Source organism: Xenopus tropicalis, chromosome 4, assembly GCF_000004195.4.
Source record: "Xenopus tropicalis strain Nigerian chromosome 4, UCB_Xtro_10.0, whole genome shotgun sequence".
Lineage (NCBI taxonomy): Eukaryota > Metazoa > Chordata > Amphibia > Anura > Pipidae > Xenopus > Xenopus tropicalis.
In genome coordinates, this window is record NC_030680.2 from 146,504,687 (window position 1) to 146,648,865 (window position 144,179).

Sequence of the window (144,179 nt, forward strand, 5' to 3'; positions counted from 1 at the left end):
AGCTCTCAGTACAAGTGAGGGAATACAGGGGTAGGGGGGATAGCTCTCAGTACAAGTGAGGGAATACAGGGGTAGGGGGGATAGCTCTCAGTACAAGTGAGGGAATACAGGGGTAGGGGGGATAGCTCTCAGTACAAGTGAGGGAATACAGGGGTAGGGGAGATAGCTCTCAGTACAAGTGAGGGAATACAGGGATAGGGGGGATAGCTCTCAGTACAAGTGAGGGAATACAGGGTTATGGAAGATAGCTCTTAGTACAAGTTGATCCAGGGACTGGTCCGATTGCCATCTTGGAGTCAGGAAGGAATTTTTTCCTCTCTGAGGGAAATTAGAGAGGCTTCAGATGGGTTTTTTTTGCCTTCCTCTGGATCTGGAATGAGCTAAATATGTGCATATCATATTCTGACCATTGAGGTGGTTACTTTGGTTTCTCTAATGGTCATCCCTTTCAGAACTCTTTTCTACAAGATGACAGAGTCTTAAGGGTCACATGGGTCCACAAGCCACATTTAACTTGACAAGAAAGCATCCAGGCACTCCTAATGGGTCATTTGCTATCCACTAGCAAGATGGCATATCCGCCATAGAGATGGAATTTCATTATGGGCAGTGATAGATTGGCTATTGAATCCTGATATCATTACATCCATTCACAAGCCATTGAGCACTGGGGCCACATTGAGTACTCGGCCACATTGAGCTCTGGGGCCACACTGAGTACTCGGCCACATTTAGCTCTGGGGCCACACTGAGTACTCGGCCACATTGAGCTCTGGGGCCACACTGAGTACTCGGCCACATTGAGCTCTGGGGCCACACTGAGTACTCGGCCACATTGAGCTCTGGGGCCACACTGAGTACTCGGCCACATTGAGCTCTGGGGCCACACTGAGTACTCGGCCACATTGAGCTCTGGGGCCACACTGAGTACTCGGCCACATTGAGCTCTGGGGCCACACTGAGTACTCGGCCACATTGAGCTCTGGGGCCACACTGAGTACTCGGCCACATTGAGCTCTGGGGCCACACTGAGTACTCGGCCACATTGAGCTCTGGGGCCACAGTGCATGAAAGCCATATGTTATATATTAATTCATGTAATAAAGCAGATAAGTAAAGCAGACAAACATATGCCCATGTGATTATTTTTACAAAAAAAATGAGTAAAAGCGAATCCCTCCTGTTAATACAAAAAAAAAAATCACTAAAAGTAAAAAAAAACCCTTGTAATGTTATCTTGTTTCCAGAGAGTGCTACAAAATAATAAGGAAAATTATTAGATGTATAATTTGTGTGATAAGTCAGGCAGCTCGAACACTGGGAGGCAAATTGCGTTTCATAGCTGGAAACATGGCCACCCCATGAGAAGATATGTCAGGCTGTAATCTACTTCTGAAATACTCCTAAAGAAAATGTGTATTCTCTAATCCAGAACATTGTTTAGATTTTAATGGAAGCATTTGTCAGAATCTCAAGCGTAGGGTGTCCTACCAGGCCACGGCACTTTGGTATCCATAAATGAGGAGGTCATTGGTATCTTCTGCATAGTGTCTGAGATAATTTACGGGTTACCTTGGCCTTTGCAATAAAAAAAAAATTCATATATTTTTATTAAAAAAATTGTGCGGTGATCTCAACCTGCATTTTAAACCTTGAGAACATTGATATAAATTATCTCCAAGTAAATGCACACAGGGACATTAAAGTGGTCACACTGTCAACAAAAATAATTTATGTTTGTGACTCAAAACAAACTCCGGCATAGGGATTGCAAACGTCACCGTGCCGTGTCAAATCCACCCAACAGGAGAAGGAAAGGTAAAAATCTCAATAAGCTTTATCAGAAAGGTCTATGTAAATACAGCCATAAGCACTCAGAGTCCTCTATCAAAAGAAACACAGGATGTCTTGTCTACTTTTGTGTATACTGTACATGTTCTTCTGTGTCAGACTTCCTGCTCTCGCAAAAAATCTTCAGGGCACCGGCATGGGTCTGCTCAGATTGCTCCTCTCTGCTAGTGATGAGCGAATCTGTGCACGGTGAAAAATTTGCGAAACGCGTTTGTCGCGCAATTTTTTTTGTCACCCTCGTATTTTTTGTGTTTGTGGCCCGCGTCTATTTTTTTGTCACCCGTGTTTTTACCGTGACTGCGCCTTTTTTTTACTAGACCTCGCCTTTTGTAAGCGCGGCCGCACCCATGCACTCCTTGCTCCTCACTACATTCCCTCACTGGTCTCCTTGCTCCTCACTACATTCCCTCACTGGTCTCCCTGCTCCTCACTACATTCCCTCACTGGTCTCCTTGCTCCTCACTACATTCCCTCACTGGTCTCCTTGCTCCTCACTACATTCCCTCACTGGTCTCCCTGCTCCTCACTACATTCCCTCACTGGTCTCCTTGCTCCTCACTACATTCCCTCACTGGTCTCCTTGCTCCTCACTACATTCCCTCACTGGTCTCCCTGATCCTCGCTACATTCCCTCACTGGTCTCCCTGCTCCTCACTACTTTCCCTCACTGGTCTCCCTGCACGTTCCTGGTCGTCTCTTCCGCTCCTCTCAGAGCCTCCGTCTTTTTACACCATCCACACCCACTGCGCTCTCTCGTCTTAACCCTTTCCATCTCGCTGCTCCTTACCTCTGGAACTCTATCCCTGAATCCCTCTGTAGGGAAAACTCACCCACTCTCATTAAGATAAAACTCAGACTGTACCTTCTGGAGCACTAAAACATTATTTTGCCCAGTCCTGCGCTTAAGGGCAAATGCCCATACCTGGTGCCTCTTACCTTCCAATTTGTGCCTGTATGTTACCCAACCACTTAGACTGTAAGCTCTACGGGGCAGGGACCTCCTACTGTGTCTCATACCACATGGCACTTATTCCCTGTGTATTTATACTTATTTATTGTATTTATTATAACACTTGTCCTCCCTGTGTGTAATTGTGTATATTGTAAGATTGTACAGCGCTGCGTACCCTTGTGGCGCTTTATAAATAAAGTTATACATACATACATACATTAACTGAGGTTATTCCTTGGAATGTACCACGGCATGAAAACAGGGTACAACTCCGATGTGTTCAGACCTTTATCAGACTAACAGTGGAGAAAAAAAGACAAAGTTTCAGGAAAACACAGGACACTTCAGAAGGTTATTGCCGCTGACCCCCAAGATCCATATCGCTGATTTTATTCACCACATCCCATGCATGATGATAGGGGAGTCAAGTCCAGGCTATTACTTTAAACAAGAAATAGAAGTGTTGAGCAGTAGATTGACAAAGGTTAATTGAATCACCCCATCATCCCCCGTACCCACAGCGCTGCATTTTAAACTCACCGACCGAGGTTTTCCTTACAGTATGGGATAGGGAACGGCGCTCCTTCCAATCTTTTGTAGGCCGCGTGTTATTATATGAAGGGAGAGAATAAAGCGTAGTGTTGGAGTTCTACACAATAATTATTCCCTTTCAAGGACCAAAACACTTTCACATTAACACAATAGTCGCACATAGATTATTCCCAATAAATCATAATTAGCGTTGAGCGAATCTGTCTGTTTTGCTTCGGTGAAAAATTTGCAAAATGATGATAAAATTCACAAAACGGGGAAGAATCTGTAAAACGCAGTTGCCGCGCAACAAAGAAGTCGTGCTTGAATCGTGTTTTGCTGAGCTTTTTTGCCGCAACCGAGCCTATTCTGCAGGGACTGCGGCCATTTTTTCTTACCCCAACTGTATTAAAGTCAATGTGCATTTTTTTTTGTTTTGTGGTGACTTTTTTGACTTGACCACATTTTTCTTACCGACTTTTTTTTGGGACATTTTTTTCTTGGTGACTATTTTTTGTTAATGGCCTTTTTTTTTCTTACTCCAAATGCATTAAACTCAATGGGCGTATTTTTTGCGGTGACTTTTTCGTCTCCTTCACATTCATTAATTAAAGTCAATTAATTTTTTTATGGTGATTTTTTTTTATCTCGCCCACATTTTTCTTGGTGACTTTTTTGTCTTGGTGACTTTTTTGTCAATGGGTGTTTCTCACTCCAAATGCATTAAAGCCAATGAACATAATTTTTTTTGTGGTGACTTTTTTGTCTTGGCCACATTTTTCTTGGTGACTTTTTTTTCTTGGTGACTTTTTTTTTTATTAATGGGCGTTATTTTTTTACTCCAAATGCATCAAACTCAATGGCCTTTTTTTTGCGGTGACTTTTTTGTCTCCTCCACTTTTTGTCTTTGGGCATTATTTCTTACTCCAAATGCATTTTGTGGTGACTTTTTTTTATCTCGGCCACAATTTTCTTGGTGACTGTTTTGTCAGTGGGTGACAACTCCACTCCAACTTTTTTTTTGTGGTGACTTTTTTTGTCTTGGCCACATTTTTCTTGCCGACTTTTTTTTCTTTGGACTTTTTTTTCTTGGTGACTTTTTTTTTAATTAATGGGCCTTATTTCTTACTCCAAATGCATTAAACTCAATGGGTGTTTTTTTGTGGTGACTTTTTCGTCTCCTCCTCCACTTTTTGTCTTTGGGGCGTTATTTCTTACTCGAAATGCATTAAAGTAAATAGGCATTTTTTTGGTGGTGACTTTTTTTTATCTCGGCCACATTTTTCTTGGTGACTTTTTGTCTTGACATTTTTTGTCAGTGGGTGTTTCTCACTCCAAATGCATTAAAGCCAATGGACATTATTTTTGTGGTGACTTTTTTTGTCTTAGCCACATTTTTCTTGCCAACTTTTTTTTATTGGGACTTATTTGTCTTGCTGACTTTTTTTTTTTTTTTTTATAAATGGGCGTCTTTTCTTACCCCAAATGCATTAAACTCAATGAATGTTTTTTGGGGGGGGACTTTTTCATCTCCTCCACTTTTTGTCTTGGTGACTTTTTTGTCAATGGATGTTTCTCCTCAAACTATATTAAAATCAATAGGCATTTTTTTTGTCTCAGTGACATTTTTCTTGGCAACTTTTTGTCTTGTTGACTTTTATTTCAGTGAGTGTTTCTCACTCTAAATGCATTAAAGTCACAGTGCATTTTTTTGTTTTGTGGTGACTTTTTTGTTTTGACCATATTTTTCTTACCGACTTTTTTGGGGGGACTTTTTTGTCTTGGTGACTTTTTTCTATTGATGGGCATTTTTTCTTACTCCAAATGCATTAAACTCAATGGGCCTTTTTTTTTTGCGGCGACTTTTTCGTCTCCTCCACTTTTTGTCTTTGGGCGTTATTTCTTACTCCACACGTATTAAAGTCAATGGCCATTATTTTTGTGGTGACTTTTTTTTTTTATCTTGCCCACATTTTTCTTGGCAACTTTTTGTCTTGGTGACTTTTTTGTCAATGGTTGTTTCTAACTCCAACTTTTTTTTTGTGGTGACTTTTTGTCTGGGCCACATTTTTCTTGCCGACTTTTTTTGGGGGATTTTTTTGTCTTGGTGACTTTTTCTTTTCTATTAATGGTCATTATTTATTACTCCAAATGCATTAATCTCAATGGGCGTTTTTTTGTGCCAACTTTTTTGCCTCCTCCACTTTTTGTCTTTGGGCGTTATTTCTTGCTCCAAATGCATTAAAGTCAATGGGCATTATTTTTGTGGTGACATTTTTGTCCCGGACACATTTTTCTTGGCAACTTTTTGGGGACTTTTTTTGTCTTGGTGACTTTTTTTTTTTTTTATTATTTATGCATTTGGAGTATTTCATACTCCAAATGCATTAAAATCAGTGCGGCAACTTTTTTGTCTCCCCCACATTTTTCTGACTTTTTTGTACAGTTTTTGTCATTTTTAAAAATGTCGCTCATCACTAGTCCTTAGTAAAGTGGAACCCTTAGCAAGGTTCTTGCCTATTCTGGGGATTTATTGAGTACAGTATAAATGGCGCCGTCCATGTATTGCTTTATAGCCTCTCGTTACGGGAGTGATTTGCTCGAAAAACGAAAATATGAATGTTGTAGCCGCACTAAAATAAATCCTAGCTATTTCTCTAGAAATCCTGCTGAATGATCATTTTCCCCCCTCCGTTGTACAAACATTAGAGGTTTTTAGAACATGATTCACTGGGATTATGCTTTAAAAATACAACTTTGGAGTATAAAAGGCAAGGAAATATAATCCCCCAATCAATAGCTCCCATAGAAATTGGCCAAGGTCACTGAATCTTCAATCGGATTGTTTATTAAGATTCATTGGTGGCTGTGATGTTCTGAAGGTGATGCAGATTAGTTTGATGCGGGGGGAAATCTGCAATAAATTCGCTAATGCTTTTCGCCGCAGACTTGACATTAGCACATCAAAGCTTCCCAGGGTTTACGAGGAAATGCTGATTTGGACAAAAAAAAATTTGAAATTAGAAAGTTGAATCGATTGGGGGATTATCTAGAGTGCAGCTTGGGCTTTATGGTTAATAAGTCATGTTCATAGACGTTATTGGGGGCGTGTATTGTGTGGTGAATGTTACCTGAAAGGAAGAAATTTAAAGAGGAACTTCACCCAAACATGAATAAAAGTTGGAACAGTTCCCTAAGCCCTGCCCCCTGTTCCCTAAGCCCCACCCCCTGTTCCCCAGCTGATCTGGCTGACTACTTTGTGACTCAAATAAAATGTAACAGTATTCGCCTGTCCTCAGCCTTCAGCCTGTCCTCAGCCTGCCTCCTCACAATCCCACAATCCTTTGCTGCACACATGATGTCAATAAGGAAAGGATCATCCCAGCACAATGCATTGTGGGTTATGTAGTTCCTGCATGCTGTCTGTAAGCTGTGGGGAAGTTGTTACAATTGGTAACGTCAGTGTTTTAGTCCCTCCTCCCCTGCCAGGATTTCAAATGATGCAGAAAGAGTAGAACTGTTTTGCAGCTGGATTTCAGCCTATAAACATGGGATTTATTCCTACTGTTTGAAGGAACAGATTACAGGGATAGGGATATTAGGGGTTTCTGGGTTGTGTGGGGCTCTTTCACATATTTAGGTTCGGAAGTCAGAATTCCCCTTAAAAGAACACATTAGGGCTAATTTACCAACACAAGTGCAATTTTGGACATCATTTTCCATGTTTTTTGCCTCGAATGCAGCATTTCCCCCCACTTTCCCAGTGTTATTGCACGTGGGAAGGGGAGGTGCATCAAAACCCATGCAAAAAAACATTTTTGGAGTTGGAATTGAGTCCAACCGCAGTGGGAACCTTGATATGAATGATGCCTTCAGGGTGATAGTAGTTCCAGGGTTCCCCGAGACTCAGGAGTTATTAGAACTGACATGGCAGGAGCAACAGTGTTTGGAGCAAATCCAGTGCAAGGAGCGTGTTTAGGCACAAGTACGTTTAATGAATGGTGTCGATAGGCGCAACAGCTGCGTCCATTATGGTGCAACTGCAATAGCTGCGACAGATGTAAATGAGCCCTAACAAAATGAATGCAATCGAAGTAAAGAATACTGAATCTGTTCCGTTTCGCGTCGCCGAAAAATTTGCGAATCTTTCAAAAGATCCGCGAAACGGCGAAAAATTCGCGAAACGGTGAAAATGTTGTGCGACAAAAAGAAATTGTCGCCCGCGGCTATTATTTTGTCGCGCAGCTATTGTTTCGTCGCCCGCGGCTATTATTTTGTCGCGCGGCTATTGTTTCGTCGCCCGCGGCTATTATTTTGGCGCCCGTGGCTATTATTTTGTCACGTGGATATTATTTTGTCACCCGCGACTATTATTTTGTCACCCACGGCTATTATTTTGTCGCGCGGCTATTATTTCGTCGCACGGCTATTATTTTGACGCCCGCTACCATTCTTTTTTGAAGCTGGCGACAATTTTTGGACGTGCAACGAATTTTTCCGCTGCAAATTTTTTCATCCGTTTCGTGAAACAATCCGCCAATGGCGAAACGCGGAAATTCGCTGCAAATCCATGCCTGGCGAAACATCGCCCATCACTAGCGATGAGCAGATCTCTCCTGCTTTGCTTCGCCGAAAAATGTCTGAAACTGCGAAAAATTCATGAAATGGCAAAAACTTAATAAAATGCGGTGACTGCGTGACTTCATTGACGCAACCACGACTTTTCTTAACATAACTGCAACTTATTTGACGTGACTTTTTGTCCACAACCGCGACTTTTTTTTTATACTTTTTTTTTTTTGGCGTGAACGTTGCTTTTGTTTTACGCTACTGCAACTTTTTCCTCACCCTGCAAACTTTTGTTGCAGAAAATGCGCCAATGGCGAAATGCATTCCTGCAAAGATTGGACAAGCGAGGAAAACGTCATCGCTGTGTCAAAAAAAACTTGCGGTCACGTTAAAAAAAAGACCATAATAAGCCGTGGTTGCGGGAAAAAAAAGGCGCTGACGTGTTACACCATGTAACAACAAGCTGCCCGATAAACGCATTTCACGCATTTTTGCCATTTTGCGAATTTTTCCGCAGTTTTGCGAATCACTAATATCTATTATATTAGGCAGGCAAAGGGTTAACATCTTCCACTTCCTGTAAGGTATAAAAAAAATCGTAGTCGTCAAAACCGTATGAATGAGCCTCATCTGTGAATACAATGAATGTCTGGCTGCAGTTTAGAGGTTACAGGGGAAATATCCCTTAAGTGCTAATTAGAAGCGGCGGCCGCTCAGCGCTGAACTCGGGAAATGATCGAGAGATTGGCCAGCCCATTACGTTCAATGGTCGCTACACGTGTTACAATCATCTTATAAAAGGTTTAGGAGAGGCGGCAATTTGTGTCACGGGCTGCTCGCTTTTAGTGGCTCGTCGTTAGAGCGGCCCCATTGAGCTCACCCAGACTCGCCGCAAAGAAAGATGGAGCCGCGCGGCTGGCGAAATAGCGAAGATTCTGTCTTTCCATCTGCCTTTTGTTATGATTCTGTCTCGGGCCAATGCCTTTATTTCATGTTTCTAACCTGGGTTATAATACGTATTAGTTACTGTTTGACCAGTGAGGGCATTTATCTCTCCTTATAAGGTTTATAGAAAGTGTTAATTCCCTATCACATTATATTACGATCACCAAGTGCCAGGGCCCCCAACTGCCATTTAGTGAATTGATCCATCAACAAACCAATGCCATTAAAGGAACAGTAACACCAAAATATAGAAGTGGATCAAAGTAATTACAATACAATATGTCTATGGTTCCCTACCAGTCATTTGAACTGAAGAAGCCACTCGGATGAGTGGTGAAACGTTTTCAAGAAAAACTCAGATAAGTCCAGTTGTTTTAGACTTAATTCTACTAGATACTGTACAATACAATGTACTGTTGGCCTACACTGGTACAGCTGGGGTGTTTGCTACAGAAACCCTACTATAGTTTATATAAATACCCCGCTGTGTAGCCCCGGGGGCAGCCGTTCCTGCACTGGTACAGCTGGGGTGTTTGCTACAGAAACCCTACTATAGTTTATATAAATACCCCGCTGTGTAGCCCCGGGGGCAGCCGTTCCTGCACTGGTACAGCTGGGGTGTTTGCTACAGAAACCCTACTATAGTTTATATAAATACCCCGCTGTGTAGCCCCGGGGGCAGCCATTCCTGCACTGGTACAGCTGGGGTGTTTGCTACAGAAACCCTACTATAGTTTATATAAATACCCCGCTGTGTAGCCCCGGGGCAGCCATTCCTGCACTGGTACAGCTGGGGTGTTTGCTACAGAAACCCTACTATAGTTTATATAAATACCCCGCTGTGTTCGAAACCCTACTATACTATACTTTTGTAGCAAACACCCCAGCTGTACCAGTGCAGGAACCGCTGCCCCCGGGGCTACACAGTGGGGTATTTATATAAACTATAGTAGGGTTTCTGTAGCAAACACCCCAGCTGTACCAGTGCAGGAACCGCTGCCCCCGGGCTACACAGCGGGGTATTTATATAAACTATAGTAGGGTTTCTGTAGCAAACACCCCAGCTGTACCAGTGCAGGAATGGCTGCCCCCGGGGCTACACAGCGGGGTATTTATATAAACTATAGTAGGGTTTCTGTAGCAAACACCCCAGCTGTACCGGTGCAGGAATGGCTGCCCCCGGGGCTACACAGCGGGGTATTTATATAAACTATAGTAGGGTTTCTGTAGCAAACACCCCAGCTGTACCAGTGCAGGAATGGCTGCCCCCGGGGCTACACAGCGGGGTATTTATATAAACTATAGTAGGGTTTCTGTAGCAAACACCCCAGCTGTACCAGTGCAGGAACGGCTGCCCCTGGGGCTACACAGCGGGGTATTTATATAAACTATAGTAGGGTTTCTGTAGCAAACACCCCAGCTGTACCAGTGCAGGAATGGCTGCCCCCGGGGCTACACAGCGGGGTATTTATATAAACTATAGTAGGGTTTCTGTAGCAAACACCCCAGCTGTACCGGTGCAGGAACGGCTGCCCCTGGGGCTACACAGCGGGGTATTTATATAAACTATAGTAGGGTTTCTGTAGCAAACACCCCAGCTGTACCAGTGCAGGAACGGCTGCCCCTGGGGCTACACAGCGGGGTATTTATATAAACTATAGTAGGGTTTCTGTAGCAAACACCCCAGCTGTACCAGTGCAGGAATGGCTGCCCCCGGGGCTACACAGCGGGGTATTTATATAAACTATAGTAGGGTTTCTGTAGCAAACACCCCAGCTGTACCGGTGCAGGAACGGCTGCCCCCGGGGCTACACAGCGGGGTATTTATATAAACTATAGTAGGGTTTCTGTAGCAAACACCCCAGCTGTACCAGTGCAGGAATGGCTGCCCCCGGGGCTACACAGCGGGGTATTTATATAAACTATAGTAGGGTTTCTGTAGCAAACACCCCAGCTGTACCAGTGCAGGAATGGCTGCCCCCGGGGCTACACAGCGGGGTATTTATATAAACTATAGTAGGGTTTCTGTAGCAAACACCCCAGCTGTACCGGTGCAGGAACGGCTGCCCCTGGGGCTACACAGCGGGGTATTTATATAAACTATAGTAGGGTTTCTGTAGCAAACACCCCAGCTGTACCAGTGCAGGAACGGCTGCCCCTGGGGCTACACAGCGGGGTATTTATATAAACTATAGTAGGGTTTCTGTAGCAAACACCCCAGCTGTACCAGTGCAGGAACGGCTGCCCCTGGGGCTACACAGCGGGGTATTTATATAAACTATAGTAGGGTTTCTGTAGCAAACACCCCAGCTGTACCGGTGCAGGAACGGCTGCCCCTGGGGCTACACAGCGGGGTATTTATATAAACTATAGTAGGGTTTCTGTAGCAAACACCCCAGCTGTACCAGTGCAGGAACGGCTGCCCCTGGGGCTACACAGCGGGGTATTTATATAAACTATAGTAGGGTTTCTGTAGCAAACACCCCAGCTGTACCAGTGCAGGAACGGCTGCCCCCGGGGCTACACAGCGGGGTATTTATATAAACTATAGTAGGGTTTCTGTAGCAAACACCCCAGCTGTACCAGTGCAGGAATGGCTGCCCCCGGGGCTACACAGCGGGGTATTAACTCAAAGTTGTAATTCTTGGAATAAAACACAATCATTGTTTATTAAATGGTAGGGTTAAACAAAAACATTGAGTTTACTGTTCACAAAATCACAATTTTTCAGAGCCGAGAAATTTGAGAATTGTAAATGCCCGTTCATTTTCATGAATCCTCTTTCATTTTTCCCAAACAGGAATTGCTCCAACATTAACATATAAAGCTAAAGGTGCCCATACACGGGCCGACTATAGCTGCCGATATGGGTCCCTTGGATCGATTCGGCAGCTAATCGGCCCGTGTATGGGGAGAGCAGAGCGGCCTGGCCGACCGATATCTGGCCTGAAATTGGCCAGATCTCGATCGGCCAGGTTAGAAAATCTGGTTGGATCGGGGACCGCATCGGCTCGTTGATGCGGTCCCCGATCCGACTGCCCCATTGCCGCCCACATAATCCGATCGTCTGGCCCCAGGGCCAAACGATCGGATTATTATTTTTTTTACCTAAATGGTCCCCGATATCGCCCACCCGTAGGTGGTGATATCGGGTGAAGATCCGCTCGCTTGGCGACATCGCCAAGCGAGCGGATCTGCTCGTGTATGGCCACCTTAAGAGAGGAGATTTATCAAACCTGGATATGGCATTTTTCCAGCAGATCTAATTTTAGCATATTTACTAACCTTTTCCTGACATTTTGGATTTTTTTTAAAAACAATTTTGCTCATTTATCAAAGAGTTTACCCCTTCCTCCCAGTGGCCTTATTCATTGGAATGTGTTCTCCAGCTTTGAGCCGTCTAATTCTGCACCTATTGGACCCTGGAGTTTCCGCCACTTTGAGGGCAGCGCCTTTGTGCCTAAAAATAAAACAAAAACATAATTCCAAGCACAAAAAATGACTCCCAACATTCGTCTACAAACAATGGCAATTAGATGTATTTTGACAAATCAGACACAATTGTGCTGATCACTGAGCAGCTGCAATGAAGTTGGCATTGTGGGGAAATGATGCATTGTGGGTGAACATCCTGGCACTCAAAATTGTAGTTTTCCCATGGCAGTTGTGGCTGTAAATGACTAGTGATGAGCGAATCTGTCTGCGGAAAAACTGGCGAAACGGCAAAAAATTTGTGAAATTCGGATACCGCTCCTCTTTTTGAAGTGCTCGCCCTTTTTTACACGACCACACTGGTGATGAGCGAATCTGTCCCGTTTCACTTCGGCATAAAATTTGCGAAACGGCAAGAAAATTTGCGAAACAGTGAAAAATTCACAAAACACATTTGTGCAATTGTTTTTGTCGCCCGCGTCACTTTTTGTCGCCCTTTTTGTCCGTGCTCTTTGACACGACCGCGCCCAATTTTACGCTCGACAAAAAAAATTCTGCGTGATGAATTTTTCCGCGGGACATTTTCACAGAAGTTTCGCGAAACAATTCGCCAAATGCGGAAATTCTCTGCAAATCCATGCCTGGCGAAAAAATTTGCTCATCACTAGACCACACCATTGTTGCCATGACCGCTCCTTTTAGACGCGACTGCACCTCTTTGTTGACACAGTTGTGCCTTTTTTTTTTTGCTACAACCGCAAATTTTTCTTGGAAACTTCGCGAAACAATTAGCAAATGGTGATATGTGGAATTAGCAAAAAAAGCGCTCATCGTTGTAAATGACCCCTAATGCTTAAGTATGCCCTTTGTTGGGCTGTGGTCAACAATACTTGGTATGATCCATCCTTCACCATCAACAGAACCTTGGGGGTACACCCCTCCTTCGCAAGCTGAGCTGATGTTCCCATCTAATCAAACAGGGAGATGCTGGGTGACTGCCAAGCTTACATTACTATATGCCAAGTCAGGGCTGTCCAACAGGGGGTCTACGGGCCCTATTTTATGAGTACAAATCTGAACACTACTCTTCCGTAATGATGAGCGAATCTGTCCCGTTTCGCTTCGCCATAAAATTCACGAAACAGAAAGAAAATTCACGATACGGTGAAATATTAGCGAAACACATTTTTTTTTGTTGCCCGCATCTGTTTTGTCGCCCGCGTCTATTTTTTGTCATCCGCATCTATTTTTTGTCGCCTGCACTTTTTGAACGCGGCAGAAAAAAAATTCCGCGTGGCGAATTTTTCTACAGCGAATTTTCACAGAAGTTTCACAAAACAATTTGCCAATGGCGAAATGTGGAAATTCGCTGCGAAAAAAAATTCACTCATCACTGGACCACACCATTATTTGCCATGACCGCTCCTTTTAGACATGACTGCACCTTTTTGTTGACGCGGTTGAGCCTTTTTTTGACATAACTGCGCCTTTTTTGACACAACCGGAAGCTTTGTGAAACAATTCGCCAATGGTGATATGCGGAATTAGCAAAAGAATGTGCTCATCACTATAAATGACCCCTAATGCTTTAGTATGTCCTTTGTTGGGCCCTGGTCAACAATACTTGGTATGATCCATCGTAGACCATCAACAGAACCTTGGGGGTACACCCCTCCTTTCCAAGCTGAGCTGATGTCCCCACCTAATCAAACAGGGAGATGCTGGGTGACTACCAAGCCCATATTACTATAATCTAAGGCAGGGCTGTCCAACAGGGGGCCTACAGTCTAGATGGGGCCCTAAGAGTACAAATCTGCACACAGCTCTTCGAATGACCTCATTATTTTAATATAATCCAAGCCTAGAGCACATGATATGACATAATTGGCCCACTTCATGGAAAAAAAAAGGTGCACTGCTCTGGGCCAAGGGATACAGAAATACATGAAAGGAGAAGCACAAAATATAAAAATCCTTCCCCACCGAATATAACACAATACACGTGAGCGGTGTCTTCAGAAATCATTCTTTCGGCGGGACCGCAATCTTCTCTTTTTTTCTTCTCGGAGACTGACTGTCCTTTAGAAATGTAATAGAAAAGAGTATAATCACTTAGAAACCTATTTAGTACAGAAAAGCTCTCCAAACCTGTGCTATTCTAAGGAGACCTTGTTGAGAGAGAAGAGGTTTCAGCAATTTTCAAAAGAGAAAAAAAAATATATAAAATACATTTAGTAGAGTAACCCTTTATGGTGAGGACCAAAGTGAAATATGCCATCTTGCCAATAGTGAAATTGCATGGAATCTCAGTGAAATTCCACATTTTGCTATTGGCAGATTTTTTTGAGAAACGCTGTTGCGTCATTGAAAAGTTGCCGTGGAATTCTTCATTTTGCCATTGGCGATTTTTTCACGAAACTGACACAAAAATTTGCTGAGTGAGGAAAAAGTCACAGTTGCGTCAAGAAAAATTGTAGTGAAATTCCACATTTTGCCATTGGAGGATTTTTTTGAGAAACGAGCACAAAAATTTGGTGCAAAAAAATGAGGAAAAAGTCCTGGTTGTGTAAAAAAAAATTGCACTTGCTTCATTGAAAAGTTGCCATGGAATTCTTCATTTTGCCATTGGCGATTTTTTCATGAAACTGCCACAAAAATTTGCTGAGTGAGAAAAAAGTCACAGTTGCGTCAAGAAAAATTGTAGTGAAATTCCACATTTTGCCATTGGAGGGTTTTTTTGAGAAACGAGCACAAAAATTTGGTGCATAAAATGAGGAAAAAGTCCTAGTTGCGTAAAAAAAAAAATCGCACCTGCGTCATTGAAAAGTTGCCGTGGAATTCTTCATTTTGCCATTGACGATTTTTTCACGAAACTGCCACAAAAATTTGCTGAGTGAGGAAAAAGTCACAGTTGCGTCAAGAAAAATTGTAGGGAAATTCCATATTTTGCCATTGGTGGATTTTTTTGAGAAACGAGCACAAAAATTTGGTGCATAAAAAAAAAGTCCTGGTGGCGTCAAAAAAATCGCTGTAGCATAATTTTGCCATTGATGATTTGCTTGTGAAACTGCCACAAAAATTTGCTGAGTGAGGAAAAAATCACAGTCACATCAAGAAAAATCGTGGTTGTGTCAAAAAAATTGCGGTTATGTAAAAAAAAATCACAAAATTTCCAGCAGTTTTCACCAAATTTTGTCGGAATCTACTATTTTGGGCCTTAAGCCCTAAACTATCGACCCCAACTGGTGTGAACGTAATCTAGCATAGGGTTGTATCCTGGGAATGACCTTATTCTCAGAGTTCCTCCTTCTTACCAGGGTGTGACCCCCTAGATCTACATCCCACCTCAACTTCTATTGGAGATATAAGTAGCTGCTCTTGGCCATCCCATTTTTTATTTATTTGGGGAGAAGGTTTCATGTTCTGTCTTCGAAATAAGAGTTAGACACTATGAGATATAACATGCGTTAGGGGCTAATGTTAATTTTATAAGCAAAACATATTTGGAGCTATATATTCTACTGTAGTTCTCCCATCAAAATGGCTTCTCAGGTTGTCTGCCTCCTGCCTTGTGATCTTTCCTTGCCAGCTGCCTGCCTTTTGCCCCGGTCTGTTCCCAGATCTACTTGCTCTCTGGCTGTCCTGACCCTGCTATGAATTCTGGTACCTTCTGCTGCATCGATCTCCACCCCTGGGAGCTTCTTGGTGAGGCACGGCTCTCCTCCACTTCTCTCTTAGTGACACCTTCCTCTGATTTTGCCTATTGTATTCCATTAAGAACCTACTTACTTACCAACCTACCTACTTACCAGTGTAAATTTTTAATTTCAAAGAGCATCCCTGCCCTCCCAGCCTACTGGGAACTGTTTGTCTTGCAGCCTATGGTGACTTTTCTTAGCCACCCAAGTCCAACATCACTCCTACAAAATGGCCAGGGGTGGGTATAGGGCAGGGGAGCAACACAAGCACCATAAAAGTTCATGGAGGAGCCAAATAAGGGCTGTGATTGGCTATTAGGGGCCTCTATGCACCCTATCAGCTTACAGGGGGCTTTATTTGGTTGGAAATCTTGTTTTTATTCAACCAAAACTTGCCCCCAAGTCAGGAATTCAAAAATAACTGTAGTAATAAGTGAAATCAACTGGAATTGCTGTGTTTTTCTTGAAGACGTTTTGCCCGTCATCGGACTGACTTTCCCCTGTGGAAAAAAGATTGCAAATTTTGTATTGTTTGTAAGAAATTTTTTTACTAAAAATTTCTGAATTTCAACAAATCCATGCCTGGCGAAAAAATGAATTCTTCCCTAATCTTGTTTGATGCATTCCTTATAAACTCTGGGACATGTCACAGTCCTGGTAAAGAAGAATATTTAGGGCCCATTCAGCAATCAATTGGCCTCTTCTAAAGGAGCACCCTGTAGGCAATTATAAATAATATCCGGTGCTGGTTTCCCTTTGGGCTAAACATTAACCCTCTCTGTAACAATGGCCCCTTTATTGGAGCTCCCTATAGATCCTCTCAGGTCCCTGTCTGTGTTTCAAATGAGGGGTGGGCGTGTCCTAACGGTCCCTGCCAGAAGCACAGTAGGAGGGGGAGAGCCAATCACAGCCCTGCAGTTACACAAGCACAAACAGGCTTTAGTTCCCTATCAGGTCAGCCTAGCTGCTGATTGGTTCATATCCTACACTGCCCCCCCTGCACAGCCTGGGAAAGGAGGCAGCAGGAAGTGGGACAGATGGGCGGAGCTAGTAGGAGTTTTGGGGGAATTTCTCAATGAATCAGTCCTACTATGTTTAGAGGAGTATAATTGACTGGTACATTCATTATTTTTACATGATATGGCTCATTTACAAACCATACATTCATACAACCAAATATCGAATTCACGTTTTTTCCCTCCAGTTATACATTATTTTTTCCGGAAAAAAAAGGTTATTTTATTTCTAAATATACTGAGCTGCTCTTTATAACAGTGGGTTTGTTCCCGTCCCTTATCTCCATTGCTGCTAACTGAATTCCTATTGAGCTTTGGGTAGGGACAACATATTAATTGTTCCGCTATAACCGGCCCATTGTCTGCTGGACTCGGCCAGTTTATTCTCCCATCAAACCAAACAATGGCGGGCATGAAGTGCTAATAATTAGATATACAGAAAGGAACCCGGTGCATTATTTATTCTTACAATTGTAACTATTCCTTCTACAGAGTCACATAATAGATAAACAACATGTACAATAAATTGCTACTGGCCCCAGACACTGCATCCTTCTCATCAGTAATAGATGCGCCCCTAATGAGTACTGTAGACTCTCACATATTTTACAAGATTTTAATTGTACAGTTATGGGATCGATTATCCAGAAACCTCGGAATTACGGAAAGGCCATCAGCCATAGACTCCATTTTACTCAAATAATTCAGATTTTTAAAATGGATTCCCTTTTCTCTGTAATAATAAAACAGTACCTGTACTTGATCCCAACTAAGATATAATTACCCCTTATTGGGGGCAGAACAGCCCTATTGTGTTTATTTAATGGTTAAATGATTCCCTTTTCTCTGTAATAATAAAACAGTACCTGTACTTGATCCCAACTAAGATATAATTACCCCTTATTGGGGGCAGAACAGTCCTATTGGGTTTATTTAATGGTTAAATGATTCCCTTTTCTCTGTAATAATAAAACAGTACCTGTACTTGATCCCAACTAAGATATAATTACCCCTTATTGGGGGCAGAACAGCCCTATTGTGTTTATTTAATGGTTAAATGATTCCCTTTTCTCTGTAATAATAAAACAGTACCTGTACTTGATCCCAACTAAGATATAATTACCCCTTATTGGGGCAGAACAGCCCTATTGGGTTTATTTAATGGTTAAATGATTCCCTTTTCTCTGTAATAATAAAACAGTACCTGTACTTGATCCCAACTAAGATATAATTACCCCTTATTGGGGCAGAACAGCCCTATTGGGTTTATTTCATGGTTAAATGATTCCCTTTTCTCTGTAATAATAAAACAGTACCTGTACTTGATCCCAACTAAGATATAATTACCCCTTATTGGGGGCAGAACAGCCCTATTGGGTTTATTTAATGGTTAAATGATTCCCTTTTCTCTGTAATAATAAAACAGTACCTGTACTTGATCCCAACTAAGATATAATTACCCCTTATTGGGGGCAGAACAGTCCTATTGGGTTTATTTAATGGTTAAATGATTCCCTTTTCTCTGTAATAATAAAACAGTACCTGTACTTGATCCCAACTAAGATATAATTACCCCTTATTGGGGCAGAACTGTCCTATTGGATTTATTTTTTTAGTAGTAGAAGGTATGGAGATCCAAATTACAGAAAGACTCCCTTGGTCCCAAGCATTTTGGATAACGGGTCCTATACCTATACTGACGGACATGATTTACATTATAAGGGAGGCCAAATTCCTTCTTCTATTATTCCCAGCAAGGTCCACTTGTAACTGAGGCTCCAGTTCCGGAAACATTTAGCAGAAATTGGAACTTCTAAAAATGTGAAGCAATTTGGTCCCATCAGGCGACTCACATGGTTCTCTGATTTTAATGGATCTTTAAATGTTATATGAGCATCTTTACCTCTGATAACTCAACTGTGACTTGCTGGATGTGCCCATCTAACAACCATTATCCTTACCTAGATATTCATTGTATCAAGGGCATTCCATTCCCCTTGTGCCCAGCTCCATATTTGAGATTATATACACTATATTTTTGTATGTATTTTTAATATTTTACTTACAAAAATATCTTTATTTAAAAAAAATAATTATTATTTATAAGAAATGTGTGATTTCTGGTAGAACAGATACTTTATAAGGCAAAATGTCCATTTCCAGGTTGATTCCAGGTGGAAATGGCTTCTCCTTGATGAGAGTACAACGATGATGGTTGCTAGATAGATGCATCTAAAGAGTCACAGTTGAGTTATCAGAGGTAAAGATGGCCATATAACGTTTAATGATCCATTAGAAGTAGGAAGAAATGACCCCAGTGTCATGAGATACAGGGATATATTACATTCGGCCTCCTCTGAAAAATTTATGATGCCCTTCAGCTCTAGATACATTGAGACTAAAATGCATCTAGGGCCACTACTGCCTATTTCTATGGGGTAACAGAAACATTGTCTAAAAGGAAGTAAAGGTTAAATCACTGGGGGGGGTGGCAAAATGTTACCCCCCCCCCCACCCCCAGTGATTGTACTCACTTACCTGACCCCGGGCCGGGGCAGTAGAGCGAAATCTAAACTTTAACAAAAAAGTCATTTTGACGCATGCGTGGGCCCTGGGATTGCAGCAAAAGAAGAAGGAAGAGGATCGCCTGCACATACCCCAGGCTGGGGCTAGCCCAGGGTATCAGGTAAGTAGAGTTGAGCGAATCTGTCCCGTTTCGCTTCCCCGAAAAATTAGGGAAACGTCCGGAAAATTCTTGAAATGGCTAAAATTCTGCAAAATGCATTTTGTCGCCCGCATCTTTTTTTTGTCGTCTGCATCTTTTTTTGTCACACGCGTCTTTTTTTTTCCCGCAACCACGCCTATTTTGATGCGACCGTGCCCATTTTGGCATGACCACGCTCATTTTGTGATGACCGCGCCCACTTTGCCGCTCCTACTAGTGATTAGGGATACACTGAATCCCGGATTCGGTTCAGCGTTTTTTTAAGGAATCGGTTTCGGGCCACATCTGCGGTCCCGGCCGAACCGAATCTGAATCCTAATAGGCATAAATTAGCATATGCTAATTAGAATTCGGAAAGGGTTAAATTGGCAGTGAAAATTTTTTTTTTAACCCCTTCCGATCCTAATCAGCATATGTTAATTATGATTCAGATTTGGTTCGGGATTCGCCTGAATCCTGCTGGGTGGGTTCAGAGATTTGGCCGAACCCAAAAAAGTGCGTTTGGTGAGAGAATTTTTTCTCCAGGCATGGATTCGCAGCAAATTTTTTGTTTTGCAAAACTTCCATGAAAATTAGTTGCGGAAAAATCCTTCATGCTTCAAAAAAAGTTTCAGTTGCGTCAAATTAGGCACGGTTGCGTCAAAATAAGCGCAGTCACATCAAAATGGGTGTGGTCACATAAAAAAGGATGCGGGCGACAAAAAAAACCTGTGGGCGACAAAAAAACAAAGTGGGCAGCAAAAAAAACGATGCAGGTGGCAAAAAACAAAAACAGGGTGACATAAAAGTTGTGCAACAAACGTATTTTGTGGATTTTTCGACGTTTCAATTCGCCGGAAAATTTGCAAAATGACAGAAACATTCGCGAAATGATGACAAATTTTCGGGAAACATGAATTTTCAGGGAAATTCCGCCTCTCGCCATTAGTAGTTTTGTTTCCACAAAACTGTATAAATATTTGGCTGCAAAACTTTCCACTGCAAGAAAAACGTGTGTGTTGATGTGTCAATGCGTTTCATGAAATTTCACTGTTTTGCTAATTTTTCACAAAGTGACAGATTCATTCATCACTGTCAGTTTTCATACTGTGCGAAACCCCTTTAAATACGCGGAGTGCGAACTTTCCATATTTCTATGATTTGAGGTTTATGGGACTTGTTCTCTGTCCCCGAGCATCACGTTCTGTCAGCCTTATAGACATTCTGTCTTCCATAAACATCTTGTAACTGTCAGTTGCCTTCCTGTGTGTTCTGGTCCTGAGGAAAAGAACTGACATGTAGAAACTGGCACTCGTGTATTCTTACTGTCTCTCCTTTTTGCCTCTTCAACAGATTTCTGACCCTTTCTTCTTAAAGCAATACTGCCATGGGAAAACATGATTTTTTCAAAACCCATCAGTTAATAGAGCTTCTCCAGCAGGCGACAAAAAAAGATACGGGCGACAAAAAGTATTTTTTTTTTTCGCCATTTCATGACTTTTTTGCCATTTCGTGAATTTTATGGCGAAGCGTAACGGGACAGATTCGCTCATCACTACTGTTGTGGTTATATAGAAGCTAAATAACCATTTACAGGTATGGGATACCTTATCCGGAAACCCGTTATCCAGAAAGCTCCAAATTACAGAAAGACCGTCTCCCATAGACTCCACTATAAGCAAATAATTCTAATTTTTAAAAATGATTTCCTTTTTCTCTGTAATAATAAAACAGTACTTGTACTTGATCCCAACTAAGATATAATTACCCCTTATTGGGGCAGAACAGCCCTATTGGGTTTATTTAATGGTTAAATGATTCCCTTTTCTCTGTAATAATAAAACAGTACCTGTACTTGATCCCAACTAAGATATAATTACCCCTTATTGGGGGCAGAACAGCCCTATTGGGTTTATTTAATGGTTAAATGATTCCCTTTTCTCTGTAATAATAAAACAGTACCTGTACTTGATCCCAACTAAGATATAATTACCCCTTATTGGGGGCAGAACAGCCCTATTGGGTTTATTTAATGGTTAAATGATTCCCTTTTCTCTGTAATAATAAAACAGTACCTGTACTTGATCCCAACTAAGATATAAATACCCCTTATTGGGGGCAGAACAGCCCTATTGGGTTTATTTCATGGTTAAATGATTCCCTTTTCTCTGTAATAATAAAACAGTACCTGTACTTGATCCCAACTAAGATATAATTACCCCTTATTGGGGCAGAACAGCCCTATTGGGTTTATTTAATGGTTAAATGATTCCCTTTTCTCTGTAATAATAAAACAGTACCTGTACTTGATCCCAACTAAGATATAAATACCCCTTATTGGGGCAGAACAGCCCTATTGGGTTTCTTCAATATTTAAATGATTTTTAATAGACTTCAGTTATGGAGATCCAAATTACCCGAGCATTATGGATAACAGGTCCCATACCTGTACTACCTTCTTGAATTTTGCTGCGGGTAACTAATTGACGAACATGTGACCTGGATCTATCAAACTGACACCTACACAAATCCATACATTTAAGTCTTTGTTTATGAAGCTTTTTTTTTTTTCTGGTTCCCTCCAATAAACAATGTGTTGGGTCAGAGCTTCACGAATGGGCACTGGGGAGCGTAGCCCGGTGTCTGTGCAACAAATCACAACTCTATGGTTTTACTAGTTTGGAATAGCAAATAGCTGTCTGGGTGCCCCATGGGAGGGAAAGGGCATTAGGCATATTATACAGTTATAAATAAAACAAAGGATGCCTGGGCAACAGTCTCTTGGTACCTGCCTTTCCTTTTATGAAAAATGATATTTTTACGGTAGAAAATCAGGATGATAATAATGGACTTATTCTCTGATATTTCTTTTTCTACTGATCCGGCACAACCTCACTGCTATGAACAGTACAGGTATGGGACCCATTATCCAGAATGCTCGGGACCTGGGGTTTTCCGGATAAGGGATAAGGGAATCATTTAACCATGAAATAAACCCAATAGGGCTGTTCTGCCCCCAATAAGGGGTAATTATATCTTAGTTGGGATCAAGTACAGGTACTGTTTTATTATTACAGAGAAAAGGGAATCATTTAACCATTAAATAAACCCAATAGGGCTGTTCTGCCCCAATAAGGGGTAATTATATCTTAGTTGGGATCAAGTACAGGTACTGTTTTATTATTACAGAGAAAAGGGAATCATTTAACCATTAAATAAACCCAATAGGGCTGTTCTGCCCCCAATAAGGGGTAATTATATCTTAGTTGGGATCAAGTACAGGTACTGTTTTATTATTACAGAGAAAAGGGAATCATTTAACCATTAAATAAACCCAATAGGGCTGTTCTGCCCCCAATAAGGGGTAATTATATCTTAGTTGGGATCAAGTACAGGTACTGTTTTATTATTACAGAGAAAAGGGAATCATTTAACCATTAAATAAACCCAATAGGGCTGTTCTGCCCCAATAAGGGGTAATTATATCTTAGTTGGGATCAAGTACAGGTACTGTTTTATTATTACAGAGAAAAGGGAATCATTTAACCATTAAATAAACCCAATAGGGCTGTTCTGCCCCAATAAGGGGTAATTATATCTTAGTTGGGCTCAAGTACAGGTACTGTTTTATTATTACAGAGAAAAGGGAATCATTTAACCATTAAATAAACCCAATAGGGCTGTTCTGCCCCCAATAAGGGGTAATTTTTTTCTTAGTTGGGATCAAGTACCGGTACTGTTTTATTATTACAGAGAAAAGGGAATCATTTAACCATTAAATAAACCCAATAGGACTGTTCTGCCCCCAATAAGGGGTAATTATATCTTAGTTGGGATCAAGTACAGGTACTGTTTTATTATTACAGAGAAAAGGGAATCATTTAACCAATAAATAAACCCAATAGGGCTGTTCTGCCCCAATAAGGGGTCATTTTTTATTAGTTGGGATCAAGTACAGGTACTGTTTTATTATTACAGATCTAATTTGTATTAATTAAAGACTGAATTTAGTAAAGGATATTATAAGGAGATGACAACTATTTTCAATCAATTTTTTTGCCACTATTCCTCTCCGAATTCATCTTGAGAAGCTTGATTGAAAGCTCTTATGGGCAGGGAATGGGCCTGCATTATATATACAATAGCTGTCTATAGCGCTGCTCAACATAATTACAAGATTTCTATTTAGCTATACAATGCCTTTTATCCCTCGCTGAATAAAGAATACTCTTTAAAGTGACAAAGATGATTACGTTGATCATACTTTTAATAAATATGCATTGCCAGCTACACTATAATCGTACCATTCCGCAGCCCTTACACCTAATTCACGGGATTCAATCTAAGCCCAGGCTGACAAAATAATTGTATAACCGGTTTTTACACAATATAATAACGGCGAGGATACTAAAGGCAATTGTTAACTCATACGATCTGCTAATTAAATCTTATAGATATGAATTTCATGAAAAGAAAAGTCTCTCACAAAGCAGATTGAGTGATTATGAGGCTTTATAAATAGCTACTAACAGCATTCTGTGCATTGGGGAAATGATACACGGATACTGTTCTGTACTCCCCACCAATCGGCAGGTAATATGGAAGGTCTATTGTTCTACTCTGCTCTGTCTTTTTGACACTTAGGGGCAGATTTAATAATCCACGAACGCTCCGAGCGTTCGTTCTAACGCCCGTACGTATTTTCGTTGATTTTTTCGTTATTTTGCGCAACGTTTTTGTACTGTGCAGAAAATTTCGGATTCATTCAAGCTTCGGTATGGTCAGAAACAAAAATGCAGACGCAGCACTGGGACCATTTCTTCATTTAAAATATCACTTTTATTGTTAGCATTAAAAACATGGTAATTCTATGTAGCACGCTTAACGCGTTTCGTGGCCTCGTGCCACTTCTGATCATATCTAACCAATTTCCCCTACCTCTAAGGTAGCAAGATTGGAAGTCCTTAAACAATGAGACATTTCTATTTTGTTTGCCATATCCACCATCTTGCAGTATGAAGGCATCAACACCCCCAGGTGGCCTGATTTCTAGCAGACTCAAGTTAAAGAGATCCAATTTACAGAAAGACCCCTTATCCAGGGGTGCAGGGTCTGCTACCTCTAGTAAAAAACTCCCTCTCCTGCCCCGCCACTCTGCTAACTGTGAGATGGGGAGACAGAGGTGGGTAGAAGATGCCAGTGGTGTGCAGGAATTGGGCCACTAGTGGGGCAGGGAATGGGCAGATGGGAGGCCTGTTAGGTATCTCTGTGCCCTGGGCCCCTCCAAAGATTTTTTTGCTGGGGGGCCCGACACACTCTAGTTACACCACTGTCTATAGGGCAGAACCCAGCTTGAAACAGTGCTGTCCTACCTTGTAAGATATTCACTAATAATATGGCAAAATGTTATCTATAATTATCTTAATAACCCCCTGTTTGCATTAATGTATTGTAACCCTATTTTGGCTACCGTTGTAGTTGTACTTTTAAAATGCAATCACCTGCGTGTGACGCTACAGGAGCCCTGAGCCCCCCTTTTTTTGGGGGACAGGCATAATATTGATGAATGGCGTGCCTCCAGCCAGGGTAGGTATAGGTGGAACTATATTTCTCTTCCCTGGGAAAATTCCATGAGGTCCTCTGACTCCCTGCAACTCCCGGTACCTTGCCCCTCCCTTGGGGTAGCTGCTTACCAGGCAGCTGAGGATCCTCAATATACAAACAGCCAAGACACCGGTTATGATGATGAACCAGATGAACTTGCTTTATTATTGATGCAGGCAGAACTTTCAGGGGATGTCACACAGACGGCTCAAGTCACACTCTCTCTCTTTGGGCTACCCCCGGTACTCCCTCCAGGTGATCCCACCCTGGTCCACGCGTAGGGCCCCTTACATGGGAACACACCCAGGTGCTGACTTGGCTCCCCTTACTACACACTGCAGGACCTGAACTTCAGCCATGAGTGCTGGGGGGTCTTAACCCCTCTCTCTCCTGTTGGGGCTATCTCTGCCCATTCTTTCTAGCCTGCCTGTGCCTGCCTAGTGTGACCTATTACAGTACCTCCTGTACTAGAACACTAGCCTGTTGTACACCTCTTTACAGAGGGGAGGTTCCAGGACTAAAACCTATTGAACATGGGAGTCACCCCCTTTTATATCCCAGCACACCACCCAGTGGTTGCTGCCTGAACTGCAGGGAAACTGCTCCTTAGCACATAAACACATAGGACCACCTTTAGGTGTCCAAATCCATAAGGCCACCCTCTGGTGCCTGTCTAAACGGGAACCCACCTAAGGGGCCCAATTCTTTGGGATCCCTACAGTATTCTACTGTACAGAGCTGCGTACATAAGAAGCGCTTTATAAATAAAGATATACATGCATACATACATACAAGCCTTTACAGTCCCGTTATTCAAAGTGTGAAACTATAAACAGAAATATAATAAAGATAATAGCCACCCTTTTAAAAGAATATGAACCCCTCTCATAAAAGTAGGGCGCATTTGCCCTTTAAACTACGGAATAGGATTATTTTATTTTTTTTTGCACTCGGCCGCCTACATTCTTTAACTCCAGTAACCGTTTTTATTTTATTTGCATTTATGATGAGTGAAGCTGGGACTGTACGGCATAATATACGGCGCTTTAAGCCGCTTTTCATTCTTCCAGACGGGGAAACCGGTCGACCATAGAGCTGCCACAACAGTATAAAACATTCATTGTTATAGCAAATGTAATAGAATCTGATGTCTCACATACTTCTTTGCGCTTTCTATTACCTATATCACGACCCAGTAAATTTTTTTTTTTTTTTTTAATGTTATCTGGAATTATTCATGGGTTTCCCAGCAATACCGTCCATCTTCTGCCCTTCCGGGGAGCGCGAGGGACTGAAGATTTTTATTCCTAAACCTCCCAGCTATGTCTGACTTTACTGATTTTAGATGGAGTCTTATTGGACGGGTAATGGCTGTATTACTCTTCCTTCCCTTTATTTTTACTTAATATAAAAGGGGCTGGAAGCTAAACTCTCGCAGAAATGTAAAGAACGGGGGGCTATTATCCACCGTACAGTGATTTTCATTGGTTTCCTCTATGGAGATGCCTGAAACAAAGAAGTAGTTAAGGTGGAACTACAAATAAGGTGCGAGTTCTTTATAATATAAGGAACATGGAGGCGGGGGGGGGGATTTTATTGAAATGGTGAATATTCGCAGTAATCTGAGAGATCATAAAAACAAACCCTATCACTAGTACAGTTGCTGCATTGAGTATTTGAGCAGTGTTGCCTGCTAAGCTCTGTCTGGGGGTTAAATTTAGGGCCAAGCTTGGGGTAGAATATATAAATTATTACAGCAGAATAACTATATGACTTAATTTCATGGTATACTTTATGTACAAGCTGTGAGCAAAGTAAGCCGGCTGTTCCTACTGTGCTTATTACAGAGAACTACAGTATCTATGCTAATGTAGTGTCCCATAGGGTTAATCTGCCCCTATGACTTTAAACCCTACCATTTCCTTATTTCTGCTGTTACCGGGCGAAGTCCCATGTATCTAGTTTACCCTTATTCTATGCCTTATTGGTTATTTGGGTTGACCACACCTCTTGCAAACTATTATAGTGTTTAGCAGGAGGGTGTGGCTTCCTCTTTGGCTGACTCTGTGTCTCAGGTGAAGATCCACTGAGCCTGGGATCAGAATAGGCCCCAGTAAAGCCTTATTGCCCCAGAGATTAATACCTACTCTGGTGAAGTCGGGGACAGGGCCCCTTGAATGAGGACCAGTTACATAGTTACTCTTGTAAGAGCACTCTCTAGGGGAGTGAGATAGAGAGGGAAAGAAGCAAGAGCAGTTTCGGCTCCACCAAGGAAAATAGCTGGAAGTACCCTTCCATACAGGCAATGTTGCCTCAGCATAGGGCCACGGTTAAGACATAGGAGACAGGCAGTACCTAAACCCTGATCCATAGTAGGCTGTAGGACTCTCAAGCTAGGGGTTATCAACCTGAGGACTGAGGTATCTATCCTGACTGTTCCAAAGGGGTGCCAAGCTGACCAGGTGCATTTACCCTGCCCAGACTCCCAAAAGAGGTGGGATTAACCGGTGTGCCTCATCTCTTCTTGTCATCAGAGTACTTCTATAATTTAACATCTGTATCTCCATTTGTGAGTATAACTCTGCTGATTCATTTGTCTCTGACAATAAATTGTCCTATAGTTTAACTGCAAGAACCTTCTGGCATCCATCTTTACTGCACACAGCTACGGTGAGTTGTAATTACACTACACCCCAGCTCTGCAGGTCTCTTCTATATGGTGAAAGCCCATCCTGTTTAAGAGAGTCGCATGTAACCCATGCTCTAACCTATCCTAGCCTGGGTTTTGACTATTTTATAGCCAAGTAGGGGTTACACTAACATAGGGGCCCATATTGTAAAGAGGGAATAGATTATTGGGCCACAGGTGACAGGGGCTAGAAATGCTAGAAATGCAGTACTGCCCCAAGATACAGCAGCCCAAGAACAGTAATAGTACAGACCTTCAAAGTTGCCCCCAGCAGCTCCCCATCTTGGATCTTGTTAGGCCGTCTTTTGTGTGTCGGTGGCACTGCTCATGCTCAGTGGGCTGCTGGGGAGGAGCTAAGCTTAGGGCAGGGGTGGGAAAACTACGGCCTGCGTCCGGGCCCGTTGGCCATTTTAATCCAGCCCGCCGACTCCTGATTGGTTGCGCCCCATGCTTGCGTGTGACGTCAGTACGTATAAAAGTGTTCTGATGCAGTGGGGAGCTGGTAAAGAACCCTATACATAAGGGATCATTTGCAACCCAAAGTGCAGTTTTGAGTGCAATTGCCATGTTTTTTTTCCCATAATGCAACAATTTTCACCAGAATTCCAGTATTGCCATTGGGTCTGACACAATTGTGAATGATGCATCAAAATTTAGTGATTATTATTATTAACATTTATTTATAAAGCGCCAACATATCCCGCAGCGCTGTACAATAAGTGGGTTTCATACATTGGGCATACAGAGTAACATATAAAGCAATCAATAACCGATACAAGGGGGGAAGAGAGCCCTGCCCAAAAGAGCTTACAATCTACAAGGAGTAACATATAAAGCAATCAGTAACCGATACAGGAGGGGAAGGGAGCCCTGCCCAAAAGAGCTTACACTCTACAAGGAGTAACATATAAAGCAATCAGTAACCGATACAAGAGGGGAAGGGAGCCCTGCCCAAAAGAGCTTACACTCTACAAGGAGTAACATATAAAGCAATCAGTAACCGATACAGGAGGGGAAGGGAGCCCTGCCCAAAAGAGCTTACACTCTACAAGGAGTAACATATAAAGCAATCAGTAACCGATACAGGAGGGGAAGAGAGCCCTGCCCAAAAGAGCTTACACTCTACAAGGAGTAACATATAAAGCAATCAGTAACCGATACAGGAGGGGAAGAGAGCCCTGCCCAAAAGAGCTTACACTCTACAAGGAGTAACATATAAAGCAATCAGTAACCGATACAAGAGGGGAAGGGAGCCCTGCCCAAAAGAGCTTACACTCTACAAGGAGTAACATATAAAGCAATCAGTAACCGATACAAGAGGGGAAGGGAGCCCTGCCCAAAAGAGCTTACAATCTACAAAATGTGAACATTTTTTCAGCAGGCATGGATTTGCCAAGAAATTTTGTATTTTGCCATTGACAAATTTTTTTCCGCTATGGTCAAAAAGTCAAATTTTTCTCCAATTTGCAAATTTTTCCTGTAGTTTTGCACATTTTTAGGCAAATGCAAAATGGGACTGACTTGCTTATCACTAATCAAAATGGAAACAATTTCTCCTGCACTTCATCACAATTGATGGTATGGAATCATTCAAGCTTTAGTTCTCCTTTAAAGCACAAGAAATAGGAAATAAATTCCATACAAATGTTATTTGTTGCGTGAATTACATTTACAAAAGCGCCGGATGCGACAGGATTTGCCTATTTCCTATCTACTAAGTAAAATCTGCTTTATCTTCCCGTTGTATTACAGATGGGAATGAATCAATGCCTTTAGTAGTAAATACTGATCCAATTTAGCGTTGGCTTATGATCTATTCAGCCCCCATTATCTGCCGCTACGTTCTGTTCCATTAAAGCAAGAGAACATGATAAATCACCCCCGAGATCCGGCAAATAAGATTTGATAAAGAAATAAAAACGCCTGGAAACTGTATTAGAATTATCTCCCAATGATAAGTCACGTGGGGCGGATAGAATGGCGCGGCACGAATGTAACTGTAGAACCGGGACGCTATTTATCACGGTTAAATCCGATGTCATTTAATTGTGTTTTATTTCAAATTAATAGAAAGATTAGAATCGTCGTACAAACCGAATCGTTGGCCAAAAGTGAAGCCCGGCGAGCCCTTCGGTTTGTTCTGTAGGAGAAAAGGATTTTTTTTATGAAAAAGAAATAGAATTAATCGATCTCATCTTCTTAATCTGGGCTAGAATTTTGCCGTGTGTTTTGTTTTGCCAGAAAAGAACATTCTATTGAATGATGCACATCCTGCCACACCCTTTACCTACTGAATGATGCACATCCTGTCACACCCTTTTCCTGACTCTGAAACATCCTGTCACACCGTTTTCCTATTAAATGATGCACATCCTGTTTAACCCTTTACCTACTGAAGGATGCACATCCTGTTTAACCCTTTACCTACTGAATGATGCACATCCTGCCACACCCTTTTCCTGACTCTGACATATTCTGTCACATCCTTTACCTACTGAATGATGCACATCCTGTCACACCCTTTTCCTGATTCTGAAACATCCTGTCACACCATTTTCCTATTAAATGATGCACATCCTGTTACACCCTTGTCAGGAACTATAGGGATTCAAACCCTGGACTTTGTGCAGAACTCCAGCTGCACATGCTTACTGAGCCACAGGGGGCTCTTTGACCTACATGCGATCAGTTGCTCTAATGTCCTTTCTGCCTTTCCACCAGTTTCACTGTCTATATTGGTCATCACATGTGTGGCTGCTTTGTTAATCACCAGACTATTTAAACCCTCTCCGGGCTAGACACAGTGCTCGATCATCGTTCCCGCTGAGCCTGGTCTTGCCACCTCCGATTCCTGATTCCTATGTTCCCTGCCTTGTTCCTGTTTGATTTTGCGATATTGACTTCTGCCTGACTTTCTGAATTGCTTGAACTCTGCCCGGACTGACCCCTGCCTGACTAACGGATCTTGCTAGAACTCTGCCTGGACTGACCCCTGCCTGCCTTTGGATTCACCTGTTACCGGACTCTGTATTTATCACAGGCCTGTACTTTACTTTTATTTCCATTCTGTTTATATTCATTAAAACTCCTTTGTTCTGCTAACTTGGCTGTCTGGCCTTTTAAGGGAGTTCTGGGTTATCAGCACATAGGCTCCTACCTGCCAGCCACTCACCTGTGGTTGCCCCTGACAACCCTTTACTTACTGAATGATGCACATCCTGCCACACCCTTTTCCTGATTCTGAAACATCCTGCCACACCCTTTTCCTGACTCTGAGACATCCTGTCACTCCTTTTTTTTGCTGAATGATGCACATCCTGCCACACCCTTTTCCTGACTCTGAGACATCCTGCCACACCCCTTTTCTGACTCTTCCTGCTACACCCTTGTTTTTTACTCTTAGACATCCTTTCACACCCTTTTCCTATTGAATGATGCAGATCCTGCCATACTCTTTCCCTGAATCATCCTGCCATGCCCTTTTCCAGATTCTGAGACATCCTGCCGCACCCTTTTCCTATTGACTGATGCAAACCAAAAGGGAAATGAGATTGTGCTCTATCTGTAAATTGTAGAATGCACAATAGGTGGCAATTTATGAATTATTCCTCTCGGACTTAGGGCTTATTCAAAACAACAACCACAATTGAGTGACACAAAAATTAACATAGTTGTTATACAAACTTAATTATGTCCAATCTACTTCCCATAGCTATGCTTGTATCCCTCCTTTTGTGTGCGTATTCATGGAGAGCTACCAGCACCTTCAAGGAGCTAGAACATAAAGAATCACACTCAGACAGCATTTCGACACCTAGCACTGTAAATTATACTATACCAATTTCTTGTCACAATTGCATTCAGTCTGTCAAACTGCAGAAGTGAAATTGAATGCTATTGTATGAACCAGATGCATTACTTTATTGGAAAGAATTTCAGCATGTTTATGGAATGGAAATGCTTAAACTGTGACAGAGCAGGGTGGGGATGAGGTGGGAAATGGATGTCAGTGATGAAACTCCTAATATGTTATTAAGAGAACAAATGGGTACAAATGTACATAGGTTCATATCTAAACAGTTAAGTCCAGGAACAGGGGTTCCTGGACTTAACTGTTTAGATATGAACCTAGGAAGAACATCAGAAGGAACGTTAGAAGAAGGTGTTGGTTCTGGACAGCACTACAGAGGCTAATGGCAAAATAACACATGGTCCTGAATCCTTCCACTAAATGCAGATGGGTAGGGGGGGTCAATTCCCAGATCATCCATCTCAAGTGAATGTTATGATCCTTGTACCCAACGGCCCTTGAAGGCCGACAGCTCTGCTTCAGCTACTCTCTCTAATCTCATTCATATTTCTGTATAAAGCCATAAAGTCATCTACAGAAGTAAAAATGGAAGAAAGGCAACACGTGAGATTCAGAGGATGTTTTCATTACTGAGAAGAGACGATTTTGATAATGATCAATATCTAGAATCCCCGCTGTAAAAAGTCATTATATTTTTATTTTTCCGAGGTAAGGAAAATCACATTTTCCCCAGGACAAATATTATACTTTGCACAATATCACGTACGTTTCATAGAGAGAATAAAAAAAAAAAGATACCTTTGTGTTCTAAAGGCAGCAAAAGTATTGGTATACCCTGTAGTGTGAGCAAATTAAGAATAATTACTTCTTTAAACCTAGAGGTGGTCTGGCTGTGGGACCAACTAGGCCAACGAGCGTCAGACTACAGTACACAAAGGCATGACTTTTAGTTGCCTAGGCAACCCAATGACTGCTGCCTATCTAGATTCAGAAGAGAGGGTTATTGTCCCCTTTACAAAGCACTGATAGGACTCCCACTTAAGGTGGCATGAAAAACTAAGTGTATATATGTATGGGGGGCATACATTAAACTCACAATGTCTTATTGCTTGGATTGCTGGACTAAAATGTTTATCTATACATAGTGATAGGCGAAATGTTTCACCAGGCATGGATTCGGGGCGAATTTCTGCGTTTCGGCATTGGTGGATTGTTTCACGAATTTTCTGCCATTTTGTGAATCTTTTGAAAGATTTGTGAATTTGTTGGCGAAGCGAAACGGGACAGATTCGCTCATCACTATCTATACATACTATGCATATAATTTGTCAGCTCTCCTACACATTAAAGGTGGCCATACACATTAAGATCCGCTCGCTTGGCGAGGTCCCCAAGTGAGTGGATCTTCTGCCGATATCTCCACCTACGGGTGGGCGATATTGGGCTATTTCAGGCTTTCGGTTGTTTGGCCCTGGGGCCAAACGATCGAATCACAAAGACAGGTATAGGTGTAGTCAGTTCAGGGACTGCATCAACGAGCCGATGCGGTCCCCGATCCGACTAAATTTTTCAACCTGCCCAATCGATATCTGGACGATTTCAGGCCAGATATCGGTCGGGCAGGCCCGTAGTTTGTGCCCCTACACGGGCCGATAAGCTACTGAATCGGTCTAAGGGACTGGCAGCTAGAATCGACCCGTGTATGGCCACCGTAAGCTGCTAGACCATAGCTTTGTTGGTTTTATAAAAAAGGATTAAAACACAATTGGAGGCCCATGGGAGAGGATAAGGAACATTATGGGCAATCTTCCTGAGACAACAGCAGTTAAGCCAATACAAAAAGATGCTGACAAATCTTCAGATAGTCAATCATATGAGCATGTGTTGCACCTGGGAGGAGAAGACACTAATGATGGACCATCATCTTCCCATCCATCCTACTGTAGTGTGTCTATCCAAACTAAACATATAATATACTGATACCATATATATGTGCATGTGTTGGATATACACGGATGTGGAAGTGACTTGTGCCATAGTTCCCCCCTCACCACCGCTCAGTTCTCCATGGACGGCCAAATCAAATAACATTAGGCAGATATTTTTATGCTACCGTGCTATTTACAACACATTGTCAAAAGCCTGAGATAATCTTCGTTTTGAGTGAGTTAGCGCACAAAGGGTTGCTCAGTTCTGACAGATATTCTCTCTTGTAAAGTGGAAAGAAGATGTTCAAAGCGAGGCAACCGCATCAGATCTCGGCTGCTCATCTCCGTAAATGTGAGATGATCTCTAATGAGGGCTCTGCTACTTAAGGTCTTGGAAGGTTACAGATGATCCATCACAAGTGTTGGGGCGAATTTATAAAAATCTTCCTAAACTGTGATTTTCCTTTTCGGTTTTGCTTTATTTTCCTGAACTCGCCATGAGAATGGCTTTCACGCTCTCCCTTTCTTCTCTCCAACTCCTGTCATATCTAGCTCTCAGCTATCATATTTAAGTCATGTTTTCTTCTACAAAACCCAAGCGATCTTGTCAGTTAAAAATAAATTACCATATGATGGTTTTTGTTCAACCAAGACTTCATTAAAACACCGGCACGGGGACGGGGATATTGTTTCAATTTTTGGCAACGTGAAAACTTGATAGAAATATCAAAAATTTAGATGAATTTAGTCCATTTTAATGTTGCCCACTAATATATATATCATCATTTTTTTAAATAGATCAGGGCAGTTGATAAAAGAAAGCATCCATTGAGACTGGAAAGAAGGCAAGATCAGTATAAGAAGGGTTTTCTTTGATTGAAAGATCTAGAATTCCCTATATACAGTAGCGAAATGTTAATGAGGTTTGAGGCCTTTCTAGGAAAACTGAAATAGTATTTGATCCATCAAGTAATGCGAATGCTATTCTAAGGTCTGGTAAGCACATTTTCTTTCTTTTAACCTTGTGTATATCAGAGTTTGATGGCAATTGCCCTGCTGAGCAATACAATGATGGCCTTGGTCACATGTGGTGTTTTCTCTACAAGCTTTCCCAAAATGCACAGGCCAAAATCCACCTCAGAAATGAGACAGAAATGAGTCTAATTCATACGCTTCACAAGCAAAATTAGCTGGTTCTGGTATTTACTGGTGGAAGGAACATCAGATCTACCATTCAGAATATAGCGCTATACACCCTAAAGCAGCTGTTTTAGAGAAAGACAAATAGAAATATCAAGACTAGTGATGAGCTAATTTGTCTCATTTCGCCATAAAATTCACGAAACGGCAAGAAAATTCATGAAACAGTGAAAAATTCACGAAAACGCATTTGTTTCACGATTTTTTACTGTTGGAAGGGACATCAGATCTACCATTCAAAATACAGCGCTATACACCCTAAAGCAGCTGTTTTAGACAAAGAGAAATATAAAGACTAGTGATGAGCGAATCTGTCTCGTTTCACCATAAAATTCCCGAAACGGCAAGAAAATCCATGAAACAGTGAAATATTCGCGAAAACGCATTTGTTTCATGATTTTGTTTCGACTTTTTTGGTCGCCCACGTCTTTTTTTTTTTGTCGCCCACACTTTTATGATGGGGCTGTGCTCTTTTCTTATGCGCCCACGCCTAATTTGACGCGCAACAATTTTTTCCGTGGCTAATTTTGACGAAAGTTTGGCAAAACAATTCGCCAATGGTGAAATGCAGAAATTCGTTGCGAATCCATGTCTGCCGAAAAAATTCGCTCATCACTAATAAAGAGAATATATAAAAAATATAAAAAATGAGAAATGGTTGGCAATCTGTTAAATGTTTGGGAAATCAACAAAGGGAATTCTGGGAATGAACACCAAAGAGCTCCAAGAAAATCCCATTTACAGGGGTTTATCCTATAGGCCACTGATGCCCAACCAGTGGCTCAGGGCAACATGTTGCTCCCCAACCCCTTGGATGTTGCTCTCAGTGCCCCCAAACCAGGGAGTTATTTGTGAATTCCTGACTTGGGGGCAAGTTTTGGTTGAATAAAAACAAGATTTCCTACCAAATAAAGCCCCTGTAAGCTGATAGAGTGCATAGAGGCCCCTAATAGCCAATCACAGCCCTTATTTGGTACCCCATAGGAGTTTTTTTTTTTTTTCATGCTTGTGTTGCTCCCCAACTTTTTTATATTTTACTTTGGTTCGCAAGTAAACAAAAAGTTTTGGGAGGGGAATGGATGGTGCTAGCAACTAAAGACAAGGATGACCTACAGGAAGAAGAGGGGACACAAGGGAAGGAGAAACACCTCAGTGGAGGTCAATTAGAAAGGACCCTGAGAAACAAGTACTACCTAGATCAGTGATGCCCAACCAGTGGCTCAGGGGTAACATGTTGCTCCCCAACCCCTTGGGTGTTGCTCTCAGTGCCCCCAAACCAGGGAGTTATTTGTGAATTCCTGACTTGGGGGCAAGTTTTGGTTGAATAAAAAACAGATGTACTGCCAAACAGCCTCATGTAGGCTACCAAATAGCCACTAACAACCTTTATTTGGCACCCCCCAGATACATGTTTTATGCTTGTGTTGCTCCCCAACTCCTTTTACATTTAAGTGTGGCTCAAGGGTAAAAAAGGTTAATGACCCCTGTATAGGCTAAAGCGCATCCACTGGGTTTTTTAAAGCAGAAGCCAGGATAATAGCTGATCAGATTCCACTTCTTGGGGCTCATAAGTGTAGCGCAGAGTTTTCTGAATAGCTTAGCTAGAGCCACGAATGTGGATTCACAAACACATCATTAGGGTTGAGATTGGTTTGTTAAATGTTTGGGAAAATTACATTTCAAGAAGACCACTCAGCTCCAGCTTACAACCAATTGTATGTGTAAGCCAGTATTAGGGTGTGTATAATACTTCATAATGGTGGAACTTAAGTGCAATTCTATTAGTATACAGTGACACTCCACATCTTAAAAAGTCCATTACAAGCCCATTACCAATCACTGGGAAGACCATGGGAAACCACAGGACCATGTTCAAATAGGTATCCTCTAAAAGAGAAAAGAAGAGAGGAATAGAATAAGTGAGCGCTTCATTAAGATGCAGCTTTGTGGCTTAGGCAAGATTTTCAGTTGCAAAATGACTGATTGTTAATACAGGTATGGGACCTGTTATCCAGAATACTCAGGACCTGGGGTTTTCCAGATAAGGGATCTTTCCATAATTTAAATATTCATACCTGAAGTTGACTAAACAATTATTTAACCATGAAATGAACCCAATAGGGCTGTTCTGCCCCCAATAAGGGGTAATTATATCTTAGTTGGGATCAAGTACAGGTACTGTTTTATTATTACAGAGAAAAGGGAATCATTTAACCATTAAATAAACCCAATAGGGCTGTTCTGCCCCCAATAAGGGGTAATTATATCTTAGTTGGGATCAAGTACAGGTACTGTTTTATTATTGCAGAGAAAAAGGAATCATTTAACCATTAAATAAACCCAATAGGGCTGTTCTGCCCCCAATAAGGGGTAATTATATCTTAGTTGGGATCAAGTACAGGTACTGTTTTATTATTACAGAGAAAAGGGAATCATTTAACCATTAAATAAACCCAATAGGGCTGTTCTGCCCCCAATAAGGGGTAATTATATCTTAGTTGGGATCAAGTACAGGTACTGTTTTATTATTACAGAGAAAAGGGAATCATTTAACCATTAAATAAACCCAATAGGGCTGTTCTGCCCCCAATAAGGGGTAATTATATCTTAGTTGGGATCAAGTACAGGTACTGTTTTATTATTACAGAGAAAAGGGAATCATTTAACCATGAAATAAACCCAATAGGGCTGTTCTGCCCCAATAAGGGGTAATTATATCATAGTTGGGATCAAGTACAGGTACTGTTTTATTATTACAGAGAAAAGGGAATCATTTAACCATTAAATAAACCCAATAGGGCTGTTCTGCCCCCAATAAGGGGTAATTATATCTTAGTTGGGATCAAGTACAGGTACTGTTTTATTATTACAGAGAAAAGGGAATCATTTAACCATGAAATAAACCCAATAGGGCTGTTCTGCCCCAATAAGGGGTAATTATATCATAGTTGGGATCAAGTACAGGTACTGTTTTATTATTACAGAGAAAAGGGAATCATTTAACCATGAAATAAACCCAATAGGGATGTTCTGCCCCCAATAAGGGGTAATTATATCTTAGTTGGGATCAAGTACAGGTACTGTTTTATTATTACAGAGAAAAGGGAATCATTTAACCATTAAATAAACCCAATAGGGCTGTTCTGCTCCAATAAGGGGTAATTATATCTTAGTTGGGATCAAGTACAGATACTGTTTTATTATTACAGAGAAAAGGGAATCATTTAACCATGAAATAAACCCAATAGGACTGTTCTGCCCCAATAAGGGGTAATTATATCTTAGTTGGGATCAAGTACAGATACTGTTTTATTATTACAGAGAAAAGGGAATCATTTAACCATGAAATAAACCCAATAGGGCTGTTCTGCCCCCAATAAGGGGTAATTATATCTTAGTTGGGATCAAGTACAAGGTACTGTTTTATGCTTAAATATGTAACGCTAATTAAAATGGAGTCTATGGGAGATGGCCTTCCTATAATCTGAAGCTTGCTAGATAACAGGTTTCCAGATAACATATCCCATACCTGTATACGTCTATATACTGAATAGCAAATACTATGCAGTTCCATTAATCAATGTAGTGTCTGCTGTATATACAGTATAACTAGCTGTTTAGCTATTTGATCTGCTGTGTTGTGTGTTTCTGTGTAAACATCAACTTGGCATGGATCAAATAACTGACTATAAAATGTACAGAGCTGGTCCGTTACAGCCAATGATATAGAATCTACCATCTGTAGCATTATAAGGGTTAATACCAGGCAGCGTACTCCATAAGACAACAGAAAAAAATCATTTTTATGTTCAGTTTTTCTCAAATTTACAATTTTCACATCAGTATTTAAACACTAATGGCATAAACATGATCTTTCTTTTATGAATGAAATTTCATTTGGGGAATATTAAAAGGAAATATACTTATAAAGGCATCCAGGCAAGGAGAATATGCCTTTTTTTCTAATAGCACTGCATGCATCCTAAAGGTAAAATACAACCTTATTCATTATGGTTTCCCTATAGGTTAGAAGGAACATGAGCTTAGCTGCATTGCTACTAAACATTTCATCTTTTCGCATTCACTGAACTACATTCAACATCACTCCCACTTTGTCAGGCCTTGTGAAAACACAATGAACAATGTTTCCAATTACTACAAGGTGGCGTCTAAATCCTTCCATTTCTACACCCAGCTCAGTCATTATTTGAAATGGTGGGTAGACTGCTGCTAATATAAGAGCTTCTCTTTCATTCTCTTTCATTGTTATAATCCTTTACTTCCCATGAAATAGATTGAATTCTCATCGCTTTTCTCTTACACCTTAAGTTCCAGTCAAACCAGTTGCTTTCCCTCTTTTGTTACCAAGTCTTTCTAGCCTCAACCAATGGGGGGGTTTTATGAGAGATTCCTGCAACAGGGGTGTAATGCTAGTCCATCTTTTGTCAAATAAATCTGCTCATATCCCATTACAGTGTATCTTCTTCTCAAAGGAAATGTGTTATGTTGGATAGCGTCACAGGGGGTAACTTAATGGTTAATGTGGCACTAGCCTACAAACCCAGTCAAGGAGGTGACTAATGGGAAAGAATACTTGGAATCAACCAGTCACACTCCACATTGCTGTACGACAGATTAGAGCTACAGAGGAATGGGATATTTGTTGGCTTCCTACCTTGGTTGATGGCAGTCAATGAGGTGATTAATGGGGAAAAATACATGGAATCAACCAGTCACACTCCACATTGCTGTACGACAGATTAGAGCTACAGAGGAATTGGATATTTGTTGGCTTCCTACCTTGGTTGATGGTGCTCAATAAGGTGACTAATGGGGAAGAATACTTGGAATCAACCAGGAACTCTCCACATTGCTGTACGATAGATTAGGCCTACAGAGGAATCGGATATTTGTTGGCTTCCTACCTTGGTTGATGGCGGTCAATGAGGTGACTAATGGGGAAAAATTCTTGGAATCAACCAGGAACTCTCCACATTGCTGTACGACAGATTAGTGCTACAAAGGAATCGGATATTTGTTGGCTTCCTATCTTGGTTTATGGCGGTCAATGAGGTGACTAATGGGAAAGAATACTTGGAATCAACCAGTCACACTCCACATTGCTGTACGACAGATTAGAGCTACAGAGGAATGGGATATTTGTTGGCTTCCTACCTTGGTTGATGGCAGTCAATGAGGTGATTAATGGGGAAAAATACATGGAATCAACCAGTCACACTCCACATTGCTGTACAACAGATTAGAGCTACAGAGGAATCAGATATTTGTTGGCTTCCTACCTTGGTTGATGGCGGTCAATGAGGTGACTAATGGGGGAGAATACTTAGAATTAACCAGCCAAAGTCCACATTGCTGTACAACAGATTAGAGCTACAGAGGAATCGGATATTTGTTGGGTTCCTACCTTGGTTGATGGCAGTCAATGAGGTGACTAATAGGGGAGAATACTTGGAATCAACCAGTCAAAGTCCACATTGCTGTACGACAGATTAGACCTACAGACGAATCAGATATTTGTTGGCTTCCTACCTTGGTTGATGGCAAAAGAGTGTTTTGGAGACCCTTCACCGGGGAATGAACAACAAGAGAGTATCAGGGCTAGCTATTTAATGAGCTACAAGAATATAATTGAGAAAGAGGTCACAAACAGTGAAGAACTGTTAGGAGGATCAGGGATCTAAGGGAAGCCCCTCAAGGGGCTTGAGGAAGTATATAAGATACACAGTGCTTTACCACTTGATTTGTGTGACAGCAGATCTTTGGTGCTTGGAAGAATCCACTGGGAAAGAGTTGCTTAATTTTTTTCTTTTGTCTGTATTATTACAAACTTCTGCTCCTTGACAGTGTATCTTCTTCTCAAAGAAAGTGTGTTATGTTCGATAGTGTCACAGGGAATAACTTAGTTGGGGATGTGGCACTGGCCTAAAAACCCAGTGAATGAGGTGACTAAAATTTGTTGGCTTTCTACTTTGGTTGATGGCGTAAGAGTGGAGACCATTCACCAGGGAATGATCAACAATAGATGTCAGGGCTAGCTATTCATTGAGCTACAAGCATATAATTGAGAAATAGGTCAAAAACAGTGAAAAACCGTTAGGTGGATCAGGGAACTAAGGGAATTTATGGAAGGTGGCCTAGAAAATGAGTCTACTAAAGTCAGTTTTAAATCTTTACAATAGTCTTGAAAAAAAACCTTGAGAGATAACATTCTGAAGGGGCTCGAGGAAGCATATGAGATACAGAGTGCTTTACCACTTGATCTTGGAAGAATCCACTGGGAAATAATTGCTTCATTCAGACTAGGTGAGACCCATTTTGTCTGTATTATTACAAAGTTCAGCTCCTAGACTTTACAATATAGCATAACATCATATATCAAGTCAAGAAGTCTAAAAGTATTGTGAACAGTCACCTGGCACTGTAATATTATGTGCCTTGTCTTTTTGTGAATAGTCTCTGGTGCCCAATGGATTCAGATAAGATTTAATAGACATTCAGCACAACAATGGACCTGTTATATATGGCTGCTCATCTTCCACCATGGTGAGAGTCTATGGTAGGTCCTAGAGATGGAAGTTCACAGTTTTCCCAGTTAACAGGTTGAATGTTTTCTCTCGGGTTTATTTTTCTGTACTTATATTGAGATGAATGGTTCATCATCATCAGAACATGTAAGGCGCTATTTACTTTTGCCCCTATAACAAGTGCAGGAACACTACAGGGTCGCAAAACTTTGGCCCTTAGTGCTCATTCAAATTGGATTTATGTCAGTGGCTAGGGATAAGCAACCTGATACAGATAAATCTTGTCTTTTTATTGCACAGGGAAAAAGTGAAATAGCCAAATGTCACTAGTAGGGCCAATTGTGTGTCCTAAACCTTACACTGGATTATTATAGCGCTATTTGCATTTATGATGGGCCCTCCTTAACTCCTCAGAGTTCTCACCAGCTCTCCCTAACTTGTGTGACTGAATCATACCCAAGTTAGCCAATAGGATTGGGGTGAGTGGGGTTATGCTTCAGTGCTTCCCACAGCCTGCCCCACATAAATATAGGGCTGCCAAAAGCCAGAGCTGAATCTATGGGGCAGGCACAGGTCCTTAAGCTTCATTTTGGGGCAAAGTGTGGGGCAGCATGTAAGAACTTGGTAAACAAGGTGGTTTTCGCCATAAAATTTGGGAAAGGGCAAAAAAAAATTGCAAAACGGCGGAAAATTTGCAAAACACATTTGTTGCGTGATTTTTTTTTGTCGCCCGCATCTATTTTTGTCGCCCGTGTATATTTTTTTCTCACCCACACTTTTTGACGCAACCGCTGCTTTTTTTACGCGACCATGCCCGACTTGATGCAACCACGCCCTTTTTTGCATGTCCGCGTCCAATTTGATACCACCACGCCCTTTTTGCCGCTGCTGAGCGCAACAAAAAATTTTTTCCACGTGACGAATTTTTCTGCGGCTAATTTTCACGGAAGGTTCGCGAAACTATTCGCCAATGGTGAAATTCGGAAATTCGCTGCGAATCTATAGCTGGCGAAAAAAATTCACTCATCCCTATTAATAAATGAGATGACAAAAAAGTGATCACGAATAAAAAACTTGATTGAGTTCAATAGATTTTTTTTTGCAAAATCGTGGATCCTTCGTTAAGTTCTATTTTTCATTATTACAAACAAGATTCAAGCTGTTTTGTAAATATGTTGGTGGCAGTTATATCCCCCTTGGTTCTGACAGACGTCTGGGGTGATACCAATGTTCATTATACACCAGACGATCATTCTGTTTAATAATATGCCAGAGAAGTTCTAATATCGTACTGAATAATCATCAGCCACAAACGGCTCCTCTAATGGGGCAACGTGAAGCTGATAGCAGGCTCAGCGTGAGTGACAGAGTGACACCGAATGCAAAAAAGTATTAACAAGTATGATCATTAGCGATGGAGACATTAAACCATGGACACGTTTTAATTATCTTCTTTGGGAGATGTAAAAGCAAAGCTAATTAGTCAAACACATTGGAAAAATAAATTACAGAAACTTGACAGGAAATGTGGGATTTGAAGGAAGAAGAAGCTTGGTCCCCAGATACGTTGGACACTGAAACGAGGTCTAGAGGGTCAGGTCAGAATGTCGTGCCAGAACTGTCAGTCTTCTGCTTGATGTAGCTCTGCCTTCTTCTCAGCAAGGACAAGAAAACATCAGAAACACATTTCTCCATGCCATTGTATTGCTTTATAAATACAAAAATAAAAAGCCTACAGCAAACCAGTCTTAAAGAATGAGTAAACCTTTTTTTTCTATCAGTAAAATGACTCTAAACAGCCTCCGGAATTACCTACCTTTGTCCCAGCATTCTCTCTGACCTGGTTCTTCAATTAGACGTGAATCCTTTCCTTTGCTTCCTTGTGCAGAGTGAAGCCCCGCCCCAACTTCCTGTTCAGTTCTCTCTTCAATTCAACAAGGTTGTCGGAGTGGAGAGCCTTCTGGGCATGCCTGGAGGCAGCAGGAGTCAGTCTGTGCATTAGCAGGGGTTTTTTTTTTATGAGAGACCTGAATAAGAATTTGGGGCGGGGCTTCACTCTGCACAAGGAAGTAATTGCCCCTGCATCAAAAAATTGTCACCAACAAAAAAAAAAATTGTTGTGCTCTTAGAAACAATGACATGCATAAAAAAAAAAGTCTCATGAGTCAAAAAAATGCAGAGGGTCAATTTTTTTTTTTTGATGCATGACATTTTCGCCGTTTCGTGAATTTTTCGCCAAAACGAAAAGGGACAAATTCACTCATCACTAATTGTGAGGGTTAGGCTCCAGGCTGGTATACTTGCACTACACAACTATATCTGAAGGCTCAGTGACATTTCAGTGACTTTATTGTATTACGTGAAGAGCAAATTTCTTCATGGATTCGCAGCAAATTTCCACATTTCGCCATTGGCAAATTGTTTCGCAAAACTTTTGTGAAAATTTGCCACAGAAAAATTTGTCAGCGCATGAAAAATGTCAGCGTGAGTCAAATTGGGCACATCAAAAAAGAGCGCGTTTGAGTAAAAAAAATGCGAGCAACAAAAAAACCTGCGGGCAACCAAAAAAGACACGGGCGACAAAAAAAAAAATTGCGCAACAAATGCGAATCTTCTTGCCATTTCACAAATTTTATGGCGAAGAGAAACAGATTTGCTCATCACTAATTGTAATCTCTGTAAAAAGCCACATACAAAAATTTGCGAAACTGCTGAAAATTTGTGAAACCCATTGAAGTCGATAAACGACTTTTTTTTACATGCACCATTTTTTATGTGCAACTTTTTTCTTACTCAAAATGCATTAAAGTCCAAGGGAGTTTTTGGGGGGTATTTTGTGGCAACTTTTTTGTCTCGGCTTTGTGTAAAATGTAAATAAAAAGGAAAATTCATACATTTATTGAACAACTTTACATAAATACATTAAATTACATCAAATTGTTTAAATAAAGCCAATAAAACAAAAACATTTATTTATAGAACGAATTTTAAAAAGTTTTAATCAAAGTGAAAATATATGAAAGTTTCTCAACGGGGACTTTTATCTGAAATGTTAAGGGAGGTCTGGTACACAAACTCCCATGAGAAAGATGGAGTTTATGTTTTCATGTTCCCTTTGCTGAAGCATCTGTTTGTTTATTATTTGGTCCCGACAGTACCAAACTGGATAACTTCTAAAATAAAAGAAAAATTGGTAAAATTTGTTTCTTGTTAAACAAGACATAATACATTCAGTAAAAACATTTATTTAATTTATTTTAACGTACAGTTTTTTTAAACTTTAACAAATACATTGAATATATACATTAGACTAGTAATTAAATGTTATTTAGAAGACCAAATTTATGTTTTTAATTAATTGTAAAAATTAGCGATGGGTGAAATAATTTGCCAGGCATGGATTTGTGGTGAATTTTTCGACATTGGCGGATTATTTCACGAAATCGGTGAGAAAACGTGCAACATTTTTCACCGTTTCACAGATTTTTTGCCGTTTAGTAAATCTTTTGAAAGATTTTTTTTGACAGATTCACTCAATAGTAAAATCACAATATAATACCAAACTATAATTATAATTATATTACTAATACTATACTTACTATACAAGGAATTTTATCTGAAATATGACTATGAAGATTTTCCTTCATCCAGGTCATGGACTTCAGAAGCTGCTCGGATGAGTAGTGAAACGTCTTCAATGATAACTTAACAAGTCCAGTTGCTTTAGATTTATTTATACTAGATATACCATGACCTGGATGAAGGAAAATCTTCATAGTCATATTTCAGATAAAATTCCTTGTATTGTAGATGGCGTAATCATTGAAGATGTTTTACTACTCATCTGAGCATCTCCTGAAGAAGCTGCTCGGATGAGTAGTGAAACATCTTCAATGATTACTTAGCAAGTCCAGTTGCTTTAGATTTATTTAAAATACTATTGGAGGTCTAGAACATTCACTTCTATGAGAAAGATGGCGTAATCATTGAAGAAGTTTCACTACTCATCTGAGCAGCTTCTTAGAAGAAAGTCCAGTTGCTTTAGATTTACTTATACTAGATTTATCTAAAATAATATTGGAGGTCTAGAACATTCACTCCCATGAAAAAGAAGAAGTAATCACTGAAGATGTTTCAGTACTCATCTTATCAGTGAAACGACTTCAATGATTACTTAACAAGTCCAGTTGCTTTAGATTTATTTATACCAGATTTATCTCAAATACTTTTGGAGGTCTAGAACATTCACTTCCATGAGAAAGATGGCGTAATCATTGAAGAAGTTTCACTACTCATCCGAGCATCTTCTTCAGAAGCAAGTCCAGTTGCTTTAGATTTACTTATATTAGATTTATCTAAAATAATATTGGAGGTCTAGAACATTCACTCCCATGAAAAAGATGAAGTAATCATTGAAGACGTTTCACTACTCATCCGAGCAGCTTCTTCAGAAGCTGCTCGCATAAGTAGTGAAACGTCTTCAATGTTTACTTAGCAAGTCCAGTTGCTTTAGATTTACTTGTACTAGATTTATCTAAAATACTATTGGAGGTCTAGAACATTCACTCCCATGAGAAAGATCGAGTAATCATTGAAGACATTTTGCTACTCATCCGAGCAGCTTCTGAAGAGAAGAAGTAATCACTGAAGACGTTTCAGTACTCATCTTAGCAGTGAAATGTCTTCAATGATTACTTAGCAAGTCCTGTTGCTTTAGATTTACTTATACTAGATTTATCTAAAATACTATTGGAGGTCTAGAACATTCACTTTCATGAGAACGATGGAGTAATCATTGAAGATGTTTTACTACTCATCTGAGCAGCTTTTTCAGAAGCTGCTCAGATGAGTAATAAAACATCTTCAATGATTAGTTTGCAAGTCCAGTTGCTTTAGATTTACTCATACTAGAGTTATCTAAAATACTATTGGAGGTCTAGAACATTCACTTCCATGAGAACGATGGAGGAATCATTGAAGATGTTTTACTACTCATCCGAGCAGCCTCTTCAGAAGCTACTCGGATGAGTAGTGAAATGTCTTCAGTGATTACTTAGCAAGTCCAGTTGCTTTAGATTTATCTAAATTACTATTGGAGGTCTAGAACATTCACTTCCATGAGAACGGTGGAGGAATCATTGAATATGTTTACTACTCTTCAGAAGCTATTCGGGTGAGTAGTGAAATGTCTTCAGTGATTACTTAGCAAATCCAGTTGCTTTATATTTATCTAAATTACTATTGGAGGTCTAGAACATTCACTTCCATGAGAAAGATGGAGTAATCATTGAAGACATTTCACTATTCATACGAGCATCTTCTGAAGAAGCAAGTCCAGTTGCTTTGGATTTACTAGATTTATCTAAAATAATATTGGAGGTCTAGAACATTTACTCCCATGAAAAAGAAAAAGTAATCATTGAAGATGTTTCACTACTCATCTGAGCAGCTTCTTCAGAGGCTGCTCGGATGAATAGTGAACCATCTTCAATGAATATTTAGCAAGTCCAGTTGCTTTAGATTTAATTATACTAGATTTATACAAAATACTATTGGAGATCTAGAACATTTACTTTCCATCAGTTCTTTTCGACACTACCAAGCCGAGGCTGGATAACTTCTGGAATTAAAAAATATATATATATAGTAAAGTTTGTTTCGTGTTCAGCAAATCCAGTCTCCGGCATGTGTTCTAACATTTCCAAACGTTCGCTCTTGATTAATGACAACAGAAAGTTAATCTTTTCATCTCTAGTAAATATCCACAATCCACCCCAAAATAAATCATGTTGGGCTATGAATGTCTCGACATATGCAGAGTATCACACGTAATCAATCAGTTAGATTCCTTTCATAAAAGAAAAATGAACTCGTTATGGCAACTCAAATTTCCCCCAAAACTGTTTATGGAAAATGTAAATATGAAAGTTTCCAATAAGGAATTTAAATGTTGCTGCTTTATATTCTGACGGAAATGTACCGGGTAAAAAAAAAATTCTTGTTGTACACAAAAAGTTTTTTTTAAAAATACACTGGTTGATATTTTTAGGGGCATGGGGGTAATTTTAGGGGCACCAATGGGTGAAAAAAAGTCACGTGGTAAAATAAAATGCCCATTGAGTTTAATGTACTTCAGGGCTTTTTACCATTTTGCTAATTTTTTGATGAAGCAAAATGGGACAGATTCACTCATTGCTACTTACTGTGTTGTTCCACTTGGTATTGGGGATCTATTAGCCAAAAATAAGGGGTACTTTTCTGTTCCACCCACCCGCGACTATTCTTTTGATGCCCAGGACTATTTATTTTGATGCCCAGGACTATTTATATTGGCGCACGCGACAATTTTTGGACGTGCAGCAATTTTTTCATCCGTTTCGCAAAACAATCCACCAACGGCGAAATGTGGAAATTCGCTGCGAATCCATGCCTGCCGAAACATTTTGCCCATCACTAGTGGGTGACACAGTTCAGCAGGGGAAGGTGGTGGACAACATATATATATGTGCTGAAGGCTCCCTAGCTTATTGGTTATTCAGACACAAAGGTTAGGGGGTGTGAAGACCAGCTCTTGTTATAAGTATCCTCTCCTCCAATGGATGCTTTGGTCCAATCTGAAGATGACCTATGATCTAAAACAGGGTTTTTCCAACCTCGTGAGCAACATTTGAATGTAAAAAATGTTGGGGAGCAACACAAGCATGAAAAAAGTTCATAGTGGGTTCCCAAAAAGAGCTGTGATTGGTTATTTGGTAGCCCAATGTGGACTGGCAGCCTATAGAAGGCTCTGTTTGGTTGTACACCTGGGTTTATGCCTCCAAAATGTGCCTCCAAGCCAGAAATTCAAAAATGGGTACCTGCTTTGAGGCCACTGGGAGCAACATCCAAGGGGATAATGAGCAACATGTTTCTGGTTGGGGATCATTGATCAAAAGGGCAAGCACACACAAAATGTTCATTTTTTTCAGTCAATTACAAAGCAAAACCTTCAATAAGCGCAAGATACCTGGATACAATGGCAAAAGCACTACGGGGCACAAAATCACACCCATTATTCTTCATCAACACAGTACTTTCTTCTAGGCTATTGCATCTAGTAGCAGATTAAAAGCGGGAAAAAAAGTTGTCTATTCTTTTGATGCCTGCGACTATTCTTGCGACAATTTTTGGACACGCAACTATTTTTTTGATGCCCGCGACAATTCGTGCGACAATTTTTGGACACGCAACTATTTTTTTGACGCCCGCGACAATTCTTGTGACAATTTTTGGACGTGCGGCTATTCTTGTGACAATTTTTGGACGTGCGGCTATTCTTGTGACAATTTTTGGACGTGCGGCTATTCTTGCGACAATTTTTGGACGTTCGGCTATTCTTGTGACAATTTTTGGACGTGCGGCTATTCTTGCGACAATTTTTGGACGTGCGGCTATTCTTGTGACAATTTTTGGACGTGCGGCTATTCTTGTGACAATTTTTGAACGTGCGGCTATTCTTGTGACAATTTTTGGACGTGCGGCTATTCTTGTGACAATTTTTGGACGTGCGGCTATTCTTGTGACAATTTTTGGACGTGCGGCTATTCTTGTGACAATTTTTGGACGTGCGGCTATTCTTGTGACAATTTTTGAACGTGCGGCTATTCTTGTGACAATTTTTGGACGTGCGGCTATTCTTGTGACAATTTTTGGACGTGCGGCTATTCTTGTGACAATTTTTGGACGTGCGGCTATTCTTGTGACAATTTTTGAACGTGCGGCTATTCTTGTGACAATTTTTGAATGTGCGGCTATTCTTGTGACAATTTTTGGACGTGCGGCTATTCTTGTGACAATTTTTGGACGTGCGGCTATTCTTGGGACAATTTTTGGACGTGCGGCTATTCTTGTGACAATTTTTGAACGTGCGGCTATTCTTGTGACAATTTTTGGATGTGCGGCTATTCTTGTGACAATTTTTGGACGTGCGGCTATTCTTGTGACAATTTTTGGACGTGCGGCTATTCTTGTGACAATTTTTGGACGTGCGGCTATTCTTGTGACAATTTTTGGACGTGCGGCTATTCTTGTGACAATTTTTGGACGTGCGGCTATTCTTGTGACAATTTTTGAACGTGCGGCTATTCTTGTGACAATTTTTGGACGTGCGGCTATTCTTGTGACAATTTTTGGACGTGCGGCTATTCTTGTGACAATTTTTGGACGTGCGGCTATTCTTGCGACAATTTTTGAACGTGCGGCTATTCTTGTGACAATTTTTGAACGTGCGGCTATTCTTGTGACAATTTTTGGACGTGCGGCTATTCTTGTGACAATTTTTGGACGCGCAGCAAATTTTTGCCTGCGAATCCATGCCTAGTAAAACATTTCGCCCATCACTACTGGTACATGGTGCTAACTGCAACACTGTTGCCCCATTTTGGGTCTTCTTATCTGAGTGATGCACAAGTAAAGGGGCAGGATAGGGTACAGCCACTTGCTGCCCCCCAAGAACACATTACGGAGTGCATAGACCTGAATATATACCACTAAGAGAAGGGAAGGGTGGGCTTTGCATCATTCCCAGCACCTACTTGAATTAACATGGCGCATAGACACTCTGAAATTTGATTATGTTACTTGTACTTTCCCTTTAATTGAAGTATTGAAGGCTTAGGATCATTGAACAGCTATTTCCACTGACACGTAGCCCGGGGCTATTGAGATATATTGGGGCCAAAGGTTGCTATTATGAACTATTGTGGCCGTATCTTTACAGCTCGCTATAGGCACGCTTATTTATTGAATGTGATATTCTATACGACGCCTGCTATTTTGCACTGCTGTAAGTGCTGTTATTTCATTACAGGATTTATGGATATTTATACGGTTGAGGCTATGGGCCAATAATCTAATCTGTGAAAAGCGACCATCATTTAATACATGATTATTGTGCTGCAGAAATGTGGAATAAAATGGCCCCATATTGAATTTCCTGTTGGATACTATCCTCCCCTACATACGTGTGCTTAATAAAAACATATACAGGCATCCAGAATGCTGGGGACCTGGGGTTTTCTGGATAAGGGATCTTTCTGTAATTTGGATCTCCATAACTCAAGTCTAATAAATATTGAATACACCCAACAGGCTACAATAAGGATTAACTATATCTTAGTTGGGATCAAGTACTGGTATTGTTTTATTATTACAGAGAAAAGGGAATCATTTAACCATTAAATAAACCCAATAGGGCTGTTCTGCCCCCAATAAGGGGCAAGTATATCTTAGTTGGGATCAAGTACAGGTACTGTTTTATTATTACAGAGAAAGGGAATCATTTAACCATTAAATAAACCCAATAGGGCTGTTCTGCCCCAATAAGGGGTAATTATATCTTAGTTGGGATCAAGTACAGGTACTGTTTTATTATTACAGAGAAAAGGGAATCATTTAACCATGAAATAAACCCAATAGGGCTGTTCTGCCCCAATAAGGGGTAATTATATCTTAGCTGGGATCAAGTACAGGTACTGTTTTATTATTACAGAGAAAAGGGAATCATTTAACCATTAAATAAACCCAATAGGGCTGTTCTGCCCCCAATAAGGGGTAATTATATCTTAGTTGGGATCAAGTACAGGTACTGTTTTATTATTTCAGAGAAAAGGGAATCATTTAACCATTAAATAAACCCAATAGGGCTGTTCTGCCCCAATAAGGGGTAATTATATCTTAGTTGGGATCAAGTACAGGTACTGTTTTATTATTACAGAGAAAAGGGAATCATTTAACCATTAAATAAACCCAATAGGGCTGTTCTGCCCCCAATAAGGGGTAATTATATCTTAGTTGGGATCAAGTACAGGTACTGTTTTATTATTACAGAGAAAAGGGAATCATTTAACCATGAAATAAACCCAATAGGGCTGTTCTGCCCCCAATAAGGGGTAATTATATCTTAGTTGGGATCAAGTACAGGTACTGTTTTATTATTACAGAGAAAAGGGAATCATTTAACCATTAAATAAACCCAATAGGACTGTTCTGCCCCCAATAAGGGGTAATTATATCTTAGTTGGGATCAAGTACAGGTACTGGTTTATTATTACAGAGAAAAGGGAAATCATTTTTAAAAATTAGAATTATTTGCTTCTAATGGAGTCTATGGGAGATGGCCTTTCCGTAAGGGATCCCATACCCATATTGTAACAATATTAGATTTGGGTTTCCTTTTTACTTCCATAATGATCACCACTTCTTTGTATCAAAAGGAATGTGGGTTTATTCTTCATGATAGTTGATATGTACAGTAGGGATTCTAACTGGGGGCTTGGGATTGTTTTATAGTATTTATCATTTGTGCAGCTGTGTTTATACTCATAAAATAGGATTACTGCTGATCATTTTGGTCAAAAAATTGAATTTTGTTGTGTATATTTACATTATATGTAGGTGATATACCAAATATCTTAATGTTGACTTGGAATAAAGAACTGTATTTATCTTATGGTCCTTGGAGTGCGCTAATTGTGGATATTTGATATGATTTTTCACGTACAAGGGCACTTGACGCTGTCATAGGGAGTGCGTGGAAAATCAGCATGTGTCTATATATATGTAATATATATATATATATATCAGGCCATAGGAAGGCAATGCTCTATTAATCACCATTGCTAATGTGCTAAGGGAATAGGGAACGAGCCACCTGTGTCAAACAAATTTTTACATATCAGCCAGGACCAAGGACATCCTAGTCTTGTTACCACTCCGTTAATAAGTTCTCCATGACCTACTATGGGATAACAAGCTTGTTATAAAGAGCATCGTGTTGGCTCGTGCGGCTGCACCATGGGCAGAAGGAACGGAAGCTGAAGGACGCGTCCCTCGTGATAGATTGCACCTTTTTCTGCTTGCATCAGTCTGAGGTGTAAACAATTTCCTTCATTAGGGAAAAGTGGGTTACTCTGTGTCAGATCTGGCAGATTTATTCTGTGCCGGCGAAAGAGCAATAACGGAAGGCTACCCAATTCCCCTTCTATTGACTATGTAATTGGAAGATGACACACAGCTGGGCTGATATACTTACGCATTTGGGTCTGTGAATTCAGCCCTTCCAAACGGGTTCCTGTCACTAAAGGGATTCCAGGCGATCAGTTACTACACTGTGCATTTCTCTATTAACTGTTTGTTGTGCGTGGCTTGTTTCATAGTCTAGCGGCTCGGTTTGACTTAGATAGACAAGCCCACAGCGCCAGCATTATTTAAAAGCAAAAGTCATATAGGGAGAGATGGTGCCTATAGTAGCAGTGGGGGGATAATAGCCTCTGGGAAGGGACTGGGGCTGTGGGATAGCAGGTATAGTAGGGAGAGATGGTGCCTATAGTAGCAGTGGGGGGATAATAGCCTCTGGGAAGGGACTGGGGCTGTGGGATAGCAGGTATAGTAGGGAGAGATGGTGCCTATAGTAGCAGTGGGGGGATAATAGCCTCTGGGAAGGGACTGGGGGCTGTGGGATAGCAGGTATAGTAGGGAGAGATGGTGCCTATAGTAGCAGTGGGGGGGATAATAGCCTCTGGGAAGGGACTGGGGCTGTGGGATAGCAGGTATAGTAGGGAGAGATGGTGCCTATAGTAGCAGTGGGGGGATAATAGCCTCTGGGAAGGGACTGGGGCTGTGGGATAGCAGGTATAGTAGGGAGAGATGGTGCCTATAGTAGCAGTGGGGGGATAATAGCCTCTGGGAAGGGACTGGGGCTGTGGGATAGCAGCTATAGTAGGGAGAGATGGTGCCTATAGTAGCAGTGGGGGGATAATAGCCTCTGGGAAGGGACTGGGGCTGTGGGATAGCAGGTATAGTAGGGAGAGATGGTGCCTATAGTAGCAGTGGGGGGATAATAGCCTCTGGGAAGGGACTGGGGCTGTGGGATAGTAGGTATAGTAGGGAGAGATGGTGCCTATAGTAGCAGTGGGGGGATAATAGCCTCTGGGAAGGGACTGGGGCTGTGGGATAGTAGGTATAGTAGGGAGAGATGGTGCCTATAGTAGCAGTGGGGGGATAATAGCCTCTGGGAAGGGACTGGCGCTGTGGGATAGCAGGTATAGTAGGGAGAGATGGTGCCTATAGTAGCAGTGGGGGATAATAGCCTCTGGGAAGGGACTGGGGCTGTGGGATAGCAGGTATAGTAGGGAGAGATGGTGCCTATAGTAGCAGTGGGGGGATAATAGCCTCTGGGAAGGGACTGGGGCTGTGGGATAGCAGGTATAAGTAGGGAGAGATGGTGCCTATAGTAGCAGTGGGGGGATAATAGCCTCTGGGAAGGGACTGGGGCTGTGGGATAGCAGGTATTAGTAGGGAGAGATGGTGCCTATAGTAGCAGTGGGGGATAATAGCCTCTGGAAGGGACTGGGGCTGTGGGATAGCAGGTATAGTAGGGAGAGATGGTGCCTATAGTAGCAGTGGGGGGATAATAGCCTCTGGGAAGGGACTGGGGCTGTGGGATAGCAGGTATAGTAGGGAGAGATGGTGCCTATAGTAGCAGTGGGGGGATAATAGCCTCTGGGAAGGGACTGGGGCTGTGGGATAGCAGGTATAGTAGGGAGAGATGGTGCCTATAGTAGCAGTGGGGGGATAATAGCCTCTGGGAAGGGACTGGGGCTGTGGGATAGCAGGTATAGTAGGGAGAGATGGTGCCTATAGTAGCAGTGGGGGGATAATAGCCTCTGGGAAGGGACTGGGGCTGTGGGATAGCAGGTATAGTAGGGAGAGATGGTGCCTATAGTAGCAGTGGGGGGATAATAGCCTCTGGGAAGGGACTGGGGGCTGTGGGATAGCAGGTATAGTAGGGAGAGATGGTGCCTATAGTAGCAGTGGGGGGATAATAGCCTCTGGGAAGGGACTGGGGCTGTGGGATAGCAGGTATAGTAGGGAGAGATGGTGCCTATAGTAGCAGTGGGGGGATAATAGCCTCTGGGAAGGGACTGGGGCTGTGGGATAGCAGGTATAGTAGGGAGAGATGGTGCCTATAGTAGCAGTGGGGGGATAATAGCCTCTGGGAAGGGACTGGGGCTGTGGGATAGCAGGTATAGTAGGGAGAGATGGTGCCTATAGTAGCAGTGGGGGGATAATAGCCTCTGGGAAGGGACTGGGGCTGTGGGATAGCAGGTATAGTAGGGAGAGATGGTGCCTATAGTAGCAGTGGGGGATAATAGCCTCTGGAAGGGACTGGGGCTGTGGGATAGGCAGGTATAGTAGTGAGAGATGGTCCTATAGTAGCAGTGGGGGGATAATAGGCCTCTGGGAAGGGACTGGGGCTGTGGGATAGCAGGTATATAGGGAGAGATGGTGCCTATAGTAAGCAGTGGGGGGATAATAGCCTCTGGAAGGGACTGGGGCTGTGGGATAGCAGGTATAGTAGGGAGAGATGGTGCCTATAGTAGCAGTGGGGGGATAATGCCTCTGGAAGGGACTGGGGCTGTGGGATAGCAGGTATAGTAGGGAGAGATGGGTGCCTATAGTAAGGCAGTGGGGGGATTAATAGCCTCTGGGAAGGTACTGGGGCCTGTGGATAGGCAAGGTAATATTAGGGGAGAGATGGTGCCTATAGTAGCATGGGGGGGGTAATAAGCCTCTGGGAAGGGACTGGGCTGTGGGTAGCAGGTATAAGTAGGGAGAGATGGTGGCCTATAGTTAGCAGTGGGGGGATAATGCCTCTGGGAAGGGACTGGGGCTGTGGGATAGCAGGTATAGTAGGGAGAGATGGTGCCTATAGTAGCAGTGGGGGGATAATAGCCTCTGGGAAGGGACTGGGGCTGTGGGATAGCAGGTAATAGTAGGGAGAGATGGTGCTATAGTAGCAGTGGGGGGATAATAGCCTCTGGAAGGGACTGGGGCTGTGGGATAGCAGGTATAGTAGGGAGAGATGGTGCCTATAGTAGCAGTGGGGGGATAATAGCCTCTGGGAAAGGGACTGGGGCTGTGGGATAGCAGGTATAGTAGGGAGAGATGGTGCCTATAGTAGCAGTGGGGGATAATAGCCTCTGGGAAGGGACTGGGGCTGTGGGATAGCAGGTATAGTAGGGAGAGATGGTGCCTATAGTAGCAGTGGGGGGATAATAGCCTCTGGGAAGGGACTGGGGCTGTGGGATAGCAGGTATATGTAGGGAGAGATGGTGCCTATAGTAGCAGTGGGGGGATAATAGCCTCTGGGAAGGGACTGGGGCTGTGGGATAGCAGGTATAGTAGGAGAGATGGTGCCTATAGTAGCAGTGGGGGGATAATAGCCTCTGGGAAGGGACTGGGGCTGTGGGATAGCAGGTATAGTAGGGAGAGATGGTGCCTATAGTAGCAGTGGGGGGATAATAGCCTCTGGGAAGGGACTGGGGCTGTGGGATAGCAGGTATAGTAGGGAGAGATGGTGCCTATAGTAGCAGTGGGGGGATAATAGCCTCTGGGAAGGGACTGGGGCTGTGGGATAGCAGGTATAGTAGGGAGAGATGGTGCCTATAGTAGCAGTGGGGGGATAATAGCCTCTGGGAAGGGACTGGGGCTGTGGGATAGCAGGTATAGTAGGGAGAGATGGTGCCTATAGTAGCAGTGGGGGGATAATAGCCTCTGGGAAGGGACTGGGGCCTGTGGGATAGCAGGTATAGTAGGGAGAGATGGTGCCTATAGTAGCAGTGGGGGGATAATAGCCTCTGGGAAGGGACTGGGGCTGTGGGATAGCAGGTATAGTAGGGAGAGATGGTGCCTATAGTAGCAGTGGGGGATAATAGCCTCTGGGAAGGGACTGGGGCTGTGGATAGCAGGTATAGTAGGGAGAGATGGTGCTATAGTAGCAGTGGGGGGATAATAGCCTCTGGGAAGGGACTGGGGCTGTGGGATAGCAGATAGTAGGGAGAGATGGGTGCCTATAGTAGCAGTGGGGGGATAATAGCCTCTGGGAAGGGACTGGGGCTGTGGGATAGAGGTATAGTAGGGAGAGATGGTGCCTATAGTAGCAGTGGGGGGATAATAGCCTCTGGGAAGGGACTGGGGCTGTGGATAGTCAGGTATAGTAGGGAGAGATGGTGCCTATAGTAGCAGTGGGGGGATAATAGCCTCTGGAAGGGACTGGGGCTGTGGGATAGCAGGTATAGTAGGGAGAGATGGTGCCTATAGTAGCAGTGGGGGGATAATAGCCTCTGGAAGGACTGGGGCTGTGGGATAGCAGTATAGTAGGGAGAGATGGTGCCTATAGTAGCAGTGGGGGGATAATAGCCTCTGGGAAGGGACTGGGCTGGTGGGATAGCAGGTATAGTAGGGAGAGATGGTGCCTATAGTAGCAGTGGGGGGATAATAGCCTCTGGGAAGGGGACTGGGGCTGTGGGATAGCAGGTATAGTAGGGAGAGATGGTGCCTATAGTAGCAGTGGGGGGATAATAGCCTCTGGGAAGGGACTGGGGCTGTGGATAGCAGGTATAGTAGGGAGAGATGGTGCCTATAGTAGCAGTGGGGGATAATAGCCTCTGGAAGGGACTGGGGCTGTGGGATAGCAGGTATAGTAGGGAGAGATGGTGCCTATAGTAGCAGTGGGGGGATAATAGCCTCTGGGAAGGGACTGGGGCTGTGGGATAGCAGTATAGTAGGGAGAGATGGTGCCTATAGTAGCAGTGGGGGGATAATAGCCTTTGGGGAAGGGACTGGGGCTGTGGGTAGCAGGTATAGTAGGGGAGAGATGGTGCTATCAGTAGCAGGGGGATAATAGCCTTGGGAAGGGACTGGGGCTGTGGATAGCAGGTATAGTAGGGAGAGATGGGCCTATAGTAGCAGTGGGGGATAATAGCCTCATGGGAAGGGACTGGGGCTGTGGGAATAGCAGGTATAGTAAGGGAGGATGGTGCCTATAGTAGCAGTGGGGGGATAATAGCCTCTGGGAAGGGACTGGGGCTGTGGGATAGCAGGTATAGTAGGGAGAGATTGGTGCCTATAGTAGCAGTGGGGGGATAATAGCCTCTGGGAAGGGAACTGGGCTGTGGGATAGCAGGTATAGTAGGGAGGAGATGGTGCTAATAGTAGCAGTGGGGGGATATAGCCTCTGGGAAGGGACTGGGGCTGTGGGATAGCAGGTATAGTAGGGAAGAGATGGTGCCTATAGTAGCAGTGGGAGGGATAATAGCCTCTGGGAAGGGACTGGGGCTGTGGGATAGCAGGTATAGTAGGGAGAGATGGTGCCTATAGTAGCAGTGGGGGGTAATAGCCTCTGGAAGGGGACTGGGGCTGTGAGGATAGCAGGTATAGTAGGGAGAGATGGTGCCTATAGTAGCAGTGGGGGGATAATAGCCTCTGGGAAGGGGACTGGGGCTGTGGGATAGCAGCTATAGTAGGGAGAGATGGTGCCTATAGTAGCAGTGGGGGATAATAGCCTCTGGGAAGGGACTGGGCTGTGGGATAGCAGGTATAGTAGGGAGAGATGGTGCCTATAGTAGCAGTGGGGGGATAATAGCCTCTGGGAAGGACTGGGGCTGTGGGATAGTAGGTATAGTAGGGAGAGATGGTGCCTATAGTAGCAGTGGGGGATAATAGCCTCTGGGAAGGGACTGGGCTGTGGGATAGTAGGTATAGTAGGGAGAGATGGTGCCTATAGTAGCAGATGGGGGGATAATAGCCTCTGGGAAGGGACTGGCGCTGTGGATAGCAGGTATAGTAGGGAGAGATGGTGCCTATAGTAGCAGTGGGGGGGATAATAGCCTCTGGAAGGACTGGGGCTGTGGGATAGCAGGTATAGTAGGGAGAGATGGTGCCTATAGTAGCAGTGGGGGGATAATAGCCTCTGGGAAGGGACTGGGGCTGTGGGATAGCAGGTATAGTAGGAGAGATGGTGTCTATAGTAGCAGTGGGGGATAATAGCCTCTGGGAAGGGACTGGGGCTGTGGGATAGCAGGTATAGTAGGAGAGATGGTGCTATAGTAGCAGTGGGGGGATAATAGCCTTGGGAAGGGACTGGGGCTGTGGGATAGCAGTATAGTAGGGAGAGATGTGGCTATAGTGCAGGGGGGATAATAGCCTCTGGGAAGGGCTGGGTGTGGGATAGCAGGTATAGTAGGGAGAGATGGTGCCTATAGTAGCAGTGGGGGATAATAGCCTCTGGGAAGGGACTGGGGCTGTGGGATAGCAGGTATAGTAGGGAGAGATGGTGCCTATAGTAGCAGTGGGGGGATAATAGCCTCTGGGAAGGGACTGGGGCTGTGGGATAGCAGGTATAGTAGGGAGAGATGGTGCCTATAGTAGCAGTGGGGGGATAATAGCCTCTGGGAAGGGACTGGGGCTGTGGGATAGCAGGTATAGTAGGGAGAGATGGTGCCTATAGTAGCAGTGGGGGGATAATAGCCTCTGGGAAGGGACTGGGGCTGTGGGATAGCAGGTATAGTAGGGAGAGATGGTGCCTATAGTAGCAGTGGGGGGATAATAGCCTCTGGGAAGGGACTGGGGCTGTGGGATAGCAGGTATAGTAGGGAGAGATGGTGCCTATAGTAGCAGTGGGGGGATAATAGCCTCTGGGAAGGGACTGGGGCTGTGGGATAGCAGGTATAGTAGGGAGAGATGTGGCTTCAGTGCAACATGTTAGCCAAATACAGCCCTTATTTGTCACTCCCTATGAGCTTTTTCAATCTCGTGTTGCTCCCCAGCTCTTTTTACAATTGAATATGACTCACCCCCCCCCCCCGCGCCACACACACACACACCTCAGTGGTGCCATACATAGAGTCAGGACTAGCAGAGGGAATAGCAAAAAAAAAAATTGAATTTACTGTTTACAATACATCTCAAGGTTAATTTATTGTCCATTGAAGTTTCGCCACAAAAATAACGTTTGACCGACCATGCCGGCCCCGAGGGGCGCTGAATTCTTGTACATCAGATAGAGGTACTAACTGCCATCTCTTATTGAACACCCCCAAGAAAAAATCCCATGCCGGAGTGCCCAAAGCTTTCGCCGACATCATATGCAATCTCCAATCGATTGACCGAATCCAACGCTTTTGCCCATTTATCATATGAAAAGGAGGATTTACAAAACGACATTAAGGAACCCGGGAGAACAGAAAGAGAAGACAAAAGATGTCAATTTGCACTTTGTGTCCCATGATAGCGGAAGTATTGAGCTCTTCTGTGCAGCTCACAGAGCATCGGATTTTCTCTAACTGTATCACCGAAGGATGTCATTAGATGCAATTCCCTCCATCTTTCTTTTAAGCGGTATCACAGTAAATATTCGTTGCACGAGATAACAAAGGCCCCCGATAATGATCTCAGAGAAAAACTGCAGCAGCCTCTTCGAGCAGAGAATGAAGAGGTTTTGTGTTGCTATTCGTTTCCCAGGCACCCTTAGCTCAAAATAAATATTGATAATGAAAAGATGGCCACAATAGTCTCCCTTTTTAATTATAGTAGATCTTAATCAAGCTGGTCTTCAAATTTAGCCTCAATCTTCTAATCCCATGTTGTTGGGCTGCTTGGGGATAAGGGGTGGCCCCACACTTTGGGTGATATAATACGGCCATTGGGTCTAGGTTTGCTCTTTAGATGACTCTTCAAGCAGGAATGCTTTATAATGGAGCCTTTATATTTAGTTGCCCCCGGCTAAGGCACTAAGGATAAATTGCTCATCGTATGAACCCTGTGAAAAATATTTGTGCAAGGGCAATGGTGTAGCAGGCAGGGACGGAGTGGACCACTGGGGCACTGAGAAAAAAACCCAGTGGCCCCTGTTGGCCCAGACGTGATCCCCGGAGCTCCAATGGCTGCTGTTCTCCCACCCCTGGCTAGGGCTGGCATTAGGCCAATTGGACCTACTGGGCCCGACACCCATGTGGGTCCCGCACCTGGGGGTATAAACACATAAAGCTGTCCAGCCCACCCCCAACAATGATTGCCCAATTGTACTGCTATGTATTCTGGGACATTAAACACAAAGTGGGCACTGCATGTCCCTGTGTATAGTGTGCCTGAGGGGCCAATAATCACACTGTATATCATATGCTCGGCATGTCAGTGCCCAGTGCTTGGGGGCCATATTGTGCCATGTAATGTTGGGGGCCAATGGAACAAGTGAGAGGTGAAAAGGCAGGGTTACACTATCTGTCACAGAGTGAGAGGCAGGGGCTATTTGCCCACCCAGCCCTGGAACCCTGTGCCAGCTGGCAACACTTTGTGTTGGGGGCCCAGCCAATATGGGCCCAATTGGGCCCTGCAGTTTATAAGACCGGCCCTGCCCCGGCGCACCCAAAAGTAACTATTATATGAGCACCTGGGGGAGGGTGTTGGGTGGGCAATGGGGGTCACTTGGGGGGGCCTGGGGCCACAACAAGGGCCCATTTGGGGGGTGTAGGGGCCCCTGGGGTATCAGCCCAGGTGGGCCCTGCAGGTTGGGTAGCAGGTTGGGTTCTACATCTTGCTCCAGCTTAAATATCTGGACCCAGGTTTAGAGGTCAGAACTGTTGGGTGCCAAGGAATGTCTGAATGACATTTAGGCTAGAGGGTGTTCCAGCAGGCACTGTGCTCTAATTAGAATTAAGAGCAACTCTTGGAGCACCATCCTAGGAGTGAAAAAAGCTGCAGCTCAGGGCACCATTTGATGGGCAAGATACAAAAAACCCCAAAACAGGGCTCTTACCCTTTTTGCACTGCAGGTTGCACCAATAGGTCCAGCACATTTGCTTCAAAAGAATCACGCTCTAGAATTGTGGGAAAGAATGTTGCATTGTGGTTGAAGAAAATAGCCCTGTTATGAATTACCGTATATACTCGAGCATAAGTCGATCCGAATATAAGCCGAGGTACCTAATTTTACCTAAGAAAACTGGAAAAACTTATTGACTCGAGTATAAGCCTAGGGTGGGAAATGCAGCAACTACTGCTAAGTTTTAACAATCAAAATAAATACCAATAAAATTACATTAAATGAGGCATCAGTGGGGTATATGTTTTTAAATATTTATTTAAAAGAGAAACAGTAAACTAGCTCTGTAAGTGATTTGCACACAAAGGACAGAGGGTGCTAGTCTGGAGGGACCCTTGGCACCCGACTCGAGTATTAGCCGAAGGTGACTTTTTCAGCACATTTTGGGTGCTAAAAAACTAGGCTTATACTCGAGTATATACAGAAACCAATTTTGGACCTACTCTTCTTAAAGCTACCTGATTAATCTGCCATCTCTGCAGATACAGTATCTCTGATATCTGTGTTACGTAGCTGGCTTGCACCAACAGGAGTCTGAAAGGTATCTACAGAGGCTACCAACTCCTCCAGATGGACATCTGTGAGCATACTGAAGAAGGATGAGAAATGAGATAAGACTGCCCATGTATATGAATTATTTTCCTATACACGGGCAATCTTATCTCGTTTCTCATCCTTCTTCAGGATGCTCACAGATGTCCATCTGGAGGAGTTGGTAGTTTCGTATACATGGGCAATCTTATCTCGTTTCTCATCCTTCTTCAGTGTGCTCAGAGATGTCCATCTGGAGGAGTTGGTAGCTTCCTATACACGGGCAATCTTATCTCGTTTCTCATCCTTCTTCAGTGTGCTCAGAGATGTCCATCTGGAGGAGTTGTTAGCTTCCTATACACGGGCAATCTTATTTCGTTTCTCATCCTTCTTCAGTGTGCTCAGAGATCTCCATCTGGAGGATTTGGTAGCTTCCTATACACGGACAATCTTATCTCGTTTCTCATCCTTCTTCAGTGTGCTCAGAGATGTCCATCTGGAGGAGTTGGTAGCTTCCTATACACGGGCAATCTTATTTCGTTTCTCATCCTTCTTCAGTGTGCTCAGAGATCTCCATCTGGAGGATTTGGTAGCTTCCTATACACGGACAATCTTATCTCGTTTGTCATCCTTCTTCAGTGTGCTTAGAGATGTCCATCTGGAGGATTTGGTAGCTTCCTATACACGGGCAATCTTATCTCGTTTCTCATCCTTCTTCAGTGTGCTCAGAGATGTCCATCTGGAGGAGTTGGTAGCTTCCTATACATGGGCAATCTTATCTCGTTTCTCATCCTTCTTCAGTGTGCTCAGAGATCTCCATCTGGAGGATTTGGTAGCTTCCTATACACGGGCAATCTTATGTCGTTTGTCATCCTTCTTCAGAGTGCTCAGAGATGTCCATCTGGAGGAGTTGGTAGCCTCCTATACACGGACAATCTTATCTCGTTTCTCATCCTTCTTCAGTGTACTCAGAGATGTCCATCTGGAGGAGTTGGTAGCCTCCTATACACGGGCAATCTTATCTCGTTTCTCATCCTTCTTCAGTGTGCTCAGAGATGTCCATCTGGAGGAGTTGGTAGCCTCCTATACACGGGCAATCTTATCTCGTTTCTCATTCTTCTTCAGTGTTCTCAGAGATGTCCATCTGGAGGAGTTGGTAGCTTCCTATACACGGGCAATCTTATCTCGTTTCTCATCCTTCTTCAGTGTTCTCAGAGATGTCCATCTGGAGGAGTTGGTAGCTTCCTATACACGGGCAATCTTATCTCATTTCTCATCTTTCTTCAGTGTGCTCAGAGATGTCCATCTGAAGGAGTTGGTAGCCTCCTATACACGGGAAATCTTATCTTGTTTCTCATCCTTCTTCAGTGTGCTCAGAGATGACCATCTGGAGGAGTTGGTAGCCTCCTATACACGGGAAATCTTATCTCGTTTCTCATCCTTCTTCAGTGTGCTCAGAGATGTCCATCTGGAGAAGTTGGTAGCTTCCGCAGAACAAACTATAAACCCCCAGGGTTAAGGCCAGGACAGACAATTGGGTTGATACCAATGTCCCTTTATAACCTTCCATTCTGCTGTTATAAGACTAAACATCTGAATGAGACCCCCTTCCATTTCTTCAACACAATAGCGGAATGTAGACAGTATAACTCCGCCATGTAGCTATCAGACTTTATTTGACAATCTTTTCTTCTTCTGTCCTGCCTCCCAAATTATGGGATGTCGTACATATATCTTTCCCCACCTGCATTTCATGAATTGCCTGAGATAGAAAATAATTAAATGGCTGGGAGAAAGTCAGTGCAGCCATAGAGGTTGTTAATATTCTTAATGCCCTGACACCTTTAAGATTGTAAACATGGTCTCTCCGTCCTAAATCTCGGGTTCCTAATCATAAATAAGCAGCTGTTTTAGCTTATTCGGTATTTACAACGCGAGCCGTAGCTACGGTGACCCCGCAGGATGTTATAATGATGAGATGGCTGGCAATGATGTTGATGAAGTGTATCAATTTCTGCATTGTGTCCTCATTGCTACTTTCTGTCTCCCTTTTCCATTATTTAAATTGCTGTTCATTACGGCCGTGCCATTAACTGGAAGTGCAGAGGAAGGCACGGGGATAAAAGCAGGACGGCGATTCCTCACTGAATGGGATAAAAGACAGTGAAGCTATCAGTAACATAGGTGTGGAAAGCTGGACTCAAACACAGCCTAATTAACTATTATACCCATTAATTCAATATAATGTGATTTCCTGTCAGTTTAGAGGCTACCCACATTTTGTCATCAGATGAATAACACAAAGTAATGGTTTAAACCCTGTTTTCTTAAATAAACTCATAGGGCACAGGTGCAATGAGCTTTACTTGACTGTATATTTGTAATGTGCCCAGAACATTCCTTCTCTGTATATTTGTATTTATACATAAGGGTAGGAGGTGCCATAGTGTTTCCCTTAGACAGTACAGTATGCGGGTACAGCTTATTGTGTGCCCAGAACATTCCTTCTCTGTATATTTGTATTTATACATATGGGTAGGGGTTGCCATAGTGTTTCCCTTAGACAGTACAGTATGGGGGTACAGCTTATTGTGTGCCCAGATCATTCCTTCTCTGTATATTTGTATTTATACATATGGGTAGGAGGTGCCATAGTGTTTTCCTTAGACAGTACAGTATGGGGGTACAGCTTATTGTGTGCCCAGAACATTCCTTCTCTGTATATTTGTATTTATACATATGGGTAGGGGTTGCCATAGTGTTTCCCTTAGACAGTACAGTATGGGGGTACAGCTTATTGTGTGCCCAGATCATTCCTTCTCTGTATATTTGTATTTATACATATGGGTAGGAGGTGCCATAGTGTTTTCCTTAGACAGTACAGTATGGGGGTACAGCTTATTGTGTGCCCAGATCATTCCTTCTCTGTATATTTGTATTTATACATATGGGTAGGAGGTGCCATAGTGTTTTCCTTAGACAGTACAGTATGGGGGTACAATGTATTGTGTGCCCAGAACATTCCTTTTCTGTATATTTGTATTTATACATATGGGTAGGAGGTGCCATAGTGTTTCCCTTAGACAGTACTGTATGGAGGTACAGCTTATTGTGTGCCCAGAACATTCCTTCTCTGTATATTTGTATTTATACATATGGGTAGGGGGTGCCATAGTGTTTCCCTTAGACAGTACAGTATGGGGGTACAGCTTATTGTGTGCCCAGAACATTCCTTCTCTGTATATTTGTATTTATACATATGGGTAGGGGGGTGCCATAGTGTTTCCCTTAGACAGTACAGTATGGGGGTACAGCTTATTGTGTGCCCAGAACATTCCTTCTCTGTATATTTGTATTTATACATATGGGTAGGGGGTGCCATATTGTTTCCCTTAGAAACATTTGAAAGCCCAACTTGAATGTCAAATAAATTGAGATCTGAGCTGAACCTGTCTTTGCCACCCTACATATCCTTGGAGTTATTGCTGAATAACCAATACGCCAATCTTCTTCCTTATCTTGTTCAGAAGGGGAAGCTCTGGGCAAAGGTTTGACCTCAAGGGGGACTTGAAGTGAAAAGGTCTGACAACATTGCGAGGATTCTAAAAGCAATGAAAAATAAACTAAACTAAAAAAAAAAATACAGTATATTATCTGTTCAACAAGGAAAGTCAAGTGCTGGCACCGCAAACAAACAGGGTCAGAACCGACATTATATATAATCAAAGTGAGAATGTAAATCCCATTTGGTAAAACCCATTCAGTAATAATGAACCATAGGAAATTCTAATCTCCCTTCTGCCGTCGGAATCACCGAGGAGCCTCTCGCGCCAGAGACAGCCCCGCACCCAAGAGCAATTTTCACTGCAGAGATTTTCCCTCACTTCGGTACTTATCCCGGTGACTTGACAGATGTCTGTCAGGCTGAGGGGTCAAACACTGCCGAGAAATCCGATTAAATCTGTTGCAGCCTTTGGATTTTTTGGCTCGGCTCTGCAATCTGACAGGCAGCTGCCAAAATCAGATATAAAAGTCTGTGTCAGACTGAAATATTATTAAATATGTTTTGATTTTCATGTATGGCCAGGGCTGTCGGAGGCAGATGTCAAGCGCGGATGGAAATTTGGTTAAACAGGTTTTCTGACTCAGCTTTAGGGGAAAAAGAAAAGAGTTGCAGAGAGAGGAAACAAGGAACCTTTATCTCCGGCTTTGTGCGGGATTCAAGGGAAACATTATTCACTGGGTACATATTACATTGCACGGATTGTTTCCCTCAGAAAGCCAGAAGTATCAGCCAAGAGTCAGAGATGTTTAACTCTATAGTCTGAGGCTGTTACAGGAGCCTTCACTCAGCGGGAAGCGCCCAAGGAATGGATGGAGAACCGCGCAAAGTGGGGCAGCGGCTCCGAGTCTCAACTACATCGGGAAAGAACATGGAACTCACGTTCCAATGTAGGTTAAACAGTTTCAATGGTTTGAAAGTTATTTGTAAATGTAATGCTTATTTGTTATTCTGTGTAAAGCAAAATTCACCGAAGCAACGGCGTAAAAAGCTGTGTCAAATAAATAAAGGTCGCTCTAAGAAAAAAAAACACATGAAAAATTCTTCTGTTTTTACGCGGTAAAGCCTGGCAATCTCTGCTGGATTGTGTTGCCATTTTTTACACTACATAATAATGTTGCCCCCATAGTGAAAAGCAACAGTTGTAAGTGAAAGGGGTAAAGACAATGTTAGATGGAGACAGCAGGGAAAGAGGATGAGAGTAGGGTAACCTGGGGGAAAGTAGAGCAAGATTGTGGCAATAGGTAAGGTGGCAACAGGAAAGAAAACAAGTAGGGTAAGATGGTGACAGTAGGGAAACAAGGAGATATTGGGGCAATATGGAGAGAAGAAGGCTAAAATAGATGCAGTGGGAAAGTATAGTGATGTTGGGAAACATGGAAACAGAAGGGAGATATGGGGACAGTAGGGAAACCATGTAGAAAGTAGGTTTAGATTGTGACAGTAAGGAAACAAATGAGAAACTGGGGCAAGATGGAGACAGTAGGGCAATATTGGGGATGTAAGACAGTGGGGAAGTATGGTGACACTTAGAAAACATGGAAACAGAGGGGAAAAATGGGGACAGTAGGGGCACATGGAGACAGCAGAGAAAAATTTAAAAAAGTAGGTTAAGATGGTGACAGTAGGGAAACATGGAGACAGTAGGGCAAAATTGTGGATGTAAGACAAGTATGGTGACACTTAGAAAACATGGAAACAGAGGGGAAAAATGGGGACAGTAGGGAAAAAATGAAAAAAGTAGGTTTAAATGGTGACGGAAAGAAAACAAGTACATACTGGGACAAGATCAGAACAGTAGAGCAAGACTGCTGCAATAGTGTTAGATATTAAGAGTGGGGAAGTATAGTGACCCCTTATTGGGGGCAGAACAGCCCTATTGGGTTTATTTAATGGTTAAATGATTCCCTTTTCTCTGTAATAATAAAACAGTACCTGTACTTGATCCCAACTAAGATATAATTACCCCTTATTGGGGCAGAACAGCCCTATTGGGTTTATTTCATGGTTAAATGATTCCCTTTTCCCTGTAATAATAAAACAGTACCTGTACTTGATCCCAACTAAGATATAATTACCCCTTATTGGGGCAGAACAGCCCTATTGGGTTTATTTCATGGTTAAATGATTCCCTTTTATCTGTAATAATAAAACAGTACCTGTACTTGATCCCAACTAAGATATAATTACCCCTTATTGGGGCAGAACAGCCCTATTGGGTTTATTTAATGGTTAAATGATTCCCTTTTCTCTGTAATAATAAAACAGTACCTGTACTTGATCCCAACTAAGATATAATTACCCCTTATTGGGGGCAGAACAGCCCTATTGGGTTTATTTAATGGTTAAATGATTCCCTTTTCTCTGTAATAATAAAACAGTACCTGTACTTGATCCCAACTAAGATATAATTACCCCTTATTGGGGGCAGAACAGCCCTATTGGGTTTATTTAATGGTTAAATGATTCCCTTTTATCTGTAATAATAAAACAGTACCTGTACTTGATCCCAACTAAGATATAATTACCCCTTATTGGGGCAGAACAGCCCTATTGGGTTTATTTAATGGTTAAATGATTCCCTTTTCTCTGTAATAATAAAACAGTACCTGTACTTGATCCCAACTAAGATATAATTACCCCTTATTGGGGGCAGAACAGCCCTATTGGGTTTATTTAATGGTTAAATGATTCCCTTTTCTCTGTAATAATAAAACAGTACCTGTACTTGATCCCAACTAAGATATAATTACCCCTTATTGGGGGCAGAACAGCCCTATTGGGTTTATTTCATGGTTAAATGATTCCCTTTTCTCTGTAATAATAAAACAGTACCTGTACTTGATCCCAACTAAGATATAATTACCCCTTATTGGGGCAGAACAGCCCTATTGGGTTTATTTAATGGTTAACTATAGAAAATATTACAGGAAAAATCTTCAGGAAAAGTATCTATCAATCTCTGCAGTTACGGCACACACAGGAGGTTATTATCAGACCATGGATGTTTGCATCTGAGGAATCTATCTTCTACTTGTGCCATTACATTCTGCCCTGGGGCTCTTTCCTGGTAGATAATGTCAGTATTAAAAATGACAGTAGGATTTCCATTTCCATTGGATAACAAGGGGAACTAAGGCCTCATTCAGAGCCACACTGGGCAACCTAGCCACCCGTATGTGCTCCCTTCCTTAGCGAGAAAATAACCTTTCTGATAAAAATCCAACACAATTGTATCTGGCTTGTTTATTTTGTTAAAAGGAAAACAGGAAAATGAATCTGTATTTGGAAGAAATTAGAAAAAAGCATATTTGGCTGATTAATTCAGCAGTAGATGCCGAAACAAAGACAATTCATAGGGAGCTAATTACCCGCTGGCGTCCTTAGCCAATCAGAACACGCATATCCCCTTAATTCAATATGACTCCTTTTGAGTCTAAAGACCCATTTCACTGCAAATAGATAATTGAACTTCCCAGACATACTGTAAATGTAAAATATTGATTTTTTTAAACATGTTGAAGAGCGGTCGGTCACTTTAGGAAGGAGCAAATTTAATTTGCCATAAGGGCGTTCAATGAATCTCAAGCCCTTTGGGTTTCGGCTGAAAGCTGCTGTCTGGGTAAGAGGCTGTTGGGTTTTTTTTTTCCCTATAAAGCAAATGCGCTAACAGACTCGTAACAACAAAAGTTAATTATTCATGTTAATTGGGAGGGGGGGGAAGGGGGGATACACAAGGTAATAAACTTTCCACATGGAAAGCAGCACAGAAGAGAATCAGCGAAGAGATTGGATCAGAAATACCAATGCATAATGGGAAAGGGGTATAAAGCAAATAGAGCAGAATTTGTGAGTTCAGATCATTAATTTAAACACTACATTGCTTGCTAGGGATTATGGGACATGTAAAATGGTCTGCGCTGGCGGAGAAATAACTGGAAATGCCTCCGGTCATTGATAAAAACAGATGTAAAACAACCTATAACAGAATAGCACTCAATAGTAAGAAATCCAAGTCCGGCTTGGGACTCCTCCAGTTACATGGGAGTAGGAGAAACAATAGGTTAGCTGGAAGCAGTTCTAATGTGTAGCGCTGGCTGAAAGCTCAGACTCAGGCACACTTTACTGCTGCGCTGCAAGTTGGAGTAATATCCCCCCCCCCCCCAGCAGCCGATCAGCAGAACAATGGGAAGGGAGCAAGATAGCAGCTCCCAGTAGGTATCAGAATAGCACTCAATAGTAAGAAATCCAAGTCCGGCTTGGGACTCCTCCAGTTACATGGGAGTAGGAGAAAAAATAGGTTAGCTGAAAGCAGTTCTAATTTGTAGCCCTGGCTCCTTCTGAAAGCTCAGACTCAGGCACACTTTACTGCTGCGCTGCAAGTTGGAGTGATATCCCCCCCCTCCCCCCCAGCAGCCGATCAGCAGAACAATGGGAAGGGAGCAAGATAGCAGCTCCCAGTAGGTATCAGAATAGCACTCAATAGTAAGAAATCCAAGTCCTGCTTGGGACTCCTCCAGTTACATGGGAGTAGGAGAAACAATAGGTTAGCTGAAAGAAGTTCTAATGTGTAGCGCTGGCTCCTTCTGAAAGCTCAAACTCAGGCACACTTTACTGCTGCGCTGCAAGTTGGAGTGATATCCCCCCCCTCCCCCCAGCAGCCGATCAGCAGAACAATGGGAAGGGAGCAAGATAGCAGCTCCCAGTAGGTATCAGAATAGCACTCAATAGTAAGAAATCCAAGTCCGGCTTGGGACTCCTCCAGTTACATGGGAGTAGGAGAAACAATAGGTTAGTTGAAAGCAGTTCTAATGTGTAGCGCTGGCTGAAAGCTCAGACTCAGGCACAAGGCACTGAGATGGCGCCTACACACCAATATTACAGCTACAAATACATTTGTTGGTTCAAGAATAAAAGGTTAAATGGCAGAGGGAATTATTTCTTCTGTAAACAGTGTCATTTAGAAAAAAAAGGTATATAATAAAAATCAAAACAGCAAAAAAAAAAGAAATGTAATATAATAAAGAGCCTGGAACTGCGCAGTAAAAAGTCCTATTTCCTTCATCCCTACTTATTTTCTAGCAACTCCTACTTTTGTGACCTGCGGCCCATATTATTATAAGATTCCATAATAGATTCATTTATATTTCAGATTAAAGGTGGGTAACACAAGAAGCGATGATCAGAACAAAGAAAAATGAATAAATAAACCAGACGTAACCTGCGCTTTTTATCTCGCTGTGAAAACCTGACACATCTCTGACACAGCGAGGGGGTAAAACAGTATAAATAAACCTTGACTTTCCCTCTCTGTCTGTTCCATTCAATTTCCTCTATTCCCGTACATTACTGTCTCTGCTTCTTTCTTGGGAAATTTCAAGCCGGTGACCTGTTGCCCAAAATGATCCATAAAGAATATTCACTTTCTTCCATTGCGAAACATCTTTAGAAATGCGCTCGGGAAATCATATTAAAAATGCTAAATAAATGTTACTTGTAATCTCCTTCTTGGCTTTGCCATGATCTCAGAGATGAGACCTTACAGACAATGAATCATGTCACTGACTATGTCACAGTCTGCTGAAATACTGTATAGGGGTTTTTTTTTTTTGTTAACAAGGATATACAGGTATGCTACCTATTATCCAGAATGCTCGGGACCTGGGGTTTTCTGTATAAGGGGTCTTTCTGTAATTTGGATCTTCATACCTCAAGTCTGCTAAAAAATCAATAAAACATTAATTAAACCCAATAGGGCTGTTCTGCCCCCAATAAGGGGTAATTATATCTTAGTTGGGATCAAGTACAGGTACTGTTTTATTATTACAGAGAAAAGGGAATCATTTAACCATTAAATAAACCCAATAGGGCTGTTCTGCCCCCAATAAGGGGTAATTATATCTTAGTTGGGATCAAGTACAGGTACTGTTTTATTATTACAGAGAAAAGGGAATCATTTAACCATGAAATAAACCCAATAGGGCTGTTCTGCCCCCAATAAGGGGTAATTATATCTTAGTTGGGATCAAGTACAGGTACTGTTTTATTATTACAGAGAAAAGGGAATCATTTAACCATTAAATAAACCCAATAGGGCTGTTCTGCCCCAATAAGGGGTAATTATATCTTAGTTGGGATCAAGTACAGGTACTGTTTTATTATTACAGAGAAGTTTGTGTTTCTTAGTGTTGAAATCATTTTCAAAAATTAGAATTATTTGCTTATAATGGAGTCTATGGGAGATGGCCTTTTCGTAATTCAGAGCTTTCTGGATAGCGGGTTTCCGATAACGGATCCCATACCTGTATATCAAATCCTGGTTTTGATTGCCCCACCCTGACCGAAAAAAAGAAGAATTGTCACTGAGTGCATTAAAAATAGGACAATATGGGCTCAAAAGTAAGGATAAATATTATAATAACATTATATTTTTCAGTGAAAGTGCATAATGGGAGCGATCATGTCAAAATAGGCCTGGTTGCGTCAAAAAAAGTTGCTCATGACTAGTGATGAGCGAACCTGTCCCGTTTCACTAATCTGAAAAATTTGCAAATCCTTGCGGCATGGCAAAAAATTCTCAAAAAAGCAAAAATGTTGCGCGTCCAAAAGATATTTTTTGACATGGGTGACAAGTTTTTGTCACACATTGAATTTTTTTGTCAAGAACTGTGGGGAATCGAAACCTGGATTTTGTGCTGGACTAGTTGCATTTGCTTGCTGAGCCACAGAAGGCTCTTTGAGCTATATGGAGTTAGTTGCCCTGATGTGCGTCCAGCAACGCTACCTGCTTCCCTCTTTGCTCCACCCATCTTGTTAATTGCATGTGTTGCTAGTCTTACAATTAGCAGCCTTTATAAACCTGCTTCAGGCTATTCCTGGTGCTCGATCATCATCCTTGCTGAGCCTGATCTTGCCACGTCCTGATTTTGACTTCCGCGATTCCTGACTCCTGATTCCTGCGTTCCCTGCCTTATTTCTGTCTCCATTCTCCTGTCCCCACCTGGTACCCTGTCTTTTGTGGATCTCCCTGGATTGACCTTCGGCCCGTTACTTGACCTCGTTTGCCTGCTGCCTGCCCCTGACCTCAGCCTGCCTATGGACCTTGCCAGTACTCTGCCAGCCCTGACCTATTTGCCTGTTACTGGTCTCAGTCTATCTTGCCTATAATCACAGGCCTGTATATTTACTCTTTTGTTCTGTTTGGTTTATTAAATATCTTTGCTTTATCACATTTGGCTGTCCAGCCCTTAAAGGGAGTTATGGGGGTTACATTGCACATAGGCTCGTACCTGCTGGTCCCTCACCTGAGGCCAGTCCTGACTTGATAGCATTTATCATGAAACAGTCCTTGTAATAAATTAAAAAATAAAACCAATTATTTCCCAGAAACAATGGAAATCTTGTCACCGAGCAGACTGGTTGTTGCTAATAAAGCTCCTTCTCAAGGACTGATAGATGTTTCAGATATATTAGAGATGATATTACCCCACCCTATGTCAGATGCTTCTAAAACTTCACTTGAAGTTACATCAGCAAGGCCTCCACCAAGCAGTAGAAGCAAGCAGGTAGATTACAGTCCTCCATTGATATCTACTTGGTCACCAGAAATTTATGAAGAGAAACAAGGCACAAATGCTATCAAGCTGTGACTAACTACAAAAAGGAGGGGGCAAAGTTGCATTGTGGACAGAAAAAATGGCATTTCCCATCAGTTTTATTGCACTTTGTGCCTTGTTTCTCTTTATAAAATCTCTGGTGCCCAAGTAGATTGGAGGACTGTAATCTACCTGCTTGCTTCTACCTGTTGGTGGAGGCCTCGTGACTGTGTTAGAAGCATCTAACATAGGGTGGGGTAGTATCATCTCCAATATATTATGAAACATCTGTCGGTCCTCCTAATAAATTAAAAAGAATAAAACCAATTATTTCCCAGAACCAATGGAAACCTTGTCACTGAGCAGACAGTCGTTGCTAATAAGGCTCCTTCTCAAGGACTGATAGATGTTTCAGATATATTAGAGATGATAGTACCCCACCCTATGTTAGATGCTTCTAAAACAGTCACTTGAAGTTACATCAGCAAGGCCTCCACCAAGCAGTAGAAGCAAACAGATAGATTACAGTCCTCCATTGATATCTACTTGGGAACCAGAGATTTTATGAAGAGAAGGGGTAGTCTCATCTCCAATATATCATGAAACATCTATCAGTCCTTGTAATAAATTAAATAATAAAACCAATTATCTCCCAGTACAAATTGAAACCTTGTCACCGAGCAGACTGGTCGTTGTTAATAAGGCTCCTTCTCAAGGAGGTTAGTCATGGCTTGATAGCATTTTTGCCTTGTTTCTCTTCATAAAATCTCTGGTGCCCAAGTAGATATCAATGGAGGACTGTAATCTACCTGCTTGCTTCTACTGCTTGGTGGAGGCCTTGCTGATGTAACTTCAAGTGACTGTTTTAGAAGCATCTAACATAGGATGGGGTGGTCTCATCTCCAATATATCATGAAACACCTATCGGCCCTTGTAATAAATTACACCTCCACCAAGCAGTAGAAGCACAAGCAGGTAGATTACAGTCCTCCATTGATATCTACTTGGGCACCAGAGATTTTATGAAGAGAAACAAGGCGCAAATGCTATCAAGCCATGACTAACCTCCTTGAGAAGGAGCCTTATAAGCAACGACCAGTCTGCTCGGTGACAAGGTTTCAATTGGTTCTGGGAAATAATTGTTTCATGATATATTGGAGATGAGACTACCCCACCCTAGGTTAGATGCTTCTAAAAAGTCACTTGAAGTTACATCAGCAAGGCCGTCACCAAGCAGAAGAAGCAAGCAGGTAGATTACAGTCTTTCATAGATATCTATTTGGGCACTAAAACCAATTATCTTCCAGAACCAATGGAAACCTTGTCACCGAGTAGACTGGTCGTTGCTAATAAGGCTCCTTCTCTCATCATGTTTATTCACTTGCTTTATGTTGCCTTTTTTTTAATAGTCTGGGGTGCGAGTCAATGTCTATTGATTGGAATAAGATATTTTTGCATTGTGAGCTCTTTCTCAAGGACTGATAGATGTTTCAGATATATTAGAGATGATACTACCCCACCCTATGTTAGATGCTTCTAAAACAGTCACTTGAAGTTACATCAGCAAGGCCTCCACCAAGCAGTAGAAGCACAAGCACCAGAGATTTTATGAAGAGAAACAAGGCGCAAATGCTTTCAAGCCATGACTAACCTCCTTGAGAAGGAGCCTTATAAGCAATGACCAGTCTGCTCGGTGACAAGGTTTCAATTGGTTCTGAGAGATAATTGGTTTTATTATTTAATTTATTACAAGGACTGATAGATGTTTCATGATATATTGGAGATGATACGACCCCACCCGAGGTTAGATGCTTCTAAAACAGTCACTTGAAGTTACATCAGCAAGGCCTCCACCAAGCAGTAGAAGCAAGCAGGTAGATTACAGTCCTCCATTGATATCTACTTGGGCACCAGAGATTTTATGAAGAGAAACAAGGCGCACTTCTATGCTATCAATGCTATCAATAAAACCAATGATTTCCCAGAACCAATGGAAACCTTGTCACCGAGCAGACTGGTCATTGCTAATAAGACTCCTTCTCTCATCATGTTTATTCACTTGCTTTATGTTGCCTTTTTTTTAATAGTCTGGGGTGGGAGTCAATGTCTATTGATTGGAATAAGATATTTTTGCACCGTGGGCTCCTTCTCAAGGACTGATTGATGTTTCAGATATATTAGAGATGAGACTACCCCACCCTATGTTAGATGCTTCTAAACAGTCAGCAAGACCTCCACCAAGCAGTAGAAGCAAGCAGGTAGATTGCAGTCCTCCATTGATATCTACTTGGGCACCAGAGATTTTATGAAGAGAAACAAGGCGCACTTCTATGCTATCTATGCTTTCAATAAAACCAATGATTTCCCAGAACCAATGGAAACCTTGTCACTGAGCAGACTGGTCATTGCTAATAAGGCTCCTTCTCTCATCATGTTTATTCACTTTCTTTATGTTGCCTTTTTTTTAATAGTCTGGGGTGCGAGTCAATGTCTAATGATTGGAATAAGATATTTTTGCACCGTGGGCTCCTTCTCAAGGACTGATTGATGTTTCAGATATATTAGAGATGAGACTACCCCACCCTATGTTAGATGCTTCTAAACAGTCAGCAAGACCTCCACCAAGCAGTAGAAGCAAGCAGGTAGATTACAGTCCTCCATTGATATCTACTTGGGCACCAGAGATTTTATGAAGAGAAACAAGGTGCACTTCTATGCTATCTATGCTTTCAATAAAACCAATGATTTCCCAGAACCAATGGAAACCTTGTCACTGAGCAGACTGGTCATTGCTAATAAGGCTCCTTCTCTCATCATGTTTATTCACTTGCTTTATGTTGCCTTTTTTTTAATAGTCTGGGGTGCGAGTCAATGTCTAATGATTGGAATAAGATATTTTTGCACCGTGGGCTCCTTCTCAAGGACTGATTGATGTTTCAGATATATTAGAGATGAGACTACCCCACCCTATGTTAGATGCTTCTAAACAGTCAGCAAGACCTCCACCAAGCAGTAGAAGCAAGCAGGTAGATTACAGTCCTCCATTGATATCTACTTGGGCACCAGAGATTTTATGAAGAGAAACAAGGTGCACTTCTATGCTATCTATGCTTTCAATAAAACCAATGATTTCCCAGAACCAATGGAAACCTTGTCACCGAGCAGACTGGTCATTGCTAATAAGGCTCCTTCTCTCATCATGTTTATTCACTTTCTTTATGTTGCCTTTTTTTTAATAGTCTGGGGTGCGAGTCAATGTCTAATGATTGGAATAAGATATTTTTGCACCGTGGGCTCCTTCTCAAGGACTGATTGATGTTTCAGATATATTAGAGATGAGACTACCCCACCCTATGTTAGATGCTTCTAAACAGTCAGCAAGACCTCCACCAAGCAGTAGAAGAAAGCAGGTAGATTGCAGTCCTCCATTGATATCTACTTGGGCACCAGAGATTTTATGAAGAGAAACAAGGCGCACTTCTATGCTATCTATGCTTTCAATAAAACCAATGATTTCCCAGAACCAATGGAAACCTTGTCACCGAGCAGACTGATCGTTGCTAATAACGCTCCTTCTCTCATCATGTTTATTCACTTTCTTTATGTTGCCTTTTTTTTAATAGTCTGGGGTGCGAGTCAATGTCTAATGATTGGAATAAGATATTTTTGCACCGTGGGCTCCTTCTCAAGGACTGATTGATGTTTCAGATATATTAGAGATGAGACTACCCCACCCTATGTTAGATGCTTCTAAACAGTCAGCAAGACCTCCACCAAGCAGTAGAAGCAAGCAGGTAGATTACAGTCCTCCATTGATATCTACTTGGGCACCAGAGATTTTATGAAGAGAAACAAGGTGCACTTCTATGCTATCAATGCTTTCAATAAAACCAATGATTTCCCAGAACCAATGGAAACCTTGTCACCGAGCAGACTGGTCGTTGCTAATAACGCTCCTTCTCTCATCATGTTTATTCACTTTCTTTATGTTGCCTTTTTTTTAATAGTCTGGGGTGCGAGTCAATGTCTATTGATTGGAATAAGATATTTTTGCACCGTGGGCTCCTTCTCAAGGACTGATTGATGTTTCAGATATATTAGAGATGAGACTACCCCACCCTATGTTAGATGCTTCTAAACAGTCAGCAAGACCTCCACCAAGCAGTAGAAGCAAGCAGGTAGATTACAGTCCTCCATTGATATCTACTTGGGCACCAGAGATTTTATGAAGAGAAACAAGGCGCACCTCTATGCTATCTATTCTATCAATAAAACCAATGATTTCCCAGAACCAATGGAAACCTTGTCACCGAGCAGACTGGTCATTGCTAATAAGACTTCTTCTCTCATCATGTTTATTCACTTGCTTTATGTTGCCTTTTTTTTTAATAGTCTGGGGTGTGAGTCAATGTCTATTGATTGGAATAAGATATTTTTGCTCGGCGGTGCAATATAATGACTGCGCCCGCTGATTAGCGAAATCCACTTGACCTTATTTCTAAAAACCATAGAGCGGCGGCACAGCGAGTTTTTTTTTAATCTTATTATGCAAAGTGCCTGTCACCGAAACACCAGTTATGTTCTACAGCTTCAATGGGGCATGTACATCAATGAATGTGAGCCGGCTTTAATTGAGAGCAGGACGCTGACATCCAGGATATATATAGGCAGCGAGCGAGAGCGCAATTAGTCGCCAAACTTAGGGGTGAGAATAATGGAAGATAAAGTGCGGAAACATCAAACCACTTGATGGAACCTTCAGAAGCAGCGACTTGTTTCCAAATCTGCCGTCGATTAGCCGGTTCAGACGGACGTATTTAGAAAGCGCTCGCTGGGCGCCCGCTGCGAATGTAGCCTTTAAATAATTTCCAAATTATATTTTGCACAGCTCATTATGCAGTATAATTGCAAAGGGGATAAAGGAACGGCGCCCGGCGCCGGCGCTCCGGCACTCCGCTGATTACCTTGACTTTTTAGGTCAGTTGTTTCTCTGGGGAAACCCGGTGACATTTTCTGTTTAATTGATAGAGTTTAATACGGGTTAAATGACAATATTAAAGGGAGAAAAAGGGCATGGGCGGCAGTTTGGGCTGAATCTGGCGAATTTGTAAAAACAGGAGAAAAAGGCGTAATTTATTTATTCTATGTGTACTGGGGATACCGTGTTTGTTTTTGTTTGTTATGATTCTTACTTAGTCATATGGTTATTTCATCTGCGGCTTTGTATGATTCATTGCTCATAAGGAGAAAATGTTGAGTTATACAGGGAACTCTCAGTATCTATCATGTATTATGATATGGTTGAACGTGATGGACGTATCTCTTTTTTCAACCCAACTTACTATGTTACTATGTTACTATGTATTATAAGGGATAATGTACCCCCTACTGTAAATGATAAGGATATTAGCAGTCACTGAGGGGTTCTGTGCCCCCCATATAAAGGCACAAGGCTGCAGGCTGAGTTATACAGGGAACTCTGAGTATCACTCATGTATTATAAGGGATAATGTACCCCCTACTGTAAATGATAAGGATATTAGCAGTCACTGAGGGGTTCTGTGCCCCCCATATAAAGGCACAAGGCTGCAGGCTGAGTTATACAGGGAACTCTGAGTATCACTCATGTATTATAAGGGATAATGTACCCCCTACTGTAAATGATAAGGATATTAGCAGTCACTGAGGGGTTCTGTGCCCATATAAAGGCACAAGGCTGCAGGCTGAGTTATACAGGGAACTCTGAGTATCACTCATGTATTATAAGGGATAATGTACCCCCTACTGTAAATGATAAGGATATTAGCAGTCACTGAGGGGTTCTGTGCCCATATAAAGGCACAAGGCTGCAGGCTGAGTTATACAGGGAACTCTGAGTATCACTCATGTATTATAAGGGATAATGTACCCCCTACTGTAAATGATAAGGATATTAGCAGTCACTGAGGGGTTCTGTGCCCATATAAAGGCACAAGGCTGCAGGCTGAGTTATACAGGGAACTCTGAGTATCACTCATGTATTATAAGGGATAATGTACCCCCTACTGTAAATGATAAGGATATTAGCAGTCACTGAGGGGTTCTGTGCCCCCCATATAAAGGCACAAGGCTGCAGGCTGAGTTATACAGGGAACTCTGAGTATCACTCATGTATTATAAGGGATAATGTACCCCCTACTGTAAATGATAAGGATATTAGCAGTCACTGAGGGGTTCTGTGCCCCCCATATAAAGGCACAAGGCTGCAGGCTGAGTTATACAGGGAACTCTGAGTATCACTCATGTATTATAAGGGATAATGTACCCCCTACTGTAAATGATAAGGATATTAGCAGTCACTGAGGGGTTCTGTGCCCCCCATATAAAGGCACAAGGCTGCAGGCTGAGTTATACAGGGAACTCTGAGTATCACTCATGTATTATAAGGGATACTGTACCCCCTACTGTAAATGATAAGGATATTAGCAGTCACTGAGGGGTTCTGTGCCCATATAAAGGCACAAGGCTGCAGGCTGAGTTATACAGAGAACTCTGAGTATCACTCATGTATTATAAGGGATAATGTACCCCCTACTGTAAATGATAAGGATATTAGCAGTCACTGAGGGGTTCTGTGCCCCCCATATAAAGGCACAAGGCTGTAGGCTGAGTTATACAGGGAACTCTGAGTATCACTCATGTATTATAAGGGGTAATGTACCCCCTACTGTAAATTATTAAGCAATGCAAAATTTTGAGCTCTTTTTTTTTTTGTTTGTTTTTTCAAAGCTACAGCTTTAAAAAGTTAATGAAATTCTACATTTTCCTGAAAAATATAAGCAAACACAACAACAGCAAAATTGCTTGGCAAACAGCCAGTGTACAAGTGACTGGGCACAGAGGGTTATAGTGTAATCTGGTAACAAATATAAAACAATTACTAGCCCTGATTGAGGACTTTTTGGAATATGAGTAATATTGGGGGGGGGGGGGGGGGGCAATTCTTCAACCACACTGTGACCATTGATCAGCCTTTATCTGACTGTTTTGTCCTTACTGTCGTCACTCTTGGCATCTCCCCAAAGCTGAGGCAGAATTGAGTTGACAAAGTTACCATTTTTGTGCCCGCACTTTGGGCTACGGGGCCGATAAATGGAAACCCTTAAATCCTTTGCAACTTTCAGCACGTATAAAAGAAGCTCATGTTTGCCTTTGTTTTGAACCTTCCACAGCTGAGTTATGAGACATAAGTGTTGCAAAATCCCACATTGCTGCTTTTAATAGAGTATTCCCACTGTTTATATAAATCAGAAAAACTAACTGCTCCTTCCCATTTCACCCTGTATCAAAGCCTTCTTTCTGCATTCTCCACCAAAATACTTTCCTTATAATCCCTATACCCCAGCCTGGGAAACTGACTCCTCTGCCTTAACCACTGGTCAAGAAGAGCAGCCAGAAGCTTTCTGGTTATTCTAATTTCATTATTGGCCTTATATGATATGCCTGTAGCCTGATGTTGTTTAGTACCACCCAGTTAGAGCTAAGTGCTCCCTATTTAAGCACATCCCTCATATTATTTAATGGTTTAAAGGAGAAGTTAAGGTAAAAACTCAGTAAGCTTTATCTGAATGGCCTACGTAAATACAGCCATAAGCACTCACAGAAACGCTGCACTGAGTCCTCTATCAAAAGAAACACAGGACTTCTTGTCTCCTTTTGTATACACATGTTCTTCTGTGTCAGATTTATTGGCCTCAGGACAGGGGCAGTTTACTACTCTCTCTTCTCTCCCCCTCCCATCTATGTGCAATCTGAGCTACCAGCAGCCAGAGTTGTAGAACGGAAATTACTGAGACCGGACTAAAATGGCAGCTGCTATCTTAAACAGAGGGAGATTCTAGGACTGTTTACTCAGGTATGGTAAAGTTTTCTACAGAATAAATATAGTATTGTGGCTAATCTATTGGCAATAAAGTGACAAAATGCCTTTCCTTCTCCTTTAAGTATTATTGTTGTTGTTGCTTGCCCTTAGCTCCTTCTCCTACTTATTCTCAACTCATCTTTGTCCTGACTTGGTACTTGATTCCCTTTTCTCTGTAATAATAAAACAGTACCTGTACTTGATCCCAACTAAGATATAATTACCCCTTATTGGGGGCAGAACAGCCCTATTGGGTTTATTTAATGGTTAAATGATTCCCTTTTCTCTGTAATAATAAAACAGTACCTGTACTTGATCCCAACTAAGATATAATTACCCCTTATTGGGGGCAGAACAGCCCTATTGGGTTTATTTCATGGTTAAATGATTCCCTTTTCTCTGTAATAATAAAACAGTACCTGTACTTGATCCCAACTTAGATATAATTACCCCTTATTGGGGCAGAACAGCCCTATTGGGTTTATTTAATGGTTAAATGATTCCCTTTTCTCTGTAATAATAAAACAGTACCTGTACTTGGTCCCAAGGATTTTTTCTCCAAAGTGGCACAAATGAGTTAATTTCAAGTTGAAAAAAAAACCCCACAGTGTGAAAATCGTAGCTGTACTTAGCGTTGAACATTATTAAGCATCAATAGGCTCAATTTCGTTCTTGCATTAGCACATGTATCCCAGTGATAATTTATCTGACAGCTCTCTGTAGTATCTGCCTTTATTAAGTCTGTCTGCAGTAGGTTGGTTTACATGGCATTAATTAATAATGCAGTCTCAATAAGTGCGTTATGGAGGGCGATTACACTGTCTCTGCGCTGAAAATGCTACGAAGCAGCTCGAGACAAAATACATAATAAGTAATATGTGCAGGGTGGGGATTTATATATATATTATACAGGCTGTAACATACCTGGGGTAGAGCACCATTTGTATGAGTTATTATTCTCATTAAATAGCGATGCTTCCCTTCCAAGCCCAGATCTTAAACAAGCTGAACCGGCAACCAATAAAGAATAAGGAACGGTATTTGTTAAATAAGATGCCAAATGTTTATAAAATCAGAGTATCAGAAAACAAATTTACTGAACAGGGACGACACGCGATTTATCATTTATGGCCATTTTTTGATAAATCGTTTGAGATCAATCGCAAGAAAAAGATACATCTGTATCTCGGGCCATATCAAGGCTCTCTGACTATATGTTTTGCATTCTGTATATTCTGAAGGCCTATAGGGTTCTGTAATAAAAAGACATTTTTTACCAGGTATGGTAACCCATAGCAACCAATCAGCAGGCAGCTTTCATGGAAATGTGACCCAATGTATATCAGTTGGTGGCAGGCACAGCAATTGGTTGGGGCTCGGGGGTATAAGGAATGGATTCCTGACAGTCGTGCAATGTCAATATCTGTGGGCAAAAGCCGGATAAGGGGTCTTTCTGTAATTCGGATGTCCTAACTTAAGTCTACTAAAAAAAATATTTAAACAGCAATTAAATCCAATAGGATTGTTTTGGTTCCAATAAGAGGTAATTATATCTTAGTTGGGATCAAGTACAGGTACTGTTTTATTATTACAGAGAAAAGGGAATCATTTAACCATTAAATAAACCCAATAGGGCTGTTCTGCCCCAATAAGGGGTAATTATATCTTAGTTGGGATCAAGTACAGGTACTGTTTTATTATTACAGAGAAAAGGGAATCATTTAACCATGAAATAAACCCAATAGGGCTGTTCTGCCCCCAATAAGGGGTAATTATATCTTAGTTGGGATCAAGTACAGGTACTGTTTTATTATTACAGAGAAAAAGGAATCAGTTAACCATTAAATAAACCCAATAGGGCTGTTCTGCCCCAATAAGGGGTAATTATATCTTAGTTGGGATCAAGTACAGGTACTGTTTTATTATTACAGAGAAAAGGGAATCATTTAACCATGAAATAAACCCAATAGGGCTGTTCTGCCCCAATAAGGGGTAATTATATCTTAGTTGGGATCAAGTACAGGTACTGTTTTATTATTACAGAGAAAAGGGAATCATTTAACCATTAAATAAACCCAATAGGGCTGTTCTGCCCCAATAAGGGGTAATTATATCTTAGTTGGGATCAAGTACAGGTACTGTTTTATTATTACAGAGAAAAGGGAATCATTTAACCATTAAATAAACCCAATAGGGCTGTTCTGCCCCAATAAGGGGTAATTATATCTTAGTTGGGATCAAGTACAGGTACTGTTTTATTATTACAGAGAAAAGGGAATCATTTAACCATTAAATAAACCCAATAGGGCTGTTCTGCCCCAATAAGGGGTAATTATATCTTAGTTGGGATCAAGTACAGGTACTGTTTTATTATTACAGAGAAAAAGGAATCAGTTAACCATTAAATAAACCCAATAGGGCTGTTCTGCCCCAATAAGGGGTAATTATATCTTAGTTGGGATCAAGTACAGGTACTGTTTTATTATTACAGAGAAAAAGGAATCATTTAACCATTAAATAAACCCAATAGGGCTGTTCTGCCCCAATAAGGGGTAATTATATCTTAGTTGGGATCAAGTACAGGTACTGTTTTATTATTACAGAGAAAAGGGAATCATTTAACCATGAAATAAACCCAATAGGGCTGTTCTGCCCCCAATAAGGGGTAATTATATCTTAGTTGGGATCAAGTAGAGGTACTGTTTTATTATTACAGAGAAAAAGCTTCATAAAACATTAGAAAATAAAAACTTACAAATCATTATAAATATACTTTTCCGATGCTGATAGAAACTTTAGAGGTCCTTAGTTTAAAAAAAGAAATAACTTCTATCCTATCTCCAGTAGGAGAACATTAAACCACCTTTTCTCCAAGGAAATTTTAAACATCTCACAATTTGCAAATATTCAGTTACTGCCATCCAGTAAACCTGTAAAACCCTCTCTAAAACTGTCAACACTCTCTCCATGATCCCAGAGCAATTAGAATTATCCAGCAAGGATACTGTGCTCTTGTATTCAGGTCGGCACGGTCAGAAACGGCACTGAAATGATCAAAGCAATAATAATAATCTTCCCCGACAAAATCCACTTAAAAAAAAGGTTAAAAATAAAATTTAAACAAGAAAAGGGCATTTGATCAATATTGATATAATATATACAATATCCTAAAGGGACACTGCCATGATATGTATGGGGTCATTTTTATTTCTAAATGACACTGTTACACAGCAAATAATTCCCTCTGCCATTTAACCTTTTATTCTTCAACCAACAAATGTATTTGTAGCTGTAATATTGGTGTGTAGGCGCCATCTCAGTGCCTTGTGCCTGAGTCTGAGCTTTCAGCCAGCGCTACTCATTAGAACTGCTTTCAGCTAACCTATTGTTTCTCCTACTCCCATGTAACTGGAGGAGTCCCAAGCCGGACTTGGATTTCTTACTATTGAGTGCTATTCTGATACCTACTGGGAGCTGCTATCTTGCTCCCTTCCCATTGTTCTGCTGATTGGCTGCTGGGGGTGAGGGGGGGATATCACTCCAACTTGCAGCGCAGCAGTAAAGTGTGCCTGAGTCTGAGCTTTCAGCCAGCGCTACACATTAGAACTGCTTTCAGCTAACCTATTGTTTCTCCTACTCCCATGTAACTGGAGGAGTCCCAAGCCGGACTTGGATTTCTTACTATTGAGTGCTATTCTGATACCTACTGGGAGCTGCTATCTTGCTCCCTTCCCATTGTTCTGCTGATCGGCTGCTGGGGGTGAGGGGGGGGATATCACTCCAACTTGCAGCGCAGCAGTAAAGTGTGCCTGAGTCTGAGCTTTCAGCCAGCGCTACACAAGAGAACTGCTTTCAGCTAACCTATTGTTTCTCCTACTCCCATGTAACTGGAGGAGTCCCAAGCCGGACTTGGATTTCTTACTATTGAGTGCTATTCTGATACCTACTGGGAGCTGCTATCTTGCTCCCTTCCCATTGTTCTGCTGATCGGCTGCTGGGGGGGAGGGGGGGGGATATCACTCCAACTTGCAGCGCAGCAGTAAAGTTTGCCTGAGTCTGAGCTTTCAGCCAGCGCTACACATTAGAACTGCTTTCAGCTAACCTATTGTTTCTCCTACTCCCATGTAACTGGAGGAGTCCCAAGCCGGACTTGGATTTCTTACTATTGAGTGCTATTCTGATACCTACTGGGAGCTGCTATCTTGCTCCCTTCCCATTGTTCTGCTGATCGGCTGCTGGGGGTGAGGGGGGGGATATCACTCCAACTTGCAGCGCAGCAGTAAAGTGTGCCTGAGTCTGAGCTTTCAGCCAGCGCTACACAAGAGAACTGCTTTCAGCTAACCTATTGTTTCTCCTACTCCCATGTAACTGGAGGAGTCCCAAGCCGGACTTGGATTTCTTACTATTGAGTGCTATTCTGATACCTACTGGGAGCTGCTATCTTGCTCCCTTCCCATTGTTCTGCTGATCGGCTGCTGGGGGGGAGGGGGGGGGATATCACTCCAACTTGCAGCGCAGCAGTAAAGTTTGCCTGAGTCTGAGCTTTCAGCCAGCGCTACACATTAGAACTGCTTTCAGCTAACCTATTGTTTCTCCTACTCCCATGTAACTGGAGGAGTCCCAAGCCAGACTTGGATTTCTTACTATTGAGTGCTATTCTGATACCTACTGGGAGCTGCTATCTTGCTCCCTTCCCATTGTTCTGCTGATCGGCTGCTGGGGGGGGGGGGGGGGGATATCAATCCAACTTGCAGCGCAGCAGTAAAGTGTGCCTGAGTCTGAGCTTTCAGCCAGCGCTACACATTAGAACTGCTTTCAGCTAACCTATTGTTTCTCCTACTCCCATGTAACTGGAGGAGTCCCAAGCCGGAGTTGGATTTCTTACTATTGAGTGCTATTCTGATACCTACTGGGAGCTGCTATCTTGCTCCCTTCCCATTGTTCTGCTGATCGGCTGCTGGGGAAGGGGGGGATATCACTGCAACTTGCAGCGCAGCAGTAAAGTGAGACTGAAGTTTATCAGAGCACAGGTCACATGGCTGTGGCACCCTGGGAAATGAAGAATATGGCTAGCCCCATGGGAAAAACAGATTACAATGCAGGATTCTGCTGGAGAAGCTCTATTAACTGATAGGTTTTAAAAAAGAAAATATGTTTTCCAATGACAGTATTGCTTTAAGCTTATACCAGCTGAGTTATATGTATGTATATATATATATATATATATATATATATATATATATTAGTATTGTAAAACCTGGTCTATCCTGATCTATTCTATTTACTCTTAATGCATATGCCTCATTTAATGGCCGCTCAGTGCGGTCCCTGCTGTATAAAAGAGATTGTTACTCTTCAGAGTCAGTTCATCCTTCCACAGCAGGAAATTTGCCTCAGCCATAAAGGATCAAATTAGCCTACATGAGATAGGACAGAGCAGGTCAAGATGTCTACTGAGAATTACTGGTGTGACCTTACAAAGTTCTAGAGAGTTGGAAAAAGCAATCACTGCTGAGATTTTCTCTCTGCAACTTTCATTGTTCATCTTTAATATCTTGTGCTCTGAGAAATCCAGTTTCACTCATATTGGGAGCATCTCCTATATTATTCCTCTACCATCTCCCGTTCTGATTCCAATTTTGGATGAAATTATTCTATTATGTATTGTTGTAATAAATTTATAATGTATTACTTTCGTACCAAGCTCTTCCATCATATTCTTTGTTTTATTCAGCGAATAACAAGACAAAATCGTCGCTAACAAGTGTTTTGCTCATTGAAGAACAAAGGCATTTCCATTACAAACATCGGTATAAAGGATTCAGCCCACACAAGCTAAGAATTAAGTGTACGGCAACTGATAAATGAGTGGTGAGATTTCTTTGGAAAGCTGATCATGGCTTCTATAGCTACTGCTTGGTGAACATACAGGGGGGAGATACTGAGATATAATGAAAACCTTGATACATATAGTTTGACATTTGTGAGATATCACCAGAGTAAGACTTGGATTAGAAATTCCCAGGAGTTAGGAGTCAGGTACTGGGAAGGGCTGTGAATAAACAAATAACATATATTGGACTATGGTTTTAAATATATTGGGCCTGATTCACTAAAGGGCGATAAAAATTATCGCACGCTTTTTCGCGTTAAAAAACGCAAAATAGTTTGCGCGCGATTCACCATAGTATTATCGCGTGCGAAAAATCGCCATTTTCGCATGGGTTATTTCTCGCACTAGTTTTACTGTTTTGCGTTAATTTCCGCGCTGAAAAGAATACGATCGCATGATTCACTATAACTTTTGCGCGCTAAATATCGCATTCGGCTATGCGAAAATTAATACCTACTACAGGCAGGCGAAAAATTATACAAAAGTACAGTAAATGATTTTTTGCAATAAAATATGGACTTACAGTGTTATTTATTCAAGTATGTGTTTCCCTTAGAGTGACGCAGCCGCCAGTTTGCAGCGAAATGTTCATTTTTAATACAGTAATTTTCTGCAAGTATTGGTGTGTATGGCTAACATGGCGTGCGTTCATTTGCGCGACTATTTATATTTGGCTACAAGTGATGAAATGTTTCGCCAGGCATGGATTCGCAGCGAAGTTTTGGATGTGCATTGAATTTTTTTGCGACGGATTTTTTCATGCGTTTCGCAAAACAATCCGCCAATGGCAAAACGCATGAAAAAATTCGCCACGCAAAAATTCACCGCACATCCAAAAATTGATACAAGTGTCAAAAAATAATAGTCACAGCAACAATTTTTTTGCCCGCACAACATTTTTGCCGTTTCGTGGATCTTTCGAAAGATTTGCTAATTTTTCACTAAAGAAACCAGAACACATTTGCTCATCACTAGTGGCTACTATTTATAAGCATCTACTATTTATATGCTACTATTTATATGCTACTATTTATATGCTACCATTTATATACTACTATTTATATGCTACTATGTATATGCTACCATTTATATGCTACTATTTATATGCTACCATTTATATACTACTATTTATATGCTACTATTTATATGCTACTATTTATATGCTACCATTTATATGCTACTATTTATATGCTACTATTTATATGCTACCATTTATATGCTACTATTTATATGCTACCATTTATATACTACTATTTATATGCTACTATTTATATGCTACCATTTATATACTACTATTTATATGCTACTATTTATATGCTACTATTTATATGATACCATTTATATGTGGCTAATATTTATATACATCATTTATATGTGGCAACAATTTTTATACACTATTTCTAAGCTACCATTCATATGCGGCGATTATTCGCGTAATTTAGCGCATGTACCGGCAAATACCGCATTGAAATAGTCTTTTCGCGAGTTAAATAACGCATGCAATATCGCGCGTAAAAAAGCGCGAGTATGCTTATAGTGAATCGTGCGAAAAATCGCAAAAATTAAGACGCGGTAAAAATTTTAGCGCACAATAAAAATAGCGCACGTTTTATCGCCCTTTAGTGAATCAGGCCCATTGTGTCTAAAAGGTCCCCATACATGCTGAGATCTGCTCGCTTGGAGATCTTCACCCGATATCCCCAACTACGGGTTGGCGATATCGGGGAGCATGTTGTTAAAAAAAATTATAATTTGGTCGTTTGGCCCTGGGGCCAATCGTTTGGATATGAAAATTTTGTGACTTTCGGATAGCAACCACAATATTTTCGAAAGCTGATCGTGGCTTCTATAGCTACTGCTTGGTAAACAGGGGGAGATACTGAGATATAATGAAAACCTTGATACATATAGTTTGACATTTGTGAGATATCACCAGAGTAAGACTTGGATTAGAAATTCCCAGGAGTTAGGAGTCAGGTACTGGGAAGGGCTTGGAGTAAACAAATAACGTACGTTGGATTATGGTTTTAAATATATTGAGTCTAACTTTGTGTTTATCTATATAGTTAACCAAGTGGAATTGGAAAACCCATGTTGTCATATTCTTCAGTTGTTCCTGATGAAAGTGAAGCAGTACTGGTCCATAACTGGCGCCCAGATGTCATTGAACTAGACTTCTACAGATGCCCAGTGATATTATTATCATCATCATCATCATCATCATCATCATCCTTTGGATATACATTGCTGACATTGATGCAGGTTTCTACCGTGCCCTGAGGAAGTCCAGGCTGGGACAAAACACATTGGTCTTGATATTCTGTGACACGATGGGGCCTATTCATTAAACCACAATTTTTTTTTTTGAGAAAAAAACATATTTTTTCTAATTTATAGAACTTTTCGTAATGTCAACGATAATTTTGTTATAATTCCACTACTTTTTTGAGGCTTACGTTAAATTCCACAAAAAGACTACGACCATTTCAGAATTCATTCAAGCTTCGGTATCAGTATATGTTTTGACCAGAGTGGATCTGTAGAGTGCCATTGAGCCCTATGGGAGACTTTCCTTGGGCCGGGTTGGAGCTGCAGAGTGCCATTGAGCCCTATGGGAGACTTTCCTTGGGCCGGTTTGGAGACACAGAGTGCCTTTAAGCCCTATGGGAGGCTTTCCTTGGGCCGGGTTGGAGCTGCAGAGTGCCATTGAGCCCTATGGGAGACTTTCCTTGGGCCGGGTTGAAGCTGCAGAGTGCCATTGAGCCCTATGGGAGACTTTCCTTGGGCCGGGTTGGAGCTGCAGAGTGCCATTGAGCCCTATGGGAGACTTTCCTTGGGCCGGGTTGGAGCTGCAGAGTGCCATTGAGCCCTATGGGAGACTTTCCTTGGGCCGGGTTGGAGCTGCAGAGTGCCATTGAGCCCTATGGGAGACTTTCCTTGGGCCGGGTTGGAGCTGCAGAGTGCCATTGAGCCCTATGGGAGACTTTCCTTGGGCCGGGTTGGAGCTGCAGAGTGCCATTGAGCCCTATGGGAGACTTTCCTTGGGCCGGGTTGGAGCTGCAGAGTGCCATTGAGCCCTATGGGAGACTTTCCTTGGGCCGAGTTGGAGCTGCAGAGTGCCATTGAGCCCTATGGGAGGCTTTCCTTGGGTCGGGTTGGAGCTGCAGAGTGCCATTGAGCCCTATGGGAGGCTTTCCTTGGGCCGGGTTGGAGCTGCAGAGTGCCATTGAGCCCTATGGAAGGCTTTCCTTGGGCCGGGTTGGAGCTGCAGAGTGCCATTGAGCCCTATGGGAGACTTTCCTTGGGCCGGTTTGGAGACACAGAGTGCCATTGAGCCCTATGGGAGGCTTTCCTTGGGCCGGGTTGGAGCTGCAGAGTGCCATTGAGCCCTATGGGAGACTTTCCTTGGGCCGGGTTGGAGCTGCAGAGTGCCATTGAGCCCTATGGGAGACTTTCCTTGGGCCGGGTTGGAGCTGCAGAGTGCCATTGAGCCCTATGGGAGACTTTCCTTGGGTCGGGTTGGAGCTGCAGAGTGCCATTGAGCCCTATGGGAGACTTTCCTTGGGTCGGGTTGGAGCTGCAGAGTGCCATTGAGCCCTATGGGAGACTTTCCGGGGTTGGAGCTGCAGAGTGCCATTGAGCCCTATGGGAGACTTTCCTTGGGCCGGGTTGGAGCTGCAGAGTGCCATTGAGCCCTATGGGTGACTTTCCTTGGGCCGGGTTGGAGCTGCAGAGTGCCATTGAGCCCTATGGGAGACTTTCCTTGGGCCGGGTTGGAGCTGCAGAGTGCCATTGAGCCCTATGGAAGGCTTTCCTTGGGCCGGGTTGGAGCTGCAGAGTGCCATTGAGCCCTATGGGAGACTTTCCTTGGGCCGGGTTGGAGCTGCAGAGTGCCATTGAGCCCTATGGGAGGCTTTCCTTGGGCTGGGTTGGAGCTGCAGAGTGCCATTGAGCCCTATGGGAGACTTTCCTTGGGCCGGGTTGGAGCTGCAGAGTGCCATTGAGCCCTATGTGAGACTTTCCTTGGGCCAGGTTGGAGCTGCAGAGTGCCATTGAGCCCTATGGGAGACTTTCCTTGGGCCGGGTTGGAGCTGCAGAGTGCCATTGAGCCCTATGGGAGGCTTTCCTTGGGCCAGGTTGGAGCTGCAGAGTGCCATTGAGCCCTATGGGAGACTTTCCTTGGGCTGGGTTGGAGCTGCAGAGTGCCATTGAGCCCTATGGGAGGCTTCCAAAATCATGCATTGAAGGTTTCAAAGCCAGAACGGTTTTCGCGCCGTTTACGATCGTTCGGATACAAAAATTTTGTGACTTTCGGATTGCAACCACAATATTTTTGTACGACCGAAAACATAATTTTCGTGACATTTTCGCACATCAGAAATTGTCATGGTTACTTCGAATTTACTAGGTGCGCCCTTCTCTCTGCTTTTATTTGTGTATTATTCATGTCAGTCCCTTACCCAATAGAGTTTACACTATAGGGCCCCTATCAGATTCACACAGCACTGGAACATCAAACATATCATGACCCAGTTACCCTGTGTACAATGATGCCAGAAGGCCCAGAGGCACACAGTCTGTGTATGGGGTCTGGGGGCCACCATCATTAACAAGTCACCCCTGTGATCTGCTCATAGAGTTTACAGTCAAACAGTCTAATTTTCCTTATGTGACCCAAAACATTGGCAGAAAAGGGGCACTGGTTAGAACATGAGGGATTTATTAATGCCAGGGGCAAGTACTTGAGTGCTTCACCCTTTTCCTATGTGCACCATTGTTCTGTGTCAGGGTCGGACTGGGGGTGCAGGGCCCACCGGAGTTGCCGCCCAGGGGCCCTGCAGGTGCCCCTGCCGGCCGCATCCCCTGGGCCGCCTAGGGGCTCCCCACTGCACCCCCTAACCCTCCTCAGGGGCACCCACCAGACGTCCTCCTCTGAGCGCGTCACTTTAACACGTCAGGGGAGTAAAACCATTGGCCGGGGGAGCACCGGCAACCACTGGGTTTTTTCCTGGTGTCCCGGTGGCCCAGTCTGACCCTCTTCTGTGTAATCGTCTCTCTTCTGTGTAATCGTCTTCCTTAGTACCTGCCTTGGGTAGGTGTTAAGTACAGAACTCCTTGGATCTTCTGTCTACAGACTTTTCTTCTACCCCCCAATGCAATTATCCCCAACCAGTGGCTCGGGGGCAACATGGTGCTCACCAACCCCTTGGATGTTGCTCCCAGTGGCCACAAAGTTGGTGCTATTTTTACATTTCTGGCTTGGAGACAAGTTTTGGAAGCCCAGAGACACAGTTTTACTCCAAGCAGAACCTCCTGCAGGCCAGCAGTCCACATGGGGCTACCAAATAGCCAATCACAGCCCTTATTTGGCACCCCCAAAGAACATTTTTCATGCTTGTGTGGCTCCCCAACACTTTTTACATCTGAGTGTGGCTCACAAGTTACAAAGGTTGGGGATCCCTGCTCTAATAGTACGGAGCATGTCATTGGCCACCCACATGCAGCCCATTACATTGCATATATTTAAGCCTGAGTCCAACTGGTGCAAATACAAGGTGGCAAGGTGCATTGTGGGCAAAAACCACAGCACTCTGTGCCTGTTGTTTTGCACTTTAGCAAATGAGCCATATTGTGCTCAGATTAATGAAGCATACCTTGCCTGAAGGAGGCATTTTGTATTAGTTTTTCTTATTCTCCGTCATGAAAAATGAAGGAGCTGTTTGTTCCCTTGATTACAATATTCTCTGTTTGTATTCTAAAACAAATCTTAAAGCCTACGAGGCTTCTCATGAACTTGGTAGGTAAAAAGTAAATCAATGTTTAAAAAGCCTCACTGGTACTGAAACAAGCAGCCGAGCCAACAGCAAGCGAACACTGGGAACTGGGGTGGAATTCAGTCTGCAAATCACTGATCTTTCTATAGAATAATGGAATTAAATGGAATCTACCTACATGGAGCTCCATATACTGTAGGTACCTTGGGGGCTAGTCTTTTGTTACATAGTTACATAGGGTTGAAAAAAGAACAGAGTCCATCAAGTTCAACCCTTCCAAGTAAACCCAGCACCCACACACCTATACTTACCAATCTATACACTCACATACATAAACTATATATACAAACACTAGTACTAACTGTAGATATTAGTATCACAATAGCCTTGGGTATTCTGCTTGTTCAAGAACTCACCCAGGCCCCTCTTATAGGCATTAACAGAGTCTGCCATTACCCCATCACTAGGAAGGGCATTCCCCAACCCCCTCACTGCCCTCACCGTGAAGAACCCCCTACCCAACATCCCCCGGCAGGGCATTCCCCAACCTCACTGCCCTCCCCGTGAGGAACCCCCTACCCAACATCCTCCGGCAGGGCATTCCCTAACCTCCTCACTGCCCTCACCGTGAGGAACCCCCTACCCAACATCCCCCGGCAGGGCATTCCCTGACCTCCCTGCCCTCACCGTGAGGAACCCCCCACCCAACATCCCCCGGCAGGGCATTCCCCAACCCCCTCACTGCCCTCACCGTGAGGAACCCCCTACCCAACATCCCCCGGCAGGGCATTCCCCAACCCCCTCACTGCCCTCACCGTGAGGAAGCCCCTACCCAACATCCCCCGGCAGGGCATTCCCCAACCTCACTGCCCTCACTGTGAGGAACCCCCTACCCAACATCCCCCGGCAGGGCATTCCCCAACCCCCTCACTGCCCTCACCGTGAGGAACCCCCTACCCAACATCCCCCGGCAGGGCATTCCCCAACCCCCTTACTGCCCTCACCGTGAGGAACCCCCTACCCAACATCCCCCGGCAGGGCATTCCCCAACCTCCTCACTGCCCTCACCGTGAGGAACCCCCTACCCAACATCCCCCGGCAGGGCATTCCCCAACCCCCTCACTGCCCTCACCATGAGGAACCCCCTACCCAACATCCCCCGGCAGGGCATTCCCCAACCCCCTCACTGCCCTCACCGTGAGGAACCCCCTACCCAACATCCCCCGGCAGGGCATTCCCCAACCCCCTCACTGCCCTCACCATGAGGAACCCCCTACCCAACATCCCCCGGCAGGGCATTCCCCAACCCCCTCACTGCCCTCACCATGAGGAACCCCCTACCCAACATCCCCCGGCAGGGCATTCCCCAACCCCCTCACTGCCCTCACCGTGAGGAACCCCCTACCCAACATCCCCTGGCAGGGCATTCCCCAACCCCCTCACTGCCCTCACCGTGAGGAACCCCCTACCCAACATCCCCCGGCAGGGCATTCCCCAACCCCCTCACTGCCCTCACCGTGAGGAACCCCCTACCCAACATCACCCGGCAGGGCATTCCCCAACCCCCTCACTGCCCTCACCATGAGGAACCCCCTACGCTGCTTCAAATGGAAGCTCCGTTCCTCTAATCTAAAGGGGGGGCCTCTGGTGCGTTGATCATTTTTATGGGAAAAAAGAACATCCCCATCTGACTATAATCCCCTCTAATGTACTTGTACAGAGTAATCATGTCCCCTCGCAAGCGCCTCTTTTCCAGAGAAAACAACCTCAACCCTGACAGTCTCACCTCATAGTTTAACCCTTCCATCCCCTTTACCAGTTTAGTTGCACGTCTCTGCACTCTCTCCAGCTCAAAACTGCACTGCATACTCAGGGTGAGGCCTTACCAGGGACCTATAAAGGGGCAAAATTATGTTTCATCCCTTGAGTCAATGCCCTTTTTTATACAAGACAGCACTTTATTTGCTTTAGTAGCCACAGAATGACACTGCCTGGCATTAGACAACTTGTTATCTACAAAAAACCCTAGATCCTTCTCCATTAAGGATCCCCCCAACACACTACCATTCAGTTGATAGCTCGCATTTATATTATTCCTACCAAAGTGCATAACTTTGCACTTATCAACATTGAACCTCATTTCCCAGTTTGCTGCCCAGTTTTCCAGTTTTGTCAAATCGCTCTGCAAAGCGGCACATCCTGCATGGAACTTATAGTTTTGCACAATTTAGTGTCATTAGCAAAAATAGAAACAGTACTGTCTATGCCCCCCTCCAGGTCATTAATAAACAAGTTAAAAAGCAAAGGACCAAGGACTGACCCCTGCGGTACTCCACTAACCACACTGGTCTAATTAGAAAATGTCCCATTTACCCCACTCTTTGTACTCTATCCTTCAGCCAGTTCTCTATCCAATTACAAATATTATGTTCTAGGCCAATATTCCTCAATTTGATCATTAACCTTCTGTGAGGTACAGTATCAAACGCTTTAGCAAAGTCCAAGTAGATCCCATCCACTGCCATTCCAGGATCGAGGTTCCTGCTCACCTCCTCATAAAAGGCAACTAAATTAGTCTGGAAAGATCTGTTACGCATAAAACCACGCTTGTTACTCAAGATTAGTCTTCTAAATAAGGAACAAATCAATGAAAATTGTCATTCTTTCCCATGCAAAGGAATATATAAACACTTCATTGGGCAGGGGGTCTTTGATATAAGATTTCTATGGAAAACATGATGGATATCTATTACACTATTTAGGATCAACCATAATAAAAATGCTTTTTAGGGTTTAGTCCTTTGAAGTGTTGCAAAGCGGGTGGGATCCATGCTGATGTGATCAACTTATTACACAATTTGTGGTTGGATTGTTAGAGCCACTTAGGAGATAATGTGTGTTCTGTAGCACGCTGTGTCACACCGGGACACCATCGTTTTGAATGGAGCTAAATGACGGGCATGGAGAGGTACTCCGTATCGATGAGGAGGTGGTTTAGCAAATGTCTGTCACTACATTAGCATGAATAGCTCTGAATTCCCAAGTAATTAACTTTGGTTGGCGGTGAACTCAATGTAATGATGGCAGACAATATTCTCTCCAACGTCATCTCCCCGTACACGTGTCAGCCAATGCAAATTGGCCAATTTCCCCACTTAATGACATTTGAAAACAGCAGGTGCGCATAGCAGTAAATTGAAATCCAATTTCTGGTGCACGTGCCCATCAGAACCGAACAAAAAAAAATACTTTAATCGCCCATCTAAGAGTGTTGTTTAGTCGCAGCGGATTAATTAGCCAGTCTGTATAGTGTAAGGTTTATAAAAAGATGGAGTTACAGCCGTATGTTTTTCTTATTTAACTTAATCAGCGGGGGATGAGGGATCCATGGAAACATTTGTCATGCTTGGAAATTTCTAACATTTCTACCTCCAAGTCCAGTAGAACAGGGAAAGTCGCACCTGAGGGTTCTAGGTGTTACAACGTTATAGTGGAGCGTGCATTGGGTAACACCTACCATAGGTTGTCTATGTATGGAAATGTATTTTTACTCTTCTGTTTATAAAAATAAGCTTTAATTCAAGTTAAATAGGGCTATAGGGCATACATGTATATAGGGAAAAAAACAGATGAGCTTTGTAGAATAAAATGGTTTCAGTAGATAAACAGGGGTCGGATATAATTCACGGAACAGCACGGAACTAGAAAAATGGTTGACTTGTAGTGATGAGCGAATCTGTGCTGGTTTGCTTTGCCATAAAATTTGCGAAACGGCAAGAAAATTTAGTGAAACGCATTTGTCGTGCAATGTTTTTTGTCACCCCCGTCTATTTTTTTTGTCGCTAGCATCTATTTTTTGTTGCCCGCGCCCAATTTTGACACGACCACGTGAAACGGTGAAAAATTTGTGAAATGCATTTGTTGTGCAATGTTTTTTGTCACCCCTGTCTTTTTTGTCGCCCCTGTCTATTTTTTGTCGCTCGCGCCCAATTTTGATGTGACCGCACCCAATTTTGACGTGACCACACCTTTTTGTGACATGACTGCGCCTTTTTTTACGCGGCCGCACCCTTTTTGTTTACGCGAAAGCTCCCAATTTGACGTGGGCACACATTTTTTACGCGACCATGCCCACTTTGACATGTGACAAAAACATTTCCGTGCGTCAAATATTTACGTGACGGATTTTCACGGAAGTTTCGCCTTGGAGAGAATGGCGAAATGTGGAAATTCGTTTTGAATCCATGCCTGGCGAAACAATTCGCTCATCACTATTGACTATTTTCCTTTTCTCCAAAACTTTCTTAAAGCAGATCTTATCTTATTGTGAAATTGTTGTGTTCCAGGGTTAACCAGAAGTCATTACTATACAGTAAATGCAAAGTACATATCATTTGATATCATATATAAGTTAATTACCGATATTGTTGCTGTTTGTCTTAACCTGATATCCTAATGGCTTCCAGCCATGGTCTCCATGTAGACGAATACTGGGATATATTATTATTGAATAAACAAGTAATTTCCTTGTCTCCTCCACTAGGTGTATCCATTCAGCCTCTGAGGAAGGTTTTACCGTGAGAATGCTGGGATTTATAGTAGGTCTAGAATGCTAAAGGCAACACAAAAATAATTTGCCCCAAACCAAATCCCTCCCCCCACCCCAGAATAAAATCATTCATCAATAATGTCCATTCTTTAACCCAAGTTGTTGTTAGACTACAATTCCCAGCAGTCTGTATCAGCCTTTAGTTTAGAGTTTGGACATGACTACTAAAGGTCAAATAAACCGACAGATTAACCTGTGGATGAATATTAATTTAACTAAAGACATAGAGACTTGTACAATGTATTTATTGTCACGGCAGTTATTACACATTTATTGCACAACCAACGAAGCATGGGAAGGGAACAAGATAACAGCTCCCAGTAGGTATCAGAATAGCACTCAATAGTAAGAAATCCAAGTCCGGCTTGGGACTCCTCCAGTTACATGGGAGTAGGAGAAACAATAGGTTAGCTGAAAGCAGTTCTAATGTGTAGCGCTGGCTGAAAGCTCAGACTCAGGCACACTTTACTGCTGCGCTGCAAGTTGGAGTGATATCCCCCCCCCTCACCCCCAGCAGCCGATCAGCAGAACAATGGAAAGGGAGCATGATAGCAGCTCCCAGTAGGTATCAGAATAGCACTTAATAGTAAGAAATCCAAGTCCGGCTTGGGACTCCTCCAGTTACATGGGAGTAGGAGAAACAATAGGTTAGCTGAAAGCAGTTCTAATGTGTAGCGCTGGCTGAAAGCTCAGACTCAGGCACACTTTACTGCTGCGCTGCAAGTTGGAGTGATATCCCCCCCCCTCACCCCCAGCAGCCGATCAGCAGAACAATGGAAAGGGAGCAAGATAGCAGCTCCCAGTAGGTATCAGAATAGCACTCAATAGTAAGAAATCCAAGTCCGGCTTGGGACTCCTCCAGTTACATGGGAGTAGGAGAAACAACAGGTTAGCTGAAAGCAGTTCTAATGTGTAGCGCTGTGTAGCTCAGACTCAGGCACAATGCACTATAATTGAGATGCAATGTTTTTTTATTATAAAGGGAAACTCTGGAACAAACTATTATTGAATGTGAAACCCCAAAAATGTATTTAGTTGCCCATGGTTTATATATACATAGAGATCAAATCTGATAATTTCTTCTGAAACGTATATAACTCTTCAATCTGTTTTTGTAACTCCATTCCAGCTATTAATTCAACCTTCTCTCTCCAGCTGAAGCCTTAGGAACCGCTGATATTATTTTACACTGCCTTTCTCTTGCGGGGGCTATAACAAACCTTCATATTAATGCTCTAAGTTCTATAAGTGGAACAAGCGAGTGGAACAAACAAATACAAAGTGAAATGTTGGGTGGAATGATTATAAATGAAGGCTGCTTCAAATGGGATTAGCTGGAGACAGAACTGAAGGTTAGCTAAATGGATAAGTCAATGTCCTTGCCTGGGAAGCATCCATAGGCCTGTAAGGGAACCTGTACGGTCATTGCTAATCTCTATTGAATTTTTTTTTTTCCAGGAAATCAATAGAAATACGTTTAGTACCAAGGGATTGTGCGGGTCACACAGTTCAGCACATAAAAATGGACTACACCTCGGTCACACGGTTACGAACATGTTCCTTTGATTTATTTTGGCAGGAGACTGACCGGATCGATCATTTTATTAGAAGAATGGAGGCTAAATGCATGGCCGGGATAATTCTCTTTCATGTTCTAGAACCGTCGGATCATTTCTGCGCACGTTTGTCGCAGTAATGGCTTATTTGTGCAGCGGTTTATTCAGATTTTGTGTGCGGAGTTTTCAGGGAGACTTTCATTAGGGGGCTCTGAAGAGATAGCGCCGAATCATTTAGGGGCCTATTCATCATTCGAATCCCGAAATGGGAAAAATTCAGATTAAAGACGATAATTTCTGTTGATCGCACGAAAATGCTTACGAAAAAATCGTATTAGTCACGATAATATCGTATTGGCGATCCGAACGTCACAAAATTTTCGTATCCAAATGATTGTAAACGGCAGAAAAACCTTTCTGACTTTGAACCTTCAGTGCATGATTTTGGAAGCCTCCCATAGGGCTCAATGGCACTCTGCAGCTCCAACCCGGCCCAAGGAAAGTCTCCCATAGGGCTCAATGGCACTCTGCAGCTCCAACCCGGCCCAAGGAAAGCCTCCCATAGGGCTCAATGGCACTCTGCAGCTCCAACCCGGTCCAAGGAAAGTCTCCCATAGGGCTCAATGGCACTCTGCAGCTCCAACCCGGCCCAAGGAAAGCCTCCCATAGGGCTCAATGGCACTCTGCAGCTCCAACCCGGGCCCCAAGGAAAGTCTCCCATAGGGCTCAATGGCACTCTGCAGCTCCAACCCGGCCCAGAAAGTCTCCCATAGGGCTCAATGGCACTCTGCAGCTCCAACCCGGCCCAAGGAAAGTCTCCCATAGGGCTCAATGGCACTCTGCAGCTCCAACCCGGCCCAAGGAAAGTCTCCCATAGGGCTCAATGGCACTCTGCAGCTCCAACCTGGCCCAAGGAAAGTCTCCCATAGGGCTCAATGGCACTCTGCAGCTCCAACCCGGCCAAGGAAAGTCTCCCATAGGGCTCAATGGCACTCTGCAGCTCCAACCCGGCCCAAGGAAAGTCTCCCATAGGGCTCAATGGCACTCTGCAGCTCCAACCCGGCCCAAGGAAAGTCTCCCATAGGGCTCAATGGCACTCTGCAGCTCCAACCCGGCCAAGGAAAGTCTCCCATAGGGCTCAATGGCACTCTGCAGCTCCAACCCGGCCCAAGGAAAGTCTCCCATAGGGCTCAATGGCACTCTGCAGCTCCAACCCGGCCCAAGGAAAGTCTCCCATAGGGCTCAATGGCACTCTGCAGCTCCAACCCGGCCCAAGGAAAGTCTCCCATAGGGCTCAATGGCACTCTGCAGCTCCAACCTGGCCCAAGGAAAGTCTCCCATAGGGCTCAATTGGCACTCTGCAGCTCCAACCCGGCCCAAGGAAAGTCTCCCATAGGGCTCAATGGCACTCTGCAACTCCAACCCGGCCCAAGGAAAGTCTCCCATAGGGCTCAATGGCACTCTGCAGCTCCAACCCGGCCCAAGGAAAGCCTCCCATAGGGCTCAATGGCACTCTGCAGCTCCAACCCAGCCCCAAGGAAAGCCTCCCATAGGCTCAATGGCACTCTGCAGCTCCAACCCGGCCCAAGGAAAGTCTCCCATAGGGCTCAATGGCACTCTGCAGCTCCAACCTGGCCCAAGGAAAGTCTCCCATAGGACTCAATGGCACTCTGCAGCTCCAACCCGGCCCAAGGAAAGTCTCCCATAGGGCTCAATGGCACTCTGCAGCTCCAACCCGGCCCAAGGAAAGTCTCCCATAGGGCTCAATGGTAGTGATGAGCAAATCTGTCCCGTTTCGCTTCACCGTAAAATTCGCAAATCTTTCAAAAGATTTGCAAAACGGCGAAAAATTCGCAAAACAGCGAAAATGTTGTGTGGAAAAAAAATATAAAAATTTTATTATAAAATATTATAGCTACTGATATACAAGGTTTACATATGTAGGTATAGATAGGTCTGTATAACTATGTGTGTGTATATATATATATATATATATGTGTGTGTGGACTGGGGTTCATTTAAACAATGGACTTTGGTTTTTCTTAAGCCCAACCATGTAACTATGTTTGTGCACAAGAAGAAGTCCAAGACAAAATTACCTTAACCACATACCTGAATGCTTAATTCCTTCACTTTACTGGTGATGAAAGTCTTCCATAAGACTGGCACGGTTCCTTTCAAAGCAGACAATATTGTAACGGAGCAGCACATATTATATATATTCAGTCTGTGGAACTTATGACATTTATTGCGACCAATGCTTCGATCCTGCCGAAGGGAGGGTGTGCCCACAAAAACGTTGATCAAATATGGTCGCATTTGTAAGCTCCCCAACTGCATATATCTAATGCAGGGGTTGGGAACCTTTTTGGCTGAGAGAGCCATAAACACCACATATTTTAAAATGTAATTCCGTGAGAGCCATACAATATGATTGGCCGCGAATGCTGCGGGGAAAGGTAGGGCGGGTACCAAGGATGGCGGATGCGATACGGAGGAGGGCGTGGCCTTCGCTCGGCGGATAGAAGACGTGTTCTAAGGCAGGCAGGTTATATATAGGCATTATGGTTGAACGTGATGGACGTACGTCTTTTTTCAACCTAACTTACTATGTTACTATGGGGGAGTGGCCTGTGCTCGGTGGATATAAGACGTGTTTTAAGACAGGCAGGTTATGCATAGGCATTATGGTTGAACGTGATGGACGTATGTCTTTTTTCAACCTAACTTACTATGTTACTATGGGGGAGTGGCCTGTTCTCGGTGGATAGAAGACGTGTTCTAAGACAGGCAGGTTATATATAGGCATTATGGTTGAACGTGATGGACGTATGTCTTTTTTCAACCTAACTTACTATGTTACTATGGGGGAGTGGCCTGTTCTCGGTGGATAGAAGACGTGTTCTAAGACAGGCAGGTTATATATAGGCATTATGGTTGAACGTGATGGACGTACGTCTTTTTTCAACCTAACTTACTATGTTACTATGAGGGCGTGGCTTAGAATACGTCTTCTATCCACCGAGCGCTGGCCACACCCCCCGCTATATATTTTTTATTAAAGATTTGGCAGCGAGCCAGACACAGCCATCAAAAGAGCCACATCTGGCTCCCGAGCCATAGGTTCCCAACCCCTGATCTAATGTGTGCGGCTCCGTTACAATTTTACACGCACAAGAAGACACGCATGTATTGACGCCACATAGCCAAGACTTTTGCACTATTTATGGTCATGTAACACTCAACCCTTTAGCTCAAACACCATCCTGACATATGTGACCCTGCTTTAGTACTCTATAACCAATTTCCAATTATAACCTTGACTTGGCTTTTTTGGCTTTGGTTTCTCAAATCTCTAGTAACAAATAAATAAGGTTGAGGAGACTGCCTCATTCAGACAAAAGCAAACAAAAGGAATTCTGGGAATGAATTCCAAACTCTTAAAAAAAATCCCATTTACATGGGTTTATCCTATAGGCTACAGCTCACCCACTGGGTTTGAAGCTGAAGCCCGGATAATACAAAGCTTGACTCTACTACTTCACTTGTTTGACCACTTCATATCTCTCATTTCCGCATTCTGCCCCATTGAGCAGCTCCGGCTCTTGACCCAGGAATAACCCATTGCATTCTCACACTAAACTTATGCTATCCAATAAAATGCGTGACACTATCATCTTGGAATGGTAATGGCCCCAGCTTTATTAGTTTTCAGCATTAAATTTACATAACATAACATTTTTAACAATATACAAATCCAAATTCTCAAAATAACATTTTAACAGTAATATGAAAGCATGGTAAACAAAACACATGAGCCCCTGTCAGTCTGCCCTTCCTTACCTGAAGCAATATCCTCCAGCCATAAAGCATCCTGGCCCAGAGGATACGCCGCCAAACTGTAACATATACTGTAAGTATCAAGGAGCCTCCACCTTACCTGGAGCCCCCGCCATCACCTATTAAGTATTTCCCCCTTGGAATGCATCCAGAATAATGGCCACCCACCTTAGGGGTTAAACCATCCCACCAAGATAAACCTCTCTTACCGGGCCAAACATTTTCCCGGCACACTGACAAGGGCCCGCCATTGCTGTGACAAATATCCTTCATGATCAAAGGCGACCCTCCTGCTTTCTTATTCTCCCATTAACTAACTATAAACTCTTGTACCCCAACCCTCCTTGGCCACACGTGTGACAACTAATTAAACAACAAACCAAACCATAAAATCTTCTGACTTCTGGCTACCGTAAAATGGTGGCCAGGCAGCCTAACCCTCAAACTAAGATGGCCATCTAGTCCAACCCCCATCTATTTCCCCTCCCCTTTACTTAACCACCTATTGGGCTTCTGCGAGGGCTAGGCCTGGGTCATGCTGCCCCCTCCTCCAATCTTCACTGCTATCCGTGGGCTTTCTTTTACCTATATATCCAACTTGTGTGGAGCTGTTAGGGCGGCCATACAGCGCATCAGGTTCCAGCCATAGTAAGCCTTACACTCCTACATATTGCTTTATCTCTCAACTGATGCATTTCAATACTAAGTACATTTCCCTGGAAAAAAAGCCCTGCACAAAATAAGACGATTTATGCATAAAAGTCATTTTCTTCCCTGCTCAGCTTGGAATCAAATGAAAGCCCTTATGAAGGACTGTCAGGCACAATGGGCTGCTCTTACAAGTCTAAGCAAAGCCCTCAGGTAAGACGAGTCCCTTCAAAGTTGGAGCAGGTCAGCGGATTCCTTAGTGTTGCCACTTATATCAGTATGAAGTGTGTACGGCGGCTATAACAAGTGTCTGAATCTTATTGTGAGTATAGGCAGGCTTCCCAACATGGAAACAACCGCTTTGTTCCAGAGGAACCGACAGATGTTTGTAAGAGTCTTAGAAGGTATTAAAAATGGGACCAGTCTGTACTACATGAAATGCTACACACTGGCAGCAAAGCAATGCAAGTGTCTTTAGCTCCAGTTAGAAAAAAAACTGGATATAAAATCTATGTATTGTATGTTGTGCATAGTAAAAAAAAATAATAAAAGATGAGTTTAGCCGTGGTTTAAAAAAATGAAACCACAAAAAAACAATAAATGGGCCTCCTAGGGAATGATCCCAATGGGGACCAAAACTTCATGTCAGTCTTGGGCAGGGTCGGACTAGGGGGTGAAGGGCCCACCGGGGCTCCTGTCCCAGGGGCCCTGCAGGTGCCCCCAGCCATGCGCATCCCCTAACCCCCCCCGCAGGGGCCCCCCTCGCAGGGCCCCCACCTGCATCCTCCTCCGAGGAGCAGTCAGGAGGGGGAGCACTGGCAAGGGTCGGGTCTGGGCCACTGGGGGCCCACTAGAGCCGGGGCCCACTGGGATTTTTCCCAGTGTCCCAGCGGCCCATTCCGACCCTGGACTTGGGGAGCAACACAAGCACCATAAAAGTTCATGGAGGAGCCAAATAAGGGCTCTGATTGGCTGTTAGGGAGCCTCTATGCACACTATCTGCTTACAGGGGGCTTTATTTGGCAGCAAATCTTGTTTTTATTCAACCAAAACTTGCCCCCAAGTCAGGAATTCAAAAATAACTCCCTGGTTTGGGGGCACTGAGAGCAACATCCAAGGGGTTGGGGAGCTACATGTTGCCCCTGAGCCACTGGTTGGGGATCACTGGGTTAGGGTATAGGTAGAGGGCAGGATACCTACATGCCTCCCCCAGCTGCCCCTCATGTTTTAGCAATTCCTAGACATGCAGATAATGTTGCAAAATACAAAAACGTTGCAGACTGTGCCATTCTTTTTGCACTTTGCCCCATGCCTTGCATGTTCCTCTTTAGCAAGATAACAATAATCTAGAATTTTTAGACTTTATCACTTAATATCATTGGAAAAGCAACGCGAGCTAATATGTCGAACTGTCAGATCTGCATCATTGGTTGGCTGCAACAGATGTGATAAAATCATGGCAATTGCACAAAGGGGACCTTTCATCATATCCCTGTCTGTCTGACTGCGGCCAGAAATAAAGCTCTCATCTCTTTTGCTACGTTTTATATGCTTATCAGCTGAGGGGGTTTTTTGGCAGAGATCATCCAAGACATTTGTGGATGAGGATCACCGCGGATAAATATGCCTCTGATACAATAAGAAGTTCTTGCAGCCGCTCCACAAAATAAATTGAAATGGGCGAATTGGCTGAAAAAAAATGAGAAAGTGGAAGGGATCATGAGATCAAAGCTACACACAAGCTGTGCTCAATGCCGGGCCGCAGCTGTCAGGGCCCCGGTCTGCTTGGCTTGTTTAAAGCAAATGGAAGATTAGGGATAAAGACATAAACATTCGTCCATACAACTCTGTAGAACAAAATAATCTGGGAGCTTTTAAACTCCGGAGAACTGAGGTTGGGTTCTAAAAGCGCATTTACCTGAGCAAAAAAAAAATCAGTTCGGCATAACGCGACCAAGAACGGATTTATCCAAAGGCGTCATAATGCAACTTGGTCTTTCCATTCTCTCAGTAATGATCAGTGTTTTTCATAAAGATAATGTCAAGGTAAAGCCACAATATGTCTAAATAATGAAGGATTAGTTTGATGGTAATGTGCTTAATTATGGCTTTATTCTGCATGTTATTGCTCTGCCTATCCCCCTAAGATAATCCGGGAGAAGGCAATCTTTTTTTTAATAGGTGGGTCTTGTCCCGATATTGCCTGCATTCAACCTGTTTAATTGAGAACATAAACATCCGAGAGATTTGTATCTTGTAAATAAAAGGTTATAAAGCAGCGAGCGGTATGTGCTTTCATTTGTTATACGTTTTTTTCCAACAGATATCATTTCGTTTATGGCCTGTCTCAATCTTCGCTGACCTAATTTTCTCTTTCACACTTCAGGCTGGTGTTTGTCTCATTGCCGCGCTGTGTTTAATGTAGGAGAATAAATCATTGCACTCGGCTGGTTCACAAACATTGATTCACTTGGGATCATTTGCTAATATTGGGTTAATCTGCATAGCAACCTGTTAGAGACTTGCAGTGTCGGACTGGGACCCCAGGGGGCCACCAGAAAACCTTAGGCCCTAGGCCCACTCTCCAAACTATTTTACCTCCTTTCCTCGCCCAACCTCTAGCATCTATTCTTCCATCTATTTCTCCTCTTTCTTCCCATTCAGAAATAGGGAATGGCCATGAAACAGGCCAAATGGTCAGGAGCAGGAGGGCCCACTGACACCTGGGCCCCCCGGGAGTTTTCCTGGGATCCTGGTGGGCCAGTCTGACACTGGAGATTTGCCTTTTTACTAAACCAGCAATAGACAAGTAAAAGCCAGTACTATAGGCTATTGATCTAGTGATATTTTGCCCAGTGTTAGTACAGGTATAGGACCCATTATCCAGAATGCTCGGGACCAAGGATATTCCGGATAAGGGGTCTTTCTGTAATTTGGATCTCCATACCTTAAGTCTGCTAAATAATCAATAAAACATTAATTAAACCCAACAGGATTGTTTTGCATCCAATAAGGATTGATTATATCTTAGTTGGGATCAAGTACAGGTACTGTTTTATTATTACAGAGAAAAGGGAATCATTTAACCATTAAATAAACCCAATAGGGCTGTTCTGCCCCAATAAGGGGTAATTATATCTTAGTTGGGATCAAGTACAGGTACTGTTTTATTATTACAGAGAAAAGGGAATCATTTAACCATGAAATAAACCCAATAGGGCTGTTCTGCCCCCAATAAGGGGTAATTATATCTTAGTTGGGATCAAGTACAGGTACTGTTTTATTATTACAGAGAAAAGGGAATCATTTAACCATTAAATAAACCCAATAGGGCTGTTCTGCCCCCAATAAGGGGTAATTATATCTTAGTTGGGATCAAGTACAGGTACTGTTTTATTATTACAGAGAAAAAGGTAATCAATTTTGAAAATCTGAATTATTTGATTAAAATGGAGTCTATGGGAGATGGCCTTTCCGTAATTCTGAGCTTTCTGGATATCCAGTTTCGGATAAAGGATCCCATACCTGTATATGAACTAGAATGTGCTTTCTTAGGGGGGCATTTACTACTGCTAATTTTTTTTGTTCACGATTCATGTCTTTTTGCACCAAAATACGAAAACCCCACAATTTTTTGCGATTTATTATGCAACAAAACTGCAACAAAAAAAACCATCTAAAAGCTGTCAAAATCATATATAAGTCAATGCCAGGTGTCCTTTTTACAACTGGGAGATCTTTCTTTGGTTCTTTGGCCACTTGTGTGACAATATGGTTTTCATATTTTCCCTTGTCTTTTTTCGTTCATGCTTTTTCCATTCAGATATAAAAAAGAAAAAAATGCCTAGACATTCATGGTCTTTGTGGAAATGAGTTTAGCCGTTGTTTCAAAAAACTCAAAAATCCTATTGTTTATAAATAATGCCCCTCCCCTTACGCTGGCTACAAATGAGCTGGTGTGTGGGATTTCTAATCCGTCTTCATAGGGGCCGATCTGATGAAAAACACCTCATACTCATATGTTGTTCTTCTTGAGGGTATTTGTATTAAAATGCTTTGGGTGGTACCAAAGCAACAGATGACCAGAATGAAAGGAAAGCACTAGAGGAAACATGGAAGATGAGGGACAACGATGACATTCTGTGACGTGAATGTCTCAACGCCGGCGTGCGTTCTGACACAAGTGCACATTTTGGCGCCATTTTCTGCCTCAAATAGTGGCCAAGTATACTCAGTCTTTACTTGGTTAACGAGTTTATCCTTGTGCTTGGCTTTGTCTGTAATTCCAATTCCTGTTATGACTTTTAACCTGACCTCCATTTGTGAAGCTTCTCTGCATGCCCCGACCTGGACCTCTTTGACGACTCTTCTGCTTGACCCTTTGGTACCTCGATTTGGCTCTCCGGCCTCTCTCCTCTCTGTGCTTCCTGCCCTAAACCTCAGGCAACCCCAGCTACGTTTGTGAGCTTGCTTTCATCTACTTGTTCTCTACGGCTTGACAGCTGATTGAAATAGGTTGTAGTAAAGCCTGGAGGTCTGGAGTAAGCTCAGGGAAGCCCACGGCAAAGAGAAGTCTGCAGTAATAAACTGACTCGGGTGCTAGGATGGTCATGCCAAAGGAAGTAATGTCTACAGCCCCCAGGATGCATCTGTATGTAAATGCTAATTGAAACCACTTTTATTATACAAATGGTGTTTAACATACAATATCATATTTCTTCCTACACAATATTCAGTTATATAATCTGTTCTTACCCATTTCGTACGTCCGTCATTGTTCGAAGATAATTTATGTATTTCACAGAATAGAACCAGGAGAATTGTCCCCTCTAGATTGCTTATTCCAGATCTGTACAATATATCCTGAGGCAGTAAGGTTATATTCAATGTTATTATATTAAATGTGTTACTTCTGGGGGAGGGGCAGATTTATTCATTTTTAAATTTAGGTTTTTCTCCGGCATATTTACGAAAAAAACTGTAGTCAGAAAAGTGTACTTTGTTAAGTCGTAGGTAGCGATGAGCGAATTTTTTTTTGCCCGGCATGGATTCGCAGTGAAATTCCGCATTTCAGCATTGACAAATTGTTTTGCAAAACTTCTCCAAAATGTTTCTGAGAAAAATTCACAGTCATGTGACACAAAGGCACAACCACATCAAACAAGGCGCGATTTCATAAAAAGCTGAGGTTGCACAAAAAAAGGTATGGTTGTGTAAAAAAAAGTCAAAAGTGATGAGCGAATCTGTCTCGTTTCGCTTTGCCATAAAGTTTGAGAAATTGCCAGAAAATTTGCAAAACACATTTGTTGTGCGATTTTTTTTGTCACCCACGTATTATTTGTCGCCCGAGTCTATTTTTTGTCGCACGAGTCTACTTTTTGTCGCCCGAGTCCATTTTTTGTCGCCCGAGTCTATTTTTTGTCGCACAAGTCTACTTTTTGTTGGCCAAGTCTATTTTTTGTCGCCCGAGTCTATTTTTTGTCGCCTGAGTCTATTTTTTGTCGCCCAAGTCCACTTTTTGTCGCCCGCGTTTTTTATTACTCAACCATGCCCAATTTGGACGCGACCAAACCTTTTCTACTCGACCGTGCCCCTTTTTTGACACGAACATGTCCAGTTTGACACGTGACCAAAAAAATTTCGCAGAACAAATTTTTCCGCAGCGAATTTTCACAGATGTTTCGTGAAACAATTCACCAATGGCGATATGTGGAAATTTGCTGCGAATCCATGCATGCCAAAAAAATACGCTCATTGCTAAAAGTCACCACAAAAATGCTTTTTTGTTTTCACAGTTTTGCTAATTTTGGGCAAAGCAAAATGGGACAGATTCGCTCGTCACTAATCATAGGAAAAACCCAATGGTTCAAGAAGAAGAAGAGAAAACAAATAAAAAAAATTTAAATCCAATTCCAGTTCAATCCAACTGACTTCTATAGAGGCTTGCCAAGTTTTAAAAGCAAGATTGTTTTATTCCAATATTTGAGTTTTTTTTCACTCAATAAATGAAAAAAAAAGTTGGCAAAAATGACAATTAAAGAAAAATCTAGAGTTTTTGCTGCTAATAAAACATGAATTGTAATAAATTTGCCTCCAGAGTTTAAATATCTAACATAGAGAAACGGGGCTTGGAGAGAGTCTCAAACTAATGTTTCTAAAACTTTCTTTTTTTTTTTAGGGAATTCCTTTGCGTCGACACAAAATGCTTACGTTGAGAGATCCTGTCCATTTTTACTTCTAAATGAAATCACTTTTTGACAGCTGACCACCTAGTCTGACTGCTCCAGACCAATTTGTTCTATGAGACAGTAGGACATGGGAATTGGTTCTTATCTCAGACTTTCTGGATTTTTTTTTTCCCGTACAAATAGGCTTTAACAAGCGTCAGAATTTCGAAAATGCAATTTTTTTCTTTTTTTTTTGTTCTATTGACATTCCTATTCCGTATTGAAGCTGGGAGGTGTTGAAAGCAAGGTTTTAGCTTGATTAATGCAGCCTTTGAGAGTCTAAACTTCATCTTGGCAGACTGTCCCTAAAGATATTTCATGTCTTTTTCTCAGCTCCAGAGGAGTAAACAGGTAAACCTGCCAGGAAACGGTTTGACTGAACATGGAAGTATTTTGCTGACATAAAAAAAAGAACATCATTATAGCATCTCGTTGTTAATAAAAAGATGAACATTTTCTCATAGATTTTTGTATATTTATCAAGAGCCCAGCATTAATATAATAAGAATGTCACCTTGCGAGATCCTTCATCAGGCGAACTGAGAAACAATCTACTTAATAAACTGTTATCAAAATGTTATTTCCAACAGATAAGACGGAGCCGGGTTCTCACTTAGATGTATCACCATTTGTCATTAATGTTTGCCTTCATTTATATCTGCAATAATTTAGAGAATAGAACTTCCAGGAATTACAAAATAAAATTGCTTGACTTTTTTTCAGGGGACGCTTGATGGAGACCATCACTTAGGATGGGTAAGTTCCGGGATCAGCTGACTGTAGCTTGAAAGGGTGGAGCTATAACTCCCGCCCTTCTTAGCTACAGTCAGGTGATCACAGTGATGGGCAGTGAAAGGGCAGCCATTTGAGGGTTTTGACCTTGGGGGCAGGCAAGTTGCAGGTAAAGCTCGATCTCTTTGTATAATGTGTTGAAGCAGTAGAATTCTTGGTGAATCAGATGAAGGTGGGTGTGGAACTGGCCAGACCGGGGGTGAGTGAGTGTAGGACAGGCCAGGCCGGGGGTGACTGAGTGTAGGACAGGCCAGACCGGGGGTGAGTGAGTGTAGGACAGGCCAGACCGGGGGTGAGTGAGTGTAGGACTGGCCAGGCCGGGGGTGAGTGAGTGTAGGACCGGCCAGACTGGGGGTGAGTGAGTGTAGGACAGGCCAGACTGGGGGTGAGTGAGTGTAGGACAGGCCAGACTGGGGGTGAGTGAGTGTAGGACAGGCCAGACCGGGGGTGAGTGAGTGTAGGACTGGCCAGGCCGGGGGTGAGTGAGTGTAGGACCGGCCAGACCGGGGGTGAGTGAGTGTAGGACAGGCCAGGCCGGGGGTGAGTGAGTGTAGGACCGGCCAGACCGGGGGTGAGTGAGTGTAGGACAGGCCAGACTGGGGGTGAGTGAGTGTAGGACCGGCCAGACCGGGGGTGAGTGAGTGTAGGACAGGCCAGACCGGGGGTGAGTGAGTGTAGGACAGGCCAGACCGGGGGTGAGTGAGTGTAGGACAGGCCAGACCGGGGGTGAGTGAGTGTAGGACTGGCCAGGCCGGGGGTGAGTGAGTGTAGGACAGGCCAGACTGGGGGTGAGTGAGTGTAGGACTGGCCAGACCGGGGGTGAGTGAGTGTAGGACTGGCCAGGCCGGGGGTGAGTGAGTGTAGGACAGGCCAGACTGGGGGTGAGTGTAGGACAGGCCAGACCGGGGGTGAGTGTAGGACAAGCCAGACCGGGGGTGAGTGAGTGTAGGACTGGCCAGGCCGGGGGTGAGTGAGTGTAGGACAGGCCAGACTGGGGGTGAGTGAGTGTAGGACAGGCCAGACTGGGGGTGAGTGAGTGTAGGACTGGCCAGGCCAGGGGTGAGTGAGTGTAGGACAGGCCAGACTGGGGGTGAGTGAGTGTAGGACAGGCCAGACTGGGGGTGAGTGAGTGTAGGACAGGCCAGGCCGGGGGTGACCTGTACTTGTACTTGATCCCAACTAAGATATAATTACCCCTTATTGGGGGCAGAACAGCCCTATTGGGTTTATTTAATGGTTAAATGATTCCCTTTTCTCTGTAATAATAAAACAGTACCTGTACTTGATCCCAACTAAGATATAATTACCCCTTATTGGGGGCAGAACAGCCCTATTGGGTTTATTTCATGGTTAAATGATTCCCTTTTCTCTGTAATAATAAAACAGTACCTGTACTTGATCCCAACTAAGATATAATTACCCCTTATTGGGGCAGAACAGCCCTATTGGGTTTATTTAATGGTTAAATGATTCCCTTTTCTCTGTAATAATAAAACAGTACCTGTACTTGATCCCAACTAAGATATAATTACCCCTTATTGGGGGCAAAACAAGTCTATTGGGTTTATTTAATATTTAAATAATTTTAGCCAACTTAAGTTATAGAGATTCAAATTACGCAAAGATCCCTTATCTGGAAAATTGCTGGTCTCAAGCATTCTGGATAACAGGTCCCATACACGTATATAGACTGCACCCCACTATCAAAGTATAAAGCAGTTGTTATAGGTGGATTATCCAACATTACAACTGGTTAACTTGTTCTTTACTGTTTATTTGTAACCAAGGGCCTATAATGCATGTTACTAAGCTATAGTTGGGAAATCTGTGTGTGTGTGGGGGGGGGGCGGGTTGCTTCCCACCCCAAGGGCTTTAATAATGTGTATTTTGTACCTCTGACTTTGTAAGTTACTTATATAAGGCAATGATGTTACTCACTAATTGGCTGTAGGAATCCTTAGTTGACAATAAAGTCCCCTTCCAGCACCGAGTCAAGTTTTTTCTTTCATATTTAAAATGTTCTCCTGAAGATTTGCTCCAGGACCAAGCCAGTCGGCATAATAGATCCCCTCCCTGTAATATAATTTTATGACTAGGCTTTTAATACCAATTACTTGGTCTAATATCCCAAAGCACGTTTATATCTCAGGCTTTGTGTTCTCTTTCAAGTAACAGCCAAAGACGCCAAGGTTTCTCATGTACAAATTAGGTGAAGGCATCTCCTACAACAATTCCTTCCCCGGGCGGCTTTTCCTTTATACCGATCTCAGCGGGATTCATATTTGTTCCAAATAAAATATTTTTTTACCTCTCACATTACCTTTTTTATAAAGCATTTCTTGGTAGCGGCAGACTCACAACGCAGTAGGTTTCCTTCTGAAAGACCCAACATCAAAGGCCGTCTACTTTACTTTGGAACTTCTAGAGTTCTAGGTGACAATAGACCTTTTTTATCAAATGATTCCATGTAGAATATGCCCCCCCTCCCTCCCATAGCAGGATAAAACATATATTATTATAGTTATCTCTCCAAGAACTGCCATAGGGTATTTGTACAATGTAATTTATAATTGGCTCCTTATATACAGCTGGAGGAAGTCAAATATGAAACATTATTCTGGACGGAGATCAAAGGCATGATTTGTGTCAGTAGCATTAGCGATCATATTTTACTCTTGCTGGGTCAATACAGATATTAGGAATTACATTTAAAAGCGCTGACCCTGGCTGTTCGGGGCTGACATGTTCTAGTAAACAACCACGGCCGTCTTAGCAAAACTTCAATCACTAAATTGCTAATGGCTTTGGGGACAGGCCGTGCATTTGCTTCTCGGTAAGTGAGCTGGAAATCAGGTTCTATTGTGTGTGTATATAGGACATGCGTATAGTGTTTCATTCAAAACAGAAGAAAGGTTCTATGTCTCCCCCTCCCTTTTAGAATGTAAGCTCTTGCGAGCAGGGCCCTCCCCCTTAGTGTCTCCAATCCGCATCCAATGCAACTACAAACCATTTTTGTGAATTGTTTATATGTACATGTTAACTGTTCTGTCTTTTGTCCCAATCTATTCTGTAAAGCGCTGCGTAAATTGATGGCGCTATTATAGGGATGTAGCAAACCTCAAAAAAAAAGTCAGCGAACCCGTTCGCGAACTTACGCCAAAAAGCGCGAATATTTGAGAACTTTGCGAACCCCATAGACTTCAATGGGAAGGCGAACTTTAAAACCTAGAAAAGCCATTTCTGGCCAGAAAACTGATTTTAAAGTTGTTTAAAGGGTGCCACGACCTGGACAGTGACATGCAGGAGGGGGATCAAGGGCAAAAACTTCTCTGAAAAATACTTTGTTGACACAGCGTTGCCTAAAACCGCAAAGGCAGCTGGCAGACCTAGCGGAAATACGTGGCATTTTTTGCTATTTCGCACTATTAGCACCATGGAAACGGGATTTGCTTACACCAGTACTAGGCTGAAAAACGCCATGTGTGGCTTGTGCGGCATTTTTAGGCCGAGAAAAAACGCAGCAGAAAAAAAAACACGGCGAACCCAAATTGCGAACATCGCAAAAAGTTTGCGAATTTCCGAACTTGCGAACACCCAATGTTTGCGCGAATTAGTTCACCGGCGAACAGTTCGCTACATCTCTAGCGCTATATAGATAATAATAATAATAAAGGTTCTTCCTAATATAAGTACAGTTATTCATTAAGGGGCAGATTTACTCATTTACTCAAATTCTTACATTTTTCATTTTTTTTCTTTTTTAAAAAATCGAATAAACTCAAACTTAAAACTTAAAAGTCTGAACTGGAAAGGGCAGATTCATCAAAGTACGAGCTCGAATCCCGAAATGGGTAAAATTCGGATTAGATACGATAATTTCTGATGATCGGAAATGTTACGAAAATGCTTACGGAAAAATCGTAATAGTCACAATTAGTGATGAGCGAATCTGTCCCGTTTTGCTTCGCCGAAAAATTTGCGAATCTTCCAAAAGATTTGCGAAACGGCGAAAATGTTGCATGTCAAAAAAAATTGTCTCCTGCGAATATTCTTTAGTCGCCCGCGGCTATTCATTTGTCGCGTGGCTACTCATTTGTTGTCCGCTAATATTCTTTTGTCGCCTGCGGCTATTCTTTTGTCACACAGCTATTATTTTGACGCCCACGACTATTCTTTTGACGCGGGCGACAATTTTTGGATGTTCGGCGAATTTTTTCCTGGCGAAACATTTCGTCCATCACTAGTCACAATAATATTGTATTGGTGATCCGAAAGTCACAAAATTTTCGTATCCAAGCAATAGTAAACAGCAGGAAAACCTTTCTGACTTTGAACCTTCAGTGCATGTTTTTGTAAGCCTCCCATAGGGCTCAATGGCACTCTGCAGCTCCAACCCGGCCCAAGGGAAGCCTCCCATAGGGCTCAATGGCACTCTGCAGCTCCAACCCGGCCCAAGGAAAGCCTCCCATAGGGCTCAATGGCACTCTGCAGCTCCAACCCGGCCCAAGGAAAGCCTCCCATAGGGCTCAATGGCACTCTGCAGCTCCAACCCGGCCCATGGTAAGCCTCCCATAGGGCTCAATGGCACTCTGCAGCCCCAACCCTGCCCAAGGAAAGTCTCCCATAGGGCTCAATGGCACTCTGCAGCTCCAACCCGGCCCAAGGAAAGTCTCCCATAGGGCTCAATGGCACTCTGCAGCTCCAACCGGCCCAAGGAAAGTCTCCCATAGGGCTCAATGGCACTCTGCAGCTCCAACCCGGCCCAAGGAAAGTCTCCCATAGGGCTCAATGGCACTCTGCAGCTCCAACCCGGCCCAAGGAAAGTCTCCCATAGGGCTCAATGGCACTCTGCAGCTCCAACCCGGCCCAAGGAAAGTCTCCCATAGGGCTCAATGGCACTCTGCAGCTCCAACCCGGCCCAAGGGAAGTCTCCCATAGGGCTCAATGGCACTCTGCAGCTCCAACCCGGCCCAAGGGAAGTCTCCCATAGGGCTCAATGGCACTCTGCAGCTCCAACCCGGCCCAAGGGAAGTCTCCCATAGGGCTCAATGGCACTCTGCAGCTCCAACCCGGCCCAAGGGAAGTCTCCCATAGGGCTCAATGGCACTCTGCAGCTCCAACCCGGCCCAAGGGAAGTCTCCCATAGGGCTCAATGGCACTCTTCAGCTCCAACCCGGCCCAAGGAAAGCCTCCATAGGGCTCAATGGCACTCTGCAGCTCCAACCCGGCCCAAGGAAAGTCTCCCAATAGGGCTCAATGGCACTCTGCAGCTCCAACCCGGCCCAAGGAAAGTCTCCCATAGGGCTCAATGGCACTCTGCAGCTCCAACCCGGCCCAAGGAAAGTCTCCCTTAGGGCTCAATGGCACTCTGCAGCTCCAACCCGGCCCAAGGAAAGTCTCCCATAGGGCTCAATGGCACTCTGCAGCTCCAACCCAGCCCAAGGAAAGTCTCCCATAGGGCTCAATGGCACTCTGCAGCTCCAACCCGGCCCAAGGAAAGTCTCCCATAGGGCTCAATGGCACTCTGCAGCTCCAACCCGGCCCAAGGAAAGTCTCCCATAGGGCTCAATGGCACTCTGCAGCTCCAACCCGGCCCAAGGAAAGTCTCCCATAAGGCTCAATGGCACTCTGCAGCTCCAACCCGGCCCAAGGAAAGTCTCCCATAGGGTTCAATGGCACTCTACAGCTCCAACCCGGCCCAAGGAAAGTCTCCCATAGGGCTCAATGGCACTCTGCAGCTCCAACCCGGCCCAAGGAAAGTCTCCCATAGGGTTCAATGGCACTCTGCAGCTCCAACCCGGCCCAAGGAAAGTCTCCCATAGGGCTCAATGGCACTCTGCAGCTCCAACCCGGCCCAAGGAAAGTCTCCCATAGGGCTCAATGGCACTCTGCAGCTCCAACCCGGCCCAAGGAAAGTCTCCCATAGGGCTCAATGGCACTCTGCAGCTCCAACCCGGCCCAAGGAAAGTCTCCCATAGGGTTCAATGGCACTCTGCAGCTCCAACCCGGCCCAAGCAAAGCCTCCCATAGGGCTCAATGGCACTCTGCAGCTCCAACCCGGCCCAGGAAAGTCTCCCATAGGGTTCAATGGCACTCTGCAGCTCCAACCCGGCCCAAGGAAAGCCTCCCATAGGGCTCAATGGCACTCTGCAGCTCCAACCCGGCCCAAGGAAAGTCTCCCATAGAGCTCAATGGCACTCTGCAGCTCCAACCCGGCCCAAGGAAAGTCTCCCATAGGGCTCAATGGCACTCTGCAGCTCCAACCCGGCCCAAGGAAAGCCTCCCATAGGGCTCAATGGCACTCTGCAGCTCCAACCCGGCCCAAGGAAAGTCTCCCATAGGCTCAATGGCACTTGCAGCTCCAACCTGCCAGAAGCCTCCACTCTGCAGCTCCAACCGGCCCAAGGAAAGCCTCCCATAGGGCTCAATGGCACTCTGCAGCCCAACCCGGCCCAAGGAAAGTCTCCCATAGGGTTCAATGGCACTCTGCAGCTCCAACCCGGCCCAAGGAAAGTCTCCCATAGGGCTCAATGGCACTCTGCAGCCCCAACCCGGCCCAAGGAAAGTCTCCCATAGGGCTCAATGGCACTCTGCAGCTCCAACCCGGCCCAAGGAAAGTCTCCCATAGGGCTCAATGGCACTCTGCAGCTCCAACCCGGCCCAAGGAAAGTCTCCCATAGGGTTCAATGGCACTCTGCAGCTCCAACCCGGCCCAAGGAAAGTCTCCCGTAGGGCTCAATGGCACTCTGCAGCTCCAACCCGGCCCAAGGAAAGTCTCCCATAGGGCTCAATGGCACTCTGCAGCTCCAACCCGGCCCAAGGAAAGTCTCCCATAGGGCTCAATGGCACTCTGCAGCTCCAACCCGGCCCAAGGAAAGTCTCCCATAGGGTTCAATGGCACTCTGCAGCTCCAACCCGGCCCAAGGAAAGTCTCCCATAGGGCTCAATGGCACTCTGCAGCTCCAACCCGGCCCAAGGAAAGTCTCCCATAGGGCTCAATGGCACTCTGCAGCTCCAACCCGGCCCAAGGAAAGTCTCCCATAGGGCTCAATGGCACTCTGCAGCTCCAACCCGGCCCAAGGAAAGTCTCCCATAGGGCTCAATGGCACTCTGCAGCTCCAACCTGGCCCAAGGAAAGTCACGATACTGAAGCTTGAATGAATCCGAAACTTTCGTACTTGCGGAAAAAATGCACAAAACGTGGCTAGTGTGAATTTTTTGACGCGTGTGACTTTTTTTTTACATGACCATGAATTTTTTTAAATGCTTGCCACATTTTTGGCAGGACTGCAATGTAAATGAAGTGACCGTGACTTATTGTACGCGACCACAACTGTTTTGATGCAACTGCAATGTATTTGATGCAACCGTGGCTCATTGCAATTTTCTGACACAAATCCCCAGGATTTCTAAGCAGCATTCACCAGAATTCTAATGTAATTGTGCCTGTGTGCAGACGCTACCGCAAGCGCCTCCATTTTGTCAAAATTAATGCAAATTGGGTGTGAGTTGTGATTATTTTAGCCCAAGTCTTATTTCGCCTATTGATAGAACCCAATGTGGGAACCCGGGAATCACAACCATGTTCAAGATGGTGGTAGCTTCAGGGTTTCCCAGAGTCAGTCAACTTAAGATGGTGGTAGCTTCAGGGTTTCCCAGAGTCAGTCAACTTAAGATGGTGGTAGCTTCAGGGTTTCCCAGAGTCAGTCAACTTAAGATGGTGGTAGCTTCAGGGTTCCCCAGAGTTCCTCTCTCAGCAAATCGTAGGCCTTCGGATCGGGAACCGCATGAATAAGCCAATCCGACGCAAAAATCAAACCTGCCTGATCGAGATCTGGCCTATTTCAGGCCCGTTGGTGTTGCCCATACACAGGCAGATAAGATGCTAAATCAGTCTAAAGGACACGAATCAGCAGCTAAAGTCGGCCCATGTACGGCCATGTACAGAAGAACACCAATTGCTTAGCTCCAGACTAGCAGAATTTTTGATTAGCATTTCCCATCCATGAATAATAACGTATAGAAAGGGCAAACATGAGCTGGAGGTTGGAAGAAGCAGTGAATTTCTCATGTGCAAATTGATTTATTGTGTCGTACAAATAAAATCATACCGTGTTACACTGGGGTCGAGGGGGTGGAAAGGTTGGTTGATGGACCCATCCTGTATATATTCAGGTCCATGCTAAAGAGCATAGGAAAAAGGAAGAAAGTTCCTCACTATTGCACATTCAATAGTCTGCAATAAAGTCTACGCAATCTGTCTTGATAAATGAGCATACAGGGATCTATATAATAAACATGCCACAGACTAAGAACACTTATTAAACAGAGGTTTACCCTTGTGTAGATGCCTACTTAGATATGGAGGTACCCTCAGAGAAGATGCGCGAGGGTGAAATGAAGGCTAATGGGGTCACAGCAAGCGCAATAAATCCTATTCTACTTCTTGTATGAGATAAAACTAGATATGAGCATAAGAACCTGCCTACAAGCATTCTCCAACACTCTGTTCCAATGACTTGGCTTTCTGTGACGGTTAACGAAGAACAACAGAAAGAATACAAATTAATGCCCCCAATGTAAACCCCTCTTTGCTGGAAGTGTAACAAAGACACTGCCCTCTCTACATATATACATATATACAGCTTATGGGACCTGATTTTTTTGCTATTGAGGCCCAAGGTATCAAAATCAAAATTTTCAACAATTTAGTTTCAACTTTACTATCAGCGCTTTCTATCCTATAAATACCACCAAAAAAGGGTTTTGCAAGATATTTGCAGCCCACAATGGCAAAGTAGACAGGTAACCAAGGGAACATTTTTGTGCTCATTGACACAAATCTCCAGGTTTTCTAGGCAGCATTCGCCAGAATTCTAGCGTAATTGTGCCTGTGAGCAGATGTTGTGCTACCACAAGGGACTCCATTTTGTCAAAATGAATGCAAATTGGGTGTGAGTTGTGATTATTTTAGCGGGTGGGAACCCGGGAATCACAACCATGTTCAAGATGGTGGTAGCTTCAGGGTTTCCCAGAGTGAGTCAACTTAAGATGGTGGTAGCTTCAGGGTTCCCCAGAGTGAGTCAACTTAAGATGGTGGTAGCTTCAGGGTTCCCCAGAGTCAGTCAACTTAAGATGGTGGTAGCTTCAGGGTTCCCCAGAGTCAGTCAACTTAAGATGGTGGTAGCTTCAGGGTTCCCCAGAGTCAGTCAACTTAAGATGGTGGTAGCTTCAGGGTTTCCCAGAGTGAGTCAACTTAAGATGGTGGTAGCTTCAGGGTTTCCCAGAGTCAGTCAACTTAAGATGGTGGTAGCTTCAGGGTTTCTTAGAGTCAGTCAACTTAAGATGGTGGTAGCTTCAGGGTTCCCCAGAGTCAGTCAACTTAAGATGGTGGAAAAAATTCAATATTTTGAAGATAAAAATACTATGTAATTGAAGATTCATCCCTTTTGCTTCATTAGAATTTGTGGGACTTGCAACATCCTATTACTTTTATTATTAACATGTATTTATTAAGCGCCAACGTATTCCACAGAGCTGTACAATAAGTGGGTTTCATACACTGGACATACAGAGTAACATATAAAGCAATCAATAACCGATACAGGAGGTGAAGAGAGCCCTGCCCAAAAGAGCTTACACTCTACAAGGAGTAACATATATAGCAACCAATAACCGATACAGGAGGGGAAGAGAGCCCTGCCCAAAAGAGCTTACACTCTACAAGGAGTAACATATAAAGCAATCAGTAACCGATACAAGAGGTGAAGAGAGCCCTGCCCAAAAGAGCTTACACTCTACAAGGAGTAACATATAAAGCAATCAGTAACCGATACAAGAGGTGAAGAGAGCCCTGCCCAAAAGAGCTTACACTCTACAAGGAGAAAGGGTTGAGACACAAGGTGTGGGAATGGGCAAGACCAGAGTTGTGAGAGTTGGGGCACAAGGTATTGTTTTTAGCAGCACACTGAGGTTATGTTAAACTAAATGAGGGTAAGCTTCTCTAAATAAATGTGTTTTTAGAGATCTCTTGAAGGCAGAGAGATTGGAAGTAAGTCTGACAAATTGTGGGAGCGAATTTCAGAGAAGGGGGGCAGCCCCTTGAATGCAAGCGTGTGAGGAGGGAATGAGAGAGGAGTTGAGGAGCAGGTCAGTAGAGGAGCTCATCACTACAGAACATGTATATATTAGTAGCTTTATCAAGAATAACTATGTACCTGTAAGGCTCTTCTGGGAGTCGAGCCAAGAACCTTCTAGTTACTCCCCTTAACCACTGGGTGAGGAGAGCAGCTGGCAATCTCTTCTTTCTCATTCATTCTCACTTTCAAATGTGCCCTTGGCTATCCAATCTCACCTCAATGTTTAATAGGTCACAGAGGGTCAGCCAATCAGAGCCCTTCTGCTGCCTCACTTGCAGGTTTGACCATTATCTTCTGCTTGAGCACTTTGGCTAGTCCCTAGCACCTCTTGTTCTTGCCCCTCTTGTTCTGCTCCAGTCCAGTTCCTGTCTGTATCTGTCTCTTTGTCCCCTCTATCTTGCTTCTGGCCCATACTCTTCTTCCCCTGCTCCTTCCCACTCCTGCCTGTACCTGCCTCATTGCCTCCTCCAACTGTGCCACAAATTTATGTGCATATTGTAGTCTCCAAATTGTTTTACATACCCTTTGTTACCCTATTCCCTGCCCCAATCGCCATGTTGAACACAAGTTAAATAATAATTATATTAAAAATGTCAGCTTTCATTTGTCTATTTAATAAAAGATGAGGATAATATCCCTGCATTGCCCTCTGCACCCCTCGCCTTGATCCAGCCATGATTGGGGACATGACAGGTTCATATTCAGTGTCACTGATAACCACCAAAGGAGAGACTGAAAATCATAATAACACTTTTGACAACAAAACCCATCAATCTCGCAGGGCTTCTGGATGTTCCTGGAGTTGGTGAAGCAGATTTGAAAGAAGATTAATACTGAGAAGTGAGAATAGGGCAGAGACAGATATGATGACTAGTCAAAGCATGGAAATGTCTTCCGAAGATCCATTTAAATGTCTCTCCAGGTCATTGCCTGCTCCTGATTCTACTAAGTATTGTTACGGCCCTTGCTTCCAAATATATTTATCAGACTATTTTTTATGCTGTTTGTAGCAAAAAATGTGAGTTACTTCACTGTATTTCTTAAATCAAATTCTATTCATCTTTTTACTGTTGGAGAAAATAGATATCAGCCTAAAGGTCCCCATACACGGGCCGATTCTAGTTGCCGATATGGGTCCCTTAGACAGATTCAGCAGCTAATCGGCCCATGTATGGGCACTACCGACGGGCCTGCCGGACCGATATCTGGCCTGAAATTGGCCAGATCTCGATTGGGCAGGTTAGAAAATCTAGTTGGATCGGGGACCGCTTCGGCTCATTGATGCGGTCCCCGGACCGACTTGGCCTATACCCGTCGTTATAATCCGATCGTTTGGCCCCAGGGCCAAACAATCGAATTAGCCTGGATTCTCCTGATATTGCCCACCCATAGGTGGGGGATATTGGGGGAAGATCCGCTCGCTTGGCGACATCACCAAGCGAGTGGATCTTAAGGTGTATGGGCACCTTAAGTCACTCCGACTTCAGCCAATAAAATTATGAATTTGGGCAAACACCCATTTGCAAAAATATATATATTTTTCATTTTTTCCACCATTTTTTTACACAATACAAAATAATTTTGAGAAAAGGGAGGGCAGAGCTCTATAGTATGGCGGCACGGTCATATTTTTATATAGCTATAACCATGTTGGGGGGACTGACTTACCCACAATGGCCCACAAGCAGAGGCTGGGCAGATGAAAAACCTATTGATTTGCCGATTAAGGATTGAAGAATTGCCTGTGAGTACGGAGGCTTCAGTATTGATTTGTATTAGAACTTTGACTGTGAGTAACTGCACCACCGCCGCCTCTTCCAGTTAAGGAGGCCTCAACTTGAGTATAAAGAGTCTTGACCCATGTAATCCATGTTTAAAGGAACAATTCCATATAGGCTGATGGGAACAGGGTGCTTGCTGTGTGTGTCCTTATTTTTTCAAGACAAAAGGAGGATCTTCTACCTTGAAGTTATGAGATAGGGGGCTACTGCCGGCTTTATAATTACTAGCTGCCAAGAGATGGAAAATCAGGTAAAGCAGAGATTTGTTAGAATATTCCAAGAAAGTCTTGAAATAATATGACTTGGATACAATATATAAGAAAAAAAAATATTCATGGCTCCTTTGATGTACTTACTGGAATGGTGCCCTAGATATGAGTAGGAAAATATCTATATAATGGATGTTCCCTTTGGGTAGAGTAGCAAAGGTGGGAGTGTATAAGCATAAGTTGTTGCAGGGCAAGACCTATATGTTAAATTGATCAAAGAGTAATGGGCAGTAAAAGATAGGTAGCAAAGCAGACTGCACTGAGGGCGGAGCTAGGACCCTGGTAGCAAAGACCACTGTCTTAATACCAGAAGTGGGCAGAAATGATAGAAAAGGAATTTCTAAAAGAGTAATGCACTGCCTATATGTTATATTAGGAATATTATGTTATCAATGTTGTACAGGTGTGGGATCCCTTATCTGGAAACCCGTTATCCAGAAAGCTCAGAATTATGGAAAGCCTGTCTCCCATAGACTCCATTTTAATCAAATAATTCAGAATTTTAAAACTTATTTCCTTTTTCTCTGTAGTAATAAAACTGTACCTTGTTATTGATATAAATAATCCTTGTTGGATACAAAACAATCCTATTGGGTTTAATTAATGTTTTATTGATTTTTTAGTAGACTTGAGGTATGGAGATCCAAATTACGGAAAGAACCCTTATCCGGAATACCCTTGGTCCCGAGCATTCTGGATAACGGGTCCAATACCTGTACTGTAACTTTGACTTTTTGAAGGGATTCAAATGTAGCTGGTCAAGAAAAAATTGGACCTCCATATAGAAGGTAGAAGGAGATGGGAAAAAAAAGGAAAGAAGATTGAGAGAAAGAGATATGGGGGGTAGAAAAGAAGAAATGTAAAGAGAGATGGGGGCTGTAGAGGTAAATAGAAGGGGGAGAAGTAAAAAGAAAAAGGGGAGATACTTGGATGAAATGTAGAGGGGGAGATAGAGGGAGAAACAGTAACAGAGTGAAATTAAATTTGAACGTCTAGAGCCGCCTCTTAGTGGAAATCCCAGCTAAACTCAACTGCACTGACTGGCGAAAGATTCAAGTGTGATTAATGTGGGCTGAGCCCCTGAATAAAACCCAACGCACTTCTAAATATTTGCACTAAGCGAAGTGTAACCGAGGCTAACAGCTACCCAAATGTTGGTCTTCGTTCAAATTAAGCTTAGAAGTGGTGGAAATCAATTTCAGATCCATTCCGATTGGCTGATTCAAAGAACGATGAATGTCACTGGGCACTAACCATGTAGGTGACTGCCAGCAAAATATCACAGGGAATAAAATAAATCTAAATTCATTCCCATTTGATTCCAATTACAGGGTGTTTTTTTAGACCAATAATGGAAACAGGCGGTGCAAGAAGTATTTCTTGTTTGTTTCGACTGAAACACGGACAAAGGAAAAAGGAGAAGAAAAATGAGCACTGAAAGCATACGAAAAAAAGTATATACAGGTATGGGACCCGTTATCCAGAATGCTCGGGACCAAGGGTATTCCGGATATGGATCTCCGTACCTTAAGTCTACTAAAAAATAAATAAATCATCAATTAAACCCAATAGGACTGTTCTGCCCCCAATAAGGGGTAATTATATCTTAGTTGGGATCAAGTACAGGTACTGTTTTATTATTACAGAGAAAAGGGGAATCATTTAACCATGAAATAAACCCAATAGGGCTGTTCTGCCCCAATAAGGGGTAATTATATCTTAGTTGGGATCAAGTACAGGTACTGTTTTATTATTACAGAGAAAAGGGAATCATTTAACCATGAAATAAACCCAATAGGGCTGTTCTGCCCCCAATAAGAGGTAATTATATCTTAGTTGGGATCAAGTACAGGTACTGTTTTATTATTACAGAGAAAAGGGAATCATTTAACCATTAAATAAACCCAATAGGGCTGTTCTGCCCCCAATAAGGGGTAATTATATCTTAGTTGGGATCAAGTACAGGTACTGTTTTATTATTACAGAGAAAAGGGAATCATTTAACCATTAAATAAACCCAATAGGGCTGTTCTGCCCCCAATAAGGGGTAATTATATCTTAGTTGGGATCAAGTACAGGTACTGTTTTATTATTACAGAGAAAAGAGAATCATTTAACCATGAAATAAACCCAATAGGGCTGTTCTGCCCCCAATAAGGGGTAATTATATCTTAGTTGGGATCAAGTACAGGTACTGTTTTATTATTACAGAGAAAAGGGAATCATTTAACCATTAAATAAACCCAATAGGGCTGTTCTGCCATGTATTTTCAAATTTTTTGAGTTTTAACAATGCTTTCAACTCAAAAAGTTCAACTCGAATTTTAGTAAATGTGCCCCTTAGTAGTGATGAGCGAATCTGTTCCGTTTCGCTTCGCCGAAAAATTCGCGAATCTTTGAAAAGATCCGCGAAACGGCGAAAAATTCGCGAAACGGCGAAAAATTCGCGAAACGGCGAAAATGTCGTGCGACAAAAAAAAATTGTCGCCCGCGGCTATTATTTTGTCGCGCGGCTATTGTTTCGCCGCCCACGGCTATTGTTTTGTCGCACGCTATTATTTTGTCGCCCGCGGCTATTATTTTGTCGCACGGCTATTGTTTCGTCGCCCGCGGCTATTGTTTTGTCGCGCGGCTCTTGTTTCGTCGCCCAAGGCTATTGTTCGTTGCCCGCGGCTCTTGTTTCGTCGCCCGCGGCTCTTGTTTCGTCGCGCGGCTCTTGTTTCGTCGCGCGGCTCTTGTTTCGTCGCCCGCGGCTATTATTTTGTCGTGCGCTATTGTTTCGTCGCCCGCGGCTATTATTTTGTCGCCCGCGACTATTCTTTTTTGACGCCTGCGACAATTTTTGGACGTGCGGCGAATTTTTCCGCGGCGAAATTTTTCATCCGTTTCGCGAAACAATCCGCCAATCCATGCCTGGCGAAACTTTTCGCCCATCCCTACCCCTTAGTGTTTTTGTAGCACTGTGTTGTTTTTGCTGATGGAAACAGAGGTTTCACGGAGCACAGAACTTCTATTTATTGTTCGCAGTATTTAGTGTGTTTTTAAGTTATTAAATAAACTGCTGTTGCCAATTTTGTAAATACCAGCAGCTGCTTAGTGCAAAGTCAACTAATAAATGGAATTGGCAAAGACTTGGAGAATATGCTAAGAAGGCCTTACAATAATCTGCCTTGGATACAGTGTTGCACTGACCTTATAGCTTCAAACTCTACCTATGATTTCAGTAAATCTCACTTGACGCTTAGAATAATCTTTGGGTAACTTTTCACAATCATTTGTTGTTTGTAAAGATTAATTGATGACCTTCAAAGAAGCCAAAGCAATATTTCCTTTGGAGAAGAACAACCACGATGACCTTTTAACTCTACGTTCTACTACTTGTTTCCCATCTTGGTTCAAAGCAGATCTTCCAAGAACGGAACATTCATTTTAATCCAACCCACAAATCCGAATCCCTTTCAATAACCCTGGTAAATCATATTCTAACACTGACAACGTGTGACAATAAATAAACATGGAATTGCTCTTTGTAGCATACATTATTTAGAAAAGGATATATATACATGTAATAATGTCCATTATCCATCTCGCTACTGCAGGAAAATTTAAAGAATAAGTAAACCTTTTTTTTTCTATCAGTAAAATTACTCTAAACAGCCTCCAGAATTACCTACCTTTGTCCCAGCATTCTGTCTGACCTGGATCCTGAGTTAGAAGTTGATCATTTCCTTTGCTTCCTTGCACAGAGTGAAGCCCCGCCCCAACTTCCTGTTCAGTTCCCTCATCAAAAAAAAACAAAAACCTGCTAATGCACAGACTGGCTCCTGCTGCCTCCTGGAATGAAGGCTCTCCCCTTCGACTACAGTAGTCAAAGTGATGAGGGATCTGAACAGGAAGTGGGGGCGGAGCTTCACTCTGCAAAAGGAAGCAAAGGAAACGATCAACTTCTAACTCAGGAGCCAGGTCAGACTGAATGCTGGGACAAAGGTAGCTGATTCTGGAGGTTGTTTAGAGTAATTTTACTGATAGAAAAAAAAGGTTTACTGTATATACTCGAGTATAAGCCTAGTTTTTCAGCATCCAAAATGTGCTGAAAAAAGTCACCCTTGGATTATACTCGAGTCGGGTGCCATGGGTCCCTCTAGACTAGCACCCTCTGTCCTTTGTGTGCAAATTAGGCCCCCCGCAACCAGACCCTCCAGTGCCCTGGCCTAGGCTCCCACTAGCAATACTTATTTCCCCTTACATCCCTCCGGGACCGGGTCTGCTGCCTGTTTGCCAATGTGCAATGAGCGTGGGGTAGTACTCATATTGTTTTTGTTGACCCTCTTCTCCGCTTACAGAGCTAGTTTACTGTTTTTCTTTGAAATAAATATGGAAAAACATATACCCCACTGATGCCTCAATTAATGTAATTTTATTGGTATTTATTTTGATTATTGAAACTTAGCAGTAGCGGCTGCATTTCCCACCCTAGGCTTATACTCGAGTCAATAGGCTTTTCCAGTTTTCTTAGGTAAAATTAGGTACCTCGGCTTATATTCGGATCGGCTTATACTCGAGTATATACGGTAATTATTCTTTAAGGCAACTTGCCTAAAGCTAGATAAATACAGCTAGATACAATTAAAGAAAGAAATAAGATTAAAAAAGGGTGTCGCAAGTTGTTTTGTTATTATTTTCTTTTTAATTTCCAATTTATGGACCTGGGAAGATGGTCGGATTATGCCGTTACCCTTCCTCTGGGAACTATACGACGATGAAACCAAGATCTTCAACACAAATATGTTATCGATGTTGTACTGCATAATATAAGTTCTGTACTGGCTGTTTGTAGTTTTTGAAGTCAAGGAAAAATTGGAAGCCTTTTTAAAATGCTGAAAACATATGAATATAATAGAGTGGATGGAAAGAGAAAGGGAGAAGAAGATAGAGAGAGAAAGAGATATGGGTGATAGAAAAGGGAGAAATATAAAGAGAGGTGGGGCAGTAGAGATAAATAGAAGGTGGAAAGGTAAATAGAAAGAGTGAAGATACTTGGATAAAGGTAAAGGGGGAGACAGAGGGAGAATCAGTAACAGAGTGAAATTAAATTTGAACGTCTAGAGCCGCCTCTTAGTGGAAATCCCAGCTAAACATACTGTAACTGCGCTGACTGGCGAAAGATTCAAGTATTATTAATAAGGGCTAAGCCCCTGAATAATACCCAACACACTAAATATTTGCACTAAGTGAAGTGTAACGGAGGCTAACAGCTACCCAAATGTTCATTGGAATTAAGCTTAGAAGTGGTGGAAATCTATCAATTACGTGTGCAGATCCATTCCGATTGGCTGATTCAATAAAAAGAAAGAGAAGATAATTGGATGCAGGGCCAAAACTAGGGGTAGGCATAAGAGGGACCTGCCTAGGGGGCAACAGTGAGGGGGTGCAATACAGGTACCTCTGTTGCCAACCCCTAGTCTGGGATCTCTTACCCTCACAGCAAGGTGGCCAGCCGGGTCCCCTAGGGTGCTCAGCCGACTGAGATAGAGGGGGAGACAGAGGGAGAAATAGTGAAATTACTGTGCATTTCAACTTGGAATCTGGAAAAAAGGTCTAGAGCCGCCTCTTAGTGGAAATCCCAGCTAAACATAACTGCACTGACTGAAGATTTGAGTGGGATTAATGTGGATTGAGCCCCTGAAGAAAACCCAACAAACTTCTAAATATTTGCACTACAGAAATAGCTATCCAAATGTTGGTTTTCATTCGAATGAAATGGAATGAAATGAAATGGAACTGTCACAAATCTATCAATTACGTGTGCAGACCTATCCGATTTGATGATTCGAGGCATTACGATGAATGTCACTGAGTGCTAACCATGTAGATGACTGTTAGCAAATATTCACTCACACTTGATTTTAATTAGTGTGCAATTTATCAACCCGAGAGGCTGGTCAGATTATGCAATTACCTTCCTCTAGGAACTATACAAGATCTTCATATACAACATTACTAAATTTACGTTGGTACATGTAAAGGTTCTACTAAAGCATATCCTATTGGGTTTATTTTATGGTTAAATGATTCCCTTTTCTCTGTAATAATAAAACAGTACCTGTACTTGATCCCAACTAAGATATAATTACCCCTTATTGGGGCAGAACAGCCCTATTGGGTTTATTTAATGGTTAAATGATTCCCTTTTCTCTGTAATAATAAAACAGTACCTGTACTTGATCCCAACTAAGATATAATTACCCCTTATTGGGGGCAGAACAGCCCTATTGGGTTTATTTAATGGTTAAATGATTCCCTTTTCTCTGTAATAATAAAACAGTACCTGTACTTGATCCCAACTAAGATATAATTACCCTGTAACGTTCAAGTTAGAATGGAACCAGTGTGCGACCGCTGTATACAAAATCTGACTCCTACAGTATAACAGGAACTCCCAGCTCTTCCCGGTGTTCACCGACGCCCTTTTGGGGCCCCGGACTTTCTGCTGCGGTCCAAGCTGGGGTCCTGCAAACTTTCAGAGTTCAGACGAGATGCGAGGTACAGGCAAGGCAAAGGCAGAACGTAGTCGGGGTACAGGCACAAGTCGGGGCTGGCAGCAATATTCGTAGTCGGGGTACAGGCAAACGGTCAAGGCAGGTAGCAAGTATCGTGGTCAGGGTCAGGCAAAGGTCAAATCCGGAAACAGCAAACAAAATGCAAGAGCAGGTACTGTAGATAACAGAAGCCAGCTTGGGCAATGAAAACAATGAAGGAAGGGGTTTAAATAGCCGAATTTGGCGCCAAAAATCAAAGGAACCGGAAACCTAAAAAACCTACACAAAGATGGCGCCTAATGCTTCAGGGCGCGCGACTGCGCATGTCCGCGCGTCATCGCGCATGCGCAGTAACGCCGCGCCGTCCCTGCCGAACCCGGAAGTGCGGGCCCTTAATAGAGCGCGTCTGCCGGCCGGCGCGACCTAAGGTAGGGGAACGCGCCGGTGAAAGGACCAATAAAACGTGGACCCAACTTGTGAGAAGGTTGATGCAGTTTGATATTCCTTGTAGAAAGCCAGACGGAATCCCCAACATGGAAGGAGGGACCAGGACGGCGTCGCTTATCAGCAGCGGTCTTCTGAAGGGAGGAAGACTTTTGCAGCGCTTGATGGGCAAGTAGCCATACATTGTTAAAGTCCCGGACCAATACCTCCGCAGCGGGAACATCGGATTTAATTAGCTCAGATGGAAGGGCCCTCGGTTGGAAACCATAAACACAGAAAAAAGGAGAGAATCCTAAGGACTCATGTCTGAGGTTATTGTGAGCAAATTCAGCCCATGGGAGTAATTCAGACCAATTATCCTGGTTAGAAGAAATAAAACAACGAAGAAATTGTTCAAGGGATTGATTAGTCCTTTCAGTCTGTCCATTACTTTGCGGATGGTAAGCTGAGGAAAAATTTAATTTGACCTTTAACAACTTACAAAAGGCTCGCCAAAATCTGGAAACAAATTGTACCCCACGATCAGAGACAATACTGGATGGAAAACCATGGAGACGAAAAACTTCTTTGACATAAATCTTGGCTAGAGCAGAGGCAGATGGCAACTTCTTTAAAGGGATGAAATGAGCCATTTTAGAAAAACGGTCTACCACCACCAGAATAGTAGACATTTCGGACGACTTGGGTAACTCGACAATAAAGTCCATTGCAATATCAGTCCAGGGTTGATTAGGCACAGGTAAAGGTGTCAGTAAGCCACAAGGTAATGAGCGAGGAGTCTTCTGCTGTGCGCAAACTGTACAAGAAGACACAAACTGAGAGACATCATGCACTAATGAAGGCCACCAAAAATATCTACGGACAAGATCCAGAGTCTTCTTAGTACCAGGGTGTCCAGCCAACAATGAGGAATGGGCCCACTGCAGTACTTGGGGAACCATTGATGGAGAGACAAAGTTCTTATCCAAAGGGCAGGCAGAGGCAGAGTCATCAGAAAGCATCACAGGAGCAATAATACGTTCTGGAGCGATTATGGGGGTAGGAGGATTATCAGGGCTTTCAGTTGCTAGAAATGACCGAGACAATGCATCAGCCTTAATGTTTTTAGACCCTGGACGAAAAGAAATTAAAAAATTAAATCTTGAAAAAAAAAGAGCCCATCGTGCCTGACGAGGATTGAGTCTCTTTGCATCAGAAATGTACTCAAGATTCTTGTGATCAGTCAAAATTGTAACGGGCTCGGAAGATCCCTCCAGAAGATGTCTCCATTCCTGAAGAGCGAGTTTGATCGCCAATAATTCTCGGTTGCCAACATCATAATTTCTTTCAGCAGCGGAGAACTTACGGGAGAAATAGGCACAGGGATGCAAGGAATCTTGGAAAGAAGGCCGCTGGGATAAAATTGCTCCAACACCGACATCAGAAGCATCTACTTCTAGAATGAAAGGACGAGTAGGAACCGGGTGAATGAGGACTGGAGCAGAACAAAACGCGGCTTTAAGTTTTTCAAAGGCAGCTTGGGCTTCAGAAGACCAGACATCTTTGACCCCCTTTTTGGTGAGGGCAGTAATGGGTGCGACAATTTGAGAAAAACCTTTGATGAATCGTCTATAAAAATTTGCAAAACCCAAAAATCGTTGGATGGCTTTTAAACCAGCAGGAGGAGGCCACTCAAGGACAGCAGAAAGTTTGACAGGATCCATCCTAAAGCCTGAGGAGGAAATGACATAACCAAGGAAGGAAACTTCAGACTTGTGAAAGTCACATTTCTCAATCTTAGCATAAAGGTGGTTTATTCTCAAGCGATGCAGTACTTGTTTGACATGATCAATGTGTTCAGGTAAAGATGACGAAAAAACCAGTATGTCGTCTAAATATACCACCACATAGGAAAAAAGAATATCTCGAAAAATGTCATTAATAAAGTCTTGAAAGACAGCAGGTGCGTTGCATAAGCCAAAAGGCATAACTAGATATTCATAATGACCGTCACGAGTGTTGAAAGCCGTCTTCCACTCGTCTCCGTGACGAATACGGATAAGGTTGTAGGCCCCCCGCAGGTCTAATTTAGTGAAAACCTTAGCCCCGTTGAGGCGATCAAAAAGCTCTGGTATCAAAGGAAGGGGATATCGGTTTTTAATGGTAATCTTATTCAGACCCCGGTAATCAATGCATGGTCTTAACCCTCCATCCTTCTTCTGGACAAAAAAAAATCCAGCCCCAGCGGGTGAATTGGATTTCCTAATGAACCCCTTAGACAAATTCTCTTGAATATAGTCTTTCATTGCTTGAGTCTCAGGGATTGAGAGAGGGTAGGTCCTTCCTCTGGGGGGAACGGAACCAGGAATCAGGTCCACAGGGCAATCATAAGGACGGTGGGGGGGAAGGGTCTCTGCATTTTTCTTTTCAAAAACATCGGCAAAGTCTGAATAACATGAAGGTAGATGTTTTACAGAAACCGAGACAGTAGAGAGAGACACAGCAAAGTTATCGAGGCAATTTGTACGACAAAATGAACTCCAAACCGTGATATCTCCCCTAGACCAGTCAATGATGGGATTGTGTTTCTGTAACCACGGGAGACCCAGGATAATAGGTGTGGCAGGACACTGAATGGCCAAAAAGGTGATTACCTCAGAGTGTAGTGATCCCACTCTTAAGCGGAGAGGAGGAGTGGAACAGGTCACGAGGCCAGGAGTTATAGGTCTACCATCGACAGCTTGAGCAGAGAGCGGAACCTTGAGAGGCATCAAAGGAATTCGAAAAGACTTGGCAAAAGACAGGTCAATAAAGTTTCCGGCAGCTCCTGAGTCGAGGAAGGCCTGGCAGGAAAAATACTTGGAATTGGATGAAATGGAGGCAGGTACTAACACTCGGGTGCGAAAATTACGGGGGAAAAAATTTGCTTCGCCTAGGGAAGTTTTCCCCAACAGACCTAGGCGCTGGAGTTTCCCTGTTGAAGAAACTGCTTAGGCTTGTTGGGACACATCTTGACAAAATGACCGGTGCTCCCACAATACATACAAAGACCAGCAGACCTTCTACGACTACGTTCCTCAACGGAAAGCCTGGTAGCTCCAAGTTGCATTGGTTCGTCCACGGAGGCTGGTACAGAAGCTGGTACGGAGGCTGTAGCGGGCGCTGAAGTGGAGAATTCTGGAGTAAATCTCCGCGGGCGGTTCCTTTGAAGGTGTCTCTCCCTCAGGCGGGTATCAATATTGATGACGAGAGACACCAAGTCTTCGAAGAGGGATGGTAAGTCACGAGCGGCTAGTTCGTCTTTAAGAGAATCATTGAGCCCGTGCCAAAAAGCTGCTATCAAAGCCTCATTATTCCAGGAAGTCTCAGCGGCCAGTGTACGGAAGTCTATGGCATAGTCAGAGGCAGCACGAGAACCTTGGGTGATTCTCAAAAGGCGAGCTGAGGCATTTACCTTTCGACCAGGGGCATCAAAAATTTGTTGAAAAGTGGAAAGGAAAGTAGCAGCATTGTTGACGAGAGGGTCGTCCCGTTCCCAAAGAGGAGAAGCCCAAGCAAGGGCCTTACCAAAAAGTAGAGCAATAATAAAGGCAACCTTGGATTTTTCATTTGGGTAACGATGAGGAAACAGTTCAAAATGAATCTTACATTGGTTCAGAAATCCCCGACAGGTCTCAGGATCACCCCCATAGCGCAAGGGGGAAGGAATCTTGGGTTCAGAGAGAAGAACAGATGCCGAAGGGGCCGGAGGTGGAGAGGGCGGCAAATCAGGAAACACTTGAGGCAGTTGTTGTGGTACCTGTAATGCATCTAGGCGGGTGGTGATGTGTTGTAAAGTCTGCGCGAGGTGCACCTGCTGAGTCTCCTGCTGCTCCAGACGTTTCATAAAGGCTTCCAAAATGGATTCCAGAGAGGAAGCAGACGCAGCGGCCTGAGATGGCTCCATGTAGGGCCCAAGCTAACTGTAATGTTCAAGTTAGAATGGAACCAGTGTGCGACCGCTGTATACAAAATCTGACTCCTACAGTATAACAGGAACTCCCAGCTCTTCCCGGTGTTCACCGACGCCCTTTTGGGGCCCCGGACTTTCTGCTGCGGTCCAAGCTGGGGTCCTGCAAACTTTCAGAGTTCAGACGAGATGCGAGGTACAGGCAAGGCAAAGGCAGAACGTAGTCGTGGTACAGGCACAAGTCGGGGCTGGCAGCAATATTCGTAGTCGGGGTACAGGCAAACGGTCAAGGCAGGTAGCAAGTATCGTGGTCAGGGTCAGGCAAAGGTCAAATCCGAAAACAGCAAACAAAATGCAAGAGCAGGTACTGTAGATAACAGAAGCCAGCTTGGGCAATGAAAACAATGAAGGAAGGGGTTTAAATAGCCGAATTTGGCGCCAAAAATCAAAGGAACCGGAAACCTAAAAAACCTACACAAAGATGGCGCCTAATGCTTCAGGGCGCGCGACTGCGCATGTCCGCGCGTCATCGCGCATGCGCAGTAACGCCGCGCCGTCCCTGCCGAACCCGGAAGTGCGGGCCCTTAATAGAGCGCGTCTGCCGGCCGGCGCGACCTAAGGTAGGGGAACGCGCCGGTCCGGCAGAGCGCCTAACATACCCCTTATTGGGGGCAGAACAGCCCTATTGGGTTTATTTCATGGTTAAATGATTCCCTTTTCTCTGTAATAATAAAACAGTACCTGTACTTGATCCCAACTAAGATATAATTACCCCTTATTTGGGGCAGAACAGCCCTATTGGGTTTATTTAATGGTTAAATGATTCCCTTTTCTCTGTAATAATAAAACAGTACCTGTACTTGATCCCAACTAAGATATAATTACCCCTTATTGGGGCAGAACAGCCCTATTGGGTTTATTTAATGGTTAAATGATTCCCTTTTCTCTGTAATAATAAAACAGTACCTGTACTTGATCCCAACTAAGATATAATTACCCCTTATTGGGGCAGAACAGCCCTATTGGGTTTATTTAATGGTTAAATGATTCCCTTTTCTCTGTAATAATAAAACAGTACCTGTACTTGATCCCAACTAAGATATAATTACCCCTTATTGGGGCAGAACAGCCCTATTGGGTTTATTTAATGGTTAAATGATTCCCTTTTCTCTGTAATAATAAAACAGTACCTGTACTTGATCCCAACTAAGATATAATTACCCCTTATTGGGGCAGAACAGCCCTATTGGGTTTATTTAATGGTTAAATGATTCCCTTTTCTCTGTAATAATAAAACAGTACCTGTACTTGATCCCAACTAAGATATAATTACCCCTTATTGGGGCAGAACAGCCCTATTGGGTTTATTTAATGGTTAAATGATTCCCTTTTCTCTGTAATAATAAAACAGTACCTGTACTTGATCCCAACTAAGATATAATTACCCCTTATTGGGGGCAGAACAGCCCTATTGGGTTTATTTCATGGTTAAATGATTCCCTTTTCTATGTAATAATAAAACAGTACCTGTACTTGATCCCAACTAAGATATAATTACCCCTTATTGGGGGCAGAACAGCCCTATTGGGTTTATTTCATGGTTAAATGATTCCCTTTTCTCTGTAATAATAAAACAGTACCTGTACTTGATCCCAACTAAGATATAATTACCCCTTATTGGTGTAGTGTATATGAAAATGTAAGGGAACTCCCTTTATTAAAGCTGAAACTAAATAAAATATATATTTTTTTTACAGTTCTGCCTTTCTAGAATCCATCCATATAATAAACAATTGAGCTAATGATATATTTAAACAGAATATAACATTGCTAGTGATTACTGGATGTTACGCACACAGATATCTTAATGCCAAAAGCATTTTTTACCAGAATGGAAGGGGATCCATTGCAGTATTTGCTCTGCTAGCTTCCCATGTTCCCTGTCCAAGTGTCATTGTTTACGGATACAAAGGTCTTAATGGAAATGACAGCTCCTTGATGCATATAAAGTTTTATTCTGTTTCCCTCCGCAAAGTTATCCTGTCATTGTCACGCATTTTCTGCTCCATGAAAATATGATTTTTTTTTATGTTTCACCGATTCATTACTTACAGCCGTGAGTAGGATACTCTCCCCGTGCTTGGCCACTCATTGCGTCTGACAGATAAAACAAGAATAGGCTCCAGTTGACAATGGGAAATTCAGCTGCAAGATAAGAGCAAATTAAATTCAAAGCTATTATGAAATGCTGCCCATTGTTTTAATTCAAGAGGCCTTTGAATTTAAAGACAAAAACAATAAAGAGTGTATAGTATTCTGGGGTAACCAATGAGAAGTAAGCACTATAATGCCCCCATTTACAGTATATATATCCCTAATGCGGTAATGGATCTAATAAAGCAGTGATACAGAACATGGGGTAGAATCACCTTTTTTTCAACATTTTATTGAAGTTTTGCAATAAACATCTAAGATGAATAATGACAAATTATTTAAACATAGGTTGTACAACAATAGTCACAGTCGACAGTTTGTCCTTCAAAAAGATAAGAAATGAAGAAAATAGAAGGATTACAGAGAAACAAAATAAGTGATTTAAATAGAGAAAAACAAAACAAGAACAAATTAACTACCGTATTTTTCGCCCTATAAGACGCTCCGGAATATAAGAGGCACCCAATTTTAAAGGAGGAAAATCTAGAAAAAAAAAAGATTCTGAACCAAATACTGTAGTAAAATATTTTATATCAACTGTATAAAGTTAATTGTCTCTGGGCTCGCATATAATAAGGCTTCCCCCAAGCATCCTTCAGCTTCCCCCAGGGCCCCCCCCAAGCATCCTTCAGCTTCCCCCAGGGCCCCCCCCAAGCATCCTTCAGCTTCCCCCAGGGCCCCCCCCCAAGCATCCTTCAGCTTCCCCCAGGCCCCCCCCAATTATCCTTCAGCTTCCCCCAGGGCCCCCCCAAGTATCCTTCAGCTTCCCCCAGGGCCCCCCCCCAAGCATCCTTCAGCTTCCCCCAGGCCCCCCCCAATTATCCTTCATCTTCCCCCAGGGTCCCCCAAGTATCCTTCAGCTTCCCCCAGGGCCCCCCCCAAGTATCCTTCAGCTTCCCCCAGGGCCCCCCCAAGTATCCTTCAGATTCCCCCAGGGCCCCCCCAAGTATCCTTCAGCTTCCCCCAGGCCCCCCCCAAGTATCCTTCAGCGTCCCCCAGGGCCTCCAAGCATCCTCCAGCTCCCCCACGGCACCCCCCCAAGCATCCTTCAGCTTCCCCCAGGGCCCTCCCCAAGCATCCTTCAGCTTCCCCCAGGGCCCCCCAAAGTATCCTTCAGCTTCCCCCAGGCCCACCCCAAGTATCCTTCAGCTTCCCCCAGGCCCACCCCAAGTATCCTTCAGCTTCCCCCAGGGCCCCCCAAAGTATCCTTCAGCTTCCCCCAGGCCCACCCCAAGTATCCTTCAGCTTCCCCCAGGGCCCCCCAAAGTATCCTTCAGCTTCCCCCAGGCCCACCCCAAGCATCCTTCAGCTTCCCCCAGGGCCCCCCAAAGTATCCTTCAGCTTCCCCCAGGCCCACCCCAAGCATCCTTCAGCTTCCCCCACGGCACCCCCCCCAAGCATCCTTCAGCTTCCCCCATGGCCCCCCAAGCATCCTTCAGCTTCCCCCAGGGCCCCCCAAAGTATCCTTCAGCTTCCCCCAGGCCCACCCCAAGCATCCTTCAGCTTCCCCCACGGCACCCCCCCCAAGCATCCTTCAGCTTCCCCCATGGCCCCCCCAAGCATCCTTCAGCTTCCCCCAGGGCCCCCCAAAGTATCCTTCAGCTTCCCCCAGGCCCACCCCAAGTATCCTTCAGCTTCCCCCAGGCCCCCCCAAGTATCCTTCAGCTTCCCCCAGGCCCCCCCCCAAGTATCCTTCAGCTTCCCCCAGCCTCCCCCAAGTATCCTTCAGCTTCCCCCAGGCCCCCCCAAGTATCCTTCAGCTTCCCCCAGGCCCCCCCAAGTATCCTTCAGCTTTCCCCAGGCCCCCCCAAGTATCCTTCAGTTTCCCCCAGGCCCCCCCAAGTATCCTTCAGCTTCCCCCAGGCCCCCCCAAGTATCCTTCAGCTTCCCCCAGGCCCCCCCCAAGCATCCTTCAGCTTCCCCCAGGGTCCCCCCAAGTATCCTTCAGCTTCCCCCAGGGCCCCCCCCAAGTATCCTTCAGCTTCCCCCAGGGCCCCCCCAAGTATCCTTCAGATTCCCCCAGGGCCCCCCCAAGTATCCTTCAGCTTCCCCCAGGGCCCCCCCAAGCATCCTTCAGCTTCCCCCAGGCCCCCCCCAATTATCCTTCATCTTCCCCCAGGGTCCCCCAAGTATCCTTCAGCTTCCCCCAGGGCCCCCCCCCAAGCATCCTTCAGCTTCCCCCAGGCCCCCCCCAATTATCCTTCATCTTCCCCCAGGGTCCCCCCAAGTATCCTTCAGCTTCCCCAGGGCCCCCCCCAAGTATCCTTCAGCTTCCCCCAGGGCCCCCCCAAGTATCCTTCAGATTCCCCCAGGGCCCCCCCAAGTATCCTTCAGCTTCCCCCAGGCCCCCCCCAAGTATCCTTCAGCGTCCCCCAGGGCCTCCAAGCATCCTCCAGCTCCCCCACGGCACCCCCCCAAGCATCCTTCAGCTTCCCCCAGGGCCCTCCCCAAGCATCCTTCAGCTTCCCCCAGGGCCCCCCAAAGTATCCTTCAGCTTCCCCCAGGCCCACCCCAAGTATCCTTCAGCTTCCCCCAGGCCCACCCCAAGTATCCTTCAGCTTCCCCCAGGGCCCCCCAAAGTATCCTTCAGCTTCCCCCAGGCCCACCCCAAGTATCCTTCAGCTTCCCCCAGGGCCCCCCAAAGTATCCTTCAGCTTCCCCCAGGCCCACCCCAAGCATCCTTCAGCTTCCCCCAGGGCCCCCCAAAGTATCCTTCAGCTTCCCCCAGGCCCACCCCAAGCATCCTTCAGCTTCCCCCACGGCACCCCCCCCAAGCATCCTTCAGCTTCCCCCATGGCCCCCCAAGCATCCTTCAGCTTCCCCCAGGGCCCCCCAAAGTATCCTTCAGCTTCCCCCAGGCCCACCCCAAGCATCCTTCAGCTTCCCCCACGGCACCCCCCCCAAGCATCCTTCAGCTTCCCCCATGGCCCCCCCAAGCATCCTTCAGCTTCCCCCAGGGCCCCCCAAAGTATCCTTCAGCTTCCCCCAGGCCCACCCCAAGTATCCTTCAGCTTCCCCCAGGCCCCCCCAAGTATCCTTCAGCTTCCCCCAGGCCCCCCCCCAAGTATCCTTCAGCTTCCCCCAGCCTCCCCCAAGTATCCTTCAGCTTCCCCCAGGCCCCCCCAAGTATCCTTCAGCTTCCCCCAGGCCCCCCCAAGTATCCTTCAGCTTTCCCCAGGCCCCCCCAAGTATCCTTCAGTTTCCCCCAGGCCCCCCCAAGTATCCTTCAGCTTCCCCCAGGCCCCCCCAAGTATCCTTCAGCTTCCCCCAGGCCCCCCCCAAGCATCCTTCAGCTTCCCCAGGGCCCCCCCCAAGCATCCTTCAGCTTCCCCCAGGGCCCCCCAAAGTATCCTTCAGCTTCCCCCAGGCCCATCCCAAGTATCCTTCAGCTTCCCCCAGGCCCCCCAAGTATCCTTCAGCTTCCCCCAGGCCCCCCAAGTATCCTTCAGCTTCCCCCAGGGCCCCCCCAAGTATCCTTCAGCTTCCCCCAGGCCCCCCTCAAGTAACCTTCAGCTTTCCCCAGGGCCCCCCCAAATATCCTTCAGCGTCCCCCAGGGCCCCCCCCAAGTATCCTTTAGTGTCCCCCAGGGCCTCCAAGCATCCTCCAGCTCCCCCACAGCACCCCCAACATTCTTCAGCTTCCCCCAGGGCCCCCAAGCACCTTCCATTTCCCCTCTAACCTCCCCCCAGCGGCCCCCGGCTCCCGTGATGTCTTCCTCTCTGTGCCGCGGCTCCCAGCTGCTTCTGTGCTTTTATAAGGTTGCGCCCTGTGGGTGTGACGTCAGTACGCACGGGCGCAACCTTATAAAAGCGAGGATGTAGCAGAGAGCCGCGGCACAGAGAGGAAGACGCAACTAAAGATTGGGCCCGGGCTTGATTAATGGGGGCCCGAGCTAAGGAAACTCTAGAAAACACATATTTCCGATATAATATAATAATTTTATGGTTGGGGGTCACCACAACATGAGGAACTGTATTAAAGCGTTGTGGCATTAGGGAGGTTGGGAACCACTGTTTTAGTTGGTAAATGTACAATATGTAAGAACATGGCAATAGATTTCTTCAAAGGTGGCATCTGAATTCAACAATTGTTAGCCAGCTATGAATATGGTTGCCACCTAAAGCGGTACTTTATCTGTCCAATCATAAGTAAGTGCATGACGGCCCTGCTCCACCTATTTCCCATCACAACTCCGCCGTGGGGTATTGATGCCCCTACTATCTACACTCCCTGTGGACCCTCCCCCTACCCTGCCATCCTGGTGGCTTTCCAATAGATGTCCTCTTTTGCTTTTGAAGTGTATGATCTGGGAGGGCAAAGTCAGATAACTGAGGCTCTATATTGAGATGATTTCCCATCCCAACTCCGCCCTGGGGTATTGAGGCCCCTTCCATCTACACCCCTTGTGGACCCTATCCTGCCATCCTGGTGGCTTTCCATTAGATGTCCTCTTTTGCTTTTGAAGTGTATGATCTGGGAGGGTAAAGCCAGATTACTGAGGCTCTATATTGAGATGATTTCCCATCCCAACTCCGCCCTGGGGTATTGATGCCCCTCCCATCTACACCCCTTGTGGACCCTCCCCCTACCCTGCCATCCTGGTGGCTTTTGCTTATTAAACATAAGATCTGGGAGGGTAAAGCCAGATAATTATAAAAAATAATTTTATGATTTATCGATATCGATATTGTGAGTGACAGGAGAATCCCTAATACTGAGCATAGCGCTAAAATAAGGGTGCGTTTCCAGATACATTAAGGGCTAAATGGAGTAATTTATATATGGCACTCCATTTAGCCCGTGCCCTTGATGTATCTGGAAACGCACCCTTATTTTAGCGCTATGCTCAGTATTAGGGATTCTCCTGTCACTCACAATATCGATGCGTTCGCAGGCAGGCATTAAATGACGTCATAAATGCTAGACAATAGCTTTACACGTGGGACAGTTTCTATACAACTGAGCTATAAAAGGACAACTTTTGGGGGTGTTTTGACCATTTTGATTTACTGCTTCTTATGCTCCTGAGGAAGTGTACCAACAGTACATGAAACGCGTTGGGCTATCTTAAGGACCTGTATTTCTTCTGCATCCTGTAAGTTTTATTTATTTTAGCAGTTTTCTTATAATAAATAATATTGCACCATTGGCTGCTCTTCTCTTTGTGCCTTATTGAGGATACAGCCACAATCTGCAACAGGATTAGAGATGTAGCGAACTGTTCGCCGGCGAACTAATTCGCGCGAACATCGGGTGTTCGCAAGTCCGCAAATTCGCGAACTTTTGGCGATGTTCGCCATTTTGGGTTCGCCGCAGTTTTTTTTGCGCCGCGTTTTTTCGCCTCGGTTTTTTCCGCCGCATTTTTTCGCTTCAGTTTTTCACCTTTGCGTATACATAGGAATAGCTTGCGTTTTTTTATTGCCGTTATTTTTTGGCGTTTTTTTTTTTGGCGTATTTTTCAGAGAAATTTTTGCCCTTGATCCCCCTCCTGCATGTCCCTGTCCAGGTCGTGGCACCCTTTAAACAACTTTAAAATCAGGTTTCTGGCCAGAAATGGCTTTTCTAGGTTTTAAAGTTCGCCTTCCCATTGAAGTCTATGGGGTTCGCAAAGTTCGCGAATATTCGCGAGTTTTGGCGAAAGTCCGCGAACGGGTTCGCGAACATTTTCGGCGATGTTCGCTACATCCCTACTGGTAAGCAGTTGATACTACTGCACTTTGGTGTCTATTTGTAGAGCTCAAGTTCACTTATATGGGAAGAAGGGTTCATTTTGTGCAAACGTTTTTGCACTATAATTTATTCTTTATTTTTCACGTATGCGCTCCGGCTATCTACATTTGTGAACATCTTGGGACCCAGTCAAAGGGGTTGATCAAAGGTGGAGCTGCAAGCTTAATATTCACAAGTTTTGTCATATTGACTGCACATCATTTGAAAATTCATCACATCTAAAGCGCTGAGGATTTGGTATTGTATATACCCCACTATAGACTTATTTTTACATGAGTGAGTTTTTGATGTTCAAGTTTTTTTTTAAATAAAGAATTGCACATTAATGTTTCTTGATTTTTCAACTTCAACAAAAAACTCAAAAATGCTCAGATTCCCTTTTATACATACCGTATATACTCGAGTATAAGCCGAGTTTTTCAGCACTAAAAATGTGCTGACAAAGGAACCCTCGGCTTATACTCGAGCATATGCGCGCATATATGGTAAATGGATTCGCAGCTGCTCGTTCCCGCCAGATAGCGCTCGGACTCGGTGTTGTATTGCCTACACAGGAGAAGGACCCATTCGCAGACTTTATTGAGGTTGTCCCGCCACTCTAAGGACCGGCCAAGCAGCGCGAAACTACCAGACCGTGGTGTTGTGGTGTCTTGTTGCTGTCGGGTGTGCTGCTTATTGTAATCTGCCGAGAGCGCTCTGTTCCTCTAACCCTTGTCACGTGGCAGCTGGCGAGGCGATTACATGACGGCTCCTTGCAGACACAGGTAGGAATTAAGAGGAGCGCCGCCGCAACAATGCGCTTATTTAAAGAGCAGCGTAAATGCTGGGCTTACAGATCCTCTGGCGCTGCTGACAGGGCACACCGCAAGGTACCGCTGCTTCACTTGCACACCGGGAGTTGCTTTGGGTCTCATTGAAATATAGCAGGGTGCTGGGTGGCCATTCTGTAGGTGTCTCATCGGGCACTGATGTCCCAAATCGCCACCATGAGTTTTTTATACGCCCCCAGACCCTGCCGATGAGACAGTCCTTCAACTTCATATGGTAGCTTTGCACTTTATGCCTCTACACCATTTTATCCGTTTGTTGACCTGCCTGTCTGTATTGCTAAATTGCTATATCAAGTGGTTACATAATGTATGTGTATAATTGGGCTAATAATGTGGTCTGATTGGCAGAAAGTGGAAGTAAAGATGCCCCTAAAGAAGTTCCAGTTTATGTAATGGTGTATAACATCATTGTACCTTAAGGGAAGCCACAGCATGCTTTACACTGTTTACATAGCAAATAAAATTGTGTTCTTGAACCAACAAATGTATTTGTAGCTGTAATATTGGTGTGTAGGCGCCATCTCAGTGCATTGAGCTTTCAGAAGGAGCCAGCGCTACACATTAGAACTGCTTTGAGGTAACCTATTGTTTCTCCTACTCCCATGTAACTGAGGGTGTCGGCTTATACTCGAGTCAATAAGTTTTTCCAGTTTTCTTAGGTAAAATTAGGTACCTCGGCTTATATTCGGATCGGCTTATACTCGAGTATATACGGTATATCAGTCTCTAAAGCCAAACACAACAATTAAAAAAAAAACCCCTCAAACTAACCCAACTTCAAGAGAAAAAGCTAGAAATGGAATTCTTAGTACTTCTTTTTCAATGGCAAATGCGAGTAATAAAATTCAAAAACTTTCTTGAATTTTAGTAAATCTCCCTGTTAATTTTGCTTCTGCAGTTTTTTTTTATGTGTTATCATAAAACCTTTGAAATGTTACACGTAATACACTCTAGCCTTGAAATTGATGTTGCGTTAGATTATTTAGCAATATGCACTGGGAAGATTCTCAAGCTTTCAAATCAAATATGACAAAAATAATTTTCTATTCCCAGGAAGGAAAAAAAGAACAGGTGTTTGAAGATAGTTCCTGTAAATAAATGATATCACTCCCCGTTATCCTGCATGTGATGTGCAAAATGCCAAACATACCTGGGGCCCTAGAGAAAAACTTCTTTAATGTGCTTTCATTTGGAAAATATTTTCAAAAATGTATCTGTGTCTGCAACAGTCCAATATCCAAGATCCTGCATGTAAGTGATTATTTCTATCGGATTCTTTTTCAGCATGGAATGATTTTATTTTTCAAAATGTTGTTGTAAATATGCCATTCAATCATTTATATTTTTGGGATTTTGTTATGGGGGTAAAATCCCCCATAAGGCTCACTTGGGGGCAACCCCAGCTGTAGTCTGACATTTTCTGTGTTTATGGTCAGCTTGGGAAGAGTTTGGATTTCTGCCAAAAACTCAACTAAACCCTAAAAAATGCCTGTTCCTATGGATTTGCAGCAAATTTCGCAAGACTTCTGTGAAAATTTGCCGCAGAAAAATTTGTTGTGTGTCGAAAAAAAGTCGGGGTCACGTCCAATTGGGCACGGTTGTGTCAAAATGGGCGCGGTTGCATCAAATTTGGCACAGCCGTGACAAAAAAAGACGTGGGCGACTAAAAAAAAAAAAAGGGGGCTACAAAAAAGTTACGTGTTTTTTGTATTCGGATTCAATCGTACTTTAATGAATGTGCCCCACAGTAACAATTCATGTACAATAATCAGTGCAAATATTGTGGGAGACAAGGTGATTGATTTTGTCAAAAACCTTGGATATTGGTCATCTCGTCGATTGAAGACACTCGAACATTGCCAAACTTTAATGCTGAATGGTTGGATAGGGTAGAATCCTTTTGTTTCTATCTGTGTATCTGCCAATTCAGCTCTTAACGTTAGTGGAGTGGACAAACAATCTTTCCTGCGACCAATGGCTAACTTTAAACCAGCGCTTCTCAACCTGTTGGTCGGGACCCCTTTTGGGGGTAAAACGACCCTATCACAAGGGTCACCTAAGACCATTGGAAAACACATATTTCCGATGGTCTTAGGAATAATTTTATGGTTGGGGGTCACCAATAGTGATGAGCGAATTTTTTCGCAAGGCATGGATTTGCAGCGAATTTCCGCATTTTGCAATTGGCAAGTTGTTTTGC